The 108,780-nt window shown below is 51.6% G+C and overlaps 5 protein-coding genes and 1 non-coding gene across 14 annotated transcripts; all 6 read right to left on the bottom strand.

Annotated features, from left to right (window-relative positions):
* Positions 1-3,667: 3,667 nt before the first annotated feature.
* On the bottom strand, positions 3,668-16,587 carry IFFO1 (intermediate filament family orphan 1). Of its 5 annotated transcripts, none has more exons than XM_054386715.1 (10): positions 15,887-16,587; positions 9,059-9,119; positions 8,878-8,973; positions 8,503-8,643; positions 8,043-8,051; positions 7,383-7,567; positions 6,808-6,928; positions 5,995-6,090; positions 5,183-5,313; positions 3,668-3,770 (listed from the first exon to the last, which is right to left on the bottom strand). In XM_054386715.1, exons 1-10 carry the CDS (start codon positions 16,585-16,587, stop codon positions 3,668-3,670), a joined length of 1,644 nt encoding a protein of 547 aa, XP_054242690.1. The 5 variants fall into 5 exon arrangements, with proteins under 5 accessions (XP_054242690.1, XP_054242691.1, XP_054242692.1 ...); XM_054386716.1 differs by having other exon boundaries at positions 7,383-7,543; XM_054386717.1 differs by having other exon boundaries at positions 5,995-6,087; positions 7,383-7,543.
* A 4,220-nt stretch (positions 16,588-20,807) lies between these two features.
* Positions 20,808-27,086, bottom strand: NOP2 (NOP2 nucleolar protein). The gene is made up of 16 exons (XM_054386584.1): positions 26,984-27,086; positions 26,849-26,894; positions 26,681-26,757; positions 25,801-26,063; positions 25,529-25,572; positions 25,198-25,376; positions 23,829-24,028; positions 23,637-23,726; positions 23,469-23,556; positions 22,702-22,842; positions 22,386-22,525; positions 22,042-22,131; positions 21,634-21,756; positions 21,455-21,552; positions 21,243-21,373; positions 20,808-21,144 (listed from the first exon to the last, which is right to left on the bottom strand). The coding sequence occupies exons 1-16, from the start codon at positions 27,084-27,086 to the stop codon at positions 20,891-20,893; spliced, it is 2,067 nt and encodes a 688-aa protein (XP_054242559.1). The 3' UTR covers positions 20,808-20,890.
* Positions 27,087-28,209: 1,123 nt separating this feature from the next.
* On the bottom strand, positions 28,210-51,328 carry CHD4 (chromodomain helicase DNA binding protein 4). Its single transcript, XM_054387005.1, has 39 exons — positions 51,232-51,328; positions 49,209-49,336; positions 48,818-49,009; positions 48,327-48,445; positions 47,673-47,914; positions 47,459-47,586; positions 47,208-47,343; positions 46,625-46,806; positions 46,275-46,514; positions 45,439-45,642; positions 45,129-45,334; positions 44,761-44,892; positions 44,370-44,466; positions 43,795-43,986; positions 43,514-43,714; positions 42,305-42,442; positions 37,826-37,947; positions 37,510-37,683; positions 37,042-37,183; positions 36,468-36,599; positions 36,240-36,357; positions 35,908-36,032; positions 35,382-35,619; positions 35,040-35,212; positions 34,700-34,880; positions 34,514-34,600; positions 34,271-34,359; positions 34,055-34,188; positions 33,251-33,395; positions 32,384-32,549; positions 31,204-31,313; positions 30,850-30,982; positions 30,538-30,615; positions 30,295-30,432; positions 30,090-30,198; positions 29,640-29,772; positions 28,635-28,830; positions 28,357-28,529; positions 28,210-28,242 (listed from the first exon to the last, which is right to left on the bottom strand). The coding sequence occupies exons 1-39, from the start codon at positions 51,326-51,328 to the stop codon at positions 28,225-28,227; spliced, it is 5,748 nt and encodes a 1,915-aa protein (XP_054242980.1). The 3' UTR covers positions 28,210-28,224.
* On the bottom strand, positions 32,217-32,356 carry LOC128971562 (small Cajal body-specific RNA 11). Its single transcript, XR_008489243.1, has one exon. It is a non-coding gene; the product is annotated as a small Cajal body-specific RNA 11 (non-coding RNA).
* Positions 51,329-76,599: 25,271 nt separating the features above from the next.
* Positions 76,600-77,706, bottom strand: LPAR5 (lysophosphatidic acid receptor 5). The gene has a single exon (XM_054386972.1). It carries the CDS (start codon positions 77,704-77,706, stop codon positions 76,600-76,602), a length of 1,107 nt encoding a protein of 368 aa, XP_054242947.1.
* An 18,565-nt stretch (positions 77,707-96,271) lies between these two features.
* On the bottom strand, positions 96,272-104,292 carry ING4 (inhibitor of growth family member 4). 5 transcript variants are annotated; one of them, XM_054386613.1, is made up of 8 exons: positions 104,256-104,292; positions 99,641-99,712; positions 98,419-98,585; positions 98,118-98,232; positions 97,707-97,815; positions 97,211-97,358; positions 96,523-96,584; positions 96,272-96,311 (listed from the first exon to the last, which is right to left on the bottom strand). In XM_054386613.1, the coding sequence occupies exons 1-8, from the start codon at positions 104,290-104,292 to the stop codon at positions 96,272-96,274; spliced, it is 750 nt and encodes a 249-aa protein (XP_054242588.1). The 5 variants fall into 5 exon arrangements, with proteins under 5 accessions (XP_054242588.1, XP_054242591.1, XP_054242589.1 ...); XM_054386616.1 differs by having other exon boundaries at positions 97,211-97,355; positions 97,719-97,815; XM_054386614.1 differs by having other exon boundaries at positions 97,707-97,806.
* Between the last annotated feature and the right edge of the window lie 4,488 nt (positions 104,293-108,780).

The raw sequence follows: 108,780 nt of genomic DNA, 5'->3' as shown, positions 1-108,780 counted from the left end.
CTCCCACTAGATCAGGCTGCCCAGGGCCACAGAGAGTCTGACCTTGAATGTCTCCAGGGACAGGGCCTCAACCACATCCCTGGGCAGCCTCTTCCAGTATTTCACCACTCTCATCATGCAGAACTTCCTCCTGCTGTCCAACCCAAACCTGCCCTGCTCCAGTTTCAAACCATTGTCCCTGGTCCTATCACTCCAAGCCCTTACAAACAGTCCCTCTGCAGCCTTCTTGCAGGTCCCCTTCCAATACTGAAATGCAGCTCTAAGATCTCCCTGGAGCCTTCTCTTCTCCAGGCTGAACAACCCCAGCTCCCTCAGCCTACCCTCACAGCAGAGGTGCTCCGGACCTCTTGATCGTCTTCCTGGCCTTCTCTGAATCTCCTCCTCTCTTGTGTTGAGGGCTCCAGAGCTGGACACTGTGGGTGAGGTCTCCCCAGTGCATAAAGGCAGAATCTCCTCTCTCCATCTGCCCACACTGCTTTTGATGCAGCCCAGGCTGCCATTGGCCTTCTGGGCTGCAAGTGCCCCTTGCTGGCTCATGTCAGCTTCTCATCCACCAGCACCCCCAAGTCCTTTTCTGCAGGGCTGCTCTCAATCTCATAATTCCCCAGCCTGTATAGATACCAACACGTTGTGTTTTGGGTTTTTTTTTTTTTTTTTGTCCTGTTTTATGTCTAGATTTCTTTCTCAGCTGCTCCCTCATTTTTTAGGTAACCATCAGTCCTAACCCAGTCTTCATCTGTCACAAAGGACCTCTAAAAATCACTGCCTTACTTGGAGGTGCCATCATTTGTAAACTGATGAGAAATTCTCCACAACACACAATATTCTTCAGCATCCCCTGCCACAGTCTCTCAGGACAATGTATTTTTCCTTTTCACAGAAAGCAGCACAAAATAAACCACCACGTTTTGGCTAGGGGGTCAGGACTGTTTAAAACACCTTTCCATGCTGTGACCAAGCTGTGTGTCAGAGCTCTGGAGTCAATGTGACTTTCAGCACAGCTTCCAACACCACAACTGCTCTTGCCTACTGCACCTTGACCCAAGGGGTTAGAATGGTGAACTTAGAAGGTCTACCCCATGTGGTTGTGAACGTTAAAAGTATCAACTCACCACATTTCTTTCTCCTCTGAAAATTTCTAGTTCCTCTTGCACCTTCTCCAGATGCAGTCTGCTGTCAAAGCTGAAAATGCTGCCTCTTCCCATCTGTTGTGATATTGGCTCAGCCTGAGCATGATGCCTTTAGGTGACATCATTGCCACAGAATCATTTCAGTTGGAGAAGACCTCCAAGATCATCCAGACCAACCATTCTCTAACTCTGCCAAGGCTGGTGCTAAACCATGTCCCTCAGCACCACAGCTCTGCCTCTTTTAAACACCTCCAGCCATGGGGATTCAACCACCTCCATGGGGAGCCTGTGCCAGTGTTCCCTTAGTACCATTCAAGCTTTTACAGCTGCTCTCCATGCTATGAAATCTATATCCTGCTCTGCCAGAGGGCCTACACAGCATCTTCTCCTTGTTTCCATCCCAAGAAAAAGTGGCCAAACAATTTAGAAGAAATCATACCTGAAGCACCTCTCACAGTCTTGTAGATCCACTGGAAGCTTTCCAGTGGTGACTTTTCTTCCCTAAAGCTGTCTGCAGCCCATCCAGTTCTCCATACTGTCTTAATATTGCTCCCAGCATTATCACCATGCCTAGAGGCTTGCCAGACGTTTTCAAGAGCTTGTCCAGGTGCATTTCCAAGGAGACAGCACTCCAACACGTTCTGCATTACTTCTGACCTCTCCTCTTGAAAGGAGGTTTCTTACCTGTAACCAGAGTGTTTGATCATCACGTGCAAGTTCTGGGACAGTGTGCCATGGGGACCTGAGACAGCACCAACCATACACATAAGAAGAGCATGGCCTCCTCATCAGCAAACGAAGCTTTTGGAGCACAGCCACGAGGCTTAGGAAAGTCTATCTCCCAACTCTCATCTATAAACAAGGACAACTTTCTCTGCAGCTTTGATCTCTCCTCCCTCTTGGCTGAGAAACAGAGTAACAAGCAGCTTACAAAGAAATCAAAAGTTGCTGCAGCCAAGCAGCTCAGGAATTGCCATTTCCTAACCCAGCAGCAGTGCCCCAGCTGGAGGGTTCCTTGGCTGCTAACTTCTGCTTCATCAGCTCCCCAACAGCTCTGCCCAGCCAGCTCAGCCCCCATGGAGGCAGCAGCACATGCCTTAACGTCTTGCAGGCGCAGGACCTCACCCTGCCCACACAGCCACCACCTGTGCTGCAGAGTGCAGATGTGCTGCAGCTGAAGCATGCAGCAGCATTACCTGCCCAAGCCAAACCTACAGAGACCAACTCCTGCATCCCTCACACCTTACCCAACCTTGGAGATGATCCAAAACCTCTCCTGCCATTTACTGTCTCTCCCCTCTGAACCTTTAGTGAGAAGCATCTTTCTCCATAGATTCACCTGCCTTGGCTGTGCAACCTGAGTCCAGTGCTTTGTGGGTGAGCCTCTCAGCTCACCCCTCTCCTGCCACCCTGATGGGGCCCAGTCTCCTGCCACTGCAGAAGATGCAGCAGGCAACTGGGAAAATGCTGCAAAAGATGGTGGGACAGGGGACCCCCTGCTGCAGTTATGCCAAGGCTGGATGTGGGACTGGGGGCAGGCAAGAAGGTGCTCTGGGATGCCCTGGTGGGGCAGGGGAGACCAGGTGCTGGTGGAGGAAGGTCCACAAGTCGTAAGCCATATTCAGCTTCATTTCCAGTCCCTCAGTCTCAGCATCAATGATGCCCCAGGTTAAGAACAAGGTAGCTCACACAGCACTGATGCTACACATGGCCCATCATGGACCAGTGGGTTCCAAAACAGGGATCTCACTGCTGTCCCATCTGCCAGTCCCATCAGACATACTCAATGGACAGGAGTGTCCCATGGGAGACCCCCACTGATGTAGGCTTTGGGGTCTGGTAGAGGACACCCCCAGCCTGAAGCCAGGTGATGGCTGCAGCAGCAGAGGGAGAGCCCACACCCAGCAAAGCTGTAGAAAAGGAAACTGTCCTCTTTAATGTCCCCTCACCCTGTGACACAGACCCGGGCTGACGTGTGGGCAAAGCACAGTGCATGGTGAGGGGCACGCAGGGTGCCCAGCACAGCACAGGCACCAGTCAGGCACCTGGACAGAAGCAAGGCCAAAGAGAGCCCCAGGCTCGGTCCAGTTGGCACCAGTGTGAGGTCCAGTCTGCAGGGAGGTACATCTGTCGTGTGGCTCCATGTGGCGCAGGGAGGGCAGCAGGCAAGTGTACCAGGACAGAGGCCAGAGGAGGTGGGTCTCAGAGGGCTGGGGACAGGTCCTGGAGAACGCTGCCATGGCAGGTTTGGAGCCTCCCTGCCTGAACTATGGTTTAACCAAAGCAGGGGAAGGGCAGAGAGAAAGGGCTGGAGTGTGAGCAGCCCAGGCGAGGGCGCCCAGGCCTGTTTAGCTGTTCCCCTTTGCAACATATCCTGGCGGTGAGAGGCTGCCAGATCTGACAGGTAGCCCACAGCGGCAACCAGCCTGGGCAGCAGATGTTTACCAATGGCTCCATGTCCCTGACAGTCACTCCCAGGCATGGCTCAGGCACCCCTGTGCCAGGAGAGGGGTCCGAGGGAGTTGAGCCTTCCCTCATTATCTGATGGAAGCGTCGCTGGGGGGGTCGCGGTCGGACTCCTCGCTCTCCTCGTTCGGGGCTGAGTCACTGTTGGAGGCTGGGGTGAAGGCAGGAGACTTTCTGCAGAGAAGAGTAAAGGGCAGCGGTCACAGAACTGTCCAGGGAGAGGGACAGGACCCAGCTCAGTGTGGGCAGAGGACACCAGAGCAATGAGGAGAGAAGATGCAGTGCCTGTCTCACTCCTCTGGGGCATGCATGGGTCTGTGGGAATCCTTGGGTGCTCAGAAGGGTGTCCCAGAAGATACCAGCTGAGAGAGAGGTCCAAAGCGTGAAGGAGGACTGGGGGATATGTGAGAGGAGCCCACCCAGAGCAAGACCCTACCAAGTGAAGGCCCAAAGGTCCCCAGTCTGGCTCCACAAGCCTGGGGGAACCTACACAACATCCCTGCACAAGGGCAGCTCTTGTCTCCACTGGGAATGCCTGGCTTCACCTGTCAAAACTGACCCCTGTGTGCAGCCCACCTTCTTCAGAGGTGGTGGCACAACCTGTGTGGAGGCTTGTGGTAGTTTTAAGCTGTGCCTAGAAAATTTTCCACAGATCTTGAACAGAACACAGTAGAATGTAAATAAATTACTATTGGATGTAAAAAGGGAAAATAATAAATTCTAAATAATCCCATTGGTCTGATTACAGAATCACAGAATCAACCAGGTTGGAAGAGACCTCTAAGATGACATCAAGTCCAACCGACCATCTAACCCTAACTAATCAACTAGACCATGGCACTAAGTGCCTCATTCAGGCTTTTCTTAAACACCTCCAGGGATGTTGACCTCACCAGCTCCCTGGGCAGCCCATTCCAACGGGCAGTCTCTCTTTCTGTAAAGAATTTAGCTTTCTAAGATCAAGCCTAAACTTCCCCCTACACAGCTTGAGACTGTGTCCTCTTGTTCTGCTGCTGGTTGCCTGGGAGAAGAGACCAACATATTTGTAAACTAACTCTTTTTCTTTTTGGCTTCTTTGCTCTAGCAGATACTAGCTCCAGGCTTTCTGCTGGCTTGCTGACCTTGGCTGCATTGCTTTGCTGTGGCTAAGTGCTACTAAGCTCTTTCTCTGCTTTTCTCCTCTTTTTTCTTGTCCTGTGTATAGGGGAGAAGGGAGGGGAAAGCTCTTGGTAGCCCCCTGGTTTTTGTCCAGGGGGGAGTTCTTGTGTTGTTTATAAATTGCAAATACCTGTAAATATTGTATATGTTGTATCTATTCATTGTGTTCCATATTTTAGGTTGTAGGTTTGCTTGTAAATACAGCTTCATTTGCTTTCAACTGAGCTGCTCTGCCAATTTTATGTTGGGAGGGGAATTTCAACCCACCACAAGGCTGCTCACCAGGCACCCAACAGCCTCTGGGCAGTGCCCCTCTCCACAGCACACCAGGGCAGGGCAGCAGTCCCTGTGCTTCAGCTCCCACTCGTCACCACCTCGCTGCAGCCCTTGCCCAGAGCAGGGGTGCCAGCCCCGCTGCTGCAGCTCACCTGTCCCCGGACTGGGTGATGAGGCGCCGGCAGGTCTCCATCTGCACGTCCAGGCCCCGCTTCATGCTGCACATCTCCATGTACTCGTGCAGGTGCCGGTTCATGTCGTTCTTGGCTGTGGCCAGCTCCAGCTGCATGAGGCACAACAGCAGAGATGAGCCCAGAGCGCTGCCTGGGGCAGGGCAGGGGTCACGGCCAGACCCACATAGCCAGCAGGGCGAGGGAGGTGATTCTCCCCCTCTGCTCTGCTCTGCTGAGACCCCACCTGGAGTGCTGCATTCAGTTCTGGAGCCCCTATTACAGGAAGGATCTGGAGGTGCTGGAGCCTGTCCAGAGAAGGGCCATGAGGATGATCAGAGGGCTGGAGCACCTCTGCTATGAGGACAGACTGAGAGAGTTGGGGCTATTCAGTCTGGAGAAGAGAAGGCTCCGAGGTGACCTTATTGTGGCCTTTCAGCATCTTAAGGGGGCCTCCTGGAAAGCTGGTGAGGGACTTTTTAGGGTGTCAGGTAATGGTAGGACTTGGGGGAATGGAACAAAAATAGAAATGGGTAGATTCATATTGGATGTTAGGAAGAAATTCTTCACCATGAGGGTGGTGAGACAATGGAACAGGTCACCCAGGGAGGTGGTAGGAGCCCCATCCCTGGAGGTGTTTAAGGCCAGGCTGGATGTGGCTCTGGGCAACCTGATCTAGTGTGAGGTGTCTAGGGGTTGGAACTGGATGAGCCTTGGGGTCCCTTCCAACCCTAACAATTCTATGATTTCACCCCTTTTTGTGCCATGTCCTCCCCACTTGCTCCTCCTCTCACCTCTATTTGGTCGATGGTTTCCTGATACTCCTTCTCACGGCTCTTGAACAGTGATTCTGTGTCCTTGATCACCTTCTCCAGGCTGTCATCCTGCTGCTGGGGAGAGCGGGCAGCACGTTTAGAGGCCAGCAGAAGGAACCAAAGGCAAGAGAGAGAGAAATCAGAGGAAGAGCTGGCAGCAATGGGAAAAGAGGAAGAAATGTCAGCAGTGTAGCATAAACAAAGCACGAGTCAGTCTTGCCAGCACGGGGCAGAGACCCAGGGCTATTCACACTGGGCAGTGAGCACCCAGTCAGTCTTGCCAGCACAGGGCAGAGGCTCAGGGCTCTTCACACTGGGCAGTGAGCACATCAGCCTAGAGCAAGCCCAGCAATGCAGAGGAGTTTTGGAGGACAAAGAGCATTCCCTGTGTGAAACATCTTCAGGGGACTGCTGAGCACTGAAGATGCAAGATGGTGAGGGCTTTGGCCAAACATTGAGGCCTCTGTTTGGGCAGTGCTGCTGCTGGAGGGCCAGAGCAAGGGACCAGCCAATCCAGAGGACATCTTTTCTGGCAGGGCTGTGACTCCCCACATGTGTGGGCCATGTCCTCAGCTACAGGCCTCCAGTCTGCCCAATAAGAAGACCTTTGCAAGGATGCAGTCACACATTCATGTAGCAAAGATGAGGTGTAGAGGGGAAGCATCTGAGAAAGCCTGAAAGGGATGAAGGGGCTAAAGTCTGGTCTTCAAGAGAGCACCTTCCCAGGCTCACGCAGGACCACGTGTGCCAACCCAGGGCTGGATCCTGGAGGGGACCTGACACCACTGTTACCTCCCCCTGCACCTCTGCAGCTGCGATGGCATATCCAGAGAAGTCCTCCCAGAGGAGCAGCGTTTCCTCTGTCTCCTCCCACGTGAGGCTGTCACAGTCATCCTCAAAGTCATATTCCCTCCTGGGGACAAGGAAACAGGAGGTCAGCACCCAGTAGGCAAATCCCAGCAGGCAGGGGGCTGTGTTGGTACCAAAAGCCTTGCCTCCACTCACAAGCAGGGCTGCAGCTCTTGGAGACCTGGCCAGGGTGGGCTCAAGCGTGCCCAAACCCAAGTTTATGAAGAAAAGACCTGGCTCTATGCTAAATAGCCCTGGAAAACGCTGGCAAGGATTCCCAAAAGGCAGAAAGGGGGGCAAGAGTAGGGAAGCTGGAGCAGTTTCCACCCACAGCACAGCTGGGCTCAGGTCTCCTGAGGGCTCAGAACCACCACACCACATTGCACAGGGCGCAGATGACCCCCAGCAGCGGCTGCCACCTCACCCTCCCCGGGGAAGCAGAGCCCCAGCTCGCCCATCCCAGGCAGCAGCAGGGAGCTCAGTGGCGTGGAGCAGAGGTGTGGAGCGGCCGCACTCACAGCTGGTTCAGCATCCTCTGCATTTCCTCATTGATACTCATGGCCGTGGTCTCGTCCTCCTCCTCCTCCTCGGGCCTGCGGGAGGCATCGCTCTCCGACAGGGAGGTGTCGTCGTCGCTGACCTGCTTGCGCTCCCGCTTCCGCCCCCCTGCCGCTGGCACCTTAACAGGAGACAAGTGCAGAGACTACAGAAACGAGGCCGGGTCCAAGGTGGGGAGCAGGCAGTTGAGAGGAGGTGGAGGGGAAAGGAATGGCAGAGGGACAGAAAGGCAGGGGAAAGAGAGAAAAACAGAAACGAAGGAAGAAAAGCAAGAGAGAGAGAAAGAGAGAGACAAAGCTCGTTATGGTCAGGTTAAAGATGGTGCCATGGATAAAACACGGGGTTAGCGTTTTCTGAAATAAAAACTAAGCAACTAAGGATGGAATCTATGAGTCTGATGAGAAAAACAAAACGAAAAACCAAGCCAAAACCAATGTGGTTTTACTGCAGAAAAACTCAAAATGCCCAACCACCCCAGTCCTGAGACAGAGAAACACAGTGACGGAAAGAGGAACAAAGAAGACAGAATCTGAGCAAGGTGAAATATGTCCATCTGTAAAGTCCCACTTATTAACTGAAAGTTCAAACTGTGCACACTCTCCAAACTGAATGGAACTAACCAGCTGCTTCTGCAGGGACAAAGAGAGTGAGACAGAAAGGCAGCAACATTCAGAAAGAGAAAAGAGACAGAGACAGAAGAGAGACAAAGAGAAGATAATGGAGAGGGGAAGGGGAAGGAGAGAGATGGAGTTAGAGACAGACACTCCAGGAACTCATCTCCCTCCTGTAGCTGCTTCCCTACTACTGCAGGGTCCCCGGGCCCAACACAAGAGGTCAGTGAGAGGTTGAGGGGACTCTCAATGTTCAAAGCAACATCTGGAGCTTTCCACCTCCTCTCCCTATCCTTTTGTCTGGTCCTTTTGAGAGACCAGAAGGGAGCAAGGGACCACAAAGAGAGAGGGTAAGGGTGACCAAGCGTCTCCCCTGGCAGGGGGATGGTGTTGTCTCTACTACCTCCTTTGGCACCTCTCCTCCCCAGAGCTGGCAGCTGAGCCTGGAGCAGCAGCAAGTGCTCCTCACCTGGAACATCTTGATCATGTCCTCACAGTTGCGCTGCTGCGCCACGTCACACAGCTTGGCAGTGATGTCGATGCGCCGGCAGATGTCCATGTCCACCTTCATGGCTTTCTCCTGGATCTTGGTGTCCAGTTCTGTGATGTTCTGAATCCAGGGCACCGCAGGTGGGAAATGAAAGAGGAAGGTTAGGCAAAGCAACTGGCAGTCACAGCCCCCGTATTCTGCCCTGTGCTGCTGGACTGCATCTGCATCCCCACCTTGACCACCCCTGCCAGGCGACCTCTGTGCTTGGACATGCCCCACCAAGGAACTGCTTTTCTATGTGGCCCCACCACTCAGGTAAGACAATGCTGTGTTAAATAAGGGTTAGGGACTCACATTGCTCATCAGTCCCTTGAAGACAACAAGCTCTGCCTTGAGCTGTTCCACCTTCATGGCCAGCTCCTCCTGGCAGGCTTCGGCTTCCTGAGCTTCCTGGGTCGGGCAGAGGGAGATGTACAAATCAACAGCAGTGAGAGACAGCTGGGGTGCAGGCAAAGGGGTGGACAGAGATGCTCACCTCCTGCAGCTCAGTCACCCGGTCCTGCAGCTGGACACGCACTGTGTACTCCTCTTCCCATCTAGGGAAACAAACCTGCTGGTCAGACCCCACCAGCCGCCCTCCCCGGCTGCCAAACAGAGAGGAAGGAGTGGCAGCTGCTCCCCCAGAGCTATCTGAGAGGGTGTGATGACAGTGCTAGGGTGGGAAGGAGAACGTGCCCAGGAATGCATCACTGCTTGTTTCCTGACCACGGCAGCTGCCAAACACCCATCAGCCCCTTGGGCACAAACCCTCTGGACCCTGCTCTGCACTGTCCCTGACGTGGGCTGGCAACAGCTGCCTGCTGCACAACAGGGGAGCTGGGGACACCAACCACAGGCTCCAGGCAGCAACTGCACTGTGTGCCCTGCCGTGCTGGGGCTGGCCTGTGGCTCAAAGCACCCCACTGGCCTCTCCATCTGCCCCAAGCTCCCTGACCCTGGGTCACATTAGGTTCAGCTCCAGGCTTGCAGCTATTGCAGAGCTGTGCCCATCACATCTGTGACCACATTGGTGCATCTGCAGTGCTGCAGCTCAGGCTGTCCACAAGCACAAACCCCCAACCCATTTTACAGCAGGAGTGGCCATGAGCGGCTTGTCTCCTGCCTGCACTGAGGCAAAGGGCTGCCCTGCACTGGGCCACACCACCCAGGCAGGGACCCAGGCTGCTCAGCTGTACTGCCATGGAACAGGTTGAAGTGAAGAACGTTCTCTCATCCTCCAAGGAAGCAGGACCGACTGTCTCAGCTGGTGCCAGGCTAGCCAGCGGGTATGGTACCAAGCTCCACAGCTTTGCAGAAGGCTGAGCTGCAAGGTGCCCAGCCTTGCTGTACAAACACAATTATATTATATTTCACTGCATGAGGTCATCCTCTTGGGCCATGCTGCAGTGTTGGCCCAGTCCACAGTCTGCTGGGAGGATACCAGGCTGCTCTCTGTTTAATGACTATCACATAGAGCAAGCTGGCTGACAGTGCTGTGGTGCAGCACCAAGCAGGGCTGCTGCAGTCCTACCTGGCTCCTGGCTCTCCTGGGAGTCACATTTCTCCCAGAAGTGGCATTTCTCTGGGAAAGCAACCAGAGCTGGGCACTGCTTGCTGTGATCCCTTGCAAACACCAACACAGGCACTCCAGCCCTGCATGAGGGCATGAGAAACCTCTCATAGATTGATAGATGCATAGAATGGTTTAGGTTGGAAGGGACATTGAAGATCATCCAGTTCCAAATCTGCCAGGGGCAGGAATACCTTCCACTTATCCAGGTTGCTCAAGGCCTCATCCAACCTGCCCTTGAACACCTCCAGGGAGGGAGCATCCACGACCTCCCTGGGCAACCTGTTCTAGTGTCTCACCACCCTCACTGTTGACAATTTCTTCCTGACCTCCAGTCTCAATCTGCCCTCCTCAAGCTTTAATCCATTCTTTCTTGTCCTGTCACTACAAGCCCTTGTCAAAAGTCCTTTTCTGTAGGACTCTTCAGGTACCTGAAAGGCTCAAAGGTCTCCCTGGAGCCTTCTCTTCTCCAGGCTGAACAGCCCCAACTCTCTCAGCCTGTTCCTACAGAGAAGGTTCTCCACCCCTCAGATCCACCTTGGTGGCCTCCTCTGGACCCTCTCAAGCAGCTCCATGTCCCTCTTATGCTAGGGGCACCAGAACTGGAGGCAGTGCTGCAGGTGGGGTCTCAGCAGAGCAGAGCAGAGGGGCAGAATCCCCTCCCTGTGCTGCTGCTCTCCCTGCTTTGGATGCAGCCCAGCACACAGCTGCCTTCTGGGCTGCCAGTGACCAGTGCTGGCTCCTGGGGAGTTTGTCACCATCTGACAACCTCAAGTCCTTCTCCTCAAGGCTGCTCTTGAGCCACTCCTCACCCAGCCTGGATTTGTGCTTGGGATTGCCCTGACCCAGGTGCAGGACCTTGCACGTGCCCTTGTTGAACTTGATGAGGTTGGCTTGGTCCCACCTCTCCAGCCTGTCCAAGTTGCTCTGGATGGATCCCTTCCCTCTAGTGTGTCAACCACTGCACACAGCTTGGTGTCATCACAGACTTGGCCTCAACGCCATTGTCCATGTCACTGACCAAGACAGTAAGCAGCATAATTTCTCTTACAAGTTTAGAAAATAAATCATAAGGTCTAGGAGAACAGAAAGGATATGAAAAGCCCTCACACTTGTTATCCTGGGGTATCAGGACAAGCTGACAAGATGGGAGAAATCCTGGCTTAATGAATTTCTGAGCTGTTTGGGCTGGCAATGCTGCTCCTTGCTCAAACAAGGGCAAAGTCTGCAGTCCTTGTGTTGGTGGTGGCTCCACACTGCAATTCCAGAAGGGGAGTCAAAGGGGGCTCCTATCCCTTTGGGGGAAGAGGGAGATGAATGACAGGACAAGGGGTAATGGGTGCAAGCTGGAGCAGAGGAGGTTCCACAGGAACATAAGGAGAAACTTTTTCATTGTGAGGGTGCCAGAGCCCTGGAGCAGGCTGCCCAGAGAGGTTGTGGAGTCTCCTTCTCTGGAGACATTGCAAACCCACCTGGATACATTCCTGTGTGACCTACTCTAGGTGATCCTGCTCTGGCAGGAGGGTTGGACTGGACGGTGTTTGAAGGTCCGCTCCAACCCCTAACATTCTGTGATGAAGAGAGGGAAAGAGAAAGTTAAAGGATAGGATCACCCTTATATAGCAGCTGTTCAAACAAGGCCTCTCTCCCCAGGGAGAAAAACATCTTCCACCCTAAGAAAACATTGTCAGCATCATTCCTGGCATGACAATTCCTCTCCGGTTGGGTCCACACCTCCCTCCAGGTCACTGCAGACTTAATGGGGAAGTGAAGCAAAGCTGCAGATCCCTGGAAGAATTCATTTCACACCAATGCTGTGGAGAACAGAGCCCAGAACACAAACAGACCCATTTAAAGGTGGGCTGGTGACAGCAATCCACCCCACCAGTGAGGAAACTGCATGCCCCATGAATCCTGAACCTCTGTGCCCTCGCCTGGTTCCCTCTTCCCTGCTCCCTCCTGCAATGCACCACTCCTAATAATAACCTGCCTACAGCACGGCTCCCGCAGCCCGGCACGGCCCCTGCCAACTCACTGCTGGCTGCAAGCAAGGATGGGACACAGCCCCATGGCCACCAGCACATGCCAAGGGGGGACGTGCATCCCTCCCACACCATCACAAGGCAGCAATCTGCCCAAAGGAGAAGGCAGCAAGTAAGGGCAAGAAGGTCCCAGCAGCACTCCCAGAGCTGGAGAGTTGACAAGATGCAGCGCTGGCCCCATGGCTCCACTCAGACCCTCTCTCCCCAAGGTGTGTCCCCTCAAGAAGTTCATAGAATCATAGAATTGTTTTGCTTGGAAAAGACCTTGAAGGTCATTGAGTCCAACCACTCTCCAACTTCACCAAGGCTGGTGCTAAACCATGTCCCTCACCTCCACATCTCTGCCTCTTTTAAACACCTCCAGTCATGGGGATGCAACCACCTCCCTGGGCAGCCTGTGCCAGGCTTTGAGAACCCTTTCAGTTGAGAATTTTCTTCTAATACCCAACCTAAACCTCCCCTGCTGCAACATGAGGTCATTTCCTCTCATCCTATCACTTGTTACTAGGGAGGAGAGATCAACCCCCATCTGGCTCCAACCTTCTTTCTGAGAGTTATAGAGAGCCAGAAGGGTCTCCCTCCAGCCTCTTCTTCCCTGACTAAATGACCCCAGTTCCCTCAACCACTCCTCACCAGACCTGTCCTCCAGACCCTTCACCAGCTCCTGTGGAACACTGCAGCACCTCGATGTCCTCCTTGTAGTGAGGACCCCAAAACTGAAAGTACAGGGGCACAATCCCTGCCCTGCTCCTCCTGTCCACATCATTGCTGATTCAGGCCAGGATGCTGGTGGCCTTCTTGGCCACCTGGGCACACCCTGGCTCATCTTCAGCCAGCTGTTGACCAACACCCCCAGATCTTTCTCTGCTGGGCAGTTTCCAGCCACTCTCCTCCAAGCCTGGAGTGTTCATGGGGTTGTTGTGACCCAAGAGCAGGACCCAGCCCTTGGCCTTGCTGTATCTCATCACATTGCCCTCAGCCCATCGATCCAGCCTGGCCAGGTCCCTCTGCAGAGCCTTCCTACCCTCAAGCAGTTCACTTAGCAAAACAACCCCCTGCCCCCATCTTTAAAAGTCCTCTTCACTGCAAGAGGCACAAGCTGCCCTACCCTTTGCATGTTGGTGCTGTGGGGCACCCTTTGGGCTACTCAGGCCTTGAAGCTGTTTGTTCCCTTCTCTTGCCACTTTGAACCATGTTTGAACTTCACCTTAATGGTGAATGCCTTGTAGCCTGGTGCATCTCCTTGAAGGGTAGTTACAACAAAAGACCTTCTGGCAGCCTTTCAATATTAAAAGGAGGCTTATAAGAAAGATAGAGACTTTTGTACCCCCTGTAGTGACAGGGCAAGAAGCAAAGGTGTTTTAAGGGTTTTAAATTGAACGAGGGTAGATTTAGGTGGGACATAAGGAAGATTTTTTTCTATGACGAGGGTGGTGAAATACTGAAGCAGGTTGCCCAGAGAAGTTGTGGATGCCCCACCCCTGGAAATCTTCAAGGTGATGGCTTTGAGCAACATGTTCTAGTTAAATCCCATGGCAGGGGGTTGTATTAGACAATCCTTAAAGGTCCCTTCCAATCCAAATCATCCTGTGCCTATAAAATGCTGTGCCATATCTCTACTCACCCTATACCTCCAGCATGCCCTTGCAGCATCCAAAATAAAAACTACTTGGGAATACAGATGGAGCAGACAGCACCAATCTCCTGGAAGCCTCTCTCCTGCTGCTGCATCTTTTCTCATCTCTCTCTCTTGACCCCACATCCCTGCTAGATCCCACACTTGAATTCCAGGCCTTGCATATCTGAGAGAAGCTCCTCCTGCTGCGTCATTTTGAGTGCATGGTGACAACATTGCCTTGCACAAAGCACAAGCACCCAAGCCATGGGACAGAGAGGAAGCCTACAGACCATTAACACAATCTCTTCCCTCTGCCACCAGGCAGGTAGCAGAAGTATAACATTGGTGACACTGACTGCACTGTCGCCATGGCAGAGCAGAGCTCACCATGAAAGAAAGGTCTCTGCTCCCAAGAGATGACGGTGTCAGCCCTCAGCATAGGGAAGGGTATGGAAATAGGATCCCTCTATCCCATTCCCCTGTTTGGGACCTGGTTGGACCCATCAAAGTTCCCAGTGCTGGAAGAGGTCTGGGGGTGGGGTCAACTCTCCCCCAGCTCCTGGTAACACAGTCCAAAAATAGATCCCACCACCAACATTGGTCTGCAGCAGCTTGTGGTGCCCTCCCGCCTGTCTGCAGCGTCCCAGCACCCTCCACCACCCCCCTCCAGCCTTCCCTGAAGCCTGCTTGCCAGAGTGGGGCAACCCTGAGAAGCTCTCATTTCTCCCAAAGTTTCACCAGCACTGACAAACAGTGCAGTCCCCTCTGGCTTTGAGCAGATGAGGCTTGATTTCTCTGGGTCAAAAAGGTGGTTCCAGCTCTGATCTGAAATCCAAGGCAAAGACAGCTGTCCACCCCTAGAGAAGGAGCCTGATCCCCAGCTTAATAATAAAAGGCCTAAGGTGCATACAGCAGTCAGTGGGAAAGAAGAGATGACAACTCTTCTCTTCTGTATGCCTTGCTTGGCACCTTTGGAACATCTACTAGATAAGTCTACCTAACCAAAGCCTTATAAAGCCAAAACCATCAGGTGTCAGGTTAGCTCCCCAGCCTTGATCTCAGCCCTAAAAATCATGGCTTTGGAGCACAGGTCAGTGCGTGGCTCCCGTCGGTAGAGCACTTGACTATGCTCCTGCAGGTACCTAGCAGTTACTTTCTAATTGCTTCTAAAGCATCATAAAGTAACTTGTCCCAAAAAAAAAAAAAAAAAAAAAAAAGTAAATCACAGTGTCAGTCACCAGCCACAGCCTCACCCAGTCCCCACACCCTGACCCACAGCCTGATGTCATCTTACATGTGGATGTGGCAGCAGCCTTAGAAACTGGCTTGAAACAAAAGCACCACCAGCACGATGCAAGAGAGCAGCAGCCACCCCGTGAGTGGGAAAGAAGAAGTGGCCAACAAATGAGCTCGGCCTTCTGCTTTGCCCTTCTCCCAAACACATGCCAAGCTGCAGCTGCTTTGGGTCTGGAGGAAAGCCTCAGAGCAGGGTACTCCACGCATGGCTTGCCACCGCTGAGGCACCGGCTGGGAGAGCACTGGGGAAGGAAAGGGCCTGGAAGAGCCAGCTGCCCTGTTGAGGGGCGTCTTGGCACCTTTCTCACGTATCCTGAGCACTCTCCTCCTCCTCCTAGCTGCCCCTTCCAGCCCCAACTCACTGGCTGCTGCGCCCCTTCCTTACCTACTTTCTGACCGCTCCTCCTTCCCGAGCGTTTCCAGGTCCCCCCCCCCTTTAAAATTCCAGCCCTTGGAGTCATGTTATTTCTTCCCTGCTTGGAAAACCATTTCTAGCCTCTTGCGCTGGGTTGATAAGACGGGAAAAGGCGCAGGGAGCAAGCCGAGAGAATTCAAACACCAGGACGTCAAGCGAGGAGACCCAGGCACAGAGAATGCTCTCAGGGGTCCTCGGTTTTGCCGAACAATCTCACCTCACGCTGCCTAGAGACCACAGGCTCAGGGAGTCAGGCCAGGGCTGTCTCTTCCCCTCCCCTGCCCGCCGCTCCCACAACAGCATCCCCGGGTAGACCCCTGCAGCCTCCCCGGTGCTGGCTGGGGTCCCCCGACGCCCTCTCGCTCCCTCTGGCCCCTTCTCACCTGCGCTTGTATTCATCGCGCTCCCTCTTCACCTTGGCCAGGACGTTGTATAGAGCACGGATCTCCGGGGTGATGGTGTCGATCTGCACACCCACCCCGTCTGGGTGGACCCAGGAGACCCCCGGCCCCTGCACCAGGGTGGTTTCCGGCCCCGGCCCCAGCCGTCGGGCTTGCGAGAAGGACCAGATGGTGCCAGGCATGAAGCGGGAGCCGGCCGAGAAAGGAGGAAGCGTTTGGCCGGGGACACCGGTGCGGCAGCCGGGGCTACCCAGCGCCCGGCCCGGCCCCAGTCCCAGCCCCAGGGTGCGGATGGGGCCGACGAATCCGGTCTGCACCGCCTGGTCACGGCGCGGAGGTCCGCGGCCCCGGTTCCCCCCCACACCTCCGCCGCTCCCCTCCTCCAGTGCCTGCTGTAGCTGCTTCTCCAGCTGCCGGTTGCGCCGCTCCAACTCGTGGACCTTGGCTAGGAAGCAGCGGAACCGCAGGTTCAGCGTCTTCAGGACGCTGATGTTGGAGCCCAGGTCATTGCGGAGGGCCATGGCAGGCGGCGGCGGGAAGGGGCTTGCGGGCGGCGGAGCTCCCAGCTCCCCCGCCAGGGTCTCTACGGGACGCGGGGTGGGCGAAGGCGGGAGCTCGGAGCCCGGCAGCCCCTGCTGCTCCTGCGGCAGGAGGAAGAGATTGGGGCCGAAGAGCGGGTTCATGGCGGCGGCGGGACGGGGAATGAGACGGAGGGGGGAGCCGAGGCCACCGGCGCCAATCAGGGGCCCAGCGGAGGCGGGATGCGCCTGAAGGCGGGGGGGGGGCTAGGGGATGACTGCACCCGGCCGGCCCCGGAGGCGGGGGTGCGGCTTCCGCTGCGGCGGGGATGCGGCGGTGGCGACGGCGAGGGGGCCTGCGAGCTGCTCCCCAACCCGGCCCCGCTGGTCGGCTCCGGGCGGAGCGAGCAGAGGAGGGGACAAGGCGGAAGCCGCCCTTCCCTCACCCGGCCCCTCGGTCCGGGGGGGTGTGGAGCGGCTCCGTTCCGCCGTTCTCCGCTCCGGTGGGTTTCGGGGCTTCCCGGGGTAAAGGGCTGGGGCATGGCGGGGGAGGTGTCCCTCCCTAGCACCGCAAACTGAAGTCCCACTGGGCACCGGTTCCCGTCATGAAGCCGGCACGGACCCGGTGTGCCTGTGCTTGCGTTAGCTTTCTAGTTGTGGGGTTTGCATCGCCTTTAGTGCGTTCCCCAGTGCTGCTCCCCTGGAAAAAGGCACCAAATCATAAAATCATAACGTCTGAGAAAGATCCCTAAGACCAAGTCCAAGCATCAACCCAACACCACCATGCTCATTAAACCATGTTCAGAAGTCCCAAGTCTACAGGATTTTTGAACACCTCCAGGGATGGTGACTCCACCACCTTCCCTGGGCAGTCTGTTCCAGTGTTTGAGAACCCTTTAAGTAAAGACATTTTTCTCCATTTTCCAACCTAAACCTCCCCTGGTGCAGCTTGAGACCATTTCCTCTCATCCTATCACTTGTTACTGGGGGGAAAGGACCAGCACCCACCTGGCTCCAACCTCCTTTCAGGGAGTTGTAGAGAGTTAGGTGGTCTCCATTCAGCCTCCTTTTCTCCAGACTACATGACCTCATTTCCCTTAGCCACTCCTCACCAGCCCTGTTCTCCAGAACCTTCACCAGCCTCATTGCCCCTCTCTGGACCTGCTCCAACATCTCAGTGTCTTTTTTTGTAGTGAGAGCCCCAAAACCGAACCCAGTCCTCACCAGTGCTGAGTACAGGGGAACAATCACTGCCCTGGTCCTGCTGGTCACACTCTTGCTGATCCAGGCCAGGATGCTGGTGGCCGCCTTAGCCACCTGAGCACGCTGCCAGCTTATCTTCAGTCAGCTGTTGACCGACACCCCCAGGTGTTGATGGCTGCTGGGCAGCTTTCCAGCCATGCTTCCCCAAGCCTGAAATGTTCACAGGGTTGTGCAGGACCCAGCACTTAGTCTTGTTAACCTCATACAGCTGACTATGACCACACTGCGGAACCACTCTCCTTGTACTCCCAAAGCCTCCCTTGTTGTCCTCACTCCAAAAGGAATCCTGCCCCTGCTCCATCAGCAGCAGCCTGCCTACAGAGAGCTGCCACAGGACGATGTCAAGCCAGAGGGCAGAGGAGGTTCTGTGGAGACAGCCAGCCTCTCAAATATCATGCTTGGCTTGCAGCTGCAATTCTCCTTCAGCATTCACAAAGCAGCCTTGGGGCTTGGTTCCTCGTCTTTTGTTTTAGACATCTTTAGGCATTTTCCTTGAGTCTTTTCCTTCCAGTCTGACCTCACAGAATGGTAGGGCTGGGATGGGACCTCTGAAGATCACCTAGTCCAACCATCAACCCCAGGTCCATGGTGCAGAAAGGCCTGGTGGGGGTCCGTCACCCCATTCCTTAACTGGTGGAGCCTGTGCCTGATTTGTTGATACATAAAGAGGTGTGGAAGTGGACACCTGTGTTACCTCCCTGGCTGTGTCCCCATGGCCCCTTCCCCCAGGACTTCCCCTGCAGAGCTGAGTGTGGCCTCCAAGGCCTGAGCTGAGCTGTGAGTTAAAGGAGGTGCCCAGGCCTGAGCTATGTGGAACTCTGTGTCAGTGGGATCGTGTCTGAGGTATGGCTCAGTCTACACTTCCAGAAAGTTCCCAGACCCTCTGAGCTTTGCTAGTCTTGGCCAGGAGTCTGACTGCTGCATTCTCCCTGCTGCTTCTTCTCCAGGCCTGCAGGGCTCCTCCATCCCTCCAGTACCTTTCTGCCTCCACTGCCTGAGAGCAGATCAGCATGCAGATCGTATTGGCTTTGTTCCCCTCTCCTACCCTTCTGTGTCCAGCATCAGTTCTGTCCTGTGACTGGCCTGTCTCCCCTGGCTTGCCCATGACACCTCCTCTGCCCCCAATGACCTGGCTGCATCCTCCCTGGCACACACATGGCCACTGGAAGTCGTAACTGGATTTCACAGAATCATAGAATTGTTTTGATTGGAAAAGACCTTGAAGGTCATCGAGTCCAACCATTCTCTAACTTGCCCAAGTCTGGCACTAAACCATGTCCCTCAGCACCACATCTCTGCCGCTTTTAAACACCTTCAGGCATTGGGATTCAACCACCTCCCTGGGCAGCCTGTGTCAGTCTTTGAAAACCCTTTAAGTTGAGAATTTTCTTCTAATATCCAACCTGAACTCCCATGCTGCAACTTGAGGCTGTTTCGTCTCATCTTGTTACTAGACACCAAACCCCATCTGGCTCCAAGCTCCTTTCAGAGCCAGAAAGTCTCCCTTCAGCCTCCTTTCCTTCAGATTAAATGACCCCAGTTCCTTCATTCATTCCTCACCAGCCCTGTTCTCCAGACTCTTCACCAGCCTCCTTGCCCTTCTCCGGGCCTGCTCTAGCACCTTGATGTCCTCGCAGTGAGGGCCCAAAACTGAACCCAGTCCTCAAGCTGTGGCCTCATCAGCACCCAGTACAGGGGCACAATCCCTGCCCTGGCCCTGTTGGTCACGCCATTGCTGATCCAGGCCAGGATGCTGGTGGCCTTCTTGGCCACCTGAGCACACTCTGGCTCATTTTCAGCCACCTGTTGATCAACACCCCCAGGTCTTTCACTGCTGGGCAGTTTTCAGCCACTATGCCCTAAGCCTGGAGCACTCATGGGGTTGTTGTGATCCAAGTGCAGGACCCAGCACTTGGCCTTGCTGAATTTCATACAATTGGCCATAGCCCATCAGTCCAGCCTGGCCAGGTTTCAGTCCCAGAAGGGCCTAGAGTGAGAACTGAGTTTTTCTTTCTCCTTCTGTCACCTCCTTTTTAACATTTTTCATCTTCTTTAGTGGCTGTTCCCCTGCTCTGCTTCTGACCAGAGAAGTTGAGCCATGGCAGCAATGCTTTTGACAGGCAAGCAGGGCCAGGCAGGAAGGTAATCTGCTGCAGTCTGAAGACAGTGGGGAGCACAGCTGAGAGCAATGCCACAAACCATGGAGCAAGCACTTTGGTAAGCTTTGCTGGGCCAGCTGCTGGTCTGCTGGGGAATCCTGGCAAGAGGAGCTGATTAATGGAATGCCAGTGGAGGAAGACATTGCTATCCATCAGGAAAAGCTTTTTCCTGGGAGGCCAGCGCAGCACTGGAGCAGGTGGTGGGATCTCCATCCTCGGTGGTTCTCAGGGCTCATTCTATGCAAACAATGTGACCTAGTGCCGGGACAGGCCTGCTTAGAGCAGAAGACCCAGCACCTCTCCCCACTAACACTGCTGCTGTCTCCTGAAGAGGAGAGGGCATCGTGGAGCCTCCTTCTTTTCCCTAGTTTTCCTGGGTTGGGACACCTGCTGTGTTAAAGAATTCCTTTTATGGGGACAGGCTGGGGCAGTTGGGGCTGCTCAGCCAAGAGAAGATCTTAGAGCAGCCTTCCAGTACCTGAAGGGGGGCTACAAGCAAGCTGGGAAGGGACTTTTTCCAAGGGCTCATAGTGACAGGATGAGAGGGAATGGACTAAAGCTTGAGGGCAGATCGAGACTGGAGATTAGGAAGAAATTCTCAACAGTGAGGGTGGTGAGACACTGGAACAGGCTGCCCAGGGAGGTTATAGATGCCCCCTCCCTGGAGGTGTTCAAGGCCAGGCTGGATGAGGCCTTGGGCAGCCCGGGCTAGTGGAAGGTGTCCCTGCCCATGGCAGAGGGGTTGGAACTGGATGATGTTTAAGTTTCCTTCCAACCCAACCCATTCCGTGACTCTGAGAATTCAGTATCCTGCGTGGGCTGGGAACCTGAGGCTGTGGGCAGAGTACAAAACTTTTAATGGGTCACAGCATCAGCCCTTGATGCAGAGGGAATGGAGCAAACATCGCTACAGCTGTCCCACGTGTTCAGTGCTGCAGAGGTTACCTGCACAGAGCAGGAAAGATGAGGTGGTCCATGCACAGCTGCAGCAGCTTCTGGCCTTTGCTCTTCAAGGAGGGGACCAGCACCTGCAAAAGCAGTTCCTCTCACTGTCCATCTGGTTTCACTCTCTGCTTCTTCCTAGCAGGGACTTGAGAACGCAGCTTTTTGGGAGCAGGACGGCCAGCCTTCACAGGTCTCCTCTGTGCCTGTGATGAATGTCTCTTCTTCAAAGCAGGCTGTGGCAGCTTCTGTTCTTTCTCAACTTTTGATCCCTCAAGTTTCTTCTTCTTTGCCTGAGGCTCTGTGACGGCATCACAGACAGTGGATGGAGCTGCTGCTTCCACAGCAGGTTCTTCATCTGAAAAAGGAAAGGAAGGTGCTGTCAGACCCTACATGGCTTCCAGGAGGGAAAGCAGCCTGTGAGAGCAGCTGAAATAAGCTTCAGCACCAGGTTACCTTTTGGTGCCTGGGGAATGGCATTAGAAAATTTCTTGAACTTGGCGATGAAGAAGCCATCCATGTTGTGTGTGTGGGGGTAGAAACGCCGTGTCAGCTTGAGGGAGGGGTGGAAGTGACGGCCCTTGAACCTGAGGAGGAGATGGGGTGAGAAGTGACAGAGTGCCTCAGCTCACACCTGGCCACCAAGGGAGAGTCCCCTGTACACACACCTGGTGAAGCCTTCTTTGCCAAAGTCCAGGCCCGTGGCCACCAAGCGAACGTTGCGTTTCTTCAGGGCATAATCCACAACCCATTCGTTCTCCTCGACCTGCCAGACACTAAGTGTTAGGATCCAAACCTCACCAGCACCCTGACTAGGAGATGACCACAGATCATGGAAGGGACTTACTGTGATGGAGCAAGTGCAGTAGACAATGTAGCCTCCTGTCTCTGAGGCAGCATTGACTGAATCTATAGCGCTAAGAATCAGCTCCTTCTGCAGGTGAGCGCAGTGCAGGATGTCCTTCTCATCCTGAAAGGAAAAGGATGTGATGCCAGAGGCACAGGGAAGCACCCAGAGCTCTGCTGTTGGTGGAGGGATGGCAAGAGAGTAAAGCATGTGTGACACTGCAAGTTCTGGAGTCTTCTGCACAACTAACCTCAGAGAACCTAGCTCTGGTACAACACACAAAGCAGGAAAGAAGAAAAGTATCAGTGTGCCTACTGCAGGCATCTCTGAAGAACAAAGCTGCCCTCGAGTCCTTTGTCTTAGGATTCACACTTGAGTCCCCACCTCGTGTCCCCACTGGTCACTCACCTTGTTGGTTTTGACAGCAGGATCCTTGGAAATGACACCAGTCCCGCTGCAAGGGGCATCAAGCAAGACACGGTCAAACCCTCCAAGAACCTGCAGGCAGAGGTGCAGCTGGGATTACCCTCACAGGTGGAGACCAGGAACAAGACCAAGACCAGGAGGGAAACCAGAAGACTGGGAAGGCAGGAAAGATCCCTCACTCCTCCCTGCCTCCACATCAGATAACACACACCACAGCAGCTCTGCTCATCTTGTGACAGCCAGCTTTTGAGAGAAAAGCTTTCCTGAAGGGCCAGCAGCTGGAGGCAAGCAGGGTAAGGACAGCCCAGCGCAGGGCAGGAGCATACCTTGGGGAAGTGCCGTCCATCGCAGTTGCTCACAACCGTGTTGGTGACCCCCAGCCGGTGCAAGTTCCCCACCACGCTGCGCAGCCGCTCGGCGTTGCTGTCATTGGCTAAAATCATTCCTGTGTTCTTCATCAGCTGAGCTGCCAGAGGGCAAAACACATCAGCAAGGGGCTGAGCGCCCGCACCGTGCTTTTGCCTGCAGGACAGCCACCCTCACCCATCCTTTCCCCCAGATCAGTCCTCCTCTATTGCCCCTTTCTATAGAGACCAGTGGAAACCCACCAGAAAGCATCCCCCCCAAGGTTGCATCTGGTACCTATGTAACTGGTCTTGCCCCCTGGAGCACAGCACATGTCTAGGATGCGTTCGTTCTCCTGTGGAGCCAAAGCCATGACAGGCAGGAGGCTGGAGGCTCCTTGCAGCATGTAGTGCCCAGCCAGATACTCAGGGGTGGCACCTGGGCAGGGAAAGCAGAAGAGAAGAGTTTATTCTTCTCAGAAAAGAAGAGCTCTTCTGAGACCCCACCTCAAATACTGCATCTGGAGTCCCCATCATGAGAAGGGGACAGAGCTCTGAGTCCAGAAGAGGGCCATAAAGATGATCCAAGGATTGGTTGCTTTAAGGACAGGCTGAGGGAGCTGGGGTTGTTCAGTCTGGAGAAGAAAAGACTCCAGGGAGACCTTCCAGGTACCGTCCAGTACCTGAAGGAATCCTACAGGAAGGCTGGAGAGGGGCTTTACATAAGGGTGTCTAGAGAGGGAATAGTTTCAAGCTGAAGGACAGTAGGTTTAGACTGGATCTTAGGAAGAATTTCTCCAGTATGAGGGTGATGAGACCCTGCAATAGGCTGTCCAGGGAGGTTGTGTATGCCTCCTCCCTGGCGGTGTTCAAGGCCTGGTTGGATTAGGCCTTGAGCAGCCAAGTCGAGTTGAGAAGCATCCCTGCTCATGGTGAGGAGGTGGCAGTAGATGATCTTTAAGGTCCCTTCCAATCTAAACTATTCTATGATTGCATGAAAAGAAGGTGACAAGCGAAGGAAAGGGAGCCAGGAGCTGAGCCCTCTGACAGCAGTGAGGATCTCACCAATGGGCACGGAGGAGTCATAAATAACAAGCCCTGTTTTCGACCACTTCCCCAGGGGATCAAGGTTCACACCACGGTTGATTAGAGCCTGTAAGAGAAGGAGACAGGACTAAGACACTGCCCTGTGTGACAGGCAAGCACAGGGGACAACCATAGGCTCCTGCTCACCTGTGCCAGGTCCCGGCGCCGGGTCTTGAGCGTGTTGGTGCGAATGGTCATGGGGCGAGGAACTTCATTGGCTTCCAGGAAGTTTACCAGCTGAGTGAAAGAAGGTACAGAGACCAGGGAGGAAAATGAAGACCTGGGGAGACAGCCAAATACTCATCAGCCTGCAGAGATGTGGGCAGCATGGGAGCTTACCTCTGGGAGTGGGAAGATATCCATGAGCTTGGTCAGCAAGAAGTCGCTGTAGGAGTAGTAGGCAGCCATGTCCCGGCGCAGCACGGAGAGGTACTCCTGCCGCGAGCGGCCCTCCTCCCGCTTCCCCACGAAGTCCTGCAGCACCTCCAGGTTCCCCTTGATGCGCTGGTGAATGGTGTGCAGGTCAGGTGGCTCAGCAGGTAGAAAGACCATTAAGGAGTCGTAACCAGCCAAGAAACTGGCTGTGGTCATTTTAGACTTCACCTGGAAAATTTTCCACTGATCTTGGAACAGAAAAGTAGTAGAACGTAAATAAATTACCATCGGATGTAAACAGGAAAAGAATGATAAGGTTTAAATAACCCCATTGGCCTGAAATCTAACATAAAGTTAGTTTTGTACACTGACTCTTTCTTCTTTTTTGGCTTCTTTGCTCTAGCTGGTGCTTCTGCTAGCTTGCTGACCTTGGCTGGGTTTCTTTGTTGTGCTTAAGTACTAACAGCTACTCTCTGCTCTGCTCTTCTTTTGCTGTGTACAGGTGGGGGAAGGGAGCAGGGAGGGGGAAGCTGTTGGTAACCCCCTGGTTTTGTCCAGGGGGGTTCTTGTGCTGTTTATAAATTGCAAATACCTGTAAATATTTTATGTTTTGTACATATCCATCGCGCTTCATATTTTAGATTGCAGTTTTGCTTGTAAATACAGCTTCCTTCGCTTTCAACTAAGCTGGTCTGGCGATTTTATGTTGGGGGGAGTTTCAACCCACCACACTGGCACACAGGCTCTTTACAAGCCTGACCAGGCATGCAGGACCTCCTGCATCACAACAGGCCTTGGAGCTACAAGGTACTTAAAAGAATTCCTTCAGATAAACAGAAAAAAACTAGGGAAAAGACAACAAGAAGTCTTTTTATACTAGAAACATTCCCCATGGCAGAAAGGAGACTACAAGTTCTCTAAGGTTAAGGTTAGAAAAAAACCTCCAAGTCCAACTATCAAATGAAAATGGGCAGAGGCAAGATTAAATGGTACTGAAGCAGGAAATTCAAACCCCAAAGCCCAAGAGCAAGAGCTTTGGGTGCTGGAACTGCTATGTCAGAGACACACCATCAGGAAAATCTGGGTAAGAGGAACAAACTACATGATAAAATAGGACCAGCAAGGAAACTGGAGCAAACTCCAAGCTCCATACAGGGTACATCTCTCCCGTGCTGTACGCTGTCTATTAGGGCAGTTCATCTAAAAATACCTTGTGCACAAAACACTTGCTAAGCCATGCTCATGGGAAGGTCCAAATGAAGCTCCTTGGTTGTACCCAGGCCCCATGCTCCTGCACACACAGGCTCACAGATGTCACAGCTAAAAAGGATATTCTCCTTCTCCATCTGTTCATCACTTGGTAGCTTAAATTGTTCATCTTCATCCAGGTTGAGCTGCAGATCCAGATTTTCTTCCTCTTTCTGTCCAATTTTTTGCTTGCTCTCCTCCTCTGCCATCTCCTCTTCTTCCTCTTCTTCCTCCTCTTCACTGTCTTCCTCATTGAGGCCTCCCCTAAGGACAAACACCAGGATGGATGTTTTAGACAAGAACAGGCACCTCGCAACTGCCATTTCTCAGACAGCAGAGAGCACACAAGAAAAAACACAGGCTTCTCCTCAAACAAGGAAGGACTCTGTGGACTGGTGATGTTTTCAGATCCTCACCTGTCAGACTTCTGCTTCAGGGCAGCTTTTTCAATAGGCAGCAACTAAACAGAGACAAAAGGTTAATGAAATGGCTCAGGTGCCCCTTACTCCATGCCTTATATGAAATTTACCTGCTCTGTTTAAACAGGACTACAAACAAAAGCACCTAATGTCATTCTGGGATCATTTGCTTAACTTCCTCCTAAGGGAAAAGCCCTGTGCCACCTCCATTCAACCCCCTCTAAAGCCATCCTTTTCCCTCAGACCTGATGGGTCCTTTCAGCTCTTACCTCTTCTTCCTCTGATGATGAGGCACCATAATCATCCACCATCTCCTCACTGCTCCCATCCTCATCCTCCTCCATCTCCCAGCTGCAGTCTTCCACCTCACCATCACTAGATAACTCATTATTTCCTTTAGATGGGATTTTCTTGGCTTTGGCTGGAGCCAACCACTTTGAGTTACCATCAGTAAAGCCAGACCGGCCACAAGGCGTTTGTCCTGCTGCCTTTATGGCACCTTTCTTCTTCTGAGAAGATACCTGTTTATCAACTACAAGTAGAAGAAATAGTTCAACATTAGGCTTCGTTCTCAAAAGCAGTTGCCTTGGGTTTTAAGTTGTTCTACAGAAAAGGTATCAGGTCCTGAGCTACCTGTCCAAGAAAAGTGACTGCTTGTTCTCCATGACAATTGAGAGCAACATAAACAGAGAGATATTCTTACTTCTCCCACAATGAAACTTTAAATAGATTTAACTAGACAAAGAATAAAACAAAGCTACAAAATTCTTATGGCATTTGCTCCCAGGCATTACAGTGCCCTCTTTTCCCAAATCTTTATCTGTGCTTCCTTTTCCCTACAGCTTCCCAGGCTGCACGGATCATAATACAGAGCACTTCAAATCTGTTGCCTTGCTAGGAATGAAAGAGGGGTTTAATGCCTAGCAAAAAGATCTTTTGCTGGTTTGTTCTTCAGGCAGCATTGCCACCTGGCACAGCAGGGCCCAGAAATCGGGAAGAATTCATTTAAAATAATTAAGTTTTACCTTTCCCCTATTATACACTACCCTCGCTCCCCACGCCCAGAAAAAAAAAATAAAAAGCCGGAGGCGGACAGAACCCCTGGGGGACAGCAGGACAGGGGAACCTCTGCTCCCTCCCAGCGCTCACCCGCCGGCTCCCGGCCTCCTCCAAGCGCCCTCCTTCTCGCCGGGGTACTGCCCGCTCCCAGTCGCCTCTTCGCAGCCCTAAATAGATGGGGAGGGGTAAGCGGCGGTCAGCCCCTGCATGGCCACCCTCGGACCCCCTCGCACCCCTCCGCCGGGTCGCCACTCTCACCTTTTCCGGCCGTGACTGGAGAGCTTCTTCTTGCCGGTCTCTGGCTCTAAGGAAAGATAGGCGGTGGTCAAACAGCCCGCACCAGTGGCACCGGCCGCGGCGAGGCGGCACCGAGCCGGACCAGGCCGGACTTACCTGGTGGCAAGAAACGAGCCAGTTCCACCTCGGCCCCCCGCTGCTTTCGGGCCTTGCGCCCAGGGCCGCGCTTCTCCTTGGTGGGGTCCAACTTCCGCCCCATGGTTCCGCGTTACCCCCGGCCACAGCAGACTCACGGCCACACGTGGAGGCCTCAGCGCTGCACCAGTACCCCCTCCCGGTCCCGCCCCCTCGCCCCGTAAACCACCCTCCAGGCGCACCCATTGGCTAGCGCCGCCGCTGCTGCTGCCTGAATGGCCGCGCTGGCAACGTCACACGCCCGGCGTGCTCCGTCATGGCCTGCCTGAGCAGGCGGCGCGCAGGACGGGTCCAGGACGTGGGACACCTGGGAGTAGCTCGCCGAGGGCCAGACAGGGGTCCTGCCCGAGAGGGCGTCCCAGCTCCTGGCTTGGCCCGAGGGGAGGCTGCAGCGCCAGCCTCTGCCCCTGTGATAGGAGAAAGGGTGTGGAAGGCCCCAGAGGAGAGTAAGTTACAGGCTTCAAGAAGGAAGAGGAGAGGGAGAGGCAAAAGACCACTCCCCCCATAGCAGAAACCACCCCTAAAACAAAATAAAATACAAGGAAACTTTATTTTTCAGTTTTATCAAGGTTTTGCTCTGGTGTGTTTGTTTTTGTTTATTATATTTTTTCTTGCCTTTTTTTTTTTTTGTCTTCAAGCTGCTTATTAGTGGACACGTCTAGTCAGTTTTTGTATTAAAAAGGATCTTGATGGAGGTAGCTTTGTCTCAAGTCCTGGCTTTGCTTGGTCTTGCTGCACACTCAGCTCAGTAAACGAACTCAGACAAAATAATAAAAAAAACAAACAAACCACAAAAAAGCGCAACAGAATAAAACCAAACCCAAACAACACAAATGACAAAAAAAAAAAAACCAAACATAACCTAAAAACCAAACCAAAACCTGGAATTCCAGGTGGAGGCAGCAAGCAACCACAGCCAGGTTCTCCGTGTAACAGACATGGCACTGGGGCCTCCAGTCACTATGTACAGAGTCCATCATCCATCCCCCTCTCTCCTAAACACACTCCTCGCTCTAACAGGCTGGCTGCAGAGGAAGGAGTTTCTTCTCCTCCCAGAGACTTGTGTAGCAGCTTCCAGGAGGGAAACAGCACCCAGTCAGGAATGTCAGGCAGAGGGGTAGAGTGTGAAAGGGGTGGGGTGAGAGGGGGACAGGGGTCACACTTCAGCTTGGCCAAAAGGTCAACAGCACTGGGCCAGGGACTCACTGCTGCTGGGCCACCTGTAAGGTGAGAACAGATGATCTGAGAGTCAAGGGCTGGTCAAGGGAGCCTGGCTTTCCCCAGAGAGCCTCCAGTCCTCCCCTAACAGCTCACTGAGCAGAGAGGGTACGTACTTGCTGGGGAGGTGGGGGTGGGGGCTCACTGCTGCGGTTGGCCAGCCGGCTGAGGATGTTGCGCTCCGACATCTGCAGGCGCACTGCCACGGGGGGGATACGGGCAATGGTGGCAGGCAAACGAGTCACATCTGCCTTCATGTCACTCAAAAGCTCCTCCAGCTGCTTCAGAACTGGAAGAGACAGACATCTGTTCAGATGGGAGAAGGGGCAACTCCAGAGGTAAAAGTCCAGAAGTGGGCAGAGATGCTAAACATCTGTGCCACACCCTGCATTACCTTTGTGCAGCACAGCATTGGCCGGTTTATTCCCGGCCATTGACTCCTTGGATAGGTGCTGATGGCTCTCAGCCAGGCATTCCACCTCTGCAAAACGTGTGTTCAGAGCCATAGATGGATGAGATGGGTCTTCTGACATGTTCAGATAGGCAGCTCGCCGCAGCTGCTCCTCAATCACCAGTGCTTGCTCCAGGAGCTGAAAGATGAGGCAGTAATAAGGCTCCAGCCTCTCCTGATCAGTTCTCTTATGAGGCGAGATTGTGCAGCTGAACCTTTCAGCAGCTTCTGCTTATACTGAGTAAAGCCTAAATTGCCCAAACCAATTAATACCTCCATCTAGCTGGGCCATCTACACAAAACCAAGCTGCATCTAGTTTAACTGAAGACTCTCCTATCTCCTCAGACCAACTTGTTTGTCAGCTTACTCTTTCTGGAGCCTTCTCTTTGAACTCAAGTGAGAAACATCCCATGCTCCTTACAGGAAGAGCCTAAAAGCTGTTAGGCATGTCAGGGACATTCGGAGAAATCCATCAATTAGTGCAGAACTTATCAGCCAGACTAAAATATTTTGCCCCAAGAGTAAGAACCACATGGCCCTTATTCATATTAGTCTTAAAATCACTCCTAAAACTAAGTTTGGGAGTGACCATAATAGGTCAAGGCAAAGACTGAGGGCAACCCTTTCCTCAATCCATTCTGTGTTCCCCAGTTCTTAGGCACACTGAGCAGGTTGGAGCACACCAAGCAGCTGTGATGAAAACAACTTGAAGCCTTCTGCACACCTTTGTTCAACAAACATTTGGAAAGCACACCCTGACCCAAGCTCCCTCTTTCTAGAGTAAAGGAAGAGCCTCTCCTGGAGCTACTGCATCATCCTAAGATTTTTGCCTGTTTTTCCCCTTCTGAAAATGAAAGGTACTGCAGAAGCCTTCACCTTCTAAGTAGAAATTCAACCAATCGAGCTCTTCTTAAACAGTCCATCTGGCTGAAGAGACATATACTTACCTTGAATCTCCTTGCCAAGAACTTATTCTTTATTTCCAGGAAGTTGCCCCTGTTCATCTCACCCTTGAAGGGTTCGTTGAGGATGGCGTAACGTGGATCATTCTGAATATCCTGCCAACGGGCATAGCCATGACTGAGATGGGATGAGCTCAGGCAAACAAAGGCAGTGAGAACAAGGGAAGACACAGCCCAGGCAGATACAGTTCTCAATAGGAAGTCAGGAGAATGGGGTGCAGAGAGGGGAGGAACAGGAGCCAAGGGAAAGGAATGAGAACTATGTCCTGCTAAGTCTTGACTATGCTGGCAGGAGACTCCTCCTCCCCTGTTGTCTTTCACTCTTGTGAAAGACAACAAAGCATTTCCTCTTAATGTAGACCAGAGCCAGGAGGGTCACCTTCACCCTGACAGTTTGTGTAAGGGAAGAGAACTGGTTCATCAGGGTAAGGATACTTGATGATCCCAGCAAGGAGCCAGTAGTCATGACGTCGGTGCCAGATCTCATAGGTCTTCTTTGTGACAGTTGCAGCCCGCTCTTCATTCTGCCAGAGTGAATGCAGTTCTGGAAAGGCAAGAAACACCAAAAGCCTTGGTGGTTATTTCATGAGCACCAGGTGAAGCAAACTACCAAGTTCAAGTCCATAAAGAGTTCTCATACCAGTGAAGCCACCATCTGCTATGTTGAACATGAAGCGCTGCTTCACTGCCTTCTTGTGCCTTTCATCTACTGACTCTTTCAGCATCTCTCCATTCTGCAGCATCACCACATCTCTCTTGTCATCTTCCTTTTTCTCATCTGTACACACAGCAAATTATTAGAATGTGACATAGCAGAGCAAATCAGACTCATGAGGAATCCTCACAAGAGAGGGCTGAGGAGAAGGGAATTATCCTGACTTGCCTTTCTCATCCAGGGCGATTATAGCAGGTTCAGGGGGATTCTCAGTTGGTGCCCTGTCTTCCACTTTCTCCAAGTCAGCTACAGGAGAGAAGGGGAACACAAAGTCCAAGGTTTTGTTCTGCAGCCTGTCAAAGCTAATACTGTTCCCTAACCCCCTGTTCAAAGTAGTGGAGCACTGATTGCCTGCAGTTACAATCATTTCTTTAAGATGACATGCTGAAACAGAGAAGATGCAACATCAGGAGAATACTTAATGGGGGGGGGGGGGGGGTCATTGCTCCTCAAGCTATCAAACAACTTCCCTAGAAATACCTTTGCTTTCCACTTCCATTGGCTCATCTGGTCTTTCCTTCACCTCTGGTTCCTCTACTTTCTTTTCATCTGTTTCTGTGGAGTTGAGCGGGGATTTTGCTTCTTGCGGTGGTGTCTCCGCAGGCTGGGCACACTGCTGAGGACAGAAGTCAATGAGAGGTGAGGTAAAGCACTGCTGTGAACAGAAGAGCTCTGGAGAGCAAAAACACACAGAACTGTCAGACCAGTTCTGAGGACCCAAGAAGAATCTTTAAATATCTTCCCTAAGCACTGAGCTGTCTCAGCAGCTGAAGAGAACAGAAAGGGCAGAAGTAGAGATGTCTGCAAGAAGTTAACAAGCAACCCAACACTCACCTCCATAGGCACCTCTGTTTCAGCAGCAGAGGCACCAAGCTCTTTGTCTGGTTCAGATGACTCTCCTGCCTCCTTAGCACTGGCTCCTTCTTCTGCTTTTACTCCTTCTTCTGTACATTCCCCATCCCGGAGACACACAGCAGACAAAAGGAGGAGAGAAGCCATTAGGTCTCCCCTCACCATTACCAACCACAAACCTCCTTTGCTCCCAGAGATTCAGCCCATCGAAGTGGGATGAACACCACTCAGCTGACCTGCTGGAGAGCTCTGGAGAAAAAGATGTTGGAGTGCTGGTGCACCACAAGCTCACCATGAGCCAACAATGTGCCCTCACAGCTGAGAAGGCCAGTGGCGTTCTGGGGTGCGCTAAGGATGAGTGTGGCAAGCAGGTCAAGGAAGGTTCTCCTCCTGCTCTACTCTGCCCTGGTAAGGCCACACCTGGAGTATTGTGTTCAATTCAAGAGAGACTGAGACCTACTGGAGGGAGTCCAACAAAGGGCTATAAAGATGAGGGGACTGGAACATCCACCTTATGAGGAAAGGCTAGAGACCTGAGGCTGTTTAGCCTGGAGGAGACTGAGGGGGATCTCATTCCTGATGATCAATACCTAAAGGGTGAGAGTCAGGAAGATGGAGCCAGACTCTTCTCAGTGGTATCCAGTGACAGGACAAGGGGCAATGGACACAAACTGGAAGTTACAAAGTTCCACAAACATAGGGGGGGAAAACAAAAAAAAAAAAAAAATCTTCCTTTTGAGGGTGGCAAAGCACTGGAGCAGGATGCTGAGAGAGGTTGTGGAGTCTGTCTCTGGAGGCATTCCAAACCCACCTGACCATGTTCCTGTATGATTCACTGTAGGTGACCCTGCTCTAGCAGGAAAGTTGGACTGGATGACCTTCAGAGATCACTTCAGAGATCGTTCTGTAAACTTGGGGAAGATGCTCCCCACCTGCCCTTTACTGCTCACTAAAAACACTAGGCTTTTCTCACTGGTGTCAGCTCAAGGAAAGCTGGTGTCCTCTCCTGCCTTTAAGGGCTTGCACATATCTTTGGTAGCCCTCCTAACACGAGAGGTAAATTGATCTGTGTCCACCCCCAGGCCCCACCACCACAGTTCCGGTGAGGGGAAGAGCAAAGATGAGGTCAGGACACAGGACTATGCAAGAGAGGAACTCTCACCAGGTGGAGGGACAGGGGCAGGTGTGTTTGGCTGCGTATCCCCTGGTGTTGAAGGAGTTGGAGTTTTAGGAGAGGGTGAGCTTGGCTGTGAAAGTTTCTTGTTCTCCTCTATCTCTGCCAGTTCTGGCATGCTCCAACGGCCATTCACATGCTCAAATTCCTGCACCTGCACAAGAGGAAGAAGAAGATGTCTCTTTGGAGGAGTGTTATTGTGGTAGTTTCAGGCTGTGTCTGGAAAATTTTCCACAGATCTTCAACAGAAAGTGGTACAACGTAAATAAATCACCATTGGATGTGAAAAGGAAAATAATGATAAATTCTAAACAATCCCATTGGATAGACTACTAACAAAGTTGGTCTGTATAGTCTAACTTTCTTTTTGGCTTCCCCACTCTAGCAGATACTAACTTGTGCTTCTGCTGGCTTTGCTGACCTTGGCTGTGTTCTTCTTGTAGCTAAATGTAACAAATAACTCTCTCCTCCTTCTCTTGTCCCTTGTGTACAGGGGCAGGTAGGGAGCTGGGAAGGGGAAAGCTATTAGTTCCCCTGGTTTGTCCAGGTGGGTTCTTGTGCTGTTTATTAATTGTAAATACCTGTAAATATTGTATATTTTGTATATATTCATTACTTTTCATTCTAGACTGTAGTTTTGCTTGTAAATTTGCTTCCAGCTGGGCTGGTCTGACAATTTTATGTTGGAGGGCATTTTCAACCCACCACAGTTACAAAGCTCATCCTCAAACCAGGAGACAGACCACTCGACACAAGAAAAATAGGTGTGGAAGGAGAGGTAATTCACCAGCTGAGGACCCAGTGGCTACAAGTCACACGGAAAGCGAAGTCGGCACGACTCTGCTGGGCACCCACCTTTTTGCGTATGAGTGACATGACCCCAATGCGAGTCAGAACGTGCTGGCGAGAGAGACCCTCCCGGGGGACTCCATCCGCAAAGGTCTCTGCGCCATCAGCTCCAGGTTCACACAAGTGGCGCATGAACAGCGAGACATAGGCCCTGGAGCGGTGAAGGGACAAGTAATTAGACTGTAAAACCGGTTAGCTGGAGACATAGAATGGTTTGGGTTGGAAGAGACCTCCAAAGGTCATCTAGTCCAATCCCCTCTGCAGTCAGCAGGGACATCCTCCACTAGAGATCAGGTTGCTCAAAGCCTTGTCAAGCCTGACCTTCAGTATCTCCAAGGGATGGGGCCTCAGCCACCTCCCTGGGCAACGTACATTATCAGCGCCCTTCCAACACTTAAGGAAAATCACTCCAAGACTCCTAACCCACAGGAACAAGCGTTCCAGGCTCCACTGAGGGGACGTTTCCTGACAGAATTCCTACATACATAAAGGACAGGGCTTACTCAGTCTGGAGCCAGAAGCAACCATAAGTCCAGAAAGGACTTGAACAAGTATTCTTTACATACTTCCACAGCCATGCCACTCCTCTACAGGCATTTGCTTTTGGTGACTGGTGAGTCAAGTCTCAAGAAGAGGATTAGGAACAACCCCTCAGTCTCTTTCAGCTTATGCTTCACTCCCCCACAAAGAATCAGCTCATAGTAAGGAAATGCAGTCTCCCAGGAAAGGCCAGAAAAGAACCAACCCTAAATTTGTCCCCAAAGAGACTGTATGTTGCCAGTCCTCCATCCCTGCCTAATGCAGACTCACTTGAACTCTTTCTCCGACTTGCCACGGAGGTCCCGGACAAGCCACTGAGTGGTGAAGGCATCCTGAGGTGGCATTCCATAGCGCATGATAGCGTTGAGGAAGGCTTTGCGCTGCCGGGCATTGAAACCCAGCACCTACAAAGGAGAAGTCAGACAGGTGTGGCAAGATCCACACAGACACTGCTAGGACACCAGCATCTACCCAGGTGCTACTTACTTCAATGTTTCCTCCTACACGGGCAAGTAAGGGAGGCAGAGGCTTATCCTTATCATTCCTCAGGCCTTTGCGACTAGGCCGACGAGCTGCTGAAGAGAAAATGCAACTAAGGAGCAGAGACAACACACAGCACCATATTATGTGACTATTTCCCTTGCAGAACAGCACCACAAAGTGGATCAATCACCTAAACCAAGTCCCAGCTGTCCCACACCCATGATCTCTGGCTTCACAAGCACTTACCTTCAGACCTCTCGTCAAAGTCCTCGTCTCCTTCTTCAGAAGCAACTGAGTAGTCTGACTGATTATCTGACTGATCATCCTGCCAGTCTGAAAGGAAAGCAGCACGTGAGCCTGAGAGGCTACTCCGTTACCCACCAGCAGCCTGCACTCACGCCGAGCTCTCCCTCAGGTTGCTGGGGTTCATACCTCTGTCCTCCTGCGAGCCATCGTTGTAGTTCACCTGCTTGCGAATGCGCTTGCCCTTGCCCAGGTTCCTGGCCAGGTCCTCCTGCTGCTGCTCGTAATGGTGCCGCAGCAGCTTCTCCCAGTAATCAGGATCCACTGACTCCTCCTGCTTAATGATCTCCCGTTCCACCTCCTCTTCCTCCTGCCACAAAGAGGTAACAAGCTTAAGAGCCCTACGCTCCAGATCCCAACCTCAGGAAGTACATGTCTGCTTGCCCTTGAAAGCATCAGAGCTCAGTTTGCTTAATTGATCCTACATCAGTCAGCAGAAGATACCAGCTGACATCCACCCCATACTCACCCCCATCTCCTCTTCACGGACCACATACTGGGCCACCTTGAAGGAACTGAGATACTCATTCATGCCCTGAAGTTCTGTATCTTCTGTTTCATCCTGGTTCCGATCCAACAGACGCTCAATTGCTTTGTCATCATAGTGGATGACGCTGCTGTCCTCACCTTCTTTGTTATCTCCTGAGGGAAGAGCACAGGCATAGCTGCTGTGTGGATCTCAAGGGACTAGGAAAGGGAATGCCACCCTAAATCTCTCTATAGAGCTATAATCAGCTCTGTGCCTACAATCACTTGCTAAATAAAGATCCAGACCTCCCCACCTTCTTCAGTTCTACTCCCAGGCACTCACCCCCCTCAGTAGCCTCATCCTTGAAGAGCTCTTCAGTACCAAACTTGAGAATGTCATCAAGTTCCTGCTTGGACATGGAGCCTGTCTTGGAGCCCAACCCTGGTCTCACTACCAGATGAGTTAGCATCATTTTCTTCTTGGCCACCTGAGTGATTCGCTCCTCCACTGAGGCCCTTGTCACAAAGCGGTAAATCATCACTTTCTTGTTCTGTCCAATTCTGTGTGCACGACTGAAGGCCTAGAAAAGAGATGTGCTCAGAACAGTCTGGAGCTACACAAGCAGCAGCCTGCCTACCTCCACAGCCTCACAGCTTCCCAGTTGCCTTCATGTTGGCTCTTAACATTAGCGAAGGCTAGGCCCTGGAAGTATCCTCTGCTACCTCACTTCCCATCTCTACCCATCTTCACTGCTCTAATTGCGCGTATTTCTAGAGGGGAAGTCTCACATTCCTTCGCTCTCCCTGATGATTTCACTTCCCCTCTTCCTCAGGATTACTTCACAGCAAGTGGTCTCCTTCAGACTCACCTGGATATCATTGTGGGGGTTCCAGTCTGAATCATAAATAATCACAGTATCTGCTGTAGCCAAGTTAATACCAAGACCCCCAGCTCGAGTTGAAAGCAGAAAGCAGAACTGCTGAGCACCAGGAGCTTAGGAAAAAACAAGAGAGAACAACAAACAGTCAAGGGAGAGTGCATTACTCAAACAAGGATTTTTTTGTATCTGATCAACATCACCTGAGGGGGAAATCACTATTAGATTCCAGGAAAGTAATGAGAGATTTGGGCACACCCATCCTATGCTGAATGCTAAGCACACACAAGGCCACAGCTTTCACTTGCAGGTGGATCCCATACCATTGAAGCGATCGATTGCTTCCTGTCGCATGTTGCCTGTGATTCCTCCGTCAATTCGCTCATATTTGTACCCTTCGTGCTCCAAAAAGTCTTCCAGAAGATCCAACATTTTAGTCATCTGCAGATCAGAAAAACATCCTCACAGAAGGGTGAGGAGGCACAGGGGAATATCAGATCAACAGGCTCCTCTCTCTGGAACTTCCCAGCCTTAAGATTTTTCCTATATACCTGAGAGAATATGAGCACCCTGTGACCTCCTTCCTTAAGGTTCTTCAACATCTTCTGCAGCAGCAACAGCTTCCCAGAGGCTCGAATCAGAGCACTCCCATCATACATACCATTTGGCATTTTTGGAGCTTCCTGAGAAGAAAAACAGAGAAAGGGAGTAAGGGGTGGGGATGAAAACAGCTTGAAGAGACATAGCTCTGTCTACAGGCCCTAGCTGTGCTCATCAGACACTGACTCACACCTGGCCACCTACCTTGGCACAACCACAATGTGTAGCACTGCTCACACAAACACCAGAGCTAGCCCGTGCCTCTTCTCTTGCAGTTTCACTTCTAGATGCTCATCTCTTTCTCATTGACTCGGTCCCTATTCTTACTGTCTTCACAAGTCACAAGATAGCTCCTACTAGTCACATAAAGACATTGGAAAGGGAAAAGGTCTACAGAACAGGATGAGAAACCATGGAAGCAGAAAGATGAAGGGTACCCCCTCCATGCTTTGCTAGGGAGCTAACTGTCACCCTGGTAAGAGCCAGCAGGGAATCTGCTTATACAGAGTAAATGACTGCACATACCATAGCAGCCACAGGGAAGAGGTAGGGGTGGTTACAACACTTCTTCAGATCCATAACAACATTGAGCAAGGAGACTTGGTTACCACCACCCCGTGCGTTCAGTGCCTCAAAGTTTCTTGTCAAAATGTATTTGTAATATTTCCTGGAGAGGAAAAAAAATAAATAAGCCAGACTCAGACACCCTTCATGAGAGTCTCTAACATACTCTCCTGCTGAACTCTCCACAGTTCCTGACGTCACCTGCCAGCTACCTAGGCTCTGCCAGCAGCATTCACTATCTCTTTATCTGTTACATCAGAGCACAGGATTAGTCTTCCCTCTGCTACAGAGGCAGCAGGAAATCTTCCTCCCATGCACTGTGTAGAAAGGCCTACAGTGAGGATAAGGCTGTTTCAGTATCCTCTTTGGAACAGTAAAACACAACAACAGTAGCTCAACAGCAGGTGCTCTCTTCATCCTCCCACTCACTTCTGCATGGGACTCAACTCCACTCTGACAATGAGTTCGGTCTTAGATGGCATATTCTTGAAAACATCAGCTTTGAGACGCCTCAGCATGTGTGGGCCAAGCATGTCATGCAGCTTCTTGATCTGATCTTCCTTGGCAATATCTGCAAACTCCTCTAGGAAGCCCTCCAAGTTACTGCAGAGAAACAGACAGTCAGCAAAAGCCACCAAGAAAAAAGTTTTAAATAACATTTGGGGGGGAAATTAAAAAAAAACAAAACAAAAAAAAAAATCAATGAAGGGGATCAGGCAAAGCTGACTTGCACTGCAAGACATACTGGAATCTCTCTGGTGTCAAAAAGTTCAGCAGGTGGAACAGTTCTTCCAGGTTGTTCTGTAGGGGAGTTCCTGTAAGCAGCAGCTTGTGCTGGAGCGAGTAACCATTGAGCACACGGAAGAACTGGAAAGAGACAACAAGGAAGAAATGGTGGAGAACAACCCCCACACAACACTTCCCACCCCCAAATAGGTCAAAGGCTCATTAAGTCATAGAATGGTTTGGGTTGGAAGGGACCTCCAAAGCTCATCCAGTCCAACCCCCCTGCAGTCTGCAGAGACATCCTCACTAGATCAGCTTGCTCACAGCCTTGTCCAGCCTGACCTTGAAGATCTCCAGGGATGGGGCCTCAAACACCTCCCTGGGCAACCTGTTGCAGTGTTCCAAGCACCCTCATGGTGCAGAACTTGTTCCTAACATCCAATCTAAATCTGCTCTCATTTCTAACCATTGTCCCTTGTCCTGTCACTGCAGGCCTTTGCAAACAGTCCCTCTGCAGCCTTCTTGTAGCTCCCTTCAGGTACTGGAAGGCTGCTCTTAGGTCTGCCTGGAGCCTTCCCTTCTCCAGGCTGAACAACCCCAGCTCCCTGGTCATGGCTTCCTCTGGACCCTTGGGATTATCTCAAATGAAAAAAAATTAAAAATCCTAGAAATAAGTTAACACCAAACTGGTGTTCAGTCTAGATCACACCAGCTGCTTGGATAAGAGCTCCATGTAGTTCGCACTCCTGTCAGAGTCATCTAGTCTGATCCCATTTGGGCATGGCTCTGCACAGCTAAAACAGGACTACTGCAGATCCTACAAGCCATCAGGTGCTGGGAGGTGTCCTTTGCTCTAAGTCACAAGCTCTTTCACATCACCAATCATGTCCAGACTGCTACACCACCACCTTTTTTTTGCTAAATCAGTGTTCCCCATTCTCACAATTACCCTGGCCCCAAGAATTCTAGAAATAGCCAAGTCACTCTTCCTATTCCTATCAACCCTGGCAGCATTCCAGAGCTCTGAACAGGAAGAGAATGAGCTCAGGATTTGCCAGTGTATCTTTAAGGTAATTTGTGCTGGTTTTCACAACAATGAAGCCATTTCAAGTCAAAGGCAGCGAGCAGTTGAAGTACTGAACTGCAAAGCACAAGTGTCAGTTTGTGCTGGTGAACATGGTCCAGTACAGCAGTGATTTCTTTACGAGCCTGGCCATTTCTTTGCTTATTTTATACTTGGCACAATACAAAGTCAAACTCAATGAGAGTAGCTCATACTAGATGGCAAACAGAAAAACAAACCAAACCCCAGAACAAAGAAAATCACCACCACCTCTTATGTTTCAGTTATCAAGCCAGAAGGAGCCTTCTAGTTGCCTCCACAGGGATATTTTTTTTTTTTTTTTTTACATAGTCAAAAAATCATATTTCTCTTAGAATCAAAGACTGCATTTACTGATTCTAGATGCAGACCTCTGGTAGAGAGCCACCATCTGTCAAGAAACATGACCTGTCTTTACAGATTCACAGATTGCATCGGGTTGGAAGGGACCCTCAAAGGTCATCTTGTCCAACCCCCCTGCAGTCAGCAGGGAGACCTGCAACTAGAGCAGGGTGACCAGGACAGCCGAACAGTCCTTACAGGACAGGAAACTGCTCTACATAAAGGTAGATTTCACAGCTTTGGTGAATAACCAACTGTAAATATTAGTCACAGTGCAACCTTGAGCTTTTACATCCTCTTTCAGTTAATGAATATTAATAGTAAGCATTCATCAGTACTTCAAATGATTTGCACAGGATGACATCCGGGCTTAGTGCCTCCAAGAAAAGATCTGGAAACTGGACTGTACATACAGCTGTGATGCCTCAGGCCAAGATCCAAAAAGCTAAAATCATTTTTAAAAGAAAAAAATAGAGGGGAAATTGAGATAATTTTGTCTCCAAGAAGCTATAAAACCAGATTTCCAGTAATAATTAGAATCACAGAATGGTTTGGGTTGGAAGGGACCTCCAAAGGTCATCCAGACCAACCCCCCTGTGGTCAGCAGGGACAGCTGCCCCGAGCCTTGTCCAGCCTGACCTTGAATATCTCCAGGGATGGGACCTCAACTACCTCCCTGGGCAACCTGTTGCAGTGTTCCAGCACCCTCATGGTAAAAACTTGTTCCTAGCTGAACAGACAAATGAAGACCAGAATTAAGGCACAAGGGATGGGGGAGGGGCTCAGTCAAGTCTATTGAGCTCAATCAAAGCAAGCTAGCTAAGGTGCAAACTCAGACAAAAGCAGCTCTATGGCTTGCAGCATCTACCCAGGCATTTTTGAAGAACTCCTTTCTGTAACATCTGATCAGTTCTGTCACAAAGCTAGATGAATGAAGAGATCCTACTCTGAAAACAGGAGACTTGGGCTCAGAGCATCATTGAGCGGTAGGGGTTGGAAGGGACCTCTAAAGATCATCTTGTCCAACCCCCCTGCTAAAGCAGCCATCTAGATCATGTTGCCCAGGATTGCCATATCCAGGCAGGTTTTCAAAGTCTCCAGAGAAAGAGATTCCACAACCACTCTAGGCCCGAGTCCTCAAAGCAAAGAAGTTTCTCCTCATCAGAGCAGAGTGGGAGGAGAACCTCCCTCAATCTGCTAGCCACACTCTTCTTAATGCACCTCAGAATATCATTGATCTTCTTGACCACCAGGGCACATTGCTGGCTCATGTCCTTCTCTGCATGGCTGCTCTCCAGCAGGTCAAACCCTCACCTGTCCTGGTCCATGGGGTTGTTCCTCCCCAGGTGCAGGACCCTACACTTGCCCTTGTTGAACTTCATGAGGTTCCCCTCTGCCCAGCTCCCACCCTGTCCAGGTCTGGCTGAATGGCAGCACAGCCTGACAGGGTGTCAGCCACTCCTCCCAGTTTGGTACCATCACAACCTGGCTGAGGCTCCACTCGGTGCCTTCAGCCAGGTCACTGATGAAGAGGTTGGACGAGGCTGGACCCAGTACTGACCTCTGGGCAACACCACTGGCCACAGGCCTCCAACTAGACCCTGCACAGTTGAGCACAACCCTCTGAGCTCTGTCCTTCAGCCACCTCTCAACCTACCTCACTGTCCACTCATCTAATTCCCAGTTCCTAAGCTTCCCTGTGAGGATGTTACAGGAAATACTGCCAAATGCCTTGCCAAATTCAAGGCAGACAACATCCACTGCTCTCACCTCACCTACCCAGCTGGCGACACCACCACAGAAGGCTCTCAGATTGGTCAAGCATGAATCCCCTTTGTGAACCCATGAAGAATATTCCTAATAATCCTTTTCCTCCACATGCTTAAAGATGACCTCCAGAATGAATTGTTCCATCACCCCTCCAGGGGTGGAGCAGAGGCTCACTGGGCTGTGGTTTCCTGAGTCTCTGCAGCTTCTTATGCTCAGCATGCTAAACTTTTTCGGCAGAGAGGCAGTGCACATCTATAATCTGCTTTCAGAGAAGTCAGCTGGTGTCTGAAAGCAACCATGACAGCTAAGTTTTCCTCTGTTTCAGCATACACCAATTGCCTACTCACCCACACAGGAACTGATTTCACCTCAACATGAGGAGAAACTTCTTTACAGTGAGGGTGATGGAGCACTGGAAGAGGCTCCCCAGGGGCGTTGTGGAGTCTCCTCTGGAGACTTTCAAAACCCACCTGGATGCATTCCTGTGCAGACTACCCTAAGTGATCCTGCTCTGGCAGGGGGGTTGGCCCTGATGATCTCTTGAGGTCTCTTCCAACCTCTGTGATACTATGATGTAGTCAGTCATGTATAAAAAGTGAAGTTGTTGCCAATGATAATCTTCAAATCTTGGATGTTAAGGTGGTTGGTTTGTTTGGGAGTTTCTTTGTTGTTGGTTTATTGGGGTTTTTCTTTAAAATCATAGAATCCTTTCAGTTGGAAAAGGCTTTTAAGGTCAAGTCCAATCATCTAAACTCTGCCAAGTCTAGTGCTAAACCTCTGCACCCTTAGCACCAGATCTCTGCATCTTTTAAACACCTCCAGGGACAAGGGATTCAATCACCTCCCTGGGCAGCTTGTGCTGGTATTCAAAAACCCTTTCAGTTAAGAAGTTTCTTCTAGTAGCCAACCTGAACCTCCCCTGGGGAAACTTGAGGCTGTTTCCTCTTGTTACTAGGGAGAAGAGACCAACACTCACCTGGTTCCAACCTCCTTTCAGGAAGAGAGCAATAAAGATCTCTCCTCAGCCTCCTTTTCTCCAGGCTAGAAGAACCCCAGTTCCCTCAGCTGCTCCTCAGAGGACCTGTTCTCCAGACCCTTCTCCAGCTTTGTTGCTGTTCTCCGGGCCCACGCCAGGACCAAGTAACACAAATTTACTACTGGACAAATGACTACATGTGGCAAACTCACATCCTCACGAGCAGCTACCTCATCTTCTGACTGCTCCCTCCCCATTTCCCCCAGCGATATATGCCATGCCTATACACCACCCATGAGTCTGTGTACCTTAGACTGGTTGTTTTTCAGTCTGTGAGCTTCATCCACAATGAGGCAGGCCCAGTCAATGGAGCCCAGTATGGCCATATCAATGGTGATCAGTTCATAGGAGGTCAGAAGCACATGGAACTTGACAGCAGCCTCCTTCTACAAAGAGAAAAGAGGAGCATGGTAATGGAACAGGACAATGCCCCCAAACAGAGTAGTTGCAGTGTTTCTCCATCAAGTTATGTCGATGATCCCTGGTCAAACAGCAGATCAAAAACTTTTCACACCCACTGCTTCTTGTCACAAATTCAAAAGGCTACCCACACCATTCCAGCCTTTAAAATTCAACATTACTCATCACACATGTAGGTCTCCCAACTCTGTTAGCACCTCCTGCTTCTGGACAGGTCACAAGTGTTCTGGTAGGAAAAGACCTTCAAGATGGAGTCCAACCATTAGCTAACTCTACCAAGTCTGGTGCTAAACCACATCCCTTAATGCCACATCTCTGCTTCTCTTCAACACCTCCAGTTGCCAAATATTGTTGCACTAGAAAAGTTTAACAAATCAGTAGCAAATAGACATTAAGGAATTGAGATGTGGAGAGGAGCAGCTCAGCTTTAAGTCTTAGCTTTTTGAGTAGTTTATTGTGGAATTTTAAATTACTCTTAGTACTTAATGCAGTTCCATTTCAAGGGAAACAAAAGTTCCCAATCAAAGCTTTAGCTCCCATTTTGCTTTTACTATTAAAGACTAAATTCTACAAAACCTAGCCACCCAAGTCAGGCTCTTCCTTCTTGTCTGGGCACAGAATGTAATTTATCAGATTAAACAGAAGAGAGAGGGACTTGCTACAGTCCCTATTATCTTAGTCAACTCTTTTTCCACTACTGAGTTGAGACTAGGACTGTTCATCCTCCACTAGATCAACTTGCTCAGAGCCTTGTCCAGACTGACCTTGAATATCTCCAGGGATGGGGCCTCAACCACCTCCCTGGGCAATCTGTTCCAGTGTTCCACTACCTGCATGGAGCAGAACTTGTTCCTGACATCCAATCTGAATCTCCTCTCATTTCACAAACCACTGCCCCTTGTCCCATCACTGAAGCCTTTGTAAACAGTGCTCTGCAGCCCTCTTATAGCCCCCTTGAGTGCCCAGAGTAGCTGAATCTGAGCTGCTGACAGCCAGTCTCTGTCAGCCCAGGCTCCCATTACAGCAGAGTTCTGTACCTTCATTCTGGATGCCTTCTTGCCTCCACGTATAGCATTATCCTCAAAGGTGAACTCGTTCTCACGGATGATAGCCCTGCTGTCTTTGTCCCCAACATAAGTCACCACATACATATCTGGGGCCCACATTTCAAATTCTCTTTCCCAGTTGATGATTGTGGACAGTGGGGCACTCACCAAGAAGGGACCCTTTGAGTGGCCCTATGAAGAGTTAAGTAAGAACATTAGAGGAAGGCAGCCACAGGCAGAACTTGCCTAGGTAGTGCTCTCTGAGCTCTCACCTCCTTGTATAAGGAATAGAGGAACACAGCTGTCTGCACAGTCTTTCCCAGACCCATCTCATCAGCCAGGATTGTATCTGTGCCCTGGGCCCAGGAGAATCGCAGCCAGTTCAGTCCTTCCAGTTGGTAGGGATGCAGGGTTCCCCCAGTTACATCCAGGTACTCCGGCTGCCGGTCGTATTTCACCGTTGGCTACAGCGGAAAGGAGGAAGAGTTGAGATGCTTCACCTTGGCTAGGCAGCTACCGAGTCTACTTTTCCAGTCACCTGAATATGCCTCAGCACAGATGAGACTTCACAGATGATGACCAGGCTAGCACCAGAAAAAAGTCTCAAGTGGCCAAAAGGTGTCTGCCAAAAAGGTTCTGGAGTTTGGGTTTGTTTTTAACCAAAGCCTTTCCCTAAATGCCAGCCAGTGCCTCATCCAACAGACAAGGTAGGCCTTCGGTTGAAGGCTTTATAACCCATTCAATTTTAAACTATATGCTCCTTGCTCTCTGTTTCCTATTTCCCTGCCTGTGTCCCCAGAATGAACAGCTAGATCAGAAGGCTCTTGAGCCTTAAAAGGTGACTTACATCCACTGTGGGAGTTTCAGGAGGCCTTTCCAGTTTCCGCATCTTCACTTTCTTTAGCTTCTTACCAGGCCTGCCCTCTTCACCCCTCATCAGCTCCCTATGCAGAGACAGAGCATGCATTTTTAAAGGCTTTTGTAGCAGATGGAGGAGAAATTCTTGCAAAGAATAGAAGGACAATCACTTAACTCAGGCTCAAGAACAGGGTTGGAACCCTCATGAAGTGGTGAAGAATCACAAAACTCCCATGCAAAAGAATAATGCATCAGCAACAACAATGCTTCTTGGCTACCTCCATACAAGAGTCCAGCCAGGGGGGTAGAGGCTGACATACTCCCCATGTTTTCTCTTGATGGGAGGGAAAGGAACACTACCTTTTAGTTACTTCTCTGACCTGTGATTCCAGTAGGCTTGCTTGTAGAGGTCATAATCTTGGATGTCCACATCTTCACTTTCCCAGGATGCCTGGTCATAGGGTAGGTCTCTCCATTTAATCAAATAGTGAACATTCCCCTTCTTATCCACACTGCAGAAGAAAGTCTGCAGTAAGTCCTAAGGCACAGTAAAATGACAGTGCTCCCCCACTCATCAATGAGGAGAGAAGGAAAGGAGCCCTCCATGAATCACCATCAGAACAACATTGGTCATGCAAACAACAGAAGCCCCACTGTTTGCCCTGGTCACACTGCAGTTTAGCTCATCTGCTCTCCTTCAGCCCTGCTTAAGGTCGTAGCTGAAAATCCTCTTTGCCACCTCCCCTACCTATGATTAAGGATCCTGTGGATCATCATCCACTCGGGCTTGATGCCGTATCGATAGAAGCGCTCCTCCATCTCTGCATACTTGGGGTCCTTGTTCTTCCTCTTGCGGCTTTTCTCCTCCTCCCCTCCGAAGTCCCCTGAGGGTGGCTCATCCATGTCGTTCTTGCGTTGGTAGTTACGAAACATGACCTGGCAGTGCAGCTCCAGCTGCAGTTGTGACAGCAGCAGTTAAGAGGTGTTCTCTCCTTAACCACCCAACGTTATCTTTCACCAGCTACCCACCCTCATGATACTCAGAGCCCTCCACTCACCTGCAGCTCTGACACCCAGGAGCAGTGCCAGTAGGACATGCCCTGCCACTTGACAAAGAACTGCCTTTCAGGTCGACCCTCCAGGGGCTTAGGGGGAGGAGCACTGGGGTCTGCATCAGGTGGACGTGGTGGTGGTGGGCCAACAGGGGGCTGGCCCCATTTCCAGATCAAGATCTTCTGCACCTTGCCTTTCAAAGCTGGGCACTGAAAAGTTACCAGAGCTCATTACATCAGAGCATACATTAATTAGCACGTGTGTGCTGAGGAGCAGAAACAGCCAATGTTCTCCTCCTTATAGCTTCACTATGCATACGGAATTTGATGGTTTGGACTCAGAAGATGTCATCTTCTTATCTACAGCATTGCTTTGAGCTTTCTGCAGTTTGTCTTTTTTTTCCCTAAGGCTGAAAAAAACCCAAACTGAAGTCAGTATCTCAATGTAGTTGAGATAGGGGCCACATCAGTTCTGAAGTTCTGCATGAACTACAGAAACTGATAGGCTTGACAAGGCCAGCAGCCTATCCAACCACACCTCCACTGGAAGTTTGTACAGAAAACATTTTGCTGTACAACTATCAGCTGGCACAGGGACATGTCCTGAAACAGCCTTTCTTGATCATCATCTTTGGAGTCCTTAGCATCTAGTCAAAGCACCTAACATCACTTATAATCCCCCACTTCAGGGACTTCCTGGAAAAGTGTGACATTTCTCCCAGAAAAGCATGAGAGGAGATGGAGTCTCCTGAGATCTAAGCATTTCTGGGAAAATGTGATGCTCCAAAGGGATTAGATCCACCATCTCTTGTATCAATAGAATGGCGCTGGTAGAAACTCACAGTGCAGCGAGGACACAGCCACTCTCCGTTGGGAATCTCTGGCAATGGGGGGTTCAAACAGTGGATGTGATAGGATGAAGGACAGGCATCACAGCACAGGAGCTCTCCCCCGTCCTTGCAGACTCTACAGAACTCCATATGGTGATCATCCTCTTCCTCAGCATCTCCAACAACATCCTCCAGGATTTCTTCACCTTCAGAGTTATCCTCCTTTGCTTCCCACTGAATGCCCTCTTTTTCCTATAGGAAAGGGAAAATCATAAACTCAAAGTCAAGTGTTTGTGGTTTTATTACCACCTGACATCCCCCTCCATGATCTCTTGCAGGGTTGTTGAGGACCCAGTACTCACACAGTGTGGGCAGCTCCATTTGCCTTCTGGGGCTTTCTCCATGTCTGGGTCCAGGCAGACCATGTGGTAGGCACGAGGGCAGGTATCACACAGTATAATTTCTCCTCCCTGCTGGCACACCTCACAGTAGTCCTGGTGATCAGTCTCATAGCCATCCACAGCCACTGTGGAGTCCTCCTCACCTGCAGAGGGTGGTGAGGAGTTACAGCAGTCCAAGCCACAGGTACAAGCTTCCTACAGCAAGGAAGGGTCCTCTCCAAAGTCTATGTAGTAATACAGAGATCCAGAATCCAAAACTCTTGCTCTGTGTAAGTAAAAGAGCAGGGAGCAAGATCTGGCACAGGAGTAAAACAAGGCCCTTTATGCCTCCTTTCACCAATTAAAGGTGTAGCTGAGGCCAGAAAAACTCAGCACTAGCTAGGCCAGGAAGAATTCCTGAAAATATTTTCCTTATTAAATACAGCATCAGGCTCTTCCTTCACAAACAACTCTTCTCCCTCAGGTATGCTGTGTAATAGCCACACTGATCTTCCTACACCCTTAAGCTGTACCTCTGTCTCCAACTGACAGCAAGCATTGGTACCTTTCTTTTTCTTTTTTCCAGCTTTGAGTTTTTTGCGACTGCGGCTACTGCGGCTTGTGGAGCCATCTGAAACGGAGTAGCTGTTGATGCTGGCATCATCAAAGTCTGACTCCACATCCAGATCATCATCTTCACTCTGAGGTAGGCAAGGAAAAGCTCAGGCACACACACTGGGGGCAGCAGGCAGACACGCACCCCAGCATTTCTAGCACAGCACCTCTTCTTCGAGCCAGGGAGGAAGTGTCACTTACCGATGATCTTTTACGCTTGGAACCAAAGCCTCCCAGTTTGATTTTCAAAGGTGCCACCTTCTTTGTTTTAGGTTTCTTGATATCAGGAATACGAGGACTGGCCTTCGGCTTCCGCCGGGCATTGGGTCCTGGGAACAGAAGAGCCTGCAAGTCAGAAGGAGTACAACCCTGACACCACTCACCCTGCACCACGCTGCCAGGTTCTTCATCTCACCTTTGCCCTCCTTCGTCTTGGCTTTCCTGAGTGGCACTTCCACAGGAGGTTGTGGCAGGACAGCATCTACATTAGTCACCATGCTCTCCACTACTGCAACAGCTGCAGCTGCAGCAGCTGCCACTGATGCACCTGAACTTCCCTTGAAGGGGTTGTTCGTGCTGAACTCCCTCCATTTGGCTCCCAGAACCATCATCATCTTCGACACTGCTATCTTAGGGTTCTTGGCTGCGATAAGTGGCCTGCAGACAATTAAGGAAGAGTTACCAAACCACCCTAAACAAGAACTCATTATTCCTCCCCACTGCCATCCCCATCAGCACCTCCATCTCAAACTACATTCCTTGCTAATCTCTGATCTCAACAGCCAATGAATGTCTCCACTCCTATCCTGCACTCTTCCTGGAGAATGCAAATATTCAGGGGCTTGAAAGTGAAATGGGAGTTTAGCACAGGAGGGAAGGAAAAGGACTGGGAGTGAGGACTTGCATCACCTCCATCACTGAAAAGATGTGGCTCAACTGTTTTGCTTCAGTTTTTGCTAGTGTCTCTAAAGTACCTTGAGGTTCCCAAAACACAGAACCTAGTCCCCATCCCATCTCTTTTTTTTTCATTTTGCTTCAGAGACTTTCCAAGTGCAGGCTTGTAATTCACCTGACAAACTGGCTGAAAGCTTTGTAGTTGGTGAGCGTGCGGTAATCCTCCTCTGTGAAGATATGATCAATATCCTCCATGCCCCAGTCTTCCAGGAGCTGAGCAGATGATTTTGGCTCCTGTGCAAAAAGAATGGGAGCAGCTCTGAGAAAAAGCTCTAGCTCTGCTCTAGGGAAGAGAACCTCCACACATCTACAGATGATCCAATGGGTCAGGACTGGGAGATTTTTTTGTGAGAATTGCTGCCTCAGCAGAACATCACAGGAAGAGGGGAAAAGTCTTTGGATTCAATAGACATTCTGTGTCTTTAAAGACAGAAGAGGGGAAGGAATGCAAGGTGGAAAATGGCCAAGTCAAGCAGGTCTAATGGAGGAAGAAGGGCCAAACAGCTCCAACTTCATGTGCCATCACAAATGAAGACCACAATGATCCCCAAAATCAGATAAACAGAAATGAGAAGTGAGCAGTTAGTCAGCAGGGTAGCTTCTCACCTTTGAGTCATCATCTTCTTCTTCTTCTTCCTCCTCCTCCTTGCGCTTGGCTTTGTTTTTCTTTTCCTTCTTGGGCCCTAATTTCTTCTTCTTCTTCTTCCCTGGAGTGTAGTCACTGCCCTCACTGTCAGAGCGCAGAACCTCCTCCTCTTCCTCCACAAACTCATTCCCCTCACCAGAGCTGTCTCCCAGCTGGGGAAGAAAGGAGAGAGAGGATCAGGCAGTTGTGAGGAAAATACCCTGGATAAGCACTAACCACCACTCTTTCCCAAGACTATATGAATCCAAGAGGGTTCATACAAAGGATTGCTGCCAGAGGCCAACAAATGTAAGCACTCTCACCCCATGTGTCCATATTTTAGAGCATGACCTTAGGCATCCTTTCCCTTACCTCCTTCTTCTGACGCTTGCTGAGCTTGGGCACTTTGGGTTCCTTTAGTTTCTTGGGCTTCTTCTTCTTCTTGATTTTGGGTGTCTCGGCCTCTGATAGAAGCTCTTCTTCCGGCTCTTCTTCAGGCTCTGGAGGGGAAGTGTCAACATGTCTCATTCAAGCTTTACCTGTGCCTTATAGCACAGCCCACTTCTCACAGCCACCACTCAACTTGCAAACATTTCTACATTTGTAAGTATGTAGCAAGAAGCAGACATCTGCTTACTCTGTTACCAATCACAGGAGACATAAGAAGTCACTGTTGTTACCACTGCACAGTTTTCTCTCTGTCCCCTCCCTCCATTTCCATAACATTCCTTCTGAAAGCAGGAGTTTACCATAACCCAGCAAGAAGAGGCAAGAGCACAGAATAAATGCCACATATTTAAAGGAAACTAAATGGTGAGTACATTTGGGAACCTGGCTAGGATACTGTTTCAGTCCATGGGTCTCCAGAAAACAAACCCACAACTATTCAGCCTCTTCAGTAGTACAGAGCATCCTCCACCCACACGCAAAAATACAGCCCAGAAACTTATCCTCCACCACGGCTAAGTTGTTACTCAGTAACGCTTTCCACCTGAATTTGACACAACCCTCAAGCCTTTCCTTCTGCACCAACCGCTAGCAAGCTGACTGCCCACCCAGAGGAACACATGCCAACTCTTCACCACCGCCTGCTCCCATCTGTGCACCCCCCTCCCCTCGCCCGGGGGGCAGGGGCAGCCAGCCAGCCCTTCCTTCCCTTTGTGGCAGGCTGCAGGAGCAGCCCGGCCAGCCGCCCTCCTTCGCCGCCCCGCCCACCGCACACACTCCTTCTGCCTCCAAGGGAAAATGGCCTCCTGACCACAGGAGCTGGGTAGGACGGAGGAAACCACAGGTCACAGCAGGGACGGCAGCCGGGGGTGAAATAGCAGAAGCTGAGCTCTCAGAACCTAGGGCCACGCACCTGGTCCCTGCCATATTCCCAAGTGAGGAATGTCTCTTCACTCCCACCAGGTGCTTCAGGGATCCCACCTCCTCTTCTTTCCCAAGTTCTGACTTAAAGCCTCTAGTGTCCCATCCCTTCCAACATATTACCTACAGCTCTCTAGTTTGCAGTGGTTTTAACAGTTCTTCTTCACCAAGATTTTTCCTTAGGAGGCTTACTGACAGCCCCCTTCTGCCTAAGATTTCAGAGGTGCCAGAAAACCCTAGAGTCGACAGTTAAGAAAAAAGGCCAAACAAAACCAAAAAGCCCACAACATTTCTCTGATCCAACACTACAACACTACAGCATGAGTTAGTAGGAAAGCTCAAACTTGTCTTATAATCCAGCACATTATTTCCATTCACAAGGAAACACAGAATCCAGATGTAGGTCCATAGAGCATCAACAGCAACAACAAAAAAATGCAAAGCAAAAGAGTACCCAGAGCTCTAACTCAAGTCTCATGTTGCTAACGAGGATGCAAACGGCAAGGTACAAAGACTACAAAGAAAAGCAAAGGTGAGCAGGCAGCACAGAGCAAGAACCATAAGAAACCTCAATAATTGGGTGTGGTGATGAATGAAAGTGGGTCACGCAACAGCCCAGGGCAGTTTGCTCTGGACGTCAGCCGGTCTGAGTTCCCAGGCACCCTGCCTTTCACATACAGCCCCCTCCTTGCTACCTCCCCATTCACAAAGCACGGAACTCGCAGGCATTTTGGTACACTGTCAGAGCTGGATGCTTTGCCTCCACCCCTTGCACCTTCTCACAGCATGGGCACTGACAACCCGGAACGCCTCGGGACCAAGTCAGCTCCATTTGACACAAAGCCATGAGCCCCGCACTCCGAAGTCACGCTAGGACCCGAGTATCAAAATCAAAACCATGCATGTGACTAGTAGTAGGAGAAAAAAAAATACACCACAACAAAACCCGTTCCATCACGTACTACATATTCAGCTTGAGACCAGCATCATCCCCGTTTCACATGCATGCCCTGCAAGCTCTCCGTACCAGGATGCTGGGGTATAGCGTTGTTCAACAGGATCTCCATCTCATCATCATCGCTGCCCCCTGAGCATGGTGATGGAGATCCAATGGCCGATGCCATGTCCTCCAAACCGGGGGAGGCCTGGGCTTTCACAGGGTGTTATCTTCTCACCAGCCAAGCCAGTACTTCATCGGAAAGAAAAAGAGAAAGTTATAGAGACTCAAACTCCGTTTTCCCAAGCAATAGTGCTACCAAGAGGATCCTCGAGAAAGCTTAGACAGCAGCTCTACTGGATTCGGAGCCTACGGATAATGGAAACATTGGCAGCAAGTATCAGCACAAGAGTTGTGATGAAGCAGGTTTTGAAGACACTACATAAACTGAGTAAGCAACTCATCTCTGGCAAGTTAGCCAAACCAGCTGTCCTACAGGAAAATTCTCCGGTCCTCTGCAGCCAGCTGCTCTCGGTTATTTCTACCTTGGGCCGGTGAAGCAGGGAAGGCAGCTGGGCTTTCCATAGCAGACCTCGGGCCAGCCGGAATGCTGTCAGCGAACCGAGGAAGGTAGCGGACAGTCCGAGAAGGGCCCATTACGGCGGACAGCAGCGGAACTAGCGCTGCCGGCAGTCTCCAAACTTAACGCACCGGCCCCAGGACGACACTGCCGCGGCCGGAGAGGCAGGCCAGCTCCTCCGCCGCCAGCGCCACACAAAAGGCAGGGCAGGCTCGGCGGCGCCGGCAGCCCCGCTCCGCTTGCCCACTGCACCCGCGCCCCCGCCCGGAGCGGGGCTGCACGCCGCAGGGCGGGGGCAGCGCGAGGGGGGCGGGGAGGGGGCAGCGTCTCGCCGGGGCACGGTCTCCCGGGCGGGGGCGCAGGGTGGGGCTGGGGAAGTCCGGCTTCCATGCGGTGACGGGTCGCCTCTGCTCAGGGACAGGCGCCGAGGCGCGGGTCCAGCGGCAGACACCGGCAAGGGGCTGCGGGGACCGTTGGTGTGGCAGTTCCCCAGCGCGGTGTCGGGTAGGGAAAGGGTAAAAAACGTCCTGCGGCAGCGGGACGGCGCGACCCCGGGGAGAGGGAAGGAACCGCGGCCGAAGAGGCGCCCGCCAGCAGTGGCGCCCCAAGAAGCGGCAGAAGGCCCTACGCACCCTCGTCCCCTCCCCGCTCCTCACCCAGCTCTTCTCTCGCCGCCGCTGCTGCCGCTGCTAAAGGGAAAATGGCTCCGACCCCGGCACCGCCTCTTAAAGGGGAAAAAACCCCGGTTAAACCCCGCCCCGCTCCCGCCTCCATCCCATAATATGGCCTGGGACCCCGGCAACAAGCCCCGCCCCCGGCTCCCTGGCAACACCCCCTGCCCAAGACATCCCATAATACTCGCCCTCCCCTCAGAACTTCCCACTCACTGCTGGGGCCCGGCATCCCATAATAATCACCCCTCCCGCCAGGAACATCCCATAATACTAACACCCCACACACCCCCCTCCGCGAGAAACATCCCATAATACTCGCACCCCTTCGCCCTGGCATCCCATAATACTCGTCTCCCACCCGGGACCTCGCGCTGGGGCAAGGGCGCCCCCCGCGGCGTGTCTCCTCCTCGCTCGCCCGCCGCCCCTTAACGGGCACGTCCCTCTTGCGGGCAGCGGGCCCTGGGGGGAGGGGGACGTACTGTAGTAACCCTCGGAACATCCCATAATAGTCACACCCCGGACGAGCATCCCATAATAGTCACTCCCCTCCCCCGCCCAGGCAAGACATCCCATAATAGTCGCCGGGAGCCACGGTCCAGCCAGGCATCCCATAATACTCGCGGCAGCCAGGCTCCACCGCCTGGCCGCCAAACCCCCTCCCCCCCTCCCCAGCTCACCCGGGTGCCCACCACACCCTACCCCACCTGCCTGCCCCCCTGGGGCACTGCCCACCGCCTGCACCCCCACCCCCGGCCCTCGGAGCTGTCGTCAAGGTCCCAGGGCACGGGGCCAGCCATGCAGCCTGCATTGCGCTGGCATCACTCGGTCCCTGCGTGCCATCCACCCGCCCACTGACATAGGCCCCAGGCTGCCTGCAGCAGGCACCACCCACCCCTGCTGATGGCCCCCCAATCTTGGGGTTGGATGCCTCACTTGCTCCCCTTCCCTATCACATACCTCAACTGCCTCTGGCACAGTGTTGCCTTCATGTACTGCACCATGGGGCCCATGATGCCCTGTTCCACACACTCTGCTTCAAGAGCTGCAGGAGCACTCCAAGGCTGTCCATCCCCAGCCCCTGACACCCTGTCGCCATGCAAGTGGAGAGCCACAGTGACTTCTGTTGCATCCCATACACACAGAGGCCTGCAACAAAAGGCTTCCTGTTCTCCCGGCTCCTGATACCTACAGAGCTACCTGTACCCTAGGAATAACACATGAGGTTCAATGTCAGCATAATGAAAAAATCCTTCCCTTTGAGGGTGGCAGAGCACTGGAGCAGGCTGCATAGAGAAGTTGTGGAGTCTCCATCTCTGGAAGCATTCCAAACCTGCCTGGCCATGTTCCTGTGTGGCTGACTGTAGGTGATTCTGCTCTAGCAGGGGATTGGACTAGGTGATCTGCAGAGATGCTTTCTGACCCCTACCATTCTGTGATTCTGTCAATAAATGGCATCTGGTACCCAATTCGTCCCTCTCACTCTATACTAGCACCGCATGCTGCTCCCTGCTGCAGCCCTCCGCCAGGACACTCACTGTCACTTTACATGGCTGAGAAGGATCCATAGGTATAACAACACTCCAGTTATACACATGCAACTGTATCATGAATTTCCCATTAAAAAAAATCACATTCCACAATGCCTCCTGTCCCGTCGAGCACCCTCATAATGCCATCTCAACAAAGAGGCACAGCCTTGTCCATCTCCCCCAGGAAGCACGTGGGGGTGGGTGACTACACTTGCTCCTCCTCAGACAAATACCTCTGCTGTCCGGCACCTGGGGATGCATGTGTCCATTTCATCCTGCCATGGTGAAATAGCTTGGCACACGAGTGGAGGATTTACTGCTACAGACTGCAGTGGAGCACTGAAGATCCTGCAACACGATCTGTGCTTTGTCTGCCAAACCATTGCAAACTACGCCTTTGCATACGCCAGGCGTGCAGGTGTTCCATAGCTCCATCCCATCACCTCTGCCGCATTCCAGCCTGTTTCACACCATCAGCAAACTTTCCCTTACCTGCAGGTACAGTCCCCAACCACCCACTTTCCCATGCGGGCACTCCTCTGCTGAGATACCATCTTGCCCACATGCCCATCACCACCGTGTGCTCCAGTGTGGTCCTGTAACACAAAACACACATGAAGCTGCTTCACAGCACAAGCTGCCCCAGACCATGCAGGTCATTCCCCACTTCACCAGAAAAGACTGGACTGTATGATCCCAAAATTCTGTTGTGTCCTTCGCCCTCTTGCCCACAGAGAAATGCCTCCAGCCAGTCATGGTACACACAGAGGCACTATCCCTGTCTGTGCCTTCTCCTGAATGACAATGACGTCATTTATCTCAGCTCACAGAAACACAGAATAGTGGGGGTTGGGAGGGGCCTCCTGGAGATCATCTAGTGCAACCCCCCTGCTAAAGGTGGTTTGCCTAGATCAGGTTGCATAGGAATGCATCCAGGCGGGTTTTGAAAGCCTCCAGAGAAGGAGACTCTACAGCCTCTCTGGGCAGCCTGTTCCACAGCTCATAACCTTCACAGTAAAGAAGCTTTTCATCACACTGAGGTGGAACTTCCTATGTTCTAGTTTGTGTTCATTGCCCCTTGTTGTATCACAGGGCATCACTGAAAAGCTACAGGACCCACTCTCTTGACACTTGCCCTTTATGTATTTACATATGTACATATATATATGTGTATGTATGTTTATATATGTGTGTATATATGTATGTGTATACATATATATATAGGCACTGATGATAAGATCCCTTCTCAGTCTGCTGTTCTTCAGCCTAAACAGTCCCAGGTCTCTCACCCTCCCCTTGTCAGAGAGGTGCTCCAGACCCCTTATCATCTTTGTGGCCTTCTAATGGATTCTGTCCAGTAGTTCCCTGTCTCTCTTGAACTGGTGATCCCAGGTTTAGACACAATATTCCAGGTGTGGCCTCACCAGGGCAAAGTAGAGGGGGAAGAGAACCTCCTTCACCCTGCTAGTCACGCTCCTCTTAATGCACCTCAGAGTTGACCTTCTTGGCCACGAGGGCACATTGCCGGATCCATGCAGGGAAATCATCAAGAAAGATCCATGCTACTCTTCCACAAATGCTATCCATTCTCTACACAGATCTAGAATAATGGAAGAGCCAGTGCTCCGGAAGCGAACAGTGGGATAATGCCACCACCAAACGCACATGGGCCCCTGTAGGACTCTTCATTCCCTCTTTCGTGCACTGACAACCATAATGCTCTCTAACAGTAGCCAGGTAGACAGCCACACCAAGTTCCTGTGTTGAGCAGCCTGTTCCCAACCAGTGATCACCAGACTTGGAGTGCACCTCTTTCCTCCAGTGTTTTGGCAGTGTGGTGAGAGGTGTGACAGGAGTGAAGACCATGCCAAGGGAGTTAACTACTGGGGCTGTCTCTGCAGGTGCTCCCTGATGCTTTTGCTGGCAGGGTTATGATCTGGACAGGGATGTTCACTATTGATCAGGCAACATGTATCCCAGAGCCTCAGTCACTAAAGCACCAAGCTTCCCAACAAGCCACCTTTTCCCTGAAGTCTTCGACTGTTGAACATGTTGGTACCATGAATGTCCCCAAGGTTTCCCACCTCATCTCCAGCTCCTTTTTCTGTCACAAGACAGAATTCCAGCTGATTGGGCATTGCCCTACCTTGCCGTGCTTTGCTTACTTACCCCTTTAACTGAATCTTCTGAGTTTACAGCACTTGGCTTGAAAACAGTCAGTGCAAGATCTGTGTCACACAACCTTCCTGACCTGTGCTAATGGATTCAGTGTCCCAAACAAGCCCACAACACCCTTCCATTGGGGACAATGTCTGCAACCTCCCCCCACTTTGGTGCTGTGCCCACATATGGAAACCCAAACTAACTCCTGCCCAGTGCTGCTTCTGAGGACAGCTGGGTGAAGTGGGCTCCATGTCCCCACAGCACCATGTTGGCACAGCCTCTGAATTATTTCTGTAGTTTCACGAGTACTGCAGGTCACTCAGGGTTCAGGTCCCAGCCTGGAGACCCAGGAGAAGAGTCCTGCCCCACCTTCCTTCCTTCACTTCGTGGGCAGCCTCCCCAGCCCAGGCTTTTTATCAGGCCTACAGCCCAGTCTCAGTTTCACTTTCAACAGAAACGTGTATCTGCAAGGTAACAGGAAGAGCAAAGTTTCAACATGTTTCACCCTGGCCAGAAACCTTCATCCAGGGTATCTCAGTGCGGGAGGCAAGGGTCGAGAGTAAGGGACTTCGGAGCATTTTGGAAAGAAGGGAGAGTTTGCAGGCTGGTGTGAACTGTTCATGTGTAAGACATATACAATAGATCATAAGCATGACTTGCTAGTGCTGCATATGACATGATCTTATAGGTCACTTTATGGTCTCTGAAGTTATTATTTGGTATTGGACTCCATTCATTTGCAATAACAAAGCAGAGGTGGTCTTGGGTTTAGATGCTGGACATGGTGATGCTGCCACTATTATGGCTTCATTTGGGTTCTGGAACACAGATGTGCTTGTTTGACTCTTCTTAATTTCTGCTGTTCCTCTAACAGAGCATTGCTCTAGCCTGACTGTGATCTCCAAGTTGTCAGGTTATGTACAACCGGTAACATGAACAACATCTTCCAGTGTCTGTGTAAAACTGAGATAATCTGATGTATCCATAAATGTGCTGCTGTTCCTCAAAGGCTGCAGGAATGTTTCTCCTCTTCCTTCAATCTAGTTGTGACCATTTGTAGCTAATGGGAATGGACTCACCCTTTGCGTTTTCCATTCAGCAACCCTGTAGGCTTCTTCTGACCATATTACTGGTTGCCATGACTGCAAGTTGAAGTCCTACAGCTTCCACCAAGTAACCTTGAAGATCTCAGAATTTCTGAGAAGTTTTGCCTTTTATTTTTCCTTGGTAAGGCAGAGAGTTTTGTCCTAGACCGTTCTGAGAGGGGAGGAGTAACAAACTCCAGGTAAATAACTTTTATTTTGGAATTAGTAAGAAACTGGTGCAAACTTTTAGTCAATACTCATTTTTTTTGTCCCAGAGTGTGTGTCTCTTCAATTCCCCTTCCCCCAACATTTTAAATTATCTTGTGGGAATCCTGTGTCCCCAACAACCCAAAGCAATTGCCCTGAATTCTGCAAGTCTTCCCCAACACTACAAAGTTCTTTCCTCTACCTAAAACATTCTTCTCCACTTCCAGATAACTGCAAAATCACTATGGCAAGCTAAGGAAATCTAAATGATCCATTTCATTGTTGCTTTCTTCATTGTGCCTACCACCCCCATTCTATTTTTTGTTTGTTTCTTTGCTTTTCACAGGGAAGCAGAACTTATTTGTTTAGCACAATGAAAGTACCTTTGCTTTGGTGTCAGACCATGGAAGAAAATTACACAAGAAATAGTCTCCTTGTCTTGTGGAGAATAAGTAAGAGCCCCTCCTGTCATGTCCAAGAAGCTGCTTTTGCAGCAAACAACTGCTGCTAGAACAAGAGGCAGAAAGCCTCCACACATGGCGTGTACAAACCAGAACAGGATCAAGACCCACCAAGCAGGCGACGTGTGCCTCTTTGTTATGAACATTCCAGAGTCAGTGGAGAATCCCTGTCTAACAGCCACCTAGGGGAGGAGTGCCCATGTGCCAGCATGACTCTGCATCTACTTCCCATTAGCAGAACTGCAGTTCAGGCTCTGCTCGGCACTCGACAGGAGCCTGGTCTCCAGTTTTGCCAGGAGAAGGAGGGGGCAGGGTGAATGGCATGATGGCGCAGCCGTGTCACAAGATATGCATGGTGCATGAGGCAGTGCTAGCAGCAGAGAACTGATGTGGAGGGGAAAAGATAGAAAAGATTGGGGATGCTGAGCCCCCTGTAAATCTGAACTGTTGATCTCTATCTCTGTATGCTTTGCTAGTTTGCTTGCTTTAAAAAACATCACAGACATACATGGTACTGACACCTATAGCTAAGGTTACTTGATATTTTCCATCACAAGTCTGTTTTCAGTTACTCAGAACCTCTCTAGATGACATTCAGATTCAAATTTTCCATATTTATCTTCACCTTTTTTGTCTGATGATGGAGGCATTTAGTAAGATGTAAGAAACAAATCTTATTTTGCAACTGTAAAAATTTGACTTTGCAATATTACCAGTCTTTTAACAGTGAATTTATGATATAGTGGAAAGCTGGAAGTGATAACAAAAGTTATGGATGCCTATCAGTTATATTTTTTAAGTTCAAACTGCTGGCATATGCCTTAGATAGAGATGCCCTGCTCCCCTCTTCATGAAACAAATAGTTGGATCCAGTCAGAGAAGAAGCAAGTGGTCTCAAAGGGATTGCAATAATGACCTTCTAGTTTGAGCTGCCTGGGTTGCAATTCTGTGATGCCTGTTTTTGCATTCTGTATTAAAGCTGGTGCATGCTGGCAAAAATTGCCAACACTGAAATACATCTCATCCTGAGCTCAGTTAGCAGAAATATTGTAAGAAACCACAAACAAACAAACAAAAAACCCCACCAGGCTGAGACAGAATTCTGCTTCATCTTCTACCTCCAGCTGAATCTGGGAGAGGGATTTCCAGTGCTACGCCCAGCAACAGCTGTTCTACCAGGAACAGTGTGAATTAGCCTAGGGGGTTTATATCCCATTGGACTGAGTGTGAACCCCTTTGCTGGATGGACTCCAGTCTGCTTGAGAGAAGGACATGTGAGACTCACATCTTAGTGTTGATATCTACCAAGTTACCTTCATTGCAAAACCTGCCAGCGGTTTGCAAAGCTACCACGAGTGTCTACAGGTTTTTCTCTTTGTCTCGTACCAGACAACAACCAGCCAGGTAACTTTGGGGCTGTGCCTCATGTATCAGGTCCTGCTCTGATACAAACTACTAAGGGATGGGTCTTGCTTTGTGCCGTGCACGTAGGTGTTTCCTGAAATTGGCAGCTCCTAGCTTTGCAACACTTGGACTAACATGGCAAGTTTTTTTCTTAAGAAAAAAATCATAGAATCATTAAGTTCGGAAAAGACCTCCAAGATCATAGAGTCCAACCGTTAACCCAGCACTGCCAGGTCACCACTAAGCCGTAGAATCACAGAACCATTAAAAGATACATTCGGGATCAAGATTTTAAGCGCTTTTCTTACTGCAAGTCATTGGGATGCTCTGGAGCCCCAGTGTGAAGGGCTGCGTAGTTTTTCCCTGCCTCAACTATGTAGGCAACAGTATTTGCTTTGAGAGCAAACAGAAGCTCAGACTCCTGGAGGCGGGAGTGCCCAACCACAGCCTCGCCATCCCGGGGAACCAGCCGGGGACTTCTCTAACGTCTGCATGAAGTGGGCAGCCATGGCCCCCACCGCGTTTTCGTTCCTGCCCGTGTCTGATGCGTCTGCACTTCCACCCTCCCGCCACGCTTCCCGCCCCTGTACCTCTGCTCGCCACTCCTCCGAGGAGCGGGCAAAGCCCAGGGCCGCCGACAGCCCTCCTGGGCAGCCCCACCCCACCCAGTCAGCTGCATCCCATAATAGTTCACAAAGGCAAGTCCATCCCATAATAGCCACCCACGGGAAATGCTCCATAGCAACCACCCCCCCATTCCCACTCCGAGGAGCTGCCATCCCATAATACTCCGCCGGCTTTATTGGTTATGACTGCTGAAAAGCGGCAGGGGATTGGGGCGGGGGGGGGCACAGGGGCGAAGGGCTGCTAGAGGCGGGCGGCCAGGTGGGACGGACGGCACCGTTCGAACGACTGAGACGGGGAGCTCCTGGTGAATACCAGCTGGGCTTGCAACCTTCCTGTGCCCCGAGCCTGGGCTGCACCAACATCCCCTAATAGCTCCCTCCCTGCCTCCCTCCACTCTGTCCGCTGCATCTCATAATATTTCCCAGAGCGGCAAGCCCGCGGTAGGTACAGTGGCATCTCATAACAGTTGCCCGATCACAGGCGCTGCATATGGTACCATCCCATAATACTGTTCTTCTCCCCCCCCACCGTCGGCTGTGGTGGGCCCCCACCATCCCATAATAGTTGCCTCCTCCCCCACTCCCCGCCCCCCCCAGCCTTCTGGGGGCATCCTCACATCCCATAATACTCCCCCGGCAGGCAGGAGGGCCTGCCATCCCATAATACTCCCCACCACCCACCTGCCTCTGCCCCCACCCCGCGGTGGCGGAAGGCCTCGCCATCCCATAATAGCAGCGACTCACCCTCCCCCCCCACTGCAGACGGCCTCACTATCCCATAATACTCGCCGCTTGCCCTACCCAACCCCGGGCCTCGCCATCCCATAATAGTGGCGGAGGCTGAGGCATGACCCCGTGGGCAAGACTCTTGTCAGCCCTGCTCAGCTCTGCTGCTGCCCGGCTTGGCTGCTGCCTGGCTCGGCTGCTGCCTGGCTGCGTTCCCCACTGTGCTCCTCCACAGTTCTCCACACTCCCTCCGCTTCCCCTCTGCACCACTTCACAGCTGCTGCCTTCGGGCTGTCCTAGACAGCTCAACTCCTGGACTCTGCTTGCTTCACCCTCACCTGGTGGGCAGGCAGGTGGCCACTTCAGTGCCTCCCAGCCCACCACTGCACCAGCTCACTGAGGCTACCCCCTTCAGCCCTGTGCCCTCCTAGAACCCATGCCACCTCACCCTTGGTGTCCTCTGCCCTGGCCCAGGTGTCCCTCAGCCACTCTCAAGTCAGCAAAGAAGCACTAAACCAGAGCCAGCATCACATTGTGCCACTCAATGATGGCTGTGTGCCTGTGCCTGCTCTGGGTAGACCCCCTGCACTGCCATGGGACCCTGGGCCACACTGGCACGTTCTTCATGACCACCAATCCCTGGACTAGTTTTTTGGCTGCCGTGCTGCCATCCAGAAGGCTTCCTGCTCCTCACCTGCAGTCACTGTGTGCCACATTGGGGTTGACTCTCAGGGAGATTTGCTATCTGCTCACATCTGCATTACTGCACAGCTGCTGTGGAGGAGAAGTCCTCATCTCACATGAGCTCATTTTACATCTAAAGATGGTTTCACCACTGTCTTTTGGGTTCTGCTTTCAGCCCCATCACTGCTTTTGTGCCTCTGTTGTATTTCAGGTTTGTCATGGGCTTGCGGTAGTGTTTCTGAGCTGCTCACTGGTTTTACTGGAGGTCTTCACCACCCATGCTTACAAAAAGGGCTCAGCACTTGCAACATTTGCTTTTTGTTAAAGCCAGCAGAAACATCCTGGTATCTAAGGATGGAGAAGAAAGTGTAAACCCCAAAAGCTAATACAACCACATGTAGAAGGTTTCTATGTAGAAAAGAATCCAGAAAACCCTGTAATGTCCCACAGCCTGAAAGGAGGCTGGGAAAATGATAGACTTTGTGCCTTAAAAATATCAGGGCAGGTTGGGAAACAGTAACACGTGGTGGCAGGGTGGGTAGCAAGGTGTTTCTTGTGGTTCAGCTGGGTGGGATGCAGCCAACACACCTCTGTCCGTTCGGTACATGGGGATGAGGTTTTAGAGCAGCCTCAGCAAGGGGAAAGGATTCCATGCGCCCAGTGAGAAACCTGCTGCTGCCTCTTCACAGAGGAAGGCTTCCACTGGGCCTCATCTTGGTGAAAGCAGAGGAGGAAGTACGCCTACAGCCGGACAGCTACTGGCAGCACCAGTCATCAGTCACTGGCAGTATGGGCAAGGTGTGGTCCCTTTGTCTGGTGGCTTTCCTGCAGCAGATGCAGGAGCCCCCCCTGCAAACTCGGTGTTTCACAGGAGTCCCCATGTGGCAGATCTGTTAACAGGGAAAGCAGCTGCAGGGCAGCATAAGGTATGGAGGATGCAGCCTTCAAAGTGCTGCCTGTTTTCTTCTGCCTGTCGTGCATTGTATTTGTATCCTCTGACATCAGCTAGACACAAGCAAAGAAGCAAACGTGTGCAGGGCTCCTGCAGACCTCCAGGTCTTGGAAAAGGAGCTCTGGACTTGGAGCCTGGAAGCATTCTGTCCTTTTGATAGTCCTTCCAGCTCGATGTTTCTCATGTTTCCATGCACTGGGGCACCCACTAAGCAGGTCTCCAGCCTGTGTCCTTGGGAATACAGCTGTCTTTCACTTTTTATACACAGAGAGTAACTGATAGGCTGAGTGAGGTCACATCAGGCCAAGCTACAAGAGCTTTAGTTTGCAATGCATGGTCCATACTGTACTACCCACACAAGATGTGTTTAGATCAACATCAAGAACACCTAATGCAGAGGAGGAGGAACTCCAATCTTGGCCATCATTTGATAGATCTGTGGTTTGGGCACGTGCTCGCTTAGTGGAAATCCATCACAATGTGGGTGCTCCTGCCCCCTGGGTGTCCACTACAACAGTAGAAGTTTCTCCTGTCTCAGCTCTGGTGACAAAGCAGATTTTGTGCATGCTTGGTGCCTGCTCCAGTGCAAAGTCCAGCACTTTGTGGAACAGCAGCCACAGAAGGAGGTCTGTGCTAAGGCAGCTGCTCTGACCTTAGCAGGTGTGCTTGGACCCCACCGAGGTATCCGACTTTTCAGGGCCTGCCAGAAGCCATTTCCTCCTCTGCCCTGCACACCCTCCCTCCTCTCTTCTCCTCAGCTCACACAGCAGATCCTGTGCCTTGCAATCTTTACCCCTTTTGGACTTCTCATGAAGAAACAGGGCATCAGCTACAGCTGGGCTGCTGCCTGAGGGAGCAGGACCCACATTTTTCCCAGGTGCAATATCTGCAACTCTGCACCCACATGCTGTAAGCAGGCATAGGAGGGACATTCACATGCCCAGCAGCACACCATGCCAGCCCAGAGGCTCTCTGCACCATGTTGCCTTATCCTTTAAGAACTGACAGAACCACAGAATGTCAGGGGTTGGAAGGGACCTCGAAAGATCATCCAGTCCAACCCCCCTGCTGCACACAGGAACAAAGTCAGACATTACAGTTGGCCTTCAGGTGTTTGTGGTACCACCTTCTTTGAAACCATTCTTTCCTCAACAGCCAGATGGACTCCCCCAGCCAGCCAAAACAAGGTCACTGCAGCTTATTACCAAAGGTTCCAGTTTACCCTGCAGTACTTGCATATACAGTCAAGTGGAATCTTTCCTTCTGTCATTTGCCCCCTTTTATGGATGCTCAGGGTTGGTGTTTGGGTTTTTTTTCTCTCTCTTTTCCCCCTCCTTCCTCCCATTCTGGCAAAGCTCTGTGGAAGCAATGAAATATAACAAAGAGACCCTGACTTTCCTTGAGCAGCTTTCTCTTCAATATTATAGCCTGGGAATTACTCCCTAAGCTCCTTGAGGAAGGAACGTGAGATGGATTTGATGTGGGCTTGGTGCAGTTCAAAGAGTATCAACTGGCACTCACAAGCTACATGAGATTGGGAAGCTGTAAGATCCTAGCTGCTGCAGGTTCAGACACAAGCAAAGCCCCATCTCAGATTCCAAAAGCATCCATCACTGTGGCAGGAGTCCAAAGATCTGAGACAAAAGGCTGCTCTGGACATTTTCCCTGGCATCCAAGCACAGAGACAGTGCTATGAAAATCCTGTGTTATCGGGAGGGTCACTGTGCTGTCAGCATCTCCAAATGTTCATCTTGTGAGGAGCTCAAGCCTCTTCTCCAGGAGGTCTGTGAGCCTTTCCTGCTCCTCTCAAGCTTTGTTGCAGTGCAGTGTCTGATGTCTCACAGGCAGCCCTGGCAATCTGAAACGTAAACCAGGACAACTACCACAGCTCCCAGCTGCCACCAGAAGCTGTGCATGGAAAAGAGCTGCTTGCTAGACTCTGAGTTCCCTACCCACCACTCTCTTCAGCTCTACAGGCAGCAAAATTGGTACATCTGATCAAACCACCAGTGCTGAAGAGGTAATTTCTCAGGATCACCACCTCCATACTAACCCAAATCTGTAGGAAACAGTTTGCTAAAAAACCCCACCAAACTGGGTTTTTTTGTTTGCTTGTTTTATGGTTTGGTTTCGTCTGCTTTGGTTTTAGTTGGTGAAGACTGCACCCTACAAAGGGCCACAGAACTCACCCAAGGCCAGAACTAGAAATGATGGAAAAGGCAGGTCACAATCACCTTCACCCCATGTTTTGGTGTCCCTGGGAGGTTGCTCTCCCAGCTGAACTGTGGTTCTGATGCAAAGTACCTCAGGTTTTTGGAAAAGAGTAGTTTTTCTTGGTATTTTCAGACTGTATGTCTAGAAAGAGACATGAGAAAGGAGATAGTGGAGCCAACAGAGTAGCATGGGGTCAGGTTTAAAGAAAGCAAAATGGAGACAGGGCCCTGCCAAGCTTCAAAAATGGCTCAAATGAGCCTGACCATTTCCCTTTGAAGCCTTGGTGTCATCCTGCCTGTGGCATTGATCTACTCATCACGTTAATGATGTATTTCTCCTGGCAGTGCCTCTGAAACAGCTAAAGACAATAAATACCAGTTCTAAATTAAGTACCCAGAGAATTTTCCTGTTGCTTCTCCTAGATTTAATTCTTCCCTGTCCTGTAAGTCAGGCTGTCTCACCCAGGCTTCCCCTTCCCTCACCATTACCAAGTCCAAAGTGCAGAAGGACAGAATAATCCATGCCACCTTCTGGTCTGTCTTGCTGTTCTACAATTTCTCATTCACATCACCTCTGAGCTCAGATGGCATTTTCCTGTTGAGTAAAGCTCTGGGCTATTTGGCTAGGTAACAAACTTCATGCAACCACCTGCCAGATCTCACTGCAAGTTTTCTGACGCTGTTTCTTCCTGAACTAATTCCTCACGTCACTTCCATCCTCTAAAGGCAGGTCCTTTTGGAGAAGTGTTGGTGGTTCAGATGCCACCCAGAGGGACCTGGACAAGCTGGAAAGGTGGGCTGAAGAGACTTCATGAGGATAAATAATGCAAAGTGCAAGGTCCTGTATCTAGGTTGGGGCAGCCCTAGATATCAGTCCAGGCTGGGGCATGATGACATTGAGAGCAGCCCTGCAGAAAAGGTCTTGAGGTGCTGCTGGATGAGGAGCTGGATATGAGCCAGCAATGGGCACTTGCAGCCCAGAAGGCCTGGGCTACATCAAAAGCAGCATGGCCAGAGATGGAGAGAGGTGATTCTGCCTCTCTGCTCTGAGGAGACCTCACCTGCAGTGCTCTGTCCAGCTCTGGAGCCTTCAACACGGCAAGGACACGGACCTGATGGAGCAGGTCCAGAGGAGGCCACCAAGATGATCAAGTGGCTGGAGCACCTCTGCTACGAGGACAGGCTGAGGGAGCTGGGGCTGTTTAGCCTAGAGAAGAGGAAGCTCTGGGCAGACCTTAGAGAAGCCTTCCAGTACCTGAAGGGGGCGACAAGAAGGCTGTAGAGGGACTGTTTGCAAAGGCCTGCAGGGATAGGACAAGGGGCAATGAGAGAAGAGCAGATTTAGATTGGATATTAGGAACAAGTTCTGCACTACGAGGGTGCTGGAACAGATTATCCAAGGAGGTGGTGGAGACAGGTCAGGTTTGGCAAGTCAGCAAGCTGATCTAGTGGAGGATGTCCCTGCTGACTTCAGAGGGTTGGACTGGATGAGCTTTGGAGGTCCCTTCCAACCCAAACCATTCTATGATTATATGTACAAACAAGGCAACCAAGTCACAACCACCACCTCCAATCCACTAACTCACAACCAGGTGCCTCACTACTCACCACAGCACACCCCAAAACCAAGGCAGCTCCTGGCAGTACTGATGCTTTCCCTGCTTAAAAGTGATAACATTTTGTACTAATTTTCCACAGCTGCAGTTGTCCTCTGCATGTCTTCCAGATTCAGGTCTCCTACAGCAACCCTTCTGCCCCGTCCCAGCTCCACAGGCTGCTGGGCACACGGCAATGCTTTCAGCAGCTGCACAGCAGTGTCTGCTGTCCCTAAGCCATAGCAGGGTGTTTCCCCAACAATTTTCTCTGTTTTTTTTTTTAACCTCCCTGTCCCCTCTGAATAGGCTGTAACTGGGTGGGGGGAGACACAGAGCTGCAATCATGCAAATCATCCCACCGGGTTTTTTGTAATGCTAATTATATCAAATGCCTGCTCATCAGTGAGAACGACTAATTCCCCTTGCTCATTATCTGGATGTTGCACACTGATGTAGAAGCATCTGAAAAAATGCATCTCCTTGCACCGTGGTGTTTGTCAGCCCCTTGCTTCTACCTTCACAGCTCCTGCATCTCCCTTACAGCTCTCAGATAATACTGGGCATCACTACTGTGCACCAAATTGTCCCAGAAGCTGTCACTCCTTTGCCTCTCTTTGATGTGTGATTCACAGAATTGTTTGTATTTATGACTCAGATCAGCAGGATCAACACAGAGATTTAGGTTGGACATCATCAGGAAGAAGTTCTTTGCAATGAGAGTGGTGAAATACTGGGACAGGCTGCCCAAGGATGTGGTTGAGGCTCTGTGCCTGGAGACATTCAAGATCAGACTGGATGCGGCCCTGGGCAGCCTGATCTAGTGGGAGGTGTCCCTGCTGAGTGCAGGGGGGTTGGACAAGATGACCTTTGAGAGTCCCTTCCAATCCAATGCAATCTGTGAATCTGTGACTGAAAAGGCTCTCAAAGACTGGAACAGGCTCCCCAGGAGGTGAATGAATCCTCAGCCCTGGAGGTGCTTAAAAGACATAGAGATGTGGTGCTGAGGAACATTTTAGCACCAGCCTTGGTCGAGTTAGAGAATGGTTGGGTGGGATGATCTTAAAAGTTTTTTTCCAACCACAACTCTATGTCAGGGGAGGCAGAAGCAATGGGCATAAATTGCAGTAATAGATATTTAGACTAGATATAGGGAAAATGCGTGGTGAGGACACTCAGACATTGCACCAGGTTTCCCAGAGGGGTAGTGGACTCTCTGTCCTTGGATAAGTTCTCAAGCCCAGCCTCCCAAAAGTCTGTTAGCTGACCCTGCTTGGATTCGGAGGTTGGCCTAGGGACCGCCTTAGTTATTCTGCGATCCCAGATTTAGACATCTGCTCCCATAGCTGGCACGGCTGAGTAAGGGCTGGCAAGTGTGGCACAGTTCCTCAGAGCTGTTTTCAACAGCTGGACAGGGAGTCCCTCACCGAGCCCATGGGGGTTGTGGTTTACTTCAGGAGGAAAGCAGAATTTTGTCTAGAGGGAATCTTTACCGCAGACTGATACTGCTGTAAGAGGAAGCTGCTCAGCAACCTGGCAGGTTCGATGACCCTGGAGGTCTTTGCTAGCCGAAACCATTCTGTGATCCCCGATGGCAGAAGGGGCGTCCCCGCCCAGGACAGCAGGACGTGGGGCACCAAGCCGCACCGCGACCCTTCCCCGTGGCGCTGGGGGCGGCAGTTCCCGTGGCCGGGGGAGGGACCCACCGGTTCGGTCCCGAGGACCAGCGCAGCCGCCACCGGGGGCCGCTGTCGGCCGCGGAGAAAGTGGAGAGGGCGGCGGCGGCAGCCGGCTGAGAGCCGCCCGGCCGTCGGCGCCGGCCCCGGGGCGGGTCTGCAGCTGGCACCGCCCGCCTGGCACGGCGCTGGGCACACGGTTCTCCTCTTTGTGTCTTCCAGCGGACGCTCCGCGCCTGTGTCCGTGCTGAGGGGCGTGTGGCTGCCGACGCAGAATCACAGACCGATGGGGTCTGCGCTGCACCTCCGGAGATCGTCTAATCCAGCCCCTTGCTAAAGCAGGGCCACCCAGAGCAGGTTGCCCGGGATTGCAATATCCAGGCAGGTTTTGAATCTCTCTTGACGACCTCCACCCTCTAGATATTTACCTGCATTTTAAAGACCCCCCTCTGTGTCTCCTCTTTTCCAAGCTAAACAGCCCCAGGTCTCTCAGCCTCTGCTCATCAGAGAGATGCTCCAGTCCCCCCCGTCATCTTTGTGGGCCTCCATTGCACTCTCTTCAGCAGTACCCAGTCCCTCTTGAACTGAGGATCCCGGGACTGGACACAATAATCCAAATGAGGCCTCATCAGAGCAGAGTAGAGGGGAAGGAGAACCTCCCACGACCTGCTTGCTACATTCTTAAAGCACCCCAGAATGCTGTTGGTCCTCTGGAGGGCACATTGCTGGCTCATGGTGAACTTGTTCACCTGAGACTGGAGTTGAAGAACTTCTTAGACACCCTTGTGCACAAGAGGCATTTCTTTATCCAGCACAGGGCTCAGTTGGGGGATCACTCCCAAAGCCCATGAGCACCACTGAAGACGTTTCATGGCTATTTACACTTGAGCTGTCACAAAGTCACCCCTACCTAATGCAATTATTCTTCTTATAACCTATTACACATTCCTGGGGTATGATTCAGCAAAATATTTGTGCCTGCATGAGTGGTCTGGGGTCCCCCAACCCCCCTGCTCAAATACCCTTTTACGGCAGCAAGGACAGTTTCTCACCCCGTACCATAAATTCCCTTTCTTATCTGTGTTTAGTTTACACACTTGAGCTCTCTCTGTTGATTACAAAGCGAAGGGAAAAGTTCAAAACCAACTCCTGACTAAACAATACCTCTTGGGACAAAACCAATATATTCTAAAACAGGCAGTGAAATGTCAGAAACTAACGGATGTGTCTAGAAACTGAGGGTTCTCTTGAAACACAAAAAAAAAAAAAAAAAAAAAAGAAGGGAGATGAAAACCTAAAGCCTGAGCTCTCTGAAATGTGAGCTTAGGGTAATAAACCAGGCTTAAGGCCTGATCTTTAAGATGCCACACAGCACTCCCAGGTCCTTCTTTGCAGAGCTGCTCTCCAGCAGGTCAAACCCTCACCTGTCCTGGTCCATGGGGTTGTTCCTCCCCAAGTGCAGGACCCTACACTTGCCCTTGTTGAACTTCATGAGGTTCCCCTCTGCCCAGCCCCCAGCCTGTCCAGGTCTGGCTGAATGGCAGCACAGCCTGACAGGGTGTCAGCCACTCCTCCCAGTTTGGTACCATCACAACCTGGCTGAGGCTCCACTCGGTGCCTTCAGCCAGGTCACTGATGAAGAGGTTGGACGAGGCTGGACCCAGTACTGACCTCTGGGCAACACCACTGGCCACAGGCCTCCAACTAGACCCTGCACAGTTGAGCACAACCCTCTGAGCTCTGTCCTTCAGCCACCTCTCAACCCACCTCACTGTTCACTCATCTAACTCCCAGTTCCTAAGCTTACATCATGTATGTGTGAGTTTGGGTTTGGAAATTATTTTGTTGTTTCAGAGTAAAAAAACAACCAACCAACCCAAATGGGAAAGCAAACAAAAATGGTTGGTCACAACAGATTTTTTTTTGACACAAAGCATTCTTTTTGGTGAAAGCAGTCCTGCCATTTCAGCTGGCCTTGGCTCCCTCAGGCTTGGTGAAAAAATAAAAGATTGAGAGCTTGCAAGTATTCCTCTGAATTTTGGACAGGCTGTTCCAGGTGTCACACTGTGCTGGGGGTTTGGTCCTGTCATCTGAGCCCATTCCTGACACAGTGACAGGTTGCTTTATAGCTCAGCAATGTCTCTACTGGCTTTCTCCTTTTAATTTTGTTCCTTTTTTTCCTCCCAGAATCAGACAAAGTCTTTCATCATCACTTGGTGGTGAAATGCTTTTCCCTTCACCCATGCTCTCCCAGAGAAAAGAAGTTTTTTTTTTCCCCTTTGTATTTCAGAGATTGAAGTGGAGAGTGCCTGCCTGCACCTCAGGGGGCTGTATCTGCAGGGGCAGGGAGGTTTCACAGCTAGCACGGCAGACTGGATCTTTGCTGCCTTGTCACTGAGCAAATTAGGTTAAAGTGGTGATAGTGATGTCTGGCTTTAGCACATCCCTGCTCTCACACATCCTCAAACAAAATCTGCAGCACAGCAGCTGCTTCAGTGACATTGTGCTGGGTTTATTCTCACTTTGCCTGGGAGCCCTATCTCCCTGTGCAAGATGCTGTGCAAGCCAAACAAAACCTGATCCACGCCCAAAGATCTCTAAAAGCAGAGACAGCAGATGCCATGGAAATGTGGGAAAATGCAAGGAAACCCTGAGATGATTTTGGGCAGCAGGATGTGCAGTGGTATCAGTGCAGCAGCAGCCTGGCCTCTGCCGAGGTTCTGTTGCCGAACAGAGGGGTTTGGAAGACAAAGCTTCAAAGGCAGCTCATGAAAAGCAAAGCTTAGGCTGAGTGCTCTCAGCCACAGGATCAAGGACTGCAGCAGGAGGGCAGGAGGGGCACACAAAGTGTAACCCAAGCAAGAACAGCTCAGAACAATAATGAAGAAGCTGAAAAATGCTTGGGATAGCAGATCAGCATTTAAACCAGAAGGTCAGAGACTCACACGATCCTTTAGGTTGGAAGGACCTCTGGAGGACATCTGTTCCAACTCCCAGTGACTGGAGAGGAGTGGAGAGGGAGATAACCTCCCAGGTTCATAGCAGGCACAGCTCAGGTTGCTCAAGGCATTTATGATGCAAAACACATGTTTTGTTGGAGGGATGTCCCTGCTTACTGCAGAGGGGGTTGGACTAGATGACCTTTAGAGGTCCCTTCCAACTCAAACCATTCTGTGATTCTGTGATTCCATGATACCTCAAGTGGTGGGAGGCATACAGCCACTGTAAGGTGATTGAAGGAATGCCAGCAGAAGTAAAAACAATTTGAAGATTCAGTCTGGCTTGTACATCTTTTCAAGCTGACTTAACAGAACCCAGAGCATCAGTGGGTTTCTAGAAAGTATAAAACGCACTGAAGGTGATGATCAATGCTCATAACCATTTCCCAAAGTGACTGGCAAGTCTGCTCTGGAAATCAAAAGACTTGAAATCATAGAATCAGAGAATCATTTTGGTTGTAAAAGACCTTGAAGATCATTGAGTCTAACCATTATCTAACTCTACCAAGTCTGGTGCTAAATCATCTTTGCCTCTTTAAAATACCTTCAGACATGAGGATTCAACCACCTCCATGGGGAGCCTGTTCCAGTGTTTGAAAAGCCTTTCAGTCAAGAAATTTCTTCTAATATCCAACCTAAATCTCCCCTGGTGCAACTTGAGGCCATTTCCTCTCGTCCTATCACTTGTTACTAGGGAGAAGAGACTAACACTCACCTGGCTCCAACCTCCTTTCAGGGAATTGCAGAGAGCCAGAAGGTGTCCCCTGAGCCTCCTTTTCTCTAGGCTGAACACCCCCAGTTCCCTCAGCTGCTGCTCACCAGCCCTGTTCTCCAGACCCTTCACCAAGCTTCCTTGCCCTTCTCTGGACTCGCTCCAGGCCCTCAATGTCCTTCTTGGAATGAGGTCCCCAAAACTGAACACAGTGCTCAAGGTGTGACCTCACCAGGGCTGAATATTGGGGAGCAATCCCTGCCCTGGTCCTGCTGGTCACACCACTGCTGACCCAGGCCAGGATGCTGGTGGCCTTCTTGGCCACCTGGGCACACCCTGGCTCATCTTCAGTCAGCTCTTGGCCAACACCCCGAGGTCTTTCCCTGCTGGGCAGTTTCCAGCCACTCTGCCCCAAGCCTGGAGCATTCATGAGGTTGTTGTGACCCAAGTGCAGGACCCAACCCTTGGCCTTGTTGAATCCTTATGCATATCTGCAGGTACTCTGTCTGCTCCCTACAGAATAACAATTCCGTGCTCCTTTGCCATTTCTCTGACCTTTAACTTGTTTAGTGTTAATTAAGGAGAGATTGTTTAATGATCACATCTGCAAATGACACAAAGCTCAGGGAAGCAGAAAATTGTGTCTCTTATTCCTGACACACTTAACAAGAATGCCAAATCAAGAATTATCAGGTGAGGGTCACTTACAGAGTTGAAAAGGTTTTGCTGAGCTTCTGTTCCTGTTTAACATTTCTTTACTGGAATGCCATGGCTTCACCTTGTCCCTGCCGTTTTAAACACACGCTTTTGAGTGCTCCCATTTTGTAGCTGTTGGTACTGTTGGATGCCATCATACCCTAGGACCTTCAGCTTTGTTTGTTTGGCTCATTGAACAGAAGCTATAAAGCAAGATAGAGTGGGTGACTCATTGGACTGAGAGTTCATGCATGTTCTCTGCTTTATCACCATGTGATGGAATAAAAAAACCCTAATCTAACAACAGCAGAGCCCACAGAAGCAGCAGACCTGGCTAACACCATGCCAACAGTGTGCTCTTGCCACCCAAAAGGCCAATGGCATCCTGGGTTGTATCAAAAGCAGTGTGGCCAGAGATGGAGAGAGGTGATTCTGCCTCTGCTCTGGGGAGACCTCACCTGCAGTGCTGTGTCCAGTTCTGGAGCCCTCAACACATGAAGGATATGGACCTGATGGAGAGGGTCCAGAAGAGGCCACCAAGATAATCAGGGGTCTGGAGCACCTCTGCTATGAGGCCAGGCTGAGGGAGCTGGGGTTGTTCAGCCTGGAGAAGGAAGGCTCCAGGCAGACCTAAGAGCAGCCTTCCAGTACCTGAAGGGAGCTGCAAGAAGGCTGCAGAGGGACTGTTTGCAAAGGCCTGCAGGGATAGGACAAGGAGCAATGGTTTGAAATGAGAGAAGATCAGATTTAGATTGGGTGTTAGGAACAAGTTCTGCACCATGAGGGTGCTGGAACACTGCAACAGGTTGCCCAGGGAGGTTACTGAGGCCCCATGCCTGGATATATTCAAGGCCAGGCTGGACAACTTGAACTAGTGGAGGAAGTCCCTGCTGACTGCAGGGGGATTGGACTAGATGACCTTTGAAGGTCCCTTCCAACCCAAACCATTCTATGATGGTTCTCTCTGGTAGATATGAAAAATATCTAAAGCTCCCTCCAGAACCCAGAGTGATTGTATTTGACTAGAATCCTTAAATTAAAGCAAACCTGATGCCATCTGGAAAATGCTGGAAGCTCAGAGGACAAAACAGAACAGCCCACACCAGGCTCACCATCACCTATGTGTAATACACAAGGAAAGCCTTCAGAAACTCCAAGTCAGGAACTTTTCTGCTGCCTGTAGCAGAAGCAGCAACCCCCCTTTATTGCCAAACAGGCTGATGAGCTCCATTAAAAGATCAGCTTTTCAGGTATTTATAATCTTGTCAAAATATTTGAGCTAAAATTTCCTCTGCTGGATGTGGAATATTTATAAAATGTTCCAGGTACAAATAGCTCCACTATTTTCAGGGCTGAAGCTGTAGCAGAGATGCTGCTTTCTGCTGCTCTCTTTGCCAAGTTGTGTGTTGTGTTTTGGGGTGACGTTGGCAGAGGAGCAGCCTCTTCCAAAGGAGTGGTGTCTGCCACCTGACATTCCATTCGAGCTTGGCAAGCTTGCCAAGAGAAGATGGAGCCAGTCTCTGCTCGTAGTAGCCCTGAGAAATTACAAGAGGCAACTTGCATCAAGGGAGATTCCTGCTGAGCATTAGAAAAAGCCTCCCCCCAGGGCATATTTCAGCACCCCTGGCATGGGTGCCCTGGAAGGCTTAGGAATATCCTCCTTGGAGGTGCTCAGAAGACACCTAGTTGGGAAAAGCCCTGAGCAATTTCAACTCAGGGTCCCAAGTGCATCCCTCCAGTTCCTGGGGCTTTAGCTGTGTGAGCTTGGGGCCAGATCAGAGACAGTGCAGCTGGGGACTGCCCCATTTCTCTGGTGAGTATGGGGAGAGTTTCCAGATAGTCTTGCTGAAGCCTCAACTAGGGCTGCCCTCCTGCCCCAGGAGGTGCTTTTAAGCTGGTACTCTTACCCTTGTCTCCTGCCTCAGCAGTTTCACCTGTGCCTGGCCACACACTGCATTGATCTGGACCCACGGACAGGCTTCCTGGCTTGACTTGCTGTCTTGGTGTGATGGACTTGTCTGGATTTGCTGAACTGTGGCTTGCCCTTGCTTCCTGACTCCAGGCCTGATCCTGCTGCTGACTTGACTTCTTAGTTTGACTTTGGACCTGCCTCGTCACCACAGGCTTGTCTACTGCTCTGGATTGTCAGCGGAACCTGGCTGTCATCAGCCTACCTGCCCTGCTTGCCTTGCTCAGGTGCTCCCTCTTGCTGCCTTGGTACCATGCCTGGCTCTCCGCTGCCATTCCTCTGGGGAGCAGCCAGCCCTCACTGCCCCCAGATACCTGATGTGATCAGAGAATTGTGTTGGAGCCTCTTAGAAGTATCTTCCCACCCCAATCTTTCAGTGACCATGCTCTAGCCAAGTTAAAAGGAAAGAAAAAAGAAAACAACCAACTTTTCTGGGCAGAAAGAAAACCCAGCAGTGCTGGCATTGTGTTGATGCCCAGGTGCATAGTGTAGCAGATCTGGGGAAGGGAGAGAACACCAGAGGAAGAGGGACAGGAAAGGGGTATAGCATAGAGGAAGGTGGAGGAAGACGTGGAAATGGACAGTAGTACAGCTGCTGTAATATCATCCTGCTCCCTCCTAAATCCCAGAACAAAAGGGTAACATCAGAGTGCAGCAGCAGATGTGCACATAGCTCTGTTCCCTCTCCAGAAGCACTATGACAAAAATCCCCGTGCCTGCAGGTGTTTCAAAGAGGCAGAGATGGGGTACTGGGGGACATGGTTTAGCACCAGCCTCGGCAGAGTTAAAGAATGGATGGACTTGACTCTTAAAGGTCTTTTCCAACCAAACCCATACTCTGATTCTCTGAAAGGATTCACATTCACATGGCAATCCTGAGTTTTCAAACCAGAAGTACCTACTGCCACACAAAGATCAAGGCTGATCTGCTGGGGCTGAGGAAGGGGACAGAGCTCTCCTACCTTGGGGCATATGTCTCCCAAGACAGCCTGTGACACAAAGATGTCTGTGTGGAGAGGCTCAACACCCTCTACAGGTCTTCTTAAAGACCTGCTCCTACCATCACCCATAATAAAAGAGAAGGTCATCGAGGTGGACTGGAAAGATGGATTTAAACCCCTGAGTCTCCTCAACTCTATTGTTAAGACAAATCAATGCATTTATTCCCACAGCAAACACAGAATCCCAGAATCCCAGCATGGTAGGGGCTGGAAGGGACCTTGAGATTGTCTAGTCCAAGCCCCCTTCCAAATCAGGGTCACCCAGAGCAGGTTGACCAGGATCAGAATGTCCAGGTGGGTTTGGAATGTCTCCAGAGAAGGAGACTCTGGGCAGCCTGCTCCAGGGCTCTGCCACCCTCACAGGGAAAAACTTTCTCCTTCTGTTCCCATGGAACCTCCTCTGCTCCAGCTTGCACCCATTGCTCCTTGTCCTGTCATTGGACATCCCTGAGCAGAGCCTGGCTCCATCCTCCCCACACTGCCCTTCACATCTTGATCAACATGACTGAGGTCAGCCCTCAGGCTCCTCTGCTCCAAGCTAAAGAGCCCCAGCTCCCTCAGCCTTTCCTCACCAAGGAGATGTTAAAGAAACCCAACAAGGTTCCCCTCCGTCATTACCACTGAATTCACTCTGTCAGCAGTGGCTACTGCAGCTGTACTCTGGTTACCATAGAATCACAGAACGGCTCAGGTTGGAAGGGACCTCAGAGATCATCTGCTCCAACCTCCCCACCACGAGCAGGGATGCCTCTCAACAAGACTTGGCTGCTCAAGGCCTCATCCAACCTAGCCTTGAACACCCCTAGGGAGGAAGCATCCACAGCCTCCCTGAGCAACCTGTTCCAGAGACTCACCACCCTTGTACTGGGAAACTTCTTCCTCAGATCCAGTCTAACCCTGCTCTCCTTCAGCTTCAAACCATTTCCCCTTGTCCTGTCTCTAGACACCCTCATGGAAAGTCCCTCAGCAGCCTTCCTGTAGGATCACTTCAGGTACTGGAACGCAGCTCTAAGGTGCCCCTGGAAGCCTTCTCCAGGCTGAATAACTCCAGCTCCCTCAGCCTGTCCTCATAGCAGAGCTGCTCCAGCCCTTAGATCATCTTTGTGGCCCTCCTCTGGCCTTGCTCCAACAACTCTGTGTCATTCTTACATTGGAGACACCAGAGCTACTTGATGCTACAGTGCAGCCAGGAGGTACTCAGGCAGGATGGACTTGCTGTAGGTGTCTGTGCTGACCACAACTAGACCCATGAGGTTTGTTTCAAGTTTTTGTTCCCCACTATGTTTTCTGTACCAAAAAACTTAGGTGGGACCATATCACCAAGACATCTCTCTTTATTCAAACCCAACCTTTCATCCTTCAGCTTTGGATTACCATCTTCACCCACATGCAGTTTGCAATGCTCCCTCCAACAGTGTGCTAAGTCCCTCTGAGCTTTCTCCCAGAGGCTTGCTGTGCCCATTGGATGGGCGCCCCTGCGGCTCCCACAGTGGTGCGACCTTCCTGTAGTTATATTTCTGAGTCCTCAATAGGACTGCTCAGAAACATTGCAGCAGGAAGGGCTGGCAAGGATTCCTTGGGACGGATCAGGTTTTCAGCTGGGTGCCCTTTCGAGGCAGCGTGGTCTCGGCTTGACTTGCTCCCCACAGACTGATTCTTAAGCATCCCAACATCCGAGTCCCAGGTCTGACCCCGCCGCAGCTGCTTAAAGGTGTTCCGGAAGCCCTCGGTGCTGAAGTAGTAGATCAAGGGGTCCAGCATGCAGTTCATGCTGGCAAAGAGCATGGTGATGATCAGCACCTGGCGCACGGAGCTCTGCGTTTCTGGGTCAACCTTCATCACCTGGGCCTTTATCAGCCCGTAAACTGCCAGGGTGGTGTTGTAAGGCACAAAGCAGATGATGAAGATGACCAGGTTGACCAAGAGGAGCCGGACGGTCTTGCGCTGCCGCAGGGTTTTGGGCTGGCTGCCCTGGCAGAGCTCCTGGAAGATCCGAACCGAGCAGTAGGTCACACAGCTGAGGGGCAGGAGAAAGCCCAAGAGCTCTGCCAGCACCACCAGGGGGAAGAGGTTGTTTTGCCATATGTTGTCGCTGAAGCTTTCAAAGCACAGGTAGACGGTCTGGTTCCGTACTTCACAGTGGTTTTGCTTGTGGACTATGGCCGTGGGGATGGAGCCCACGAAGATCATCACCCAGACGATGAGGCAGAGGAGCTTGGCCACCTTGGGGCGCCGGACGTGGCGCCAGCGGAGCGGGTGGACGATGGCAACGTAGCGATCCAGGTTGATGCACATGAGGAAGAGGCAGCTGCCGTACATGTTGATCTGGAAGACGGAGCCAGAGACCTGGCACAGGGTGTTGCCAAAGGGCCAGTGGTGGTTGGAATAGTAGTAGAGCCGCAGGGGCAGGGGGAGGGTGAAGGTGAGGTCGCTGACAGCCAGGTTGAACATGTAGATCATCACGACGGACTTGAGGCGCAGGTAGCGCACAAATATCCACAGCGCCGTCACGTTCAGCGTCAGGCCCGTCACGAAGATCAGGATGTAGCCGGGCAGGAGGAGGTGGTGGTTGAAGCTGTAATCCTTGCATGTCTGGGATGCATTGGAAGCTGACATCCCCGGCAGGGATCAGGGCAGAGCTCTTGCTGAAATGGCTGAGCCTGCCAGTGGGCTAAGGAGGCACAAAGGAAAGCACTGAGAGAAGTCATTCCCCTCTGAGAAGCTATAGGCAGGTCACTCCCCTCACCTGCAGCTGGCAGGGAGATTGGGGTATCTCCCTCTTGACTGATGCTGCTTTGGATTGCTTCTCCATGGTCATCTGGCAGGGATGGAGTCAGCTTCTGCCTCTAGTTCAGCAATTCTTTTTAGTGGTTATGGTGATGCTGGTGTGGTGGAGAATCTTGCCAGCCGTCAGCACAATTCCTGGTTGGAGTGGAAGACCAAGACAGAAGAGTTTAAGTTAGAGAAGGAGACCTCTCAAAATATTAAAATCCCACTATGGTGGCTTCACAGCAAAGACTCATGAAGAAACTGAAAGACTAAGAAGAGTGGACCTTCAGTACAAGCAGGCTGCAGAGGGACTGTTTGCAAAGGCCTGCAGAAGTAGGACAAGGGGCAATGGTTTGAAATGAGAGGAGAGTAGATTTAGATTGGATGTGAGGAACAAGTCGTGCACCATGAGGGTGCTGGAACACTGCAACAGGTTGCCCAGGGAGGTAGTTGAGGCCCCATCCCTGGAGATATTCAAGGTGAGGCTGGACAAGGCTCTGAGGAAGCTGATCTAGTGGAGGATGTCCCTGCTGACTGCAGGGGGGTTGGACTGGATGACCTTTGGAGGTTCCTCCCAACCCAAACCATTCTGTGATTCTGTGACATTAGGAAAGTAAGCAATTACATGTCAGAAGAAGGCAGAGCACAGAGAAGGTGTTTGTAGAGAATCATTTATGGCTCAGCTCCATAAAATGCATCTTGATTGGATCAAGAAAGGGACAGCACAAGAGCAAGCAGAGAAAGCAGTCAGGGCAGCTCCAGATAAGAAAAGAGAGAAAGAAAAAGAGGAGAGCAAGCATTTTGAGGGAAAAATGCTGACTAGAAAGAACTTCAGATAAACCAGGACTTTGCACATCCATTGTAGATAAAAGGAACAATACCACAGTTAGACTTTACTCCAACCTAGCTGCTTCTCCTAGATGAGACACCCCACACAAACCCACGTGTGGAGATGCTTGGAGTTCCTAGCGTTGCTTAACACTCATGCTACCTCTTTGGGGTTCTTGCTTGTGTGGCACCTGCAATGCTCATTTGGCTTGCATGTCTTCAGGTCTCTTTGTGACTTCATGCTGTGAAGCATGAGGCAGCCCATGTCCCACCAACACAGGGCACCACAGCCAGTGAAGAAGGAAGGGCCAAACCCAAATATGTGACTCAGAAGCAGTGTGAGGGCAGTAACCATTCTAGATACTGACGGTAGCACTTTCCTGCCAAACACTGATCAACTGGAGTGGGAACTGTAGAAGGCCACCAAAGTGGTCTGGGTGCAGGAGCACTTGCCCCATAAAGAGATGTTGATGGAGTCTTGTTTGTTCATAGATGTGTAGAATGGTTTAGGTTGGAGGGAACCTTAAAGATCATCCAGTTCCAACTCTACAACTTGCCCTTGTTGAGTTTCATTTGATTTCTCCCCACCCAACTCTGCATCCTGTCTGGGTCATGCTGGATGCCAGCACGACTGTCTGGTGTGTCAGCCACTCCTCCCAGTTTGGTGTCATCAGCAAATGTTCTGAGCCTACACTCCGTGCCTTCAGCCAGGCTGCTGCTGAAGATGTTGAACAAGGCTGGACCTGGTACTGACCCCCGAGGAACACCACTGACCACAGGCCTCCAGCTAGACTCTGCCTCACTAACCACAACTCTCTGAACTTTGTCCTCCAGCCAGCTCCCAATCCACCTCACTGTCCACTCATCCAATCTGCACTCATTGAGCTTGGCTGTAGTAGGCAAGCACAGCCCACACTGTGTGAGGTCAACGGTCAGGCTACAGCCAGTGCCCTGTTTCAGGTCAGGGATGTTGAAGGGGCAGGGTAAGAGCAGGGCAATCCTGGCATTATGCTCCTTCAAGTCCTCTTCCTGCCTCTAACATGTTGTAGCCCAAGGATTTCCTGAGCCAGAGGGGACCTGGTTGTATTCCAGTGGCCTTCCAGTACCTGAAGGGGCTACAAGAATGCTGCAGAGGGACTGTTTACAAAGTCCTGCAGGGACAGGACAAGGGGCAATGGTTTGAAATGAGAGAAGATCAGATTTAGATTGGATGTTAGGAACAAGTTCTGCACCATGAGGTTGCCAACAGGTTGCCCAGGGAGGTGTTCCAGGCCCCATTCCTGGAGATACTCAAGGTCAGGCTGGACAAGGCTCTGAGCAAACTGATCTAGTGGAGGATGTCCCTGCTGACTGCAGGGGGGTTGGACTGGATGAGCTTTGGAGGTCCCTTCCAACCCAAACCATTCTATGATGCAGTAGTCCTTGTGGAAGTTTTCTTTCATGATTTTTTTCCAGTTGCTTTTTGATTCAGTGTAAAACTTACCACCTACAACATCCAGTGCCAGGAGTGCCAAGGAGCTCCAGAGCATAATCATAGCTCAGGTGCAGAGACACTTCCTTGTACCAGTTTTCTGCATCACCACCTAGATTCAATTCCTAGTTGAAGTGTTGGAGAAGACAGTGGAAAGACCATCCCTTTGCTCCTTTGCCTGACCACTGATGTCTACTCTGGGGGTATTTTTGAGGCTAAAGGGTCCTTGTCTTCACAACTGTTCCTCACAGAGGAGCTGTTGTGCAATGCTGAACATCCTTGTTGCCCTTCTCAGGACCTTTCCATTTCTGCTGCAGCCTTGGTGATGGAATGTGCAGGGTTATTTTGAGGCCAGTCACTGGCACTTAATCTCGACAGTTTTTTGCAGCCAACCCTCATCTTTTCTAACCTGAAACATTTCATGTCTCAAACAGATTTGTTATTTTATCATTCATCCCTCATGAATAAGTCAAAGAGTCCAAACCCCAGCATGGTGTCTTATAACTCTGCTGAGAATACCAGCCACATACCCTCCTTCTTTCTCCTGTATTTCAGGCACTTTTTATCCAGGCAGGAACCTTTCCTCTAAATTTCTTTAAGCACCATGTTGGTGCTTAAAGCCTCCCGAAAGCCTTTTGCAAATCCATCTGAGCCATTGCCCATGTGCTTGTTTACTCCTTCAGAGAAGAAAGGTGAGACACAGCATCCCTTTATCTACACTACAATGACTCTTCCCCATGTGACTGCCTGCCCATTGAGTTTGGCCTTCATGAGAGCTTCTACTAATTTGTTCAGCAAAGACACCAAGCTCCCTGGACTGAATCTCCCAAGAATCTTTTCTCAAACTGTGGCTGCTACTGAGACTTTCTAAGCAGTTCTAAGCAGTTGTTTATACCACAGAGTAGTCAGTTCCTCCACTTTCCAGCTGTTTTCAGACCTTTCAGGTCCCTTCCAACCCAAACCATTCTATGATTCTATTATTAAATAGCCACTTCCTCCTAGCACCACAAAAATGCTGAATGAGCACCACATGGTGGGACGTGGGGTTATTCATGGGGCTAAAAATGAGGTGCAAAAAGCTCAAAAACTCCTGCCAAGCATGCTGCAGGGTCAAGGTTCCCCAGCGTGGTTCATCACTTAAACCCTGGGAGTGCTCTGGGGCTGCCCAGGGGGTGCAGAGAACTGGGGTGCAGAGCAGTGCAGCTGAGAACAATCTGCATGAGCTTGCTTAGCAAATCTGAAACCAAGAGGAAATAGCAAAGAGCACAGCAAACCTCAACCCAAACACCCAGCCTTGCTGTGCAAATTGAAACCACATCTCCTCAGAACTGTGGCTGCTTGTCACCTGCTGCAGGTGATATTTAAGCCCCACTTCTTACTCTTTTTTCCCCCCTAACAAAGAAATGAGATCATTTTGACAATTCCAACTGCAAAGACATCCAATACTTCGGGTGGCTTGATTTTGATGACAGACATGACACCAAAGCTGAGATCTCTGTATTTAACTCACAAGGGCTGATCACTCTGCTACTGCCTGCTCCCCAGAGCTGTCAGCCCCTTCATTTCCTGAGAGAGAAGAGTGGAAGAGGACTTCCTCTGTAGGCACTTTGGCAAGTAAGCTCTGCAGGTTGCCCATGCTTTTGGTATCCCAGGATCCCAAAGAAAAGGTCTGTTTGGATAAACCCTGAGCTGTACCTTGCACCTCTAGGTTCACAGGGCACTGAAATGGCACAGCAGGTTCCCCAGTGCCCTGTGGTCCAGTCTGGCAGCACAGATGCAGCAGCTCATGGGCACCAGTGCCCAGCACACCCAGACCACCCAGCTCCCCAGCTCCTTCCTCCTCACTTACCTCTCTCCTGGTGAGGAGCCAAAGGCACACAAGGACTTGCTGGCTGCTAATTGCTATCACTGCAGAGGTTTTGACCAGGGCACCAAAACTGCAAGCAGCTTGAATCAACACAGAACTCTTTGGCAGGCTCTTTGGTGACTTGTTCATTCAAATCACAGCTGTCCCCTACTGTGCCGTGGCTGATTCTCTGTCTGTCAGGCTTCAGTTCACCTCCTCTCCTTTCTCACTTCCTGATGTGCTTCTGGCTGGCCACAACACGTGAACTTTGTTATCACAAGCTGATAAGCTAAAACACAACTCTGAAAGCAAACGTCACTGTGAAAGAAGCAACACCCAGGTGTCCTTGCAACTGAGGAGACCTTCCCTGGGTCAGAGTAACAAATACTTGCTTGTATTCACTCCCATGCTAATGCAGTTTCCCCTCAGAACTGAGAGTGGGAAATTAAAACATCCCCCTACCCAAAACCTTCCCAAACAAGAAATAGAAGTGAAATACAGGAAGTGAGAAGCAAAATTGATTCAGTCACAAGCCAGTGCAAAGGCTCAGTCCCGTGGGCTTGGGTGCCTTGGGGCTGAGTTCCTGCTCAGTTGTGCACTGGCATGTGTCAGGGACCCAAAAAGAACCCAGCTCTGAAGAGGTGTCAGTTCCTGTGGCAGGCAAAGGTGTGTTTGCCACAAATGTCAAGCCCTGTCAGGCCAGACTAGAGGAGACAGGATTCCAAGGAAGCACAAGGGCTGATTTAGGAGGACAGCTTCAACCTGGCACTGCCAGGTGCAGCTGGGAAGGGATCTGCCCTTCTGCAGAGCCCTTCTGGCACTCTGTTGCTGCAAGTCCTATTTCTGCTTTGCCACTCCCAGCTCACCTGGAAGAAGGCAGAGATCATCAGGACTCCTAATCCCTACCATTGTGCTTCCCCAGAAGCAGCTGCCCTGAGATGTCCTGCTTGTGGACTCCCTCTTTCTCTGTAGCCCCTGGCCAGCTCCTCCAGCTGCTGGGGTTTGGCTTTCTCACTCCCAGCCTGCCTTGTCCTGCTGCCTTGCAGGGAATGAGATGCCAAGGGATATCGGGTTGGACCCGATGATCTCTTGAGGTCCCTTCCAACTTCTAGTGTAGTGTGATACTGTGATATGTTCCTGCTGCTCAGAAATCCTTGGAGGGTACAACAGCACCTGAACCACTGATCTCACCCTGCTCCTTTTTAGTGCCTCTCTTTTTTAACCAGACCCCCTTTCTAACTTCCTAGCTGCTGGGATCTTTGTTCCAACAGCTTCTGCTCCCATCAAGGCTCTGGTACCGATAAAGGCTTGCAGATATACTGAGAGCTGGGGTATGTCCTCCTCCCGCTGCAAAAGAAGTCTGGCACACCCTGTGGGAAGCTTCCCCCCCCTCCTCTGTGTCTGTTGTGTCCCCCAGCCCCAGTATGTGCTGGGTACGGCCATCCTGGCTCTACCTTGTGTGTCGGAGCAGGAGGACCTGGTGACACTTCAGCCTGGCCCGTGAACCCGCGCTGCTCCACAGCTTCCCTCACTCACCTCACTAGCTCTGACTGCATCAGCCCACGAATTCCGTCTCTCCCGGCTGAGGTGGGCTCACCTCTGCCCCTCACCGGCTCCTGGGGGCGCAGCTGGTTGGGAAGCGCGGCGCAACCCCTGGCATTTCCGCTCCGCTGCCTCAGTCGCCAGCAGGTCCGACCAGATTGCTGGGGGGGTGTGGGAGGCTACACCCTGATGCTGCAGATCCCAACACGCCTGCTTCCCTGGAGTGAAGGCTCCAGAAAGCAGGAGCTAGGACCCCACGGAGAGCTGGGGGGGCCAGGAGAAAGGTGGGAAGCATGCTCTAGCCAGAGGTTTGAGGTGATGACTGATGAAGCCCAGCATGCTGCAGACCTCTGCGTGCAGGGAGATGTGGGAGAGCAGAGCCAAGGGGTGAGCCCACCCGTGGGGCCATCCTGAAGAGCCAAAGCAGAGCAGCAGCCTTTCTCTTTTGCAATGATTCAGACAGGAAAAGCAGAAAGCTCTAGGCTGTGTGAGGGGTTTCATCCTGCAGGGCAGTGGGGACAGCTGGTGCTCCCCAGACCTGCTGGGGGAACAGCAAGCTTTCCTCCCGTGACATTTCAGCTCCCCAGTCACACGACTCACATTTTCCCAGACTCCCAGAGGCTCAGGAAAGGGCCACCCAGTGAGAAGAGGGGCAGCCACCCCACCATGCCTGCTTAGGAGAAGGGCAAGGACTGTCCCTCTTGGGGAAGAAAATAAGAGGGGTGAAGGGACAGCTGCCAGGGAAAGAGTTAAGAGAGCTAGGAAGCAGTCAAACTGTCTCTGCTGGCTGCAGGGTAGAAAAGAACAATCTCCAGCCTGGAGGAGGCAGATGTGGGAGGGTGCTCAGGGTGGCAGCTGGAGTGAGGAAGGCAGCAGCTCCCCTCTCTGCTCCCATGAACTGTCACTGCAGAGAAACTCTCCGACTCTCCAGAGGGCCTGGTGACAAAGTGATGATGAGCTGCTGGCTCTGGTGACAGCTGCTTGGTGCTGCCAGCTTTCTCTGCGAGGAAGGTTCTGACTGCTGCTGACTGTGCTGTGGGCAGCTTCCTTGTCATGAAGTGACTTGGTTGGAGCGAGGAGGGGGCAGCCTCTTTTTCTTGGTGTCAAGCAACAGGATCAGGGGAAATGGTTTCAAGCTGCACCAGGGGAGATTCAGGATGGGTGTTGGGAAAATATTTCTTCACTGAAAGGATCCTCAAACATTGGAATGGTCTGCCCAGGTCAGTGGTGGAGTCACTAGCCCTGGAGGATTTCAAGCAGCTGTGGACCTGGCACTTAGGGACATGGTTTAGTGGTGACCCTTCAGTGCTGGGTCAAAGTTTGGGCTGGATGATCTTCAAGGTCTCTTTCAGCCAAATATATTCTGTTAGTCTGTGACTTGACTGTGGAAGCACACCACCAGGTCAGATGTTGATAGGACAGCAGAGACCAAGAGTCTGACACTGAAGCATGTCAGCTCCAGGGGCTGCCTGTGCTTTACAGAGCAGGGCCAGGCTGCTGTGAGAGTGACTGTGGGGCAAGGGCAGGGCAGGTCGCAGGAGGTGATTCAGGCAGCTGCTGCAGTGTGGCTGGAGGTGGAGTTTTACCAGAGACAGGATGAGGTGATGTGGCTGCACATGGTGCTGATCCTTGTGCAGCGTGTCCTGGCTCTCACCTGGCTTTGGACCAGCTGGACTGGAGGTGCTGTCTCCTAAGGAGACAGGCAGGTCTGTGAGAAAAGAGTGGCAGAAGGAACCTGGGCAACCCAAAGGCAGCACATCAGAAAGGGAATCTCTGGGAACATGAAGGGAGAGGGCCAGAGAAGCTAAAGAGGCACAGAGCAGGGTGGGGAGCAGGAATGTCAGATTCAGCACAGAAAAGAGGCAGCACATCTCCTTCCCTGCCCTGCTTCTGCACTAAAATAAGGCTGCAGAGAACCTAGTGCCCTGCAGACCAGTTCTAGCCCATCTGTGACTGAAACTCTCCCCTGACCCACAGGTACCTGGCCAAGAAACCTTCTCTGTGAGCAGCTCTCCAGGACTGCAGTGGCTGCAAGGGTCTGACAGGACTGGCAGAAGAACAAGTCCAGCTCTGCAGGTGGCAAGTAGAAGCCATGGATGGGATGAAGCTAGGTGCAGAGCTGGCTGTTGAGGAATGCTGGCACCAGCTACACTCTCCCCTCTGGAACTGCTCCAAGGCTGCAGGTCTTCACAGAATCATACAACGGTGCTTGGAAGGGACCTCCAAAGATCATCCAGTCCAGCTCCCCTCCAGAGCAGCATCACCTAGGGCAGGTCACACAGGAACACATCCAGATGGGTTTGCAATGTCTCCAGAGAAGGAGACTCCACAACCTCTCTGGGCAGCCTGCTCCAGGGCTCTGGCACCCTCACAATGTAAAAGTTTCTCCTGTTCCTGCGGAACCTCCTCTGGTCCAGCTTGCACTCATTGCCCCTTGTCCTGTCATTGGACATCAAGGACACCATCCCAAGTCAGTGAGGGGGAGGCAGCACAGGCAGAGTTGGCACAGGGTCCCTTCAGTATGCCCATGGGTCCCCCTAGCACTTTCCTGAGTGCCGTGCTGGGACCAGCCCGGGGGTGACCACTGCCTTCCTGCACAGGCTGACAGCTGGCAGCACAGGGTGGAGTGAGCCAAATGCAGTGAGCCAAGGGCAGATACTGCTACAAATATCCATATTCTGGTTACTCTTCTTGCTTATTAGGACAGGGGACCCTGCCACCAGCCCAGCACTTTGGAGCAGCAGCTCAAACCAAACCTTTTGCTCAGAAGCTATAGTTCCCTTTTTTTTTGTTTTTTTTTTTTTTTTTGCAGGACACAGAAAAAGGATCTGCCTAAGCTGTCAAAGCAGCATGGAACAGGTCTTGCCTGTGTTTGCAGGGAAGCAGGCAAACAGAGCTATAGGCAGGGTCTCTCTGGCCCCTAGAAACAAGGCTGCAAGGCCCTCCCTGAAGAGCTGGAGCACCTAGTCCCAGGAGACTGCAGCATCTATCTAATGAGGAGAGGGTGGGAGGCCTGAGGCTGTTCAGCCTGGAGAAGAGCAGCCTGAGAGGGCATTTATCAGTGCTTATCAGTATTGGGTGGAGGTCATGAGAATGGCCTGGGCTCTTTTCAGTAGTTCCCAGTGACAGGACAAAGGGCATTGGGCACAAACTAGAACACAGAAGGTTTCACTTGAACTTCAGGAGAAACTTCTTTCCTTTGAGGGTGATGGAGCACTGGCCCAGGCTGCCCAGAGAAGCTGTGGAGTCTCCTTCTGTGGAGAGTTTCAAAACCCACCTGGTCATTGTGATCCTGGGCAGCCTGCTCTGGGTGACTCTGCTGTAGCAGAGGTTTGCACTGGATGATTTTTAGGGGTCCCTTCCAACCCCTACCATTCTGTGGTTCTTCAATTCTAAACCTCTCTGTGTAGGAGGAGGCTCAGCTCCTGATATCCCCCCACCATGGCTCCCCTTTCACTTTCCTTGGGGGCTGCTATAATTCTCTCATTCAATGGGACACCCAGCTCAAGGATTTAGGGTGCCAAAGGTGAGGCTGTTGAGCCAGAAGGATCCCACAGAGCTTGCTGGCTCCAGGCCTTGGGAAACCACAGCCATTTCTCCCAGGCAGTCTCCAGCTGAATGCATCCTGCCTGCCTGCAGTCACAGCCTCTTGGTGAGCAAAATAATCTCTGCACCCAGGTCAAAGCAAGTGGTCCTCAGCCACCAAAGTACTAAAGGATCAAAAAGTAAATGTGAGTCAAACCACAGCATGCTCTTCCAGATCTTCTTTGCTTGTCTCACCAGCCCCAGGTGCCAGAGGACAGAGGCAAAGAGACCCTGGCAGGTCAGCTGAGAAGAGCTCAAGATGCTCAACAAGCTCCTAAAGCATCCCTAGGCCAGAGGAGCTGTAAAAGGATTGCAGCAAGTTGCACTGTTGCAGGGCCCTGTGCTGAACTGACCTGCAGCTGCTTCCAAAGCTGGAACAGGGAGTCAGAAAACCCCTGGGAAGAGGGAAAGAGCAGTGCACAGATCCGGAATGCAGAGGTCTGCATGTGCTTGAGGAGGAATGGTTCTGCACATCCAGGAGCTCTGTGCTCCTGCCTCTGTTTCCTACCCCAGGGCTGCTTTTGCCTGAGTGGGGATGGGTCAGGTTAAGAAACATCTGCTTCACACTGCATGCAGGGAGTGAGGAGCAGAGCTAGGCAACGTTCACTCCCACAGCTCAAGAACCGTGTGCACGGGGAAGCTGCTTCTGCAGGTCATGCAGGCTCCCAGGAGACAGGAGGAGGAAGGAGGATGACTGCAGAAGTGATGGCAGCCTGGAGATGAGCACAGTGTGCAGACTGACATGCATGGCATCCAGCCCTGCCTGCAGCTAACGCCCAGCCTGCATGCACTCTGCTCAGTTCTCAAGCACAGTGGCTGCCAGCTGCTGTCGCTACGGGGTCAGCTCACCCTCTGCCTGCTCTCTCTGTGCCGGGGGTGCCTGAGGCACATTCCTGCCCTCTATGGATTGGCTTGGACCAGCAGGCTTGCCTGTGCTCACCAGCTGCTGCGGGGAGGGGCATGAACACCCAGTCCCTGTGCATGAAGGGCAGCCCTGCATGGCTGCCATGCTGTGACCCAGCAGGTGGGGCCGTGGGTCCTGCCCTTACCTGCTGGGGGGGACCCTTGCTGCACACCCTCCTTGGTGCTGCAGCCTGGAGAAGAGTCCTTTGTGCCCATAGACTACTCCAAGGAGAAGGTCCAGGGGATCAGCTCCAGACACTGCTCTGTAGCTGTTTCTTCCAGCCTTGATCTGCCTGGGCAGGGGATCCCAGGCTGGGAGGCAAGGGAGCAGGGGCAGCCCCTTGTCCTGAGGGGGTCTCTGCAGCCCTGGTCTGGCCAGGGGAAGCTCTCTCAGCACTGGTTTCTCTCTTGGCAGGTCGCAGGAGTGCTTCATGAGATCATACCTGCTGGCACACAGCAGATCATCAGAGGGCCAGAGAGAAGCTTGCCCAGGGAAGAGGGTGCTGAGGCCAGCCAGAAAGCTGCTGGGAGGGAACAGGAGAGTGATGGCAAGAGGGGTGCCCATCACAGCCTGGTGCACCCATTGTTGGGGTGGGTGGAGAAGCAAAGTACATTTTCATTACAGCATCTGGGAAGCAAAGGGTAGCTTCAGTTTCCCATGGGCTCACTTTGCTGATCTCTTGATTTTCACCATGTCTCAGCTCTCCCACAGTCTGCTGAGCACTGCTGGCATGGCCTGACGAGTGGTTTGCCTCCTTTAGTGATGATTCCCACCCCCTCTTTCCTTTCAGCTCATCTTCCCTAAGGAAATGCTTGTGTGTCTTTGGATCTCCTGACCCTGCTGCCCAGAGAAGCCCTTCCAAGCACCAGCTGAGCTGTTTAATGAGTATCATCTTCTGCCTCTCTGTTCTGCTTCTCCCACCTATGTGTTAGTTGCAAAGAGCTGCAGCTTCTGCTGGGTGTCAGGAAGACTCCTTCTTGGGTTTTGTGGCCAGCTCCACCCCACAGGAGCTCCCAGCAGTTAGCTAACAGTTGCATCATCATTAAAAGATGGAGCCAGCCAAGATATTTGCATACCCTCAGCAGGAATGACCTCCTGATGCTCATCTTCCACAACAAGGAGCGTTGAAAGGTTACAGGCAGGCTGCCCTTGATTCAAACAAGAAAACTGCTTCCCTCAGCATCACACCTGAAGAAGCACAATTAATGCTCATGAATATTTGGATGCAGACAGCTGTGACATTTATCTGTGAGGACAGCAGAGACAAACTATGGGAGGGGACGGGGCTCTTCAGCCTGCCTGCCACACGTTCCAGAATAGCCCCAAAAGAGGGGAAAAGAGGAACATGAAGGTGAATAAAGCCTGTCAGGTAGGTCTGTTGGGCTGAGGGATGGAGGAAAAGAAGACAAAGAGAACATCCTGCAAAATTGTCCTATCTCAGATGCTCCTGCTGAAGGCAGCAGCAGTGTGAGCATGGCTGGCTGTGCCAAGGAGCAGTGCCAGAGCATTTGGCAACACCAGGAGAGGAACCAGGCACAGCCCCTGGGTGCACATATGGCCATGGCACAGTGGATTGCAGGTGTCTGCAAGCAAGTGAGGAGCCCAGGACCTGTCCAAGGGTCTGGTGGGAACCACTTGCCTGGCAGAGCTGCAGAAGCAAGCAAGAAATAATTGCCCTCAAGCTGGAGTCCAAAGGAGCAGACAGCCCACTGACGTTCACAGCTAAATATAAAGACACTTTTTTATGAGAAAATTTGGCCTTTTTTCTCAGAAGAAAAATACAACAGAAGTGGTCCCAAAGTCTTTCAGCTGCACAGATATAATTATGCTACTGAAATTTCCTGATGGAAGGGTGCAGGGAAAGTATGACTGCAGTCAATTTCAGGGTGCTGTTGCTATGGTGCTGGGATGTTTCTTGGCTCCTGGAATGTTAAACACTTAAAAAAGTAGCTCACAGGTCAAGCTTTCCTCCAGGGCCATCAAAGCCCACAAGTCAGGCTTCTGTGTTAAACCCTAGGGGAAGCTAGGAGGAGGCAGTCAGGTTGTGGGATAAACTGTGGGGAAGAGGCCATGAGCTGCAGAACATTGTGGCCAGTGTTTTACCACTGCCACCCCACCAACAGCCGTGTGGAGAAATTGAAGAGCCCAGTGATGGCCACCAAAGCATCCCTGCCTTGCAGCCTGTGAGGAGGGGCTGGGGCAGCTGTGCATGCTCATCAGGGTGAAGAGGAGATGGGGCTGTGAGTTAAGGGGAGCCCTTAGCACATCCACACTGTGAATGTGAAGGAAGGTTACAAGATCATGGAATCACAGGATCCCTTCAGTTGGAAAAGTCCTTTAAGATCACTGAGCCCAACCATTCCCTAACCCTAAGTCTGGTGCCAAACCCTGCTCCTCAGCACCACAGCTCAGCCTCTTTCAAACACCTCCAGGCATGGGGATTCAACCACCTCCCTGGGCAGCCTCTGCCAGTGCTTCATAACCCTTTCAGTCAAGAAGTTTCTTCTAATGTCCAACCTAAACCTCCCCTGTTGCAGCTTGAGGCCATTTCCTTTTGTCCTGTCAGTTGTTACCAGGGAGAAGAGACCAACCCCCACCTGGCTCCCACCTCCTTTCAGGAAGCTGTAGAGAGCAATGAGGTCTCCCCTGAGCCTCCTTTTCTCCAGGCTGAACACCCCCAGTTCCCTCAGCTGCTGCTCACCAGCCCTGTTCTCCAGACCCTTCACCAAGCTTCCTTGCCCTTCTCTGGACCCAGATCAGAGGTTAAATAATCTTCACTGCACAGCTGTGCTTCAGTTTGGAGGGGTCACTGTTGCTGGCTGAGAGCTGTCTGAACACACTGCTAAACAGAGACCTCCCATGGACATTGGTACTTCTTTTAGCTTGGTGGCTCTTTACATTGACACAGGCACTTCACAGGGATCATTGCATTCAGGCAGTTCAGTCACATTTTGTTTGGTTAGGAAACAGAGAATGATTTTTTCCCCCCTGTTGTTGGTTATAAAATTGAATATTTCCTTGGTTGCAAAAGCCAGCATTTAAAATTGGATTCCTGAGGTCATAACACAGCCTCAGCTGGAGAGGGATCATGAGCACATGCTTGGATGAACTGCTCAGGTTTGCTTAGTGCAGGAACAACCTGATTTAACCACAGTTATCCCTACTGCAAGCAGGGGCTAGGACTACAGAGCTCCAGAGAGGTCTTCTGCCAAAACACAATCACAGAATGTTAGTGCTTGGAAGGGACCTCCAGAGATCATCCAGTCCAAGCCTCCTGCCAGAGCAGCATCACCTAGAGTAGGTCACACAGGAACACATCCAGCTGGGTTTGGAATATTCTCAGAGAAGGAGACTTCACAACCTCTCTGGGCAGCCTGCTCCAGGGCTCTGGCACCCTCACAAGGAAAAAGTTTCTCCTTATGTTCCTGTGGAGCCTCCTCTGCTCCAGCTTGCACCCATTGCCCGCACATCTGGAATATTGTGTCCAGGTCTGGGCCTCTCAGTTAAAGAAGGACCTCAAGGAACTCTTGGAGAGAGTCCAGCACAGAGCCACAAGGATGTTGAAGGCAGTGGAAGATCTCCCTGCTGAGGAAAGGCTGAGGGAGCTGGGGCAGAGCAGAGGAGCCTGAGGGCTGACCTCATTCATGTTGATCAAGATGTGAAGGGCAGTGTGGGGAGGATGGAGCCAGGCTCTGCTCAGGGATGTCCAATGACAGGACAAGGGGCAAGGGCTTGGCCCGATCCTCTCCAGCCTATCCAATTCCCTCTGGATGGATCCCTTCCCTCCAGCATGTCAGCCACACCACACAGCTTGGTGTCATCACAGACTTGCTGAGGCTGCCTCAGCCCCAGTGCCCAGGTTGCTGCCCAGGGTGTTACACACCGATGATGAGGAGGAGTACCATAACTAATAGAAGGGCTTACAGAGGCCAGCAGAAATCCTTCCTCTTGTCATTCTGCACAGCTCCAGCTTCCTGAAGGTCAGACTTGCCTTTACTCATCAAGGAGATTATTTCCAGTCCCTCTAAAAGGGCAAATTTCTCTCACTCCATTTTAGAAACTGGAATTTTAGGATGCAGCGCTGACAGCTGCTCCTGGAAATCTGCAAGCTAGGCAGTTCTCTGGAGGCACTCATGATTGCCTCTCTTTGAGGACCCTTTCCAGACCCCATTGTCCCTACAGTGCTTCAGGGCACTCCTAACTGGGATCTTTAAAAACAAACAAATCAGGTCACTTTCCACTGACTTTTTGTTTTGGTTTTTTTGTGGGTTTTTTTTTTTTTTTTTTGGCTGCTTCCAGTCAAAGAGATTTGATTTTGCTGATCTGGAATTCTTCCTTGATTTAGAGAGAAGAAATCTACTCCTCCACTGTTTCATAGTTCACATCTGGACAGCTGTGGCAGCCTTCTTGACATCCTTGAGGACCAGCACAGAGCTGGCTCTTTCCCAGCCTCATAGACTTTCCCTAGCAGTTCAGTGCCTGACAGAGAAGAGATCACAGGTCATAGAATCACAGAATGGTTTGGGTTGGGAGGGCCCTCCAAAGCTCATCCAGTCCAACCCCCCTGCAGTCAGCAGGGACATCCTCCACTGTATCAGCTTGCTCAGAGCCTTGTCCAGCCTCATCTTGAATATCTCCAGGGATGGGGCCTCAACTCCCTCCCTGGGCAACCTGTTGCAGTGTTCCAGCACCCTCATGGTGCAGAACTTGTTCCTAACATCCAATCAATCAATCCAATTCAAACCATTGCCCCTTGTCCTATCCCTGCAGGCCTTTGCAAACAGTCCCTCTGCAGCCTGCTTGTACTGAAGGTCCACTCTTCTTAGTCTTTCAGTTTCTTCATGAGTCCTTGCTGTGAAGCCACCATAGTGGGATTTTAATATTTTGAGAGATCTCCTTCTCTAACTTCAGGTACTGGAAGGCTGCAATTAGGTCTGCCTAGAGCCTTCTCTTCTCCAGACTGAACACCCCCAGCTCCCTCAGCCTGGCCTCACAGCAGAGGTGCTCCAGCCCCCTGATCATCTTCAGGGCCCTCCCTGTGTCCTTGCTGTGTTGAGGGCCCCAGACCTGGACACAGCACTACGGGCGAGGTCTTACCACATGCCTCCAGGTGACTTGCAGAGGACAACAAACTCCATTTCCCAAAGACTGTGGATCAGAGAAGCCTTCACCTCAAAGATTCTGGTTAAAATCCTCCTCCCTTGCAGTTCCTACCTTGGAATTGCATCATCCCCATCCAACACCAGCACCAACACAGACTAAATATTTACAGAATGCTTCCTCCCCTTCCCCTTCCAAGTAGTTGTGCTCTCTGCAGTTGGTGATGGACCTGTGCCATGTCCAATTTTACCACAAGCAAAAGCACTCTAAAAACAGCCACTTCTGATTCCAGCCTGGTTGCTTTTGGGCTTTGCTTCCACCAGCTGCATTTTTGACCTTTGAAATTTCTGGCTTCCACAGATTCTTTTATTTTCCTCCTCTGGTGATTAAACACTGGAGGAGATGAACCTTGAAAGTCAACCAGCTTTCCTGGGCTCCCCTTCCCTCCAGGGCTTTGTCCCTTGGTACTCTACCAAGGAGGTTCCTGAAGAGGCCAAAGTTAGCTCTTCTGAACTCAAGGATTTCAAGTTTACTGAGTGCCCTCTTCCTCACTGCCCTGAGGATCTCAAACTCCACCACCTCATGGTCACTGCAGCCAAGGCTGCCCATGAGCTTCACTTTCCCAGCAGCCCCTCCCTGTTGGTGAGGACAAGGTCTAGCACAGCACCTCCATTGCTGGTTCTTCTATTGCCTGGAGGAGGAAGTTATCAGCAATGGATCCCAGGAGTCTCCTAGATTGCTTATGCCCTGCTGTGTTGTCTCTCTAACTGATGTTGGATTGCTTAGAGACCCTTGTGAGGGACAGGGCTTGTGAACAAGCAGTGACTTCTGTCTGTGAAGGGCCTCATCCACTTGGTCTGCCTGCTTCAGGTGGTCTGTAGCAGACCCACACTGCAACATCCCCTACCTTTCCTTTCCCCCATAGACTCTCAGTCTTCCCATCCTCACTCACCCAGTGGAGCTCCCTACTCTAGCTGGTCAGTGACAGAGGGCAACGCCTCCTTGTCTCCCTGCTTGTCCTTCCTGAGGAGCTTGTACCCTTCTAATCCAGCACACCAGCCATGGGAGTCGTTCCACCATGCCTCCAGGATGCCAATCAGATGTCAGCACTGCAGGCACACCAGCATCTCCAGCTCCTCTTGTTGCCCATGCTGCATGTGCTCACACAAAGGCAGCTGAGCTGGGCCCCTGGGGAAGCACTTGGAGCCCCTGAAGCAGCACAGCTGCACTTGGGCTGGGCTGATGGTTTCACCCCCACGTTGTTATGCCCATTCCCAATGCCCTCAAGTCTGACAGTTTCTGGTCTTCTCTGCTCAACCTCATCGCTTCCCACTGCATGGCCAAAAGCAGTTACTCAGCAGAGGACTTTAGTAGCCCCTAATGATGTCCCTAACCCAGGCCCCAGACTGCCCTGTGGGATGGGTCAAGTCAGCCACTTGGACCCTCTGTCCCTCTCAGGAAGGAATCACCACCAACAACTCTTTTTTCCTTGGCAGAGGCAGTTGTGACACGTGGTGCTGGCTGCCTTACCTTTGGTAGCTCCTTGGGTGTCATCTTCATCTCTGTCCTCAGCTGGCTGTGCCTCAGATTCCAGAGCCCTGTACCTTAGGTGTGAGGACAACTGGGAATGTGTGGGAAGTCATGAGGGGAGTCACCTGCTGCTCTGAGCAGGGACCTGTTTCCACTCCCCCTCGTTATGAGCTGCAGCTGAGGCCTGAGCCTGTTTTGGGGAGAGCAGGGTGTGGCCCCTATGGTTTCTCCCTGATGCTTCTGAGCCTGCTCACCTGCTCTTGCAGTTGTCACCAGGCAGAGGAGCTCCTCCACTTGGGCACATCTCCCACTGGGGAGGTCTCTGCTGCCCTCCTGCACTGGTGCCATAGCTGTGCACACTGCAGCTTGATGCCTGCAGCAGGGCAGATTTAGGTTGGACATCAGGGGGAAGTTCTTCACAATGAGAGTGGTGAAATCCTGAAACAGGATGCCCAGGCATGTGGTTGAGGCCCTGTGCCTCATTGTGGAGACATTCAAGATCAGACTGGATGTGGCCCTGGGGAGCCTGATCTAGTTGGAGATGTCCCTGCTGAGTGCAGGGGGGTTGGACAAGATGACTTCTGAGGGTCCCTTCCAAGCCAGTGCAATCTGTAAACCCAGCAGCCTGTTGCAAGTACTTTGGGCACACTTCCCAGCCTGGCCTAGGCAGAGTGACCCTTACTAACCCTGCTCAGCATGGGGTACAGGGAAGGGTTGCACCCCCCCCATAGTTCAGAATGAAAGCAGAGCTGAAAGGGGAAGGATACCCAAAGAGACCAACTGCCAGAGGTTACTTCAGAGTGTTTGCTTCAATGACCTTTATTTATGTCCATATTATACAAGTGGGATCTGAATTCCAAAACTTCCCATCATCACCATAGTGGAGAAAACACTGCCTGGAAGGAAGGCAGCACTGTGGAGCTGGAAGACAGGCTGCATCAAGCCACTTCTCCTCATGCAGTTAGAAATACTCCCTCCTTCACACAATATACTTCCCAGACCAGCAGGTCCACCCCAGGAATGAGACAAAGCTAACTCTAAACACTCCCTCCTCCCTCTCCTCTTCCTCCCAACAAAAGAATCTGCTCAGTGCCAGTAATGGAATGGTTAAAGACAGGAATACATCAGGTTTGCAGACTCTCAACCAGTCCACTAGATTAAAAAGTAGCCTGGTTACTCCCTCTCTCCTGGAAAATTTCCAGGAAAATCAAAGACCTAAAATGTGGTCCTTCCTTCCCCCATCCCACAGCCTTGTCCTCTGAGCAGAGTAGGCAATGAACTCTGAGGAGGCTGAAGGAAAGCTGAGGAAAATCAGGGGCTACCTGAATCCCTGGGAATCTGGTGGCTACCCTGGTGCATTCATTCGTTCCCTTTGAGGCTCAGAGACCTGTTTGGAACAGTACACAGAGGGGGCCTCCCTTAGGGATTCAGAAGCAACCAGAACACACAGAAACTGCCAGGAGGGTACACACCGTCCCAGAGATGGCTCAAACCACAAACAGGGAAAGGCTCCCTCCAGCCAAGGCCCCAAGAGCTGGGGGAGCTGGGAGAAGGCCCTGGCAGGGGGGAGAGAGCTCCTGCAGCAGTACTGAGGGCTCACCAGGTTTTACTTCTTCTTCCTCTCCTGGGAACAGCGAGGGCAGAACCTGGCAGAACAGGAAAAAAAAGCCAGCATTTAGAGCATGATACGAACACAGAGGCCCAAAGGACCTTTCCCAAGGTCCCAAACAAAGCCTTACTTCAAATTTTTTTTTTAAGAGGTCTTTGAAGTGGGTATATGCAGTACTCTCTCTCCTGCTACCCAGGACCTCCCCTTCCCAAAGACAAAGGGGCCCTCCAGGATTCCTGTTCACTCACCATTTTCCTCTTGGTTTTGTTGTCAGACCCACGCAGGCAAAATGGAACCACTCAATGGAACACTGTGGGATGGAGAGCAGTCAGTTCTCTTTTGAGATCCTTGCTCTGGCCTACTGAGGCTTCCCAACATTTGATCACAACCTCCTAACTCCCTGGCAACAATCAGGGATGAACACTCACACCCAGCCTACGCATTGTTAGCAAGGTTACCTCTTTTCCTTCCTTGCTAACTGTGGGGACATGAAAACAAGCTGTCACTGGAAGGAAAACCCTGAAGAAAGAGGCACTTAACAAGCCCTCACCAGCCATATCTTTGCCCTTCCAAACTACATCAGCTAAACCTAACTTGTTCCTAAACACCCTCTTTACCATGAGGGTCATGGAACACTGCAACAGGTTGTCCAGGGAGGTGGTTGAGGCCCCATCCCTGGAGATGCTCAAGATCAGGCTCAACAAGGCCTTCAGCAAGCTGCTCTAGTGGAGGATGTCCCTGCTGACTGCAGGGGGGTTGGACTGGATGACCTTTGGAGGTCCCTTCCAACCCAAACCATTCTGTGGTTCTATGATCCTGTGAACCCTCTTCTTGCCACTGCTTGCTGTATCAGGCCCCCCCAAGCAGGACAAGCCCCTCTGTGCAAGACTCTGCCCGTTCCCTCCTCCCTCCTCCCCACCAAGTGTGGGCTCTTACGTCTGGGTTGTCGCAGCCAATCATCTCCCCATAGGAGACCTGGTGGCAGAGGCAGTAAGTGGGCTCATTGGGGTCCACAGGCATGTCCAACACATCTGAAGGGTGCACGTTCCCAAAGGTGACTGAGGGCATCCCATACTCCGTGCTACTGCAGGACAGGAATAAGGCAGGTCAGCAAAACACCTGGCTTGGAGCCCCTTCCTATCTGCCAAGACAAGAGGGAAGGGCCTCAAACTGCACCAGGGGAGGTTTAGGCTGGACATGAGGAAAACTGTTTTCCCTGCAAGAGTGGTCAGGCATTGGAACAGACTGCCCAGGGAGGTGGTGGAGTCACCATCCCTGGAGGTGTTTAAAGGTCACTTAGATGTGGCACTCAGAGATACGGTTTAGTGGTGAACTTGGTGGAGTAGGGTTGATGGTTGGATGGTCTCCAGGGTCTTTTCCAACCTGAATGATTCCAGGATTCCTCCCTCCCGCACATCTCTCCAGCACTTACGTGCGGACGAGCTTCAGCTTCTTCTGGGCGGTTTTGGGTGCCTCCTCATCCGAGTTCTTCCCCTTGGAGCGAGCACGAGCAGCTTTCTTCTCCTTCTGGGCTCGGCCCTCTGGGAAGAAGAGAAGAGGGATGCTGCATCTGCCACTCCATCAGAACAGCCACCTGATGGATGGCAAGAACCTCTCCAGAACTAAACCACCCTCCTCTTCTGGGGTGTGCCTGGGGCCAAGCACCCCATCTGAATTGTACCTAGCTGCCTCCCATGTGCTCACACCAGAGGAGCCCAGGTCATCACCGGTTCACCTGTCCTTCAGATTCCACTCTTGGATCTGCACCTGCCTTCATCCCCACCACTTCCACAGGCACCTGACTGCCTCCTGTACCAGTCTGCAGCCCAGTGGTGGTACTCACTCTTCTTGCCCTTGCTGGAAGAGCTGTCATAGTCACTCGACTCTATCTGCTTCTCCTTCAGGTCTGCCTCGAAGCGAGCCAGGTCCGTGTCCAGCCGCCGGATGTGCTTGTCCACCTGCAAGGGTGACAGCCACCACCAGTCACCAGGAACAGAGCCCAGGGGGACAGAGATCAGAAGCCATGGGGCTTGTACTAAAAGAACCAAGAGTGGGTAGCACCTAAAAGGACATCAGGGCCATCCAAGACTGGGGGCTTTAGCACAGCCTTTGATATGCCAAACAGGAGCCCCTTCCCTTCTTACCATCTCGTAGGTCTGCATGGCCAGCTGGACCTTGTCGTCCCCAAACTCCTTGCACTTCCCATAGGCATCCTGGATTTGCTTGAGGAGCCCCAGCTTTTCCTCTGAAGACAAAGTCCGTGCGTTGCTGATGTACTCTGTGGCCAACTTATCGATCTCTGACTTGAGGTCTGGAACATATGGACCATTAAATGGACCCCCCACCCAGAGTGCCCTCCCCTGAGGGGCTGAAGGATCAGAGCAGGCCTCCTCCCCTGCCTTCAGATCCCTGGAATAAAGGTTTGATCAATCTGAGAGCCTGAATGTGTGACTAACTGGGAGAGCAGTGGACGTTGTCCACCTTGACTTCAGCAAAGCTTTTGACCCTGTCTCCCATAACATCCTCACAGGGAAGTGTAGGAAGTGTGGGTCAGACGAGTGGACAGTGAGGTGGGTTGGGAACTGGCTGAGGGACAGAGCTCAGAGGGTTGTGCTCAACTGTGCAGGGTCTAGTTGGAAGCCTGTGGCCAGTGGTGTTGCCCAGAGGTGAGTACGTGGGTCCAGCCTCGTCCAACCTCTTCATCAGTGACCTGGCTGAAGGCACAGAGTGGAGCCTCAGCCAGGTTGTGATGGTACCAAACTGGGAGGAGTGGCTGACACCCTGTCAGGCTGTGCTGCCATTCAGCCAGACCTGGACAGGCTGGGAGCTGGGCAGAGGGGAACCTCATGAAGTTCAACAAGGGCAAGTGTAGGGTCCTGCACCTGGGGAGGAACAACCCCATGGACCAGGACAGGTGAGGGTTTGACCTGCTGGAGAGCAGCCATGCAGAGAAGGACCTGGGAGTGCTGGTGGACAAGTTCACCATGAGCCAGCAACACGCCTCTGTTGCCAAGAAGACCAATGGTATTCTGGAGTGCTCAAAGGAGAGCATGGCCAGACAGAGGACAAGGGACATCAGGTACAAACTAGAACACAGGAGGTTTCACTTGAACTTAAGAAAAAACTTCTTTCCCCTTACGGGTGACAGTGCCCTGGAGCAGGCTGCCCACAGAGGTTGTTTGGTCTCCTTCTCTGGAGACTCAAAACCCACAGGGACATGTTCTATGGAACCTGATCAAGTTGAACCTGCTTCAGCAGGGAGGTTGGCCTAGATGATCTCCACAGGCCCCTTCCAACCCCCACCATTCTGTGATGCTATGAAGCTGCATGCTCTCTCTCTTCAACCAAACCATCCCCGGTCCTCACCTTCTGTCCTCTGGTCCAGATCTCGCATGAGCTGGAAGTTTCTCTGCAATTCAAACGGTAAGTTCTCAATACCTGCAGGGAAAGGAGGACACATGGAGAAGTTAGACTCCTGGCCACCATGGCAAGACAGGAACCAAGCTAACTGCCAACATGTACAGCCCTCCAGCGACTCCCAGTGCCCCTTGCTGGTGCACACTGGTGTGCCTCCATTTGCTGTCAACCTCCAAAGGAGACAGGCTATAAAACTGAGATCTATTTAACCCCAGAGCACGGCTCTAGGATGCATCCTGCTTAACAAAACCCTGCTGCCATCAGAAAGCAGAACCCCAACATTTGTACTGAAGCCAGCCATTACAGTCATAGAATGGTGTGGGTTGGAAGGGACCTCCAAAGCTCATCCAGTCCAATCCCCTGCCATCTGTAGGGACATCCTCCAGTCGATCAGCATGCTCAGAGCCTTGTCCAGCCTGAACTTGACCAGGGATGGGACCTCAAACACCTGCCTGGGCAATCTGTTGCAGTGTTCCAGCACCCTCATGGTACAGAACTTGTTCCTAATATCCAATCTAAATCTGCTCTTCTCCCATTTCAGACCATTGCCCCTTGTCCTCTCCCTTTGCAAACAGTCCCTCTGCAGCCTGCTTGTAGCCCCCTTCAGGTACTGGAAGGCTACTCGAAGGTCTGCCTGGACCCTTCTTTTCTCCAGGCTGAACAACCCCAGCTTGCTCAGTCTGATCCTCCAGTCCCCTGATCATCTTGGCCATCCTTTGGACCTGCTCCATCAGGTCCATGTCCTTCCTGTGCTGAGGGCTCCAGAGCTGGACATAGCACTGCAAGTGAGGTCTCACCAGAGTAGAGAAGAGGCAGAATCACCTCTCTATCTGCTGGCCATGCTGCTTTTGATGCAGCCCAGGACACAATTTAATCCTAGATTTTTAATCCTGGATTTTTAATGCTAGAGAACAGCTCTAGAATACACCCTGGTAAACAAAAACGCTTCTGCTCTGCAGAAAGGCCTCTTTCGGAAAGCAGAACTCCAATTCTGTACTGAAATCAGCCCTTACACTACAACAAACCCATCCAGGAGGCCATTCAGTAATTAAGCCAACAGCACAGTAGTGCCCTTCAGTTCTGTCTACACAAGGATGTACAAATTCAAGCTGATCAAAAGCTAACTCACTGAAAAGTGGGTCCCTTTTGGTGCACCCATTTTACACCTAGGGGACAGGAGACCCTTTGTGCAGAGCTTAAGAGCAACTCTGAGACAGGACAGCCAACAGGCTTAACCCCCTCTCTCCTGTTCCTTCAGCCTTCTGCAATGCAAGCTCAGCCTGCTCTGCCCAGTGCCTGGAAGGAGGCTCTGCCCCTGTATCATCAACAATAAACACCTGGAGGGCTCTGAAGGAGCAATGGGATGCTGGCAGTCAATCAATTTTCGATGCGCTTTGCGACTCACCCCCTTAGACACCACCAGATGCTCAACTGACAAAGCTGATAAAAAACAGTTCTCATTTTCCCATCCCTCGCTCATCAGACTGAGAGCCAGTGGCACTGCACTAAGTCCAGGCTCTATTATTGTCAACTTGACATCAAACAACAGAATTCAAAATTTCTCTCTTGTAGGTTAAAAAAAAACCACCAAAAATGCAGCTGTGGGGAAAAGCTCTTTAGAATCACAACTTGAGGATGCCTGCTCCCTGAACCCACTCTCCAACATACAGAGGTGGGCCACTGGCTGGAAATGGAACTGGCTGGAAATGGAAATGGCTGGACAAGGAAATGGCTGGACAAGGAAATGGCTGGACAAGGAAATGGCTGGACATGGAACTGGCTGGATGGCTGCACTCAGAGTTGTAGTCAACAGCCCAATGTCCTAATGGAGACCAGTGACAAGTGGTGCCCCTCAGGAATCAGTACTGGGACCAGTACTGTTCAACACCTTTGTCATCAACATGGACAGTGTCATTGAGGCAGCCTCAGCAAGTCTGTGATGACACCAAGCTGTGTGCAGTGGTTGACACACTGGAGGGAAGGGATCCATCCAGAGCAACTTGGACAGGCTGGAGAGGTGGGACCAAGCCAACCTCATCAAGTTCAACAAGGGCAAGTGCAAGGTCCTGCACCTGGGTCAGGGCAATCCCAAGCACAAATCCAGGCTGGGTGAGGAGTGGCTCAAGAGCAGCCTTGAAGAGAAGGACTTGGGGGTGTCAGTTGGTGACAAACTCCCCAGGAGCCAGCACTGGTCACTGGCAGCCCAGAAGGCAGCTGTGTGCTGGGCTGTATCCAAAGCTCCAGGGAGAGCAGCAGCACAGGGAGGGGATTCTGCCCCTCAGCTCTGCTCTGCTGAGACCCCACCTGCAGCACTGCCTCCAGTTCTAGTGCCCCCAGCATAAGAGGGACAAGGAGTGAGGTCATGAAGATGATCAGAGGGCTGGAGAACCTCCTCTGTGGGGACAGGATGAGAGAGTTGGGGCTGTTGAACCTGGAGAAGGCTCCAGGGAGACCTTAGAGCAGCCTTCCAGTATCTGAAGGGGGCTACAGGAGAGCTGGGGAGGGACTTTTGACAAGGCCTGAGGTGACAGGGTGAGAGGGAGCAGATTGAAGCTGGAAGAGGGCAGATTGAGACTGGAGATTAGGAAGAAATTCTTTCCAGTGAGGGTGGTGAGACTCCAGAACAGGTTGCCCAGGGAGGTTGTGGATGCCTCCTCCCTGGAGGTGGTTCAGAGCCAGGCTGGATGAGGCCTTGAGCAAACTCAGCTAGTGGGAGGTGTCCCTGGCCACAGCAGGGGGTTGGAACTGGATGATCTTTAAGGTCCCTTCCAACCTAAACCTTTCTATGATTCTGTGGGCCATGAAATGAATTCCTGTGAGATGTAAAAATAACGGCGGGGCTCTCTGTGTTCAGAAGCTGTTCCTTTCCCTTCTTTTGCACAAACAAAGCAGTGAGGTATCCAGAGAAGCCTCCTCTGCTCCAGCTTGCACCCATTGCCCCTTGTCCTGTCATTGGACATCCCTGAGCAGAGCCTGGCTCCATCCTCCCCACACTGCCCTTCACATCTTGATCAACATGACTGAGGTCAGCCCTCAGGCTCCTCTGCTCCAAGCTAAAGAGCCCCAGCTCCCTCAGCCTTTCCTCAGCAGGGAGATCTTCCACTGCCTTCAGCATCTTTGTGGCTCTGTGCTGGACTCTCTCAAGCACTTCCCTGAGGCCCTTCTTGAACTGAGAGGCTGAGACCTGAACACAACATTCCAGATGTGGCCTCACCAGGGCAGAGTAGAGGGGCAGAAGAACTTCTCTCCACCTTCTCACCACAGCCCTTCTAATCCACCCCAGGATGCTCTTGGCCTTCTTGGCCACAAGGGCACATTGCTGGCTCATGGGCATCCTTCTGCCCACCAGGACCCCAGGTCCCTCTCCTCTGTGCTGCTTTCCCACAGGTCAGTCCCCAGCCTGTATTGGCCCATGTGGCTGTTCTTTCCCAGATGCAAGACTCTACACTCATTGGAGTTCTTTTCAGCTTTGACTACAATTTATTATGTTTATTGAATTTTCTTCATTAACAAGAGGTTCTCTTTCTTAAGGGCAAAAGGAGCAGAGAGGCAATGAGGCCCCTTGTCCCTACATCAACACCTTACCAACTCTGTGCTGGAGGGAACTTAGCACTGAGGAGTTCTGCAGAAGCAAGCTTCAGTGTTTTCAGGCATTTGCAAAGAGCCAGCAGGGGAGTGGAGCAGCAGACCTGTCACCAGAGCTGCACGCTTTAACAACACCTCCCCACCGCCCGCCTCTCCCGTTTCTAGTGCTGACAAAAACTGAAAACAGAATTCAGCGAAGAATTGCTAAATATTAACCCTTAGCATTCCTTCAGCAGCAGCTCCTCTGCCTACTCTACTTTACCTAGTTTAAGGAGACACAGACAAACAGGCGCTGAAAGGGCAGAGTCTGGCAAAGTTATAAGCACCTTACAGCAGGACGATGCCACAGGAGGGCTCCGATAACATTACCAACTCCATTACTATTTACAGAGCTCTTCTTCGACCCGCAAACCAGGCGGCATTTGTCCAAGGAAAACACCACCCTAGGGCCGCACAAGTTATCTTCCGCTCTACCGCACCGGTCCCGCACTTCGCCCCGCGAAAGCCACTGACAGCCGCCGCAGCGGCGGCGCCTACGGCAGCACCGGCTCCTTCCTCCGGCAACAAACCAGGGGCTGGCCGCCTGCAGTAGGACCTGGCGCCCGCCAGGGCCCCAGGCGAGCCCTGTCGCCCGGCGGAGCAGCCCGTACCGGCGCCCCAGGTGTGCCGCCGCAGCCGCTGCCGCTGTTCCTTAGCGGCCCGGAGCCGCCTCTACGCCTCGGGCCGCGGGCGGGGCCTCTCCGCACGGCCCCGGGACCGAGCGGCGGCAGGACCCTCACGGCCGGGCCAGGGACAAGGCTGCTGCTCCGTGCCGAGCAGGCCGGTCGTGGGCACCCAGTCCCGGCCAGTCCCCTCACGCCGGGGCAGAGGTCGGCCCCGGCGGAGCCCCGCCCCGAGCCACGGTCCGGCCGTGCCCACGCGGCCTCCGGCCAGGGCGGCTCCAGGCGCGGCCCGCGGCCCCGCCCCCGGCGGCTCTTACTATCCAGGTAGTGCTCCAGGTACATCCCGGCTGCCATCTTGGGCCCCGCACTCCTGGCCGCTTCCGGCGGAGCCTGCCGCCGGTGCCTGCCTGCGCACACCCCCGGAAGCGGCGCAGCCCGGCAGCCCCTTCCGCCCGCCTGCCCGTCGCCATGTTGGGCTCTGCCGGCTTGCCGCTGCGCTGCTCTCCTATCCAGCGGCGGGGGAGCAGTCGGGCGCGTGTCCGCCGTCCGAGGGAGGGTGACCGGCGGGGTCGAGCCGGGCTCGCCCCGCCCGCTGCTGGTTGCGGGCAGAAAGCCTCCTGGGGAGCGGTGGGAGAAGTGGGGCGAGGCGGCTCGGCCACAGGCAGCAGGGCTGGAGTGCGGGAGGGTGGGTACCGGTACCTGCTGCTTTCCCCAACAGCACACGGACTTCGTCTTTGGCAGGCTATGGAGGCCTCATCTCGCTCCGAATAATTTTCAGCAGCCTAGCTGGGCACTGCCACCAGATCCCCTGGGTGAGGAGGTGCTGGCTGGTGGTTATATTGTGTATTTGCCATATAATTAACCAGCAACGAGTATCTGCTGTTATAAACAGGCTGTCAGGTGATGGTGGCACAAACCTGACATAGCTAACAAACCAACAAAGCACTGCATTAGTTAAAGGTGGGACATGGAACACCTCTGCTATGAGGATAGGCTGAAGGAGCTGGGGTTCAGCCTGGAGAAGAGAAGGCTCCAGGGGGACCTTAGAGCTGCCTTCCAATACTGTGGAGGGACTTTCCCATAATGGTGTCTAGAGACAGGACAAGGGGGGTGGTTTGAAGCTGAAGGAGAGTAGGTTCACACTGGATCTTAGGGAGAAGCTCTTCAGTATGAGGGTGGTGAGACTCTGGAATAGGCTGCCCAGGGAGGCTGTGGATGCCTCTTCCTGGAGGTGTTCACAGCCAGGCTGGATGAGGCCTTGAGCAGCCAAGTCTACTTGAGAGATGTCCCTGCCTGTGGTGGGGATGTTAGAGCAGATGATCTCTGAGGTCCATTCCAACCTGAGCCATTCTGTGATTCACTGATACCATGCTCTTTACTCCATCCTGAAGTGCCACTTTCCTGCCCATACACCACAGGTCACTTCTACTAGGTTAGAGTTCCTCTTGCTGTAGTGTTGAAGAGCCTTTTCCCAAGCTGTCCTTGGCTAGTATGATGCTAGGTCATGCACATGATTCCAAAGGAACTGAGACAGAAGGACCTTCCACCTCTTGGTCTTTGTGGTATGTCATATTGAAGATTGCTGTTTCAAGAGGTCAGCATTAATTCCACATCCTGTACTGGTAGGAAGCACTGGGTTTGTCTTGCAAATGTCACATTTTATCTACCTTTCTCCTACCTCACTTAGGTCCTTCTGTTTTTTCTCTGACAGACTCTATCATGAGTCATTGCTTAGGACTGGATGCTGCTAGGTCCTGGCTGTGAGAAGTGGTTTGTTTCTTCTCTTTCGTCCCAGAGCTCACCCAAAGCACAGTGACTTTATTTATATAAATGTACTGGGATTAAGTCTTCAAGAAGCCTGCAATGCACAACTGAGGGGCTGTCATCAAAAGGCACTGCAGCTGTTTGAACCATCAACTATCTTCTTGTTAAACTATTTGGTTAATTCATAGACTCATACAATCATTAAGGTTGGAAGAGACCTTTAAGATCATCAATTCCAACCATAACCCAACTACTATGACAACTAAACTATATCCTGAAGCCACCACATCTACAGCTTCTTGAACACCTCCAGGGACAGTGACCACTCCACCACCTCCCTGGGCAGCCTGTTCCAACCCCTCACCACTCTCGCAGTAAAGAAGTTTCTCCTAATGTCCTCCTCCCCTGGCACAACTCAAACCCATTTTCTCTGGTCCTATCTCTGGTTACTTGGGAGAAGAGACCAACAGCAACCTCACTCCAACCTCTTCTCATGGAGTTGTAGAGAGCAATAAGATCTGCCCCCAGCCTTCTCCAGACTGAACAACCCCAGCTCCCTGAGCTCCTCCTCATATGATGCCCTCTAGACCCCTCACCAGCCTTGTTGCTCTAGACACCCTCCAGCCCCTCACTATCTTTCCTATCCTGTGGTGTCCAGAACTGAACCCAGCACTCAAGCTGTGGCCTCACCAGGGCTGAATACAGGAGCACCATCACTGCCCTACTCCTGCTGGACACACTGGTTTTGACCCAGGCCAGGATGCCTGTGGCCTTCTTGGCCACCTGGGCACACTGCTGGCTCCTGTTCAGCTGTCCACCAGCACCCCCAGATCCTTTTCCTCCAGGCTGCTTTCCAGCCACTCTGCCCCAAGCCTGTAGTGTTGCTTGGGGTGGTTGTGATCAAAGTGCAGGACCCAGCACCAGGCCTTGTTAATCCTCGTTCTGTTGACCTCAGCCCATGGACTGAACCTGTCCAGATCTCTCTGCAGAGCCTTCCTACCCTTGAGCAGATCAACAGTGCTGCTCCTTTTAGCCTCTTCTGCAGACTTGCTGATGGTGCTCTCGATCCCCACATCCAAATCATTGATAGAAGAGGTCCTTTGTGCTCAGTAGATGCCACCCCTTCCAGTCCTACCACAGTAATTTATTGATGATATTTTGGTAATTTTTTACACCACATTTCTTACTCTTTTCTGTTCCTGTGTGAAGTAGGAAGTGTTCCTGTGTGAAGCTTTGTGTACCTGTGTGAGCTCATGGCAGTACAAACTCTTCCAACCCAGCAAAAACTAGTTCCTGAGCTCCAAAAGCCAAGGGACACTGAGTTTTGTGGAGAGGGGCACTGCTCAGCGTTCCAGCAGCCCACCACTGGAATGTTCCCAGTGGCTATTTCATGAGCAGTGTGATAGTTTTTAAACCCTCTGCCCTAGCAGAGGTACAGATGATTTTACAGGGAGATATCCAACTGGATATGCTCTAGAGGGAGCTGGCCTCATGAACTGACACTCAGGTAACTCCTATAGTAATGAAACCACAGGAACTAACCTGCTACTACACATCATTCCCACCCTAGAGTTTGCTCCTTCAATCACATCCTGCTGTTAACCTGATGAATACCTCCCGGTTAGCTGAAGGACCTGGGTAGACTGCCCAGAAGGTCTCCTCACCTCACAAAGGGAAGCTACCTGAAGCACTCTGGGATAGTGGTTCTCAACCTTTATTGACCTGCTGATGTCTGTGTAGATTCTCCCTTGGAAATGGAAGCTTCTGTATAACCAATATAAGCCTCCAGCTTTTCAGTTAGGCTACAGACCTCTGAAAATGTTGTCTAAGGACCACAAGGTGAAGGCCAGGGCTTGAGAGGCATCCTTATGCATACCCCAGCAGGAAGCCTACAACTTCAGAGTCTGGTTTGGCTCCCTTCTGGCTGCAGAGGAGCACATCCAGCCTGCTCTTCAACATCCGCAGATGGCAGGTCCCTGTTCTGCATTTCCTTCATGAAAGCCCAGAAGTACCCATACTCCATCCTCACACACCTGAAAGGATTGATCTGCAGGACTGCCCCCAAGCTGCTTTATCAGCTTTACCAACAAGAGGATGGCAGAAGCCCCAAGTCAGAGCTGTGTCCATGTTCTAAGACCAGATCCTGATTGGCAGCAAACCCAGGCATAGACTCTGGTTCTTTGGCGTCACCATTTCTTTTCTTGCAGGTTTTCTTTTTCCATTCATTACACAGACACTACATGAAACAGAAATGTTTGTTGGACCAAATTACTACATCTCTCTAGAACCTTGGTGTTCTACTATACAGAAATAAGAAATCATGCAGACAAACTTCATCTGTTGTACCTGAAATGATGATCAAACAGGTACATGACCTTGTAGTTAAGGAAGTGAACAAAGTAATTTCATTCTGGGTTCTGTAACTGCACTAGGAAATATGGGTACCTTTTGGGCATTTTACCTGCAAAATATTAGAGAAGAAAGCCCTAAACATGATATATATCCTTTAGCTGATATCATGATAAAATAATCAATAAAAATATAGAAGACAGGCAGGATCTCATATTCTAGATTAGGAAGGGAGTTGGCTAATGTAGACAAATCAGAGAAACAATGAAAAATTACCTATGGCCAAGGAGGTTCAGGAAGAGGCTTGGTTCTACTCATTAAATAAAACACCCTAGAAGTTGCATAGCTAGAAACAGACAATCAATCATCTTAAAAGAATCACTTAGCAAGCAGATGGGAGCAATGAGCTGTCTTTTCCAATCAACTTTGGAGCTCTGGATGTTCCAGAAGACCACCAAATACTTTAACTTCAAAAGGATTTGAACAGTAAATGGGATCATCCAAGCTGCTGTGAGCCAGTTAGCCTAGCACAGGGCAATGGATACAAGTTACACACAGCTAGGGAAAGGCCAATTGCAAGAGATGCAACAAGGCCAAGAGCTGGGTCCCTGCACCTTGGTCACAACAACCCCATGAATGCTCCAGGCTTGGGTGGCTGGGAACTGCCCAGCAGGGAAAGTGTGTTGGTCAACAGCTGGCTGAAGATGAGCCAGGGTGTGCCCAGGTGGC

Source organism: Indicator indicator, chromosome 14 (genome assembly GCF_027791375.1).
Source record: "Indicator indicator isolate 239-I01 chromosome 14, UM_Iind_1.1, whole genome shotgun sequence".
Lineage (NCBI taxonomy): Eukaryota > Metazoa > Chordata > Aves > Piciformes > Indicatoridae > Indicator > Indicator indicator.
This window is presented reverse-complemented; position numbering and strand designations above follow the sequence as displayed.

What these genes read in the sequence shown, in the direction of transcription:
- IFFO1 (XM_054386715.1), bottom strand. Translation starts at nt 16,587, where the DNA reads ATGAACCCGCTCTTCGGCCCCAATCTCTTCCTCCTGCCGCAGGAGCAG. An exon ending in CAGAGGATGCTGAACCAGCT is followed by an intron (nt 6,929 to 7,382) that starts GTGAGTGCGGCC and finishes CCTTGTCCCCAG; the next exon opens with GAGGGAATATGACTTTGAGG. An exon ending in CTGCAGAGGTGCAGGGGGAG is followed by an intron (nt 6,091 to 6,807) that starts GTAACAGTGGTG and finishes CGCTCTCCCCAG; the next exon opens with CAGCAGGATGACAGCCTGGA.
- NOP2 (XM_054386584.1), bottom strand. Translation starts at nt 27,086, where the DNA reads ATGGGGCGGAAGTTGGACCCCACCAAGGAGAAGCGCGGCCCTGGGCGC. An exon ending in CTGCTGTCAAAACCAACAAG is followed by an intron (nt 21,757 to 22,041) that starts GTGAGTGACCAG and finishes TTTTCCTTTCAG; the next exon opens with GATGAGAAGGACATCCTGCA. An exon ending in ACTGCACTTGCTCCATCACA is followed by an intron (nt 21,553 to 21,633) that starts GTAAGTCCCTTC and finishes AGTGTCTGGCAG; the next exon opens with GTCGAGGAGAACGAATGGGT.
- CHD4 (XM_054387005.1), bottom strand. Translation starts at nt 51,328, where the DNA reads ATGGCATCGGCCATTGGATCTCCATCACCATGCTCAGGGGGCAGCGAT. An exon ending in TGAAAAACAACCAGTCTAAG is followed by an intron (nt 37,948 to 42,304) that starts GTACACAGACTC and finishes GTCTCTTTCCAG; the next exon opens with TTCTTCCGTGTGCTCAATGG. An exon ending in TTGACACCAGAGAGATTCCA is followed by an intron (nt 37,684 to 37,825) that starts GTATGTCTTGCA and finishes GTTTCTCTGCAG; the next exon opens with TAACTTGGAGGGCTTCCTAG.
- LPAR5 (XM_054386972.1), bottom strand. Translation starts at nt 77,706, where the DNA reads ATGTCAGCTTCCAATGCATCCCAGACATGCAAGGATTACAGCTTCAAC.
- ING4 (XM_054386613.1), bottom strand. Translation starts at nt 104,292, where the DNA reads ATGGCAGCCGGGATGTACCTGGAGCACTACCTGGATA. An exon ending in AAGCTGAAGCTCGTCCGCAC is followed by an intron (nt 97,359 to 97,706) that starts GTAAGTGCTGGA and finishes CCTGTCCTGCAG; the next exon opens with TAGCACGGAGTATGGGATGC. An exon ending in TTGGCTGCGACAACCCAGAC is followed by an intron (nt 96,585 to 97,210) that starts GTAAGAGCCCAC and finishes TCCATCCCACAG; the next exon opens with TGTTCCATTGAGTGGTTCCA.